This window comes from Xenopus tropicalis, chromosome 6 (assembly GCF_000004195.4).
Source record: "Xenopus tropicalis strain Nigerian chromosome 6, UCB_Xtro_10.0, whole genome shotgun sequence".
Lineage (NCBI taxonomy): Eukaryota > Metazoa > Chordata > Amphibia > Anura > Pipidae > Xenopus > Xenopus tropicalis.
Window position 1 is genome coordinate 24,865,859 of NC_030682.2, and position 143,386 is coordinate 25,009,244.

The 143,386-nt window shown below is 41.5% G+C and overlaps 5 protein-coding genes across 19 annotated transcripts; 4 read left to right on the top strand and 1 right to left on the bottom strand.

Moving 5' to 3' along the window:
• Positions 1–15,260: 15,260 nt before the first annotated feature.
• On the top strand, positions 15,261–18,691 carry LOC101730563. The gene is made up of 4 exons (XM_031904485.1): positions 15,261–16,506; positions 16,607–17,325; positions 17,482–17,565; positions 17,883–18,691. Exons 1-4 carry the CDS (start codon positions 16,333–16,335, stop codon positions 18,061–18,063), a joined length of 1,158 nt encoding a protein of 385 aa, XP_031760345.1. The 5' UTR covers positions 15,261–16,332; the 3' UTR covers positions 18,064–18,691.
• A 7,711-nt stretch (positions 18,692–26,402) lies between these two features.
• LOC101730511 lies at positions 26,403–28,623 on the top strand. The gene is made up of 3 exons (XM_031904538.1): positions 26,403–26,856; positions 26,957–27,675; positions 27,832–28,623. Exons 1-3 carry the CDS (start codon positions 26,683–26,685, stop codon positions 27,935–27,937), a joined length of 999 nt encoding a protein of 332 aa, XP_031760398.1. The 5' UTR covers positions 26,403–26,682; the 3' UTR covers positions 27,938–28,623.
• Positions 28,624–32,793: 4,170 nt separating this feature from the next.
• Positions 32,794–65,050, top strand: mastl (microtubule associated serine/threonine kinase like). 3 transcript variants are annotated; one of them, XM_012964312.3, is made up of 12 exons: positions 32,794–35,779; positions 54,217–54,354; positions 55,256–55,395; positions 55,708–55,796; positions 55,889–55,995; positions 56,820–56,952; positions 57,150–57,322; positions 57,962–59,167; positions 59,908–60,034; positions 63,330–63,443; positions 63,901–64,002; positions 64,590–65,050. In XM_012964312.3, exons 1-12 carry the CDS (start codon positions 35,735–35,737, stop codon positions 64,745–64,747), a joined length of 2,532 nt encoding a protein of 843 aa, XP_012819766.1. In that variant the 5' UTR covers positions 32,794–35,734; the 3' UTR covers positions 64,748–65,050.
• A 3,245-nt stretch (positions 65,051–68,295) lies between these two features.
• acbd5 (acyl-CoA binding domain containing 5) lies at positions 68,296–83,655 on the bottom strand. 5 transcript variants are annotated; one of them, XM_012964572.3, is made up of 14 exons: positions 83,518–83,655; positions 81,029–81,155; positions 79,645–79,765; positions 78,372–78,444; positions 76,155–76,269; positions 76,007–76,039; positions 74,739–74,894; positions 73,922–74,116; positions 73,313–73,413; positions 72,130–72,301; positions 71,417–71,616; positions 71,078–71,122; positions 69,477–69,586; positions 68,296–68,837 (listed from the first exon to the last, which is right to left on the bottom strand). In XM_012964572.3, the coding sequence occupies exons 2-14, from the start codon at positions 81,102–81,104 to the stop codon at positions 68,825–68,827; spliced, it is 1,410 nt and encodes a 469-aa protein (XP_012820026.1). In that variant the 5' UTR covers positions 81,105–81,155; positions 83,518–83,655; the 3' UTR covers positions 68,296–68,824. The 5 variants fall into 5 exon arrangements, with proteins under 5 accessions (XP_012820026.1, XP_012820025.1, XP_012820027.1 ...); XM_012964571.3 differs by having other exon boundaries at positions 83,414–83,655; XM_012964573.3 differs by lacking the exon at positions 83,518–83,655 and adding an exon at positions 83,288–83,407.
• Positions 83,656–91,874: 8,219 nt separating this feature from the next.
• On the top strand, positions 91,875–143,151 carry abi1 (abl interactor 1). Of its 9 annotated transcripts, XM_012964547.3 has the most exons (12): positions 91,875–92,161; positions 115,493–115,660; positions 119,800–119,976; positions 126,021–126,035; positions 127,036–127,136; positions 128,086–128,226; positions 128,358–128,458; positions 128,693–128,755; positions 130,843–131,019; positions 134,324–134,410; positions 137,643–137,828; positions 139,100–143,151. In XM_012964547.3, the coding sequence occupies exons 1-12, from the start codon at positions 92,045–92,047 to the stop codon at positions 139,273–139,275; spliced, it is 1,509 nt and encodes a 502-aa protein (XP_012820001.1). In that variant the 5' UTR covers positions 91,875–92,044; the 3' UTR covers positions 139,276–143,151.
• Positions 143,152–143,386: the final 235 nt, after the last annotated feature.

Sequence of the window (143,386 nt, forward strand, 5' to 3'; positions counted from 1 at the left end):
GGGAGCAGGGGGGCTGGGAACGATAGGTGAGGGAGCAGGGGGACTGGGAACGATAGGTGAGGGAGCAGGGGGGCTGGGAATGATAGGTGAGGAAGCAGGGGGGCTGGGAACGATAGGTGAGGGAGCAGGGGGGCTGGGAACGATAGGTGAGGGAGCAGGGGGACTGGGAACTATCTGTGAGGGAGCAGGGGGGACTGGGAACTATCTGTGAGGGAACAGGGGGACTGGGAACGATAGGTGAGGGAGCAGGGGGACTGGGAACTATCTGTGAGGGAGCAGGGGGGCTGGGAACTATCTGTGAGGGAACAGGGGGACTGGGAACGATAGGTGAGGGAGCAGGGGGACTGGGAACTATCTGTGAGGGAGCAGGGGGACTGGGAACTATCTGTGAGGGAGCAGGGGGGCTGGGAACGATAGGTGAGGGAGCAGGGGGGCTGGGAACGATAGGTGAGGGAGCAGGGGGGCTGGGAACGATAGGTGAGGGAGCAGGGGGACTGGGAACGATCCCTGAGGGAGCAGGGGGGCTGGGAATGATAGGTGAGGAAGCAGGGGGGCTGGGAACGATAGGTGAGGGAGCAGGGGGGCTGGGAACGATAGGTGAGGGAGCAGGGGGACTGGGAACTATCTGTGAGGGAGCAGGGGGGACTGGGAACTATCTGTGAGGGAACAGGGGGACTGGGAACGATAGGTGAGGGAGCAGGGGGACTGGGAACTATCTGTGAGGGAGCAGGGGGACTGGGAACTATCTGTGAGGGAGCAGGGGGGCTGGGAACTATCTGTGAGGGAACAGGGGGACTGGGAACGATAGGTGAGGGAGCAGGGGGACTGGGAACTATCTGTGAGGGAGCAGGGGGACTGGGAACTATCTGTGAGGGAGCAGGGGGGCTGGGAACGATAGGTGAGGGAGCAGGGGGGCTGGGAACGATAGGTGAGGGAGCAGGGGGGCTGGGAACGATAGGTGAGGGAGCAGGGGGGCTGCGAACAATAGGTGAGGGAGCAGGGGGACTGGGAACTATCTGTGAGGGAGCAGGGGGGCTGGGAACTATCTGTGAGGGAGCAGGGGGGCTGGGAACGATAGGTGAGGGAGCAGGGGGGCTAGGAACGATAGGTGAGGGAGCAGGGGGGCTGGGAACGATAGGTGAGAGAGCAGGGGGGCTGGGAACGATAGGTGAGGGAGCAGGGGGGCTGGGAATGATAGGTGAGGGAGCAGGGGGGCTGGGAACGATAGGTGAGGGAGCAGGGGGACTGGGAACGATAGGTGAGGGAGCAGGGGGACTGGGAACGATAGGTGAGGGAGCAGGGGGGCTGGGAACGATAGGTGAGGGAGCAGGGGGGCTGGGAACGATAGGTGAGGGAGCAGGGGGGCTGGGAACGATAGGTGAGGGAGCAGGGGGACTGGGAACGATAGGTGAGGGAGCAGGGGGGCTGGGAACGATAGGTGAGGGAGCAGGGGGGCTGGGAACGATAGGTGAGGGAGCAGGGGGACTGGGAACTATCTGTGAGGGAGCAGGGGGGACTGGGAACTATCTGTGAGGGAACAGGGGGACTGGGAATGATAGGTGAGGGAGCAGGGGGACTGGGAACGATAGGTGAGGGAGCAGGGGGGCTGGGAACGATAGGTGAGGGAGCAGGGGGGCTGGGAACGATAGGTGAGGGAGCAGGGGGGCTGGGAACGATAGGTGAGGGAGCAGGGGGGCTGCGAACAATAGGTGAGGGAGCAGGGGGACTGGGAACTATCTGTGAGGGAGCAGGGGGGCTGGGAACTATCTGTGAGGGAGCAGGGGGGCTGGGAACGATAGGTGAGGGAGCAGGGGGGCTGGGAACGATAGGTGAGGGAGCAGGGGGGCTGGGAACGATAGGTGAGAGAGCAGGGGGGCTGGGAACGATAGGTGAGGGAGCAGGGGGGCTGGGAATGATAGGTGAGGGAGCAGGGGGGCTGGGAACGATAGGTGAGGGAGCAGGGGGACTGGGAACGATAGGTGAGGGAGCAGGGGGACTGGGAACGATAGGTGAGGGAGCAGGGGGGCTGGGAACGATAGGTGAGGGAGCAGGGGGGCTGGGAACGATAGGTGAGGGAGCAGGGGGGCTGGGAACGATAGGTGAGGGAGCAGGGGGGCTGGGAACGATAGGTGAGGGAGCAGGGGGACTGGGAACGATAGGTGAGGGAGCAGGGGGGCTGGGAACTATCTGTGAGGGAGCAGGGAGGCTGGGAACTATCTGTGAGGGAGCAGGGGGGCTGGGAACGATAGGTGAGGAAGCAGGGGGGCTGGGAACGATAGGTGAGGAAGCAGGGGGACTGGGAACTATCTGTGAGGGAGCAGGGGGACTGGGAACTATCTGTGAGGGAGCAGGGGGGCTGGGAACGATAGGTGAGGGAGCAGGGGGGCTGGGAACGATAGGTGAGGGAGCAGGGGGACTGGGAACTATCTGTGAGGGAGCAGGGGGACTGGGAACTATCTGTGAGGGAGCAGGGGGGCTGGGAACGATAGGTGAGGGAGCAGGGGGGCTGGGAACGATAGGTGAGGGAGCAGGGGGGCTGGGAACGATAGGTGAGGGAGCAGGGGGACTGGTAACTATCTGTGAGGGAGCAGGGGGGCTGGGAACTATCTGTGAGGGAGCAGGGGGGCTGGGAACGATAGGTGAGGGAGCAGGGGGGCTGGGAACGATAGGTGAGGGAGCAGGGGGGCTGCGAACAATAGGTGAGGGAGCAGGGGGACTGGGAACTATCTGTGAGGGAGCAGGGGGGCTGGGAACTATCTGTGAGGGAGCAGGGGGGCTGGGAACGATAGGTGAGGGAGCAGGGGGACTGGGAACGATAGGTGAGGGAGCAGGGGGACTGGGAACGATAGGTGAGGGAGCAGGGGGACTGGGAACGATAGGTGAGGGAGCAGGGGGGCTGGGAACGATAGGTGAGGGAGCAGGGGGACTGGGAACGATAGGTGAGGGAGCAGGGGGGCTGGGAACAATAGGTGAGGGAGCAGGGGGGCTGGGAACTATCTGTGAGGGAGCAGGGAGGCTGGGAACTATCTGTGAGGGAGCAGGGAGGCTGGGAACTATCTGTGAGGGAGCAGGGAGGCTGGGAACTATCTGTGAGGGAGCAGGGAGGCTGGGAACTATCTGTGAGGGAGCAGGGAGGCTGGGAACTATCTGTGAGGGAGCAGGGGGACTGGGAACTATCTGTGAGGGAGCAGGGGGACTGGGAACGATCGGTGAGAGAGCAGGGGGGCTGGGAAGGGACAGAGAGAAAGGATCAGAATCAGACCTGTGAGCCTCCTGTCAGTGAGTTATAACATCTATTCTCTGAAACTCCCCAGGTTGGTGATCCCTGTAGTAAGGCCTAGAGCATTGTCCACCCTTCCAAAGTACTGTATGCATTACTAAAGTACAGATCTGTGTAGCTTTAATCTCTGGACAGTTTTAGAAAACTGGATACCTGCACTCCCACTGTCTAGATCAGGTACCTTTTCACTTGATGGCAGGCGCAGAGAGATTTTGCAGCATTTGATCCTTCATATTACATTGTTTTAGGTTAAAAGGCCATTCATCTGGGAAACTTTTATTCAGGACAGTAGCAACCAACAATGAAAAAGGGTGTGTTTATGTGGTGTACGTGGGTGTGGTCACAAAGTGGGCACGCCCACTGTTTTGTCCCTCCTAATTTTGAAATGTTGGGAGGTATGGGAGTATTGGGCTGGTGTGTGATTACTGGAACTCGTACATTCCCACGGCGACACGGCTTTGGGCCCGGAGATGCTCCCTGCCTACTCCCAGCCCTATTATACCTGCATAGCCCCTGCCTGCCCCCTGCCAACAACTGCACCCCCCCAGAGCAGCCCCTGCCTGCCCCCCCTGCCAACAACTGCACCCCCCCAGAGCAGCCCCTGCCTGCCCCCCTGCCAACAACTGCACCCCCCAGAGCAGCCCCTGCCTGCCCCCCGCCAATAACTGCAACCCCCCCAGAGCAGCCCCTGCCAACAACCCCATCCTCCCAGAGCAGCCCCTGCCTGCCCCCCCGCCAATAACTGCACTCTCCCAGAGCAGCCCCTGCCTGCCCCCCCGCCAATAACTGCACTCTCCCAGAGCAGCCCCTGCCTGCCCCCCTGCCAACAACTGCACCCCCCTAGAGCAGCCCCTGCCTGCCCCCACACCAATAACTGCACCCCCCCCCAGAGCAGCCCCTGCCAACAACCCCATCCTCCCAGAGCAGCCCCTGCCTGCCCCCCCCGCCAATAACTGCACTCTCCCAGAGCAGCCCCTGCCTGCCCCCCTGCCAACAACTGCACCCTCCCAGAGCACCCCCTGCCTGCCCCCCTGCCAACAACTGCACCCTCCCAGAGCAGCCCCTGCCTGCCCCCCTGCCAACAACCCCATTCACATCCTCCCAGAGCAGCCCCTGCCTGCCCCCCTGCCAATAACTGCACTCTCCCAGAGCAGCCCCTGCCTGCCCCCCCTGCCAATAACTGCACTCTCCCAGAGCAGCCCCTGCCTGCCCTCCTGCCAATAATTGCACTCTCCCAAAGCAGCCCCTACCTGCCCCCCTGCCAACAAATGCACCCTCCCAGAACAGCCCCTGCCTGCCCCCCTGCCAACAAATGCACCCTCCCAGAACAGCCCCTGCCTGCCCCCCTGCCTATAACTGCACTTTCCCAAAGCAGCCCCTGCCTGCCAACAACCCCATCCCCACCCTCCCAGAGCTGCCCCTGCTTGTCATGCTTCAACCCCATCCCCACCCTCCCAGAGGAGCCCCAGCTTGTCATGCTTCAACCCCATCACCACCCTCCCAGAGGAGCCCCAGCTTGTTATGCTTGAACCCCATGCCAATCCTCCTAGAGCAGCCCATGCCAGCTCCATGTTACCCAGTCTTCCTTGATTACTTTATAGACCCTTGTCACCTAGACATAAAAAGATGTATAATAAAAGTTCTTTTCAAATTAAACATGAAACCCAAATTCTTTCTTTTATTAACACACTTATACCTAATATAAAGGCATTTAAAAAATCCCAGCTGTCAACAATTTTGATTTCCTGCCTGGCAGTTACTTTTACTTTAGATTCAGCATTTTCTAGATGTCAATGCACTGCTCTCATTAACCCTCCCTCCTTTACCATCTAATTGTGTAGCCAGTGTATAGGCATGTGTATCAGGTACCCCATTCTGGCACATAAGATTGTGGGATGACGTAAAAATTGCCTTAACATTTTCTACAAAATGGCATCTGCCCTGTTGCTGTGATTGTGTAATTCCAAGCCTGAAGGAAAGTTAAGTTTATCTTGCTTGACAAACAATAGAAAAGCATTTGAAATAATTTATTAGGTTAAAAACAGGTTGAAAACGCTTAGGACATTTTGCAAAAATGTTTCGGATCAACATGTACCGTTAAAATAACTTTTTGGGAGAGACAAGCACTAGGAGATGTAAAAAATGACCACTCTATTGTCATCCGCGTAGAAAAGATAATGGTTTTCCAGATGATTTTGAACATACCACTGTATAAATAACTATACAGAATGATACAACTCCAGCCCCAGTGTTTTTTTTTATCATACAGTTCAGTCCACAATTTAACCAAATTAAAGATAAAGTTAAAAAAATCTAAGCATCTAAGGACTGATCCCTGTTTAAAGTGGGGTTCAAGTCTGTGGTGTGCCATACGTGTACCATAGGCAGGTGGTAGTAGTGGCTAAAATATGCCTTTGAGCTATTGTAGCCATCCAAGATTCTGGGTGGTGAGCAGTAATATCTGCTATGGCAAGAACGTCTTCATCTACCCTTTATTCATTCTAAACCCTACATCTACTTTGACAAATTTACCCCTCATGAGCTCTCTGGTGTGTAATGTCTTCTATGATAACAGAGGTCCAAAATCTAAAGCAATCTGTCTTGCTGTTGGGTTGGGGAGAGAAGAAGGGTTGATTGCTGGTTAAGGGTGATGGCCCACTGGGAGAAGGGCATGGGCCATTGCCCTAAGTGCTATGATATTTGTAGCTAGCTACTTAACGCTAAAAAATACCCTGCAAAAGACAACCTATTTTGTAGCCGTGACAAGTAGCTCTATGAGTCCTTGCCTAAAGGTAAGAGCAGGAAGTCCAGCTGGGAGTGCACCTAGGAGGTTGTGGGGCTTTGCAGGTACTGAGAGGAACTAAGGCAAGGGGAGAGTTAGGATAATTACCTGGATGATTAATTGAATATTACTGGTTTCTCTGCAACTTTATCTCCACTACCCCCTCTGGCTAGTTACATGCTTCAGTCCCCATGACTAGTAGTACAGCAATCATAAAGGATCTCTTGGGTACAAAATCTTACACAAAGGTAGACCAGGATTTAAAAGGCAAAGAACACCAAATGGTAAGGTCTTTGTGCTCTTTGCATGTTGGAAAAGTAAGACTTCAATGTAAACCCTGGCTTAACTATTAACTTGCTTTAAAGTTGCTGTGCTTTAAATTACAGGGGCCAGATCCCTTTTGTAAAGAGTAAAGCTCCTCACCCTCCATGCTTGATTGCACAGGTACTACTTTCTGCTTGTTGTTAAGCAGGTATGGCTTCCTCTTGACATTACACTTGAGTTGGCACTACTGGGGGGTGTCCAGTGGAGAGCTTTTTCAGACTGATCTCTCTTGTAGCCTTTATATATAAAAAATAACACTATTTAGCACTATTTATATCTTGTTGCTGTGAGAAAGGGCACCCAGTCTGACATGGGTTACAAGAGAAACCAATCTGAAATAGGCCCCAACCAGGCCAGGACTGGCAATCAGTGGATTCTGGAAAATGCCAGAGGGGCTGTTATAAAATACCATAGACAGTCACTAATTAGTGGGCCTGTGTAGGGCTGTTTGGGCCTCTGTGTTCTTGAAATGCCAGGGCCTATTTTGAATCCCAGTCCAGGCCTTGTCCCAGGTAATGTCTGCGAGGATGAATTATTAAAATAAAAGAGGGGACAGAAATCAGCCTCAAGCCAAGGTGAATACACCTTACACAGTGAAACAGGGAGAACAGCAGGGGTGCAGGCCCAGGTATCTCCCATACAATTGTTACACCTATTATATCCGCCTGTCTATATGTCAGTAACTTATCTTTATGTTGTTTGCTGTAGAATATGTTGGGGCTTTACTTGTGATCGTATTCGCTTCATATATCAGGGCAGTTCCCTGATAGGTTTCTGTCTCCACTGGTCCATACCTATTGTAATATTCAGAGACGTAACTATAGACAAGGGGCCCAAAAGGTATGGGGATCCAGTTTGTCACTGTGCTTAAAGCAATGTTGGGGGTCTGTGATTTTAGACTTAATTCTACTAGATAATGTATATCATGACCTGGATGAATGAGAATCTTCATAGACAGAAGAGAAACTAAATTAAAATTCTCACTAAATTTGTGAGATTTTTTTTTTACTTAAATGTCTAAGCTGATTGTTTATACAATAAATAAGATAAAATATAAAAACAACAGTTTTGAATTGAGATTTTAATTTGTTTTGTATTAGTGGTGGCTAATGGGGGGGTTGGGGGTATCAGTAATTAATTTGTATGAATGTACTTTAATCAGATGGGGTGAGAAGAAATTTGGGGTCATTGGGTAACTGTTGGGATGAAATGTGTGCAAGTGAGGGTGTAATAAGGGTTTCAGACCCTGTGACAGCTGAAAGAACTAGGAGTGTAGAGGGACCACCGGCAGAATTCTTTGGAGAGTACTCTTTATGGTCTTTCCAGTTTGTCAGTTTCAATCATTTTTGGATTTGGCTAAATACAGAATCTTACACCAAATATCAAAATCTATTGAAATGTAAACTCCCCAATATGTCATCATGAAAATAATACATGTAATGTTAATTGCCAAGCACTGAAAAGTCATATAAGTTCAAGGAGTCATATTTGACCAAATCTAAATTCTGCAAAAACATGATAAAGACAAATATGCACACTCCAAAATAACCACACAAAATCTTTATTTTAAGCAAAAGTGTAAGTGTATAAAGAATTAAAAACTTTTAAAAGCATAGAACCACATGTCTCCCTAGCACCCAACAGCTCCCAACAACCCCACCTCTCAATTCAATGGCCAATATAGGAGAAATAACCTGGGACCGGAACCTGCTGGTTCACAATCTCCCGGTAGCATATGAAATGCTGAAGTGTGGAGAGACCTGTCTGAGCAATAAAGATTGAAAATCCACTAAGCCCATCAGTTTAGAGGCCCAAAGCCACAAGTTCTAATCATCACAATATAACTACCAGTCTGAGTCTTTTCTGACACAGTATAGCTACCAATATCAGTCTAGGGTTGGGGAGATGCCACTTTCAACTCCATGGTGTCTCCCCAACCCTAGATCACCTCCTGAACTTCTGCTGCCAAATGCACTGATATTGGTAAATATACTGTGGCAGAAAAGACTGAGACTGGTAGTTATATTTAGTTATCTTATATTGTTATCTAATTAACCCTTTCCCTGCCAAAGACGTAGGTACTACGTCGGTTTAAAAAAAGCAGTTGTATGCCACCGACGTAGTACCTACGTTTTTGGTACTAGTGTAATTCTCTCTGCACCGGCGGCAAAAGCCGCCGGTGCAGAGAGTCAGCTGTGCCCCCAACCCCCTCGGCAAGGAGCCAAGGGGGCTGGCAAGTTGGTCCAGCGATACGATCGCATCGCACGACCTACTTACCCAGCAGCAGACCGATCGCAGCGTCTTCTGCTTGTCACGTCTGTTCCCCAGCTTCTTGTTCCTCCTAGCTCCGCCCACTCACTTCCTGTGCTGCGAGGACTGCAGAGAGGACTGCCTGCGATCCCTGCTGGTAAGTGCTCTTTATTTGCCTAATACACACACTTACACACATTTACAGGCATTTACACACATTTACACACACATCTACACACAATTTAGCATACTTTTTTTTTTTTTTTGTCCGATTTTGCACACTCTAGCACACTTTAGCACACTTATATACACACTTACACACTATCACACACATTTTAGATGTCTGCACACATGTATACACAATTTTTTTTTACCCCTTTGTCTTTAGTTTTTTTCCCTAAAAATTTTATTTTGACACCATGACTATTGGATCTATTATTCTGACCACTAATTACACTGTCATGTGACTTATTTTGTTGTGTCATCGATTTACACAATTTTTGTGGTTTCATTGCATTTTTATCCCTGTATAACTGTTCCTAATCTGTTTTTAGCATAGCTTTGCCATGCGGTACTTTGGTGTAGAAAAATAACTTTACCTATTTTGAATTCCTCAGAATGTGTACTTTCCAAAAATATATGGTTTTCTGGGGGTCCCTGTGTAGTTTGGGGGTGTTACACATAATACGCTGTCAGGGGTCTCTGTGTGCAAAAGCTGAGCTGGCAGGCGAGAAATCCTTATGCGCTATTTTCTTTTTGGGGTCAGTACATACCGCAGACTTTGGTATATCTATGCATATTGGGCATCAAACTGTTCAGTAGGCCTCTGGTGTTCCTATTTGGGGTGAGCTGCCTTTGTACGCAAGAAATTGTGTGAGATAAATGCGGCAAACTGCAACATTTTTATGCGATTTTCTCAAATGTCATAAAAACCAATAACTTTAGGAACACTCTGCAGATTGGTACTTTGGTGTAGAAAGGACTCTTTACCCTTGTTGGATTTGTCAGAATGTGTACTTTCCAAAAATATATGGTTTTCTGGGGGTCCCTGTGTAGTTTGGGGGTCTTACTGCATATAATACGCTGTCAGGGGGCTCTGTGTGCAAAAGCTGAGCTGGCAGGCGAGAAATCCTTATCCGCTATTTTCATTTTTGGGTCAGTACATACCGCAGACTTTGGTATATCTATGCATATTGGGCATCAAACTGTTCAGTAGGCCTCTGGTGTTCCTATTTGGGGTAACTTGCCTTTGTACGCAAGAAATCGTGTGAGATAAATGCGGCAAACTGCAACATTTTTATGCGATTTTCTCAAAAAAGTCATAAAAACCACTAACTTTAGGAAAGCTTTGCAGATGGGTACTTTGGTGTAGAAAGGACTCTTTACCCTTGTTGGATTTGTCAGAATGTGTACTTTCCAAAAATATATGGTTTTCTGGGGGTCCCTGTGTAGTTTGGGGGTCTTACTGCATATAATATGCTGTCAGGGGGCTCTGTGTGCAAAAGTTGAGCTGGCAGGCGAGAAAACCTTACGCGCTATTTTCATTTTTGGGTCAGTACATACCGCAGACTTTGGTATATCTATGCATATTGGGCATCAAACTGTTCAGTAGGCCTCTGGTGTTCCTATTTGGGGTAACTTGCCTTTGTACGCAAGAAATCGTGTGAGATAAATGCGGCAAACTGCAACATTTTTATGCGATTTTCTCAAAAAAGTCATAAAAACCACTAACTTTAGGAAAGCTTTGCAGATGGGTACTTTGGTGTAGAAAGGACTCTTTACCATTGTTGGATTTGTCAGAATGTGTACTTTCCAAAAATATATGGTTTTCTGGGGGTCCCTGTGTAGTTTGGGGGTCTTACTGCATATAATAGGCTGTCAGGGGGCTCTGTGTGCAAAAACTGAGCTGGCAGGCGAGAAATCCTTATGCGCTATTTTCATTTTGGGGTCAGTACATACCGCAGACTTTGGTATATCTATGCATATTGGGCATCAAACTGTTCAGTAGGCCTCTGGTGTTCCTATTTGGGGTGTGTTGCCTTTGTACGCAAGAAATTGTGTGAGATAAATGCGGCAAACTGCAACATTTTTATGCGATTTTCTCAAATGTCATAAAAACCACTAACTTTAGGAAAGTTTTGCAGATGGGTACTTTGGTGTAGAAAGGACTCTTTACCCTTGTTGGATTTGTCAGAATGTGTACTTTCCAAAAATATATGGTTTTCTGGGGGTCCCTGTGTAGTTTGGGGGTCTTACTGCATATAATAGGCTGTCAGGGGGCTCTGTGTGCAAAAACTGAGCTGGTAGGCGAGAAATCCTTATGCGCTATTTTCATTTTGGGGTCAGTACATACCGCAGACTTTGGTATATCTATGCATATTGGGCATCAAACTGTTCAGTAGGCCTCTGGTGTTCCTATTTGGGGTAACTTGCCTTTGTACGCAAGAAATCGTGTGAGATAAATGCGGCAAACTGCAACATTTTTATGCGATTTTCTCAAAAAAGTCATAAAAACCACTAACTTTAGGAAAGCTTTGCAGATGGGTACTTTGGTGTAGAAAGGACTCTTTACCCTTGTTGGATTTGTCAGAATGTGTACTTTCCAAAAATATATGGTTTTCTGGGGGTCCCTGTGTAGTTTGGGGGTCTTACTGCATATAATATGCTGTCAGGGGGCTCTGTGTGCAAAAGTTGAGCTGGCAGGCGAGAAAACCTTACGCGCTATTTTCATTTTTGGGTCAGTACATACCGCAGACTTTGGTATATCTATGCATATTGGGCATCAAACTGTTCAGTAGGCCTCTGGTGTTCCTATTTGGGGTAACTTGCCTTTGTACGCAAGAAATCGTGTGAGATAAATGCGGCAAACTGCAACATTTTTATGCGATTTTCTCAAAAAAGTCATAAAAACCACTAACTTTAGGAAAGCTTTGCAGATGGGTACTTTGGTGTAGAAAGGACTCTTTACCATTGTTGGATTTGTCAGAATGTGTACTTTCCAAAAATATATGGTTTTCTGGGGGTCCCTGTGTAGTTTGGGGGTCTTACTGCATATAATAGGCTGTCAGGGGGCTCTGTGTGCAAAAACTGAGCTGGCAGGCGAGAAATCCTTATGCGCTATTTTCATTTTGGGGTCAGTACATACCGCAGACTTTGGTATATCTATGCATATTGGGCATCAAACTGTTCAGTAGGCCTCTGGTGTTCCTATTTGGGGTGTGTTGCCTTTGTACGCAAGAAATTGTGTGAGATAAATGCGGCAAACTGCAACATTTTTATGCGATTTTCTCAAATGTCATAAAAACCACTAACTTTAGGAAAGTTTTGCAGATGGGTACTTTGGTGTAGAAAGGACTCTTTACCCTTGTTGGATTTGTCAGAATGTGTACTTTCCAAAAATATATGGTTTTCTGGGGGTCCCTGTGTAGTTTGGGGGTCTTACTGCATATAATAGGCTGTCAGGGGGCTCTGTGTGCAAAAACTGAGCTGGTAGGCGAGAAATCCTTATGCGCTATTTTCATTTTGGGGTCAGTACATACCGCAGACTTTGGTATATCTATGCATATTGGGCATCAAACTGTTCAGTAGGCCTCTGGTGTTCCTATTTGGGGTGTGTTGCCTTTGTACGCAAGAAATTGTGTGAGATAAATGCGGCAAACTGCAACATTTTTATGCGATTTTCTCAAATGTCATAAAAACCACTAACTTTAGGAAAGCTTTGCAGATTGGTACTTTGGTGTAGAAAGGACTCTTTTCCCTTGTTGGATTTGTCAGAATGTGTACTTTCCAAAAATATAGGGTTTTTAGGGGTCACCCTACATTTCTGCAGCTTCCACCCCTCATAAAACTGCCATGTGTTTATGAATTAGGTAAAGATAAGCCATGAAATTAGTGTGCACAAGGTATATTTGGGGGTCTCTAAGTGCCATGTGCTTTGATAAACCTATGTACAGTGGGCATCAAACTGTTCAGTAGATCTCTGGGGTTCATATTTAGGGTGTTTTATCTTGGTACCTAATGACCTGTAGAAAATAAGATGCTGTATAGTGGAAGTTTTGAGGTGATTTTTGGAAATGCCATAAAAATCATCAAACTTAGGAAAGCTTTATGGCTTGGTACTTTGGAGTAGAAAGACATGGGTACCCATTTTAGGTTCGGGGGGATGTGTACTTTCCAAAAATATATGACTTTCTGGGGTGAATGTACTTTTTACTAGCATTATCCCACATATAATGATGTAAATGTATTGATTTTGCAGAAGCTGAAATGACAGAAATGATAGATCATATGGAGGTATGTTCTCATTGGGGCCCCTACATGCCACATACTTAGGTAAACCTATACATATTGGGCCTTAAACTCTTCAGTGGGCCCCTGGCATTCATATTTAGGGTGTTTTATCTTGGTACCTAATTCTATGTGGGAGATAAGATGCTGGAAACTGGAAGCTTTGAGTGGATTTTTAGAAATGTTATCAAAATTGCCAACTTTAGGAAAGCTTTGCGGCTTGGTACTGTGGAGTAGAAAGACATGGGTACCCATTTTAGATTCGGGGGAATGTGTACTTTCCAAAAATATATGACTTTCTGGGGTGAATGTACTTTTTACTAGCTTTATCCCACATATAATGATGTAAATGTTGATTTTGCAGAAGCTGAAATGACAGAAATGACAGTACATATGGGTATATGTTCACATTGGGGCCCCTACATGCCACATACTTAGGTAAACTTATACATATTGGGCATCAAACTGTTCAGTAGACCTCTGGGGTTCATATTTAGGGTGTTTTGTCTTGGTACCTAATGACCTGTAGAAAATAAGATGCTGCATAGTTGAAGTTTTGAGGTGATTTTTTGAAATGCCATAAAAATCGTCAAACTTAGGAAAGCTTTATGGCTTAGTACTGTGGAATAGAAAGACATGGGTACCCATTTTAGATTCGGGGGAATGTGTACTTTCCAAAAATATATGACTTTCTGGGGTGAATGTAATTTTTACTAGCTATATCCCACATGTAATGATGTAAATGTTGATTTTGCAGAAGCTGAAATGACAGAAATGACAGAAATGACAGTACATATGGGTATATGTTCACATTGGGGCCCCTACATGCCACATTCTTAGGTAAACCTATACATATTGGGCATCAAACTGTTCAGTAGACCTCTGGGGTTCATATTTAGGGTGTTTTATATTGGTATCTAATGACCTGTAGAAAATAAGATGCTGTATATTGGAAGTTTTGAGGTGATTTTTGGAAATGCCATAAAAATCGTCAAACTTAGGAAAGCTTTATGGCTTGGTACTTTGGTGTAGAAAGACATGGGTACCCATTTTAGATTCGGGGGAATGTGTACTTTCCAAAAATATATGACTTTCTGGGGTGAATGTAATTTTTACTAGTTTTATCCCACATCTAATGATGTAAATGTTGATTTTGCAGAAGCTGAAATGACAGAAATGACAGTACATATGGGTATATGTTCACATTGGGGCCCCTACATGCCACATACTTAGGTAAACCTATACATATTGGGCATCAAACTGTTCAGTAGACCTCTGGGGTTCATATTTAGGGTGTTTTGTCTTGGTACCTAATAACCTGTGGAAAATAAGATGCTGCATAGTGGAAGTTTTGAGGTGATTTTTGGAAATGCCATAAAAATCGTCAAACTTAGGAAAGCTTTGCGGCTTGGTACTGTGGAGTAGAAAGACATGGGTACCCATTTTAGATTCGGGGGAATGTGTACTTTCCAAAAATATATGACTTTCTGGGGTGAATGTACTTTTTACTAGTTTTATCCCACATCTAATGATGTATATGTTGATTTTGCAGAAGCTGAAATGACAGAAATGACAGTACATATGGGGGTATGTTCACATTGAGGCCCCTACATGCCACATACTTAGCTAAACCTATACATATTGGGCATCAAACTGTTCAGTAGACCTCTGGGGTTCATATTTAGGGTGTTTTATTTGGTTACTTTATGACCTTTAGGAGTTAAGATACTATAGACTGGAAGCTTTGAAGCGATTTAAAAAAAATTTCACAAATTTTGATAAAAATCAATAACTTTAGGAAAGCATTGCGACTTGATAGTTTGGAGTAGACAGACAGTTGTGTCTATTCTGGATTCCCCAGAATCTCTTCTTTCTAAAAATGTAAAATTTTCTGGGATAAACTCTCTGTTAGTGGAATTTTTGGCCTTGAAATCTAAAGTATGCAGCTTTCTGGAGCAGTGCTTTGGAAATTTGGTAGTGTACTGCTGGGAGTTTTTGACCTATACAAGTGAGAAATCTCCATAAAACTATATATATTTGGTATTGGCACGTTCAGGAGACATGGGACTTTCCAAATCAGTTGTAATTTCATGCATAAACTAATTTTTGTTTCTGGTGCATGTGTTTATATTATGGAAAATATGATTTTTTTTAATTTTTTAGACATTTAGAAGCCTATATCTTGTTACAGAATTGGAATTACACAAAAATTCTACCATATTTTAAAAGCTTAGGTTGTCCTGAAAAAAACAATATATAGTTTTCCTGGGTAAACTAAAAGTCCCCCCAAGGAAAGGCCCCTAAAGTGAAACAGTGCAAAATTTTCAAAAACTGTCTGGCAGTAGAAGTTCCGCTTTGTCCAAAACGGCTGGCAGTGAAAGGGTTAATGGCCATTGAATTGAGAAATGGAGTTGTTGGGAGCTAGAGAGACATGTGGTTCTATGCTTTTACGCTTTTAAATGTTTTTAATTCACAAGTCCTATATAATAAATAATAAATGTTGTGTATTGTTATTTTGGAGTGTGCATGTTTCCAGGGTTTTTTGTAGCAACCACACTACAGTAGTCAGTTAGTAGTCAGTAACCAATCAGTGACTTGAGAGGGGCCATATGGGACATAACCATCAGTTAGTTGCCTTTGAATCTGACCTGCGTGCTCACAAACTAAACAGTTATGTCCCATGTCCCCCCCCCCCCAAATCACTGACAGAGGTTACAGAGGTGAAAGCAGGACATAGAGTTCTGACTATAAGGTTAGACATCTGCCCATTCCAGCCTTTATAGATTACATTTTTGCCTATTTTTAGCTATTAGAAATTTTTTTTTTTTTTGGTGCAGTCTATCCATTTTACCCAGTTTAATTTTTACACTGAACTGTTCCTTCAGGGAAAATGTTATTAGGGCTTTATGAGTTTTATAGCTGATTTTCCAAAGTAAGTGTGGAACATGTAAGTAAAAAAGTAAACATTTCTGGCATTCGAAGACAAATCTTCATATTTTCTTTTAATTGGTTTTGATTTATTTAATTTCTTGGTTCTTTTATAGTCAGCTGCTAGGCTATTGTGAGGGTAACTAGTATGGTCATTATAGTATCATCCACATAGCAGCTACAATGTGGTATCGTTTCCCAGTCCCCCTTAAGTTTTTTGTTCAGCATCTCTACAGTTTGTCATTTATAGTAACTGCATTTTGATATCATAAAAGATGTAAAATTGATTGCAGGCAGCTGCTGTTGTGCTTCACTTTGCCGGCTAGCTACTAGATTATCGCTATGGCAACTAGTATGGGCATTATGACATCACCAACAGAGCTACTGCTGTGGGAACTAGAATGAGCATTATGACATCACCAACAGAGACAATGCTGTGTGGGTACTAGATCCCAGCTCAGTTTGTCTTTGGACAATCAAGATGATTTATCTCATTTTGTTGTTCAACCTATATTTTCACATAAATCTTAATTTTTTATTCCAAAAATATTTTCAAAACTATGACCAATTAAAAGCAAACATTTTTAGATCGAAGAAAACTAAACCTAATAAAATTCATGGAGTAGGCCATACTTCTGGCCCTATGAAGAGAACTGTGAGTATAAAAAAGGGGTCTTTACTTCTATATTATTATTATAGTATTAGAGTTATATTAATGATTTACTGATTCACTTTCCTTTTTTATGTTTGTACAGCGGCAGAACCGTGAGGCCTGTGGGAAACCCTCCTGTGCGGCAGTGATGGGCCCCAGGTATTCCTATTTATTGATCATTTTGATGACCATTGGAATCCTCACGCACCATTGTGATTGTGCACCAGTTCTGAAGATAAAAAATTTTGATGTTTTACATCATCACCTGACTCTGAGGCCAAATACCCGGAGTCTTATTCCCTGCAAGTTTGCTGCAGTGCGTCCAATAGATGCAACCAAAATGGTACTTGAATGGGGTAAAATCTCTGAAGATGATGGAAAATACACCCCTCTTATCCAGCTGAATAGCGATGGAGTCAAAACTTTCTCAGAAGACAGCAAGAAATATGAGCTTTTTGTACCCCTTGTAAGGAAAGGGAACTGCACCTTGGTTATCAAACCCACCGGTGCTACAGACAATGGAGCTTATGAAGTTTGGATGACACTAGATGGAGAGCTGTATGAATCGTTTTCCCGAACGAGAATTACAGTTTCGGGTGGGTCACGGGCATTAGGGTCCCGTGCAGAAGCTCCAACTACCAAAATGACCCCAACAGCCATAAAGAATACGGCTGCAATGAACTCTAAAGAGCCAATAGGAGTCAAGAACAGCAGTAACTTCTTTGCTTTACTTCTTGAAAAACACGGGAAATCGGCAATTATTGTGGTGATAGCGGTTCTATCATTTCTTACACTGACCTCAGTGACATCCCTGGTTGTATGGTAAGTCCAACAAACAAGTGACTAGAGCTTTGTGATTATATGGAAATTGCTTTTCCAACACCTTTCTGCTTTACTTACAATTGTAAATGTTTATTTATGGCGTTCTTTTAAGGAAGCTTCCAGCAACGTTACAGTTTCTCTTTTATTTACTTACAGTTGTCTATATTGCTGCTCGGGAGATGAAGAGCCATCTGCGGATGAAGAGACCCCAAAAGAGAGCACCCCACAAACAACTCAAGAGTTAGTAACCTGTTCAGAATAATTTGTTCATTTTCTTAACCCTTTGTTTATATTTATTTCCATCTAACAGGGTTAGAAACAGGGAAATACGGGTGGGGATAGGCTTGGCAGATATTATATGTCTAACACAGGCCTAAACAGTATTAATTCATCAGAATATATCATTTGATGTCTGGTATTTTTAGCAATATATAGAAGTTTGCCCTCATTTAATTCATTATTTCAGTTAAGTAGGTTCAATATTGGGTTATGTGTCTGATAAAAGTCCTTCTTATTCCTAAAAGTATTCAAATGTATTGTCCTTTCTTTGTTTGCAGGGAGACTAGTCTCCACGTTGAGGATGAGACCCCATCTGAAACATCTGGTCAGAAAAGGGGTGAAATAGTATCATATGAGAGAGAAGAGCCTGCTAAATATTCTGCTTCGGAATCAGAAGAAGAACCAGACTCGTCATATAAAGGATCAGATACTGAGTCAGACTTAAGTGACTCGGGATAAGTGAGACTTGAAATGTGAAGTCAGCATCTGATGCTCAAACTAAGGAAGAGCCATAAGAAATACCTGTAATTGCTACAAATATGCCAGGAGAGTCCTGAATCACAGACCCCGAAATGGGCGGGTTTTGGGTGGATTGGGGGTGTGATCGGACTCAACTTTAACAAACTGCTGGCAGGTTTGCTGGTATCTGCCTGTCCCAGTAATATGAGGCGTTGCAAAGAAGGAGAAGATAAAAGACTTTAATGTTGTAAAGTACTAACAGATCACTAGTGCAAAGAGTGCAGTTGTGCTCTATGTATTAAAGAGCCAAAAGGACAAAGAAGCAGAAAACCAGAAAAGAGAAGAATATCTAGTGGAATTAAGTCTAAAACAACTGGACTTTTCTGAGTTTTTCTAAAATCACAGACCCCCTCACATTTCGGGGGTCTGTGATTTTAGACTTAATTCTGCTAGATACTGTATATCATGACCTGGATGAATAAGAATCTTCATAGACAGAAGAGAGAAGAGAAAATAAATTAAAATTCTCACAAAATTTGTGAGAATTTGGATATTTTTTTTACTTAAATGTTTAAGCTGATATGTTTATACAATAAATAAGATAAAATATACAAACAACAGTTTTGAATTGAGGTTTGAATTTGGTTTTTATTAGTGGTGGGGGGCTTGGGGTATCAGTAATTAATTTGTATGAATGTACTTTAATCAGATGGGGTGAGAAGAAATTTGGGGTCATTGGGTAACTGTTGGGATGAAATGTGTGCAACTGAGGGTGTAATAAGGGTTTCAGACCCTGTGACAGCTGAAAGAACTAGGAGTGTAGAGGGACCACCGGCAGAATTCTTTGGAGAGTACTCTTTATGGTCTTTCCAGTTTGTCAGAGTCAGACTTAAGTGACTTGAGATAAGTGAGACTTGAAATGTGAAGTCAGCATCAGTTTGTTAAAGCTGAGTCTGATCACACCCCAATCCACCTAAAACCCGCCCATTTCGGGGTCTGTGATTTTAGACCTTAGACTTAATTCTACTAGATACTGTATATCATGACCTGGATGAATGAGAATCTTCGTAGACAGAAGAGAGAAGAGAAACTAAATTAAAATTCTCAGTAAATTTGTGAGTTTTTTTTTTACTTAAATGTTTAAGCTGATATGTTTATACAATAAATAAGATTTTTTTTTTTTCTCCTCCTGTCTAGCGCCCGCTTATACATAGTAAATAGTTAGGGTAGCTCTTAGTGCATCTCTCTGTGGAGGTAATAATTTAAATCTAGTTTCAACTCAGTAGGCAAATAGTTCACCCCCTAATTTAATGGCCGCAAAATTCTTTACCCAGGATTGGGATTTTTACCCTACAAATTCTGGAGCGGCAAGTTGGTTTCTTTTTCTTTCCCTGTTTTCCTTCCCAGTTTTTCCTTTTACCCACCCCTTTCCCTTAAGAGCTACAACAAGTAATACACTTAAGTTTAAATGGTTTTTACAAAATGGAGTGTAAGATAATTAGTTATAATGTTAATGGTTTAAATGAACCTGTAAAGAGAGCTCAAATACTAAGAGAATGTAGCAGGTTAAAAGCCAAAATAGTAATGCTGCAAGAATCGCACTTTAAGGAAACAAAGGTGCCACATTTGAATCTTAAACATTTCCCCATTATAGCAATGAGTAATAACCCAAGTAAGAAAAGAACAGGGGTAATTACTTTGATTCATAAAGATCTTTCCTTTTCCCCTATGGATCAAATTAAAGATACAGAAGGTAGATATATCATTCTTAAAGGGAAAGCTGCTAATACCATATTGACGATTGCAAATGTATATGCACCAAATACAAACCAAGTACAATATATGTGTAAATTTTTGCGAATTTTGGAAGCGTTTGCGGAAGGTATAGTGTGTGTGGGGGGGGGACTTTAATCTCCCTCTTAATCCCCTGGTAGACACTTCGAATAAAAAGTGTAATATATCATATAAAGGTTTGAAAAAAGTGAAACACGCGTTGGCTGAACTGCAATTAGTTGATGTTTGGAGATGTTTAAACCCATATCTCAAAGATTATACACATTTGTCTAAAACCTATAACTGCTATTCTAGAATTGACTATATTTTTGTGTCGCAGAACTGTTTACACCACTTTCAAGAAGCTAATATAGCTCAAGGCACGCTTTTGGATCATTCTCCGGTAGCGGCTATCTTGAAACTACCAAATATCACTAGAAATGAATTTATGTGGAAATTAAACAGTACAGTTCTACTGAGAGATAAGACTAAGACTAATATAAATGCGAACTATCTACTGAATGGTAGTGTGTTGGGGGTATCCTTAATGGAAAAGGATCTAGGGGTTTTTGTTGATAACAAGTTGTCTAATTCCAGGCAGTGTCATTCTGTGGCTACTAAAGCAAATAAAGTGCTGTCTTGTATAAAAAAGGGCATTGACTCAAGGGATGAAACATAATTTTGCCCCTTTATAGGTCCATGGTAAGGCCTCACCTTGAGTATGCAGTGCAGTTTTGGGCTCCAGTCCTTAAGAAGGATATTAATGAGCTGGAGAGAGTGCAGAGACTGCAACTAAACTGGTTAAGGGGATGGAAGATTTAAACTATGAGGTGAGACTGTCGAGGTTGAGGTTGTTTTCTCTGGAAAAGAGGCGCTTGCGAGGGGACATGATTACTCTGTACAAGTACATTAGAGGGGATTATAGGCAGATGGGGGATGTTCTTTTTTCCCATAAAAACAATCAACGCACCAGAGGTCACCCCTTTAGATTAGAGGAACGGAGCTTCCATTTGAAGCAGCGTAGGTGGTTTTTCACGGTGAGGGCAGTGAGGTTGTGGAATGCCCTTCCTAGTGATGTGGTAATGGCAGATTCTGTTAATGCCTATAAGAGGGGCCTGGATGAGTTCTTGAACAATCAGAATATCCAAGGCTATTGTGATACTAATATCTACAGTTAGTATTAGTGGTTGTATTTATAGTTTATGTATGTGAGTGTATAGATTGGTAGGTGTGGGTTAGGTGTGCTGGGTTTACTTGGATGGGTTGAACTTGATGGACACTGGTCTTTTTTCAACCCTATGTAACTATGTAACTAACTATGTAAGGAACAAATAAGGGGGATGTTACGTAATTATTTTTTTAGATAATGCTAGGCCAGAAACTAGTCATTCGATACTTTGGGAGACTCATAAGTGTGTACTTAGAGGACAGCTGATTGCACTTTGCACTAAAATTAAGAAAGATAGGGAAAAAAATATACAAGTATTGTTGAGCGAAATAGCGCAACTAGAGCAATTACATAAGCAAACTTTAGCTATTAATACCCTACAGGAGTTGGAGGGGAAAAGATTACAATTGAAAGCTGTCCTTGACCAATATTCATATAGAGCGTATCTTAAATGTAAGCAGAAAACATATGATTTAGGTGACAAAAGTACACGGCACTTCGCTAATATTTTAAAAAAACTTCAACCAGTTACTCACATATCTGCGATCAAAGATAAAGATCAAAAGATATGCTATACCACCCCACAAATAGCAAACTGTTTTCAACATTTTTATCAGTCATTATATAAGATAAGGAATGTGGATTCTACCACGCCTTTGCGTGAGGAAATACAGAAATTTATAAAAGAAGCTAATTTACCTATGATATCTCAAGACCAACAAAGGCAATTAGATAAGCCTTTTACCACTAAAGAATTATTGGAGACTATTAATTCCATCCCGGTTAATAAAAGTCCTGGTCCAGATGGATTTAATTCACTATATTATAAAACCTTTTTTATTATTTTATTATTTTAATTCCATTGATGGCATTAATGGTTTTCCAGCTCAAGCAAAGGAAGCGCATATCACAGTAATTCCTAATCAAGGGAAAGACCCTCAAAACTGTGCAAGTTATAGGCCGATTTCTTTAATTAATGTAGACATAAAGATTTATGCTAAATTAATAGCGAATAGAATAAAAGTAATTCTTCCCATTCTAAATAAACCGGAACAAGCAGGGTTTGTATCGAGGCGAGAAGGTAAAGATAATGCTTACAAGATTTTTTCGTTAATTAATCATGCCCAGGAGAAAAAGATACCAGTGATGCTATTAACAACTGATGCTGAGAAAGCATTTGACAGGGTATCTTGGGATTATTTATATAATATGTTGGAGGGCTTTGGCTTCGGTATAAAAACGATAGACTTTTTGCTTTGTATCAAGACCCGATGGCTAGGATAAAAATCAATAATAGTCTGTCTTCCCATGTGTGTATTCAGAATGGGACGAGGCAGGGCTGCCCCCTGTCTCCCATTCTATTTGTTATGATAATGGAATCTTTTCTGTCTCACATACGTGCTAGTATAGATATTACGGGATTGGTGGTAGGAGGTAAAGAATATAAAATTGCTGCGTTTGCAGATGATTTACTGTTTTTTATTACGAAACCAATTATATCATTACCAAATTTAATGTCTTTAATGAAACACTATGGGAGATTGTCCAATTTTAAAGTTAACTTGGGGAAATCGGAGGCGTTAAATATTAATCTTCCCAATTCTACTAAAGTATATCTAGAGAAAGATTTCCCCTTCAAGGGGGTAGCTCATAGTATCAAATATTTAGGTATACAGATCCCGGCAGTATTAACAAGGTTGTATCAATTGAATTTTCCTTTGTTAGTAGGTAAATTGGAAAAACAGCTGAACATTTGGAAGGGTCTTGGGCTCTCCTGGTTTGGGAAGATTCAAGCAATAAAAATGGTTATTATGCCTCAGTTAATCTATCATTTACAAATGATACCCATTAAAATACCAAAAAAAATTTTTAGTCAAATAAAATCAATGTTTTCTAAATTTATATGGGCAAATAAAGCATTATTAAATTAAATATAATGTTCTTACACTTCCCAAGTTGAAAGGGGGTTTAGCACTACCAGATGCTCAACTCTATTATGTGGCAGTCCATTTGTGTAGAGCTTTTTTTTGGTATCAGAAAGGGGATAATAAAGAATGGGTTGAAATAGAGCAGGCAGCTACTTATATACCCTTAAGTAATTTCCTATGGAGTAAGAAGGAAAGGGTTAAGGGTGAGCTTAAAAATTACTTCCTCATCTCTGCAACGTTGGATGTTTGGTACAGACATAGGTTTGTATTCAAACTTATGTCGAGATTCCCTACTTTACAACCATTATTATTTAACCTGGATTTTGAGCCTAGCCTAGACCCTAAAGCATATCAGCATTGGAGCATTCTTGATAATAGAGATACAAAAGTAAAAGATTTCTATAAAAAGGGTAAGATTATACCGTTAGCCGCTATTCAGGAAAAATGGGGGAAGCATCCAAGGGATCAGTGGAGTTATTTTCAATTATACCATTATTTAAGTAAAGAAAAGATGAGTCCAGCAGACCATTTTAATACCGCTTTGGAAAATTTATTAGAGAAGCAGACAGTTTCGGTTAAATTGCTTTCGACAATATATGGAATAATTCGTAACAATTATGACAATGTATCATTAAGATACTTTGAGGAATGGGAACAAGAATTGAAAGTGGCCATTTCACCGTTAATAAGACAAAAGATTTTACAAAATGCTCATAAAGCATCAAGAGCTTCTAGAGTGAAAGAAATGCAATATAAACTTATTACAAGATGGTACTATGTACCAGAAAGGTTGCATTCAATGTTCCCAGCTTCTTCTTTATTATGCTGGAGATGTAATGAAGACACAGGTTCTTTTATACATCTCTGGTTTACTTGTAAAAGTATACAGCAATATTGGTCCGAAATATGTACTACTATAGGTAACATAACTAGGATAAATATTTCTAGTACTGATCCAACTTATTTACTATTCTATTATGATAAAAAAATAACTAAATGGTATCAGACAAGCTAACCCTACATTTGATGAATGCGGCTAAAGCTCTTATACCTAGAACCTGGAAAAACGTTAATCCCCCTACCTATATAGAATGGCTGAACTTGGTGGAAGAAATACGAAAACTAGAAGAAATAACATATTTATTACAAGGTAAGATGGGGCAATATCAAGCAGTGTGGTTGCCCTGGCTAGAATTAAATAAACTAAACGGCTAAGTAAAGTACTAGTTTGGGTTGAATGTAAGTAAAGAGATTTTGGGATCTGTATAATTGAACAGCATTAATAAGCATTGAGGAATAACGATGTAAGCTCTTGATTGATTATGCTATGTTTTCTTTTTATTGTATATTATGTGAATACTTACCTGTCCCCCCCCCCTTTATCCTTTCTTTTCCTTTCTGTATCCACCCCTTTTTTTCTTAAATTTTTGAAAATTAATAAAAAAAGATTGTTTAAAAAAAATAAAAAAATAAGATAAAATATAAAAAATAACCTAAGACTGGAACCTGCTTGTTCACAATCTCCTGGTAGCATCTGAAATGCTGAAGTGTGGAGAGACCTGTCTGAGCAATAAAGATTAAAAATCCACTAAGCCCATCAGTTTAGAGGCCCAAAGCCACAAGTTCTAATCATCACAATAAAACTACCAGTCTGAGTCTCTTCTGACACAGTATAGCTACCAATATCAGTCTAGGGTTGGGGAGATGCCACTTTCAACTCCGTGGGGTCACTCCAAGCCTAGATCACCTCCTGAACTTCTGCTGCCAAATGCACTGATATTGGTAAATATACTGTGGCAGAAAAGACTTGAGACTGGTATATTTAGTTATCTTATATTGTTATCTAATGAATGGCCATTGAATTGAGAAATGGGGTTGTTGGGAGCTAGAGAGACATGTGGTTCTATGCTTTTACGCTTTTAAATGTTTTTAATTCACAGGTCCTATATAATAAATGTTGTGTATTGTTATTTTGGAGTGTGCATGTTTCCAGGGTTTTTTGTAGCAACCACGCTACAGTAGTCAGTTAGTAGTCAGTAACCAATCAGTGACTTGAGAGGGGCCATATGGGACATAACCATCAGTTAGTTGCCTTTGAATCTGACCTGCGTGCTCACAAACTAAACAGTTCTGTCCCATGTGCCCCCCCAAATCACTGACAGAGGTTACAGAGGTGAAAGCAGGACGTAGAGTTCTGACTATAAGGTTAGACATCTGCCCATTCCAGCCTTTATAGATTACATTTTTGCCTATTTTTAGCTATTAGAAATATTTTTTTATTTTGTGCAGTCTATCCATTTTACCCAGTTTCATTTTTACACTGAACTGTTCCTTCAGGGAAAATGTTATTAGGGCTTTATGAGTTTTATAGCTGATTTTCCAAAGTAAGTGTGGAACATGTAAGTAAAAAAGTAAACATTTCTGGCATTCTAAGACAAATCTTCATATTTTCTTTTAATTGGTTTTGATTCATTCAGTCATCTGAGCTGCTAGGTTGTTGTGAGGGTAACTAGTATGGTCATTATAGTATGATCCACATAGCAGCTACAATGTGGTATCATTTCCCAGCTCATTTTGTGATTGTAAAAATAATAATTATGCAAACTTATTGGAGCTCCACACAGACACTTGCTGGTCTGACTGAGTCCCCCTTAAAGGGAAACGAAAGTCAAAGTCACTTGGGGGTGCCAAAATGTTAGGCACCCCCAAGTGACTTTAACCGCTTACCTCGTACCCCGGGCTGGTGCCCGTTAGGAGAAAACAGCACCAGCCCGGGGCACCTGGAGCGCAGCGCTTCCGTCTTCCTCGCTTCCTTTTCCTGAGTGCCAGCGGTGGGCGCATGCGCAGTAGAGTGAAAAGCCGACTTTAACATTTAAGTTCGGCTTTTCACTCTACTGCGCATGCGCGCGCAGTGAATCAGCAGCAAGGAAGCGCCGGCAGCTACTCCGGGCTGGTGCTGTTCCTTCCTCACAGGGGCACCAGCCCGGGGTAAAAGGTAGGCGGTCAAAGTCACTTGGGGGTGCCTAACATTTTGGCACCCCCAAGTGACTTTGACTTTATTTTTCCTTTAAAGGGGAAGGAAAGGCAAAGTCACTTGGGGGTGCCAAAATGTTAAGCACCCCCAAGTGACTTTAACCGCTTACCTTGTACCCCGGGCTGGTGCCCCTGTTCAAAGAAAATAGCACCAGCCCGGGGCACCTGGAGCGCAGCACTTCCTCCTTCCGCCTTCCACTTCCTAAACTGCCGGTGGCCGGGCATGCACAGTAGAGCGAAAAAGCCGACTTAAATGTTTAAGTTCAGCTTTTCACTCTACTGCGCATGCGCGCGCAGCGAAGCCGGAAGGAGGAAGCGCCGGCAGCTACCCCGGGCTGGTGCTATTTTCTCCTGACAGCGGCACCAGCCCGGGGTAAAAGGTAGGCGGTTAAAGTCACTTGGGGGTGCCTAACATTTTGGCACCCCCAAGTGACTTTACCTTTCTTTTTCCTTTAAGTTTTTCATTCAGCATCTCTACAGTTTGTCATTTACTGCATTTTGACATCATAAAAGAAGTAAAATTGATTGCAGGCAGCTGCTGTTGTGCTTCACTTTGCCGGCTAGCTACTAGATTATCGCTTTGGCAACTAGTATGGCCATTATCATCACCAACAGAGCTACTGCTGTGGGAACAAGAATGAGCATTATGACATCACCAACAGAGACAATGCTGTGTGGGTACTAGATCCCAGCTCAGTTTGTCTTTGGACACTCAAGATGATTTATCTCATTTTGTTGTTCTATCTATATTTTCACATAAATCTTAATTTTTTATTCCAAAAATATTTTCAAAACTATGACCAATTAAAAGCAAACATTTTTAGATCGAAGAAAACTAAACCTAATAAAATTCATGGAGTAGGCCATACTTCTGGCCCTATGAAGAGAACTGTGAGCATAAAAAAGGGGTCTTTACTTCTATATTATTATTATAGTATTAGATTTATATTAATGATTTACTGATTCACTTTCCTTTTTTATGTTTGTACAGCGGCAGAACCGTGAGGCCTGTGGGAAACCCTCCTGTGCGGCAGTGATGGGCCCCAGGTATTCCTATTTATTGATCATTTTGATGACCATTGGAATCCTCACGCACCATTGTGATTGTGCACCAGTTCTGAAGATAAAAAATTTTGATGTTTTACATCATCACCTGACTCTGAGGCCAAACACCCGGAGTCTTATTCCCTGCAAGTTTGCTGCAGTGCGTCCAATAGATGCAACCAAAATGGTAATAGAATGGGGTAAAATCTCTGGAGATGATGGAAAATACATCCCTCTTATCCAGCTGAATAGCGATGGAGTCAAAACTTTCTCAGAGGACGGCAAGAAATATGAGCTTTTTGTACCCCTTGTAAGGAAAGGGAACTGCACCTTGGTTATCAAACCCACCGGTGCTACAGACAATGGAGCTTATGAAGTTTGGATGACACTAGATGGAGAGCTGTATGAATCGTTTTCCCGAACCAGAATTACAGTTTCGGGTGGGTCACGGGCATTAGGGTCCCGTGCAGAATCTCCAACTACCAAAATGACCCCAACAGCCATAAAGAATGCAGCTGCAATGAACTCTAAAGAGCCAATAGGAGTCAAGAACAGCAGTAACTTCTTTGCTTTACTTCTTGAAAAACACGGGAAATCTGCAATTATTGTGGTGATAGCGGTTCTATCATTTCTTACACTGACCTCAGTGACATCCCTGGTTGTATGGTAAGTCCAACAAACAAGTGACTAGAGCTTTGTGATTATATGGAAATTGCTTTTCCAACACCTTTCTGCTTTACTTACAATTGCAAATGTTTAGTTATGGCGTTCTTTTAAGGAAGCTTCCAGCAACTTTATAGTTTCTCTTTTATTTACTTACAGTTGTCTATATTGCTGCTCGGGAGATGAAGAGCCATCTGCGGATGAAGAGACCCCAAAGGAGAGCCCCCCACAAACAACTCAAGAGTTAGTAACCTGTTCAGAATAATTTGTTCATTTTCTGAACCCTTTGCTTATATTTATTTCCATCTAACAGGGTTAGAAACAGGGAAATAGGGGTGGGGATAGGCTTGGCAGATATTATATGTCTAACACAGGCCTTAACAGTATTAATTCATCAGAATATATCATTTGATGTCTGGTATTTTTAGCAATATGTAGAAGTTTGCCCTCATTTAATTCATTATTTCAGTTAAGTAGGTGTAATGATGATTAAAAATATTCTACAGAATCTAAGAAAGTTCAATATTGGGTTATGTGTCTGATAAAAGTCCTTCTTATTCCTAAAAGTATTCAAATGTATTGTCCTTTCTTTGTTTGCAGGGAGACCAGTCTCCAAGTTGAGGATGAGACCCCATCTGAAACATCTGGTCAGAAAAGGGGTGAAATAGTATCATATGAGAGAGAAGAGCCTGCTAAATATTCTGCTTCTGAATCAGAATCAGAACCAGACTCGTCATATAAAGGAACAGATACTGAGTCAGACTTAAGTGACTTGGGATAAGTGAGACTTGAAATGTGAAGTCAGCATCAGCTTGTTAAAGCTGAGTCTGATCACACCCCAATCCACCCAAAACCTGCCAATTTGGGGGGTCTGTGATTTTAGACTTAATTCTACTAGATACTGTATATCATGACCTGGATGAATGAGAATCTTCATAGACAGAAGAGAGAAGAGAAACTAAATTAAAGGAAAAATAAAGTCAAAGTCACTTGGGGGTGCCAAAATGTTAGGCACCCCCAAGTGACTTTGACCGCCTACCTTTTACCCCGGGCTGGTGCCCCTGTGAGGAAGGAACAGCACCAGCCCGGGGTAGCTGCCGGCGCTTCCTTTTCCTGATTCGCTGCGCGCGCATGCGCAGTAGAGTGAAAAGCCGAACTTTAAATGTTAAAGTCGGCTTTTCACTCTACTGCGCATGCGCCCACCGCTGGCACTCAGGAAAAGGAAGCGAGGAAGACGGAAGTGCTGCGCTCCAGGTGCCCCGGGCTGGTGCTGTTTTCTCCTAACAGGGGCACCAGCCCGGGGTACGAGGTAAGCGGTTAAAGTCACTTGGGGGTGCCTAACATTTTGGCACCCCCAAGTGACTTTGACTTTCGTTTCCCTTTAAAATTCTCACTAAATTTGTGAGATTTATTTTTACTTAAATGTTTAAGTTTTATACAATAAATAAGATAAAATACAAACCGGATTCCAAAACAAATTGTAAATAAAAACTGAATGCAATGATGTGGAGGTGCCAACTTCTAATATTTTATTCAGAATAGAACATAAATCACGGAACAAAAGTTTAAACTGAGAAAATGTACCATTTTAAGGGAAAAATATGTTGATTCAGAATTTCATGGTGTCAACAAATCCCAAAAAAGTTGGGACAAGGCCATTTTCACCACTGTGTGGCATCTCCCCTTCTTCTTACAACACTCAACAGACGTCTGGGGACCGAGGAGACCAGTTTCTCAAGTTTAGGAATAGGAATGCTCTCCCATTCTTGTCTAATACAGGCCTCTAACTGTTCAATCGTCTTGGGCCTTCTTTGTCGCACCTTCCTCTTTATGATGCGCCAAATGTTCTCTATAGGTGAAAGATCTGGACTGCAGACTGGCCATTTCAGTACCCGGATCCTGCTCCTACGCAGCCATGATGTTGTGATTGATGCAGAATGTGGTCTGGCATTATCTTGTTGAAAAATGCAGGGTCTTCCCTGAAAGAGATGACGTCTGGATGGGAGCATATGTTGTTCTAGAACCTGAATATATTTTTCTGCATTGATGCTGCCTTTCCAGACATGCAAGCTGCCCATGCCACACGCACTCATGCAACTCCATACTATCAGAGATGCAGGCTTCTGAACTGAGCGTTGATAACAACTTGGGTTGTCCTTGTCCTCTTTGGTCCGGATGACATGGCGTCCCAGATTTCCAAAAAGAACTTCGAATCGTGACTCATCTGACCACAGAACAGTCTTCCATTTTGCCACACTCCATTTTAAATGATCCCTGGCCCAGTGAAAACGCCTGAGCTTGTGGATCTTGCTTAGAAATGGCTTCTTCTTTGCACTGTAGAGTTTCAGCTGGCAATGGCGGATGGCACGGTGGATTGTGTTCACTGACAATGGTTTCTGGAAGTATTCCTGAGCCCATTCTGTGATTTCCTTTACAGTAGCATTCCTGTTTGTGGTGCAGTGTTGTTTAAGGACCCGGAGATCACAGGCATCCAGTATGGTTTTACGGCCTTGACCCTTACGCACAGAGATTGTTCCAGATTCTCTGAATCTTCGGATGATGTTATGCACATTTGATGATGATAGATGCAAAATCTTTGCAATTTTTCGCTGGGTAACACCTTTCTGATATTGCTCCACTATCTTTCTGCGCAACATTGTGGGAATTGGTGATCCTCTCCCCATCTTGGCTTCTGAGAGACAATGCAACTCTGAGAAGCTCTTTTTTATAAACAAACATGTTGCCAATTGACCTAATTAGTGTTATTTGGTCTTCCAGATCTTCGTTATGCTCAAATTTACTTTTTCCAGCCTCTTATTGCTACTTATCCCAACTTTTTTGGGATTTGTTGACACCATGAAATTCTGAATCAACATATTCTTCCCTTAAAATGGTACATTTTCTCAGTTTAAACTTTTGTTCTGTGATTTGTGTTCTAATCTGAATAAAATATTAGAAGTTGGCACCTCCACATCATTGCGTTCAGTTTTTATTCACAATTTGTTTAGTGTCCCAACTTTTTTGGAATCCAGTTTGTATAAAAACAACAGTTTTGAATTGAGATTTTAATTTGTTTTGTATTAGTGGTGGCTTGGGGTATTAGTAATTAATTTGTATGAATGTACTTTAATCAGATGGGGTGAGAAGAAATTTGGGGTCATTGGGTAACTGTTGGGATGAAATGTGTGCAAGTGAGGGTGTAATAAGGGTTTCAGACCCTGTGACAGCTGAAAGAACTAGGAGTGTAGAGGGACCACCGGCAGAATTCTTTGGAGAGTACTCTTTATGGTCTTTCCAGTTTGTCAGTTTCAATAATTTTTGGATTTGGCTAAATACAGAATCCTACACCAAATATTCCTCCAAATCTATTGAAATGTAAACTCCCCAATATGTCATCATGAGAATAATACATGTAATGTTAATTGCCAAGCACTTAGAAGTCATATAAGTTCAACGAGTCATATTTGACCAAATCTGATTTCTGCAAAAACATGATAAAGACAAATATGCACACTCCAAAATAACCACACAAAATCTTGTGTAAGTGTATATAGGACTTGTGAATTAAAAACTTTTAAAAGCATAGAACCACATCTCCCTAGCACCCAACAGCTCCCAACAACCCCACCTCTCAATTCAATGGCCAATATAAGAAAAATAACCTGGGACCGGAACCTGCTGGTTCACAATCTTCCGGTATACTGTGGCAGAAAAGACTGAGACTGGTAGTTATATTTAGTTGTCTTATATTGTTATCTTGTTAATGGCCATTGAATTAAGAAATGGGGTTGTTGGGAGCTAGAGAAACATGTGGTTCTATGCTTTTACGCTTTTAAATGTTTTTAATTCACAAGTCCTATATAATAAATGTTGTGTATTGTTATTTTGGAGTGTGCATGTTTCCAGGGTCTTTTTTTTAGCAACCATGCTACCTTGTGGGGGTGCTGTGTTTTGCTCAGTGTTTGGTTTGTTACCTGATTGCATCTCGTATCTATAATTTGGTGTGGTGCAGAAACCATTATATACAGTATATGTATGTATGTATATCTTTATTTATAAAGCTCTACTTATGTATATAAGACAAATAAGCAATGATACAGATTCACTGAAACATGAACAGGCCTGAGACTGAGGCCCTGGCATTTCAAGTAAACAGAGGCCAAACAGTCCCCAAACCAGCCCAATAAATAGTGACTGCCTATGGCATTTTATAGCAGCCTCTTTGAATGATAATAGGCCCTAAGATCTCAGAGACCCAATCAACATAAAGCATTGTCGCTTTTCTCACAGAAGAAAATTGCCTTTCAAAATCACAATCTTACATACAGAAGCAGGCGGGTACGGTTGGAAATATACAGTTAAGAAACTGGAGTCAACAGGTGTCTTTATTTTCTTAATGGGTACTGTAAGAAATCGTGAATCTTGGGTGCCATTATTTGTGGCTCTATACATATTTATGTATCATACACTGTGTAGAGGGTAGCTCTAATGATTAATATAAACCAGTCTTTCAAGTTACACCCGAAGCCAAATCTCCATATCTAAGGGTTTTTCTGTGGATGGTGGGACAGTACGTCTGCGAGAAGCCATAAAACTCAGTTACTGAACAATGGGCAAGGTGTGGTTTTTATCAACCCCCATCTGATCAGTTGGTATGTGGGGGGCAGTGGCTGAAAGGTGCATAAATGTGGGCTGGACAGTGGTCAGGGGGGCAACCTGGTGGAGCAACCTGGGAAAAGAACCTGGGGGAAGAACCTGGGGAGAACTGGATCAGGAGTGACCGGGCAGGATGTGAGACAGACCACAGAGGAGGCCATAGCTAAATGGAAGAAACCAGACCATCATGTTCTTTGTATATTGGTAGCTATAATAATGTAGATTTTGTCATTAATCTGTAAATGTAAATAATGTATATATTGTTTTGTTAATTAATCTTTTAATTGTAACAATCCATTGATTTGCTACTCAATATATTCATTTTAATATACACTTATTGGTGTGGGTTATTTATCTGCTTCTCAAAAGAACCGTAACCCTAGTAAGAAGGGTGATTATTAATATTATATTATTATATATAGTTCAAATCTTACAGATGGCGAATCCAGGCAGGAGAGCAATGCATGGTGTATAGTATTGTGTAGCAAACCAATCGATTCTATTGTTTTGTGTTGGTTTAGTCTTTGTTTTAAGTTTTAAAAAAAATGGATGTCTTAGCTAAAAAGATTGCCACGGTCACATGCTCAGGGGAGATTGTAAAGTGTATGCAGGGATCTCCAGATCCATGGGCTAAGGCTCAGGTTTATGTGACCAGGGCAATTCAGGAAAAATGTATGTCGAAGTCAAAAGGGAAAAGTGCATTGGTTTTTGCTGCCTGCTGGATAGCAGAACAGTATAAAACTCTAGCGATGCAGAAAGAGAATCTGGAGGGAAAGATTCTTTATTTGAATGATACAATAGATTCTCTAAAATTTTCTGTTGAAAATGCTGCTGCTATTTCCATTAGCAACCAGCAAACAATGGCAGAAAACAAGAAGGAGATTGAGCAGCTCAAACTGAGAGATGCAGAGGGCACCATTAAAAGTTTGGTTGCAACCTCAACCAGTAATGTAGGGGCTGATAATTCAAAATGTATTTTGGAGATTCAAGGGTTAAAAACTTAAAAAGTTAGGAGCAAGAAGTCCTGTATCAGTGGTTAATGGGCAGAATAATACTAAAAAGGTTAGAGATCTGTCTGTTAATGAAAGCAGTAGGAAATGTGAAACTGGTGATGGAAAGTGAAGGTAATGTGACTAGTTTAGAATGTACTAGTCATGCCAGGCCTTCTAAATTGATTTCTAATTGTGCCGAGCACAGGACTGATAAACTGAAAGACAACAGTCCAGGAAAACAGGTTTCTAACCCCCTGCAATCTAGAAAACAGCATAACAAGGAAAGGGTGTCTGCGATACAGGCTTCTCACCCTGCAAAACAGAATTGTAACAATTCAGTTAAAAAACATACAGAAAAGAAAGTGTTTAGGTGCTATGTGTGTTCCAAAGTTGGGCACATAGCGAGGTACTGTACCATGAAACACTATTATTGGGATAATAATAATTGGTACAATGAAAGAGAGAATTGGAATTCCTCTAGGTGGGGATTTCAAAAGAAAAGTAGGAATGGGAATTCATGGATCCCATATCAGGTTCTTAAAACTCAGAAAGAAAGGCTGAGTGCAGAGAACTCCCATCTCCAAAAGGCATGGGGAGCATTTAAAAAAGAGTTGGAAAGTATCCAATTAGAACTTTCTCAAATTAAAGCAAGAAGGGCTAATGAGAATAGAGGAAAACAAAATGTGAATATGCCCTAACTTTTTCCCTTCACCAAGTTTATATTTTACAGAATAAACAAGGATTCAAGATTATGTAAAGGAGAAGTCCGTGCCTTACCCTGTCCTGTGGAAAAAAAAAATTATAGAGGACCTTATTTATTTGCTTTTTTTTTTCCTTTTTACACAGAAGGAGAAGCCTCTAAATTGGTTTGGTACAGTCAGGTTATACAAATTCAAAAACATTTTTGGGTTTTAATAGTTAGAATGACCTGTACTGTGAGGAGTAAAATGGTTGCTGCTTTAGTTTAGTAAGAGAGTAAAAATCACTGAGGCACAATTTGAATTTTATTTTTGATATCATTTGCCTGAGTTAGATTTTGTTTTTTTTTTTACTCTTTGTGTTAGCAGCAACGTGTTTGTGAATTTTTTACATAGATTGCATGCTGCTTGATAACCTCGATATGTGTTATGTGTTTCTGTATCAAAGCAGTATTCAGTCTACAGTTTTTTTTTCCTCCAAAGTTTGTCTTTTGTATAGTTACCAATCTGGTTTCTAGTACTTTGTTTATGTTTATGGTCTGTCTGTCCAAAACAACAAACCAGCTAGGCCTAACAATGATGCTCCTTACATCTATGTTGCTCTATTTCAGATGATCAGGCAGGAAACTGAGGGGGAAATACTGAGACAAAGATGACAAACATCTCACTAGTGATTGGGCTCAGATAGTGCTGCACACTTTAGTGTAGTATATCTGTTTAATTTCCTGAAGTCAGTATTGGTTATGGTCACACCTATCCATGAATTGAGGTGCTTTCAGCTTTGCTGATTAATAAAATGTGCCGCAGAGATTCTCACCCTACCCCACAATAATAAAGGATTTTCCCTGTGTGGTCTCATTCATATGGTAACCGTGGTAAGCAAAATGTGTTGGGTGTTGCAAACACCAAAGTTTAAAGGCCATGGGTTACTGCAGGGGCCCGAGATGGGATCCAGCCCAGACATGGGTGGAATAGTGTCACGTGGGTAAGTGGTGTGTACAGCGCACAGACAATACAGCAAAGTAAGCTGGAAACAAAGCCTCTAAAAGTGTGTGGGATTTTCTAACTGGCAGAAGGGTTCAAATTATGAGTATGAACTGTGAGTGTTTTTATAATTAGGTTAAATATTACCTCACAGTACCTTAAAACTTAAGCATGTGTGAGTGTTATATAATTTGGGTCTCAGTAATCCTTTCACTTTCAGCACAGATACATATTATACATTAATGGGTATCCCTGAATGTTATACCTTTTTGTATTTAGAGGGCTCTTTCCTTGTGAAGTCCTTCGCCCTCTAGGTGGGGATTTGTAAGAAATCGTGTATCTTGGGTGCCATTATTTATGATATATATATAGATATATATATGTGTGTGTTAGAGGGTAGCTCTAATGATTAATATAAACCAGTCTTTCAAGTTACACCCGAAGCCAAATCTCCATATCTAAGGGTTTTTCTGTGGATGGTGGGACAGTACGTCTGCGAGAAACCATAAAACTCAGTTACTGAACAATGGGCAAGGTGTGGTTTTTATCAACCCCCATCTGATCAGTTGGTATGTGGGGGGCAGTGGCTGAAAGGTGCATAAATGTGGGCTGGACAGTGGTCAGGGGGGCAACCTGGTGGAGCAACCTGGGAAAAGAACCTGAGGGAAGAACCTGGGGAGAACTGGATCAGGAGTGACCGGGCAGGATGTGAGACAGACCACAGAGGAGGCCATGGCTAAAGGGAAGAAACCAGACCATCATGTTCTTTGTATATTGGTAGCTATAATAATGTAGATTTTGTCATTAATCTGTAAATGTAAATAATGTATATATTGGTTTGTTAATTAATCTTTTAATTGTAACAATCCATTGATTTGCTACTCAATATATTCATTTTAATATACACTTATTGATGTGGGTTATTTATCTGCTTCTCAAAAGAACCGTAACCCTAGTAAGAAGGGTGATTATTAATATTATAATATTATATTATTATTATATATATATAGTTCAAATCTTACAGTACAAGAACCCTGTATATAAGTAGGCCGTACCTAATTTTTATTTAACATAAAATAGAAGAAGGAAGCATTTTCCTCTGGGGTGAACTGACCCTCTCTGTGTTTGTAGCCATATCAGTTCTAACTCAGTTACCCCTTGCACAGTCTCTGTCAATTGAGCAATTAGATTGTAACCTTCATCTTAAAGGACATGTAAACCCCACACAAAAAAAATAATCAGTAAACAGCCTCTCTGAAATCTTTAAATACCTGCCACTCTTTTTGTTTAAAGGTTAATAGTTAGGCTGCAGCATCCCCTTAATCACTTTGGCTTCCTTCTCTAACCCACTCTGTCCCCTCCTTTAGCAATTGGCACATTTTCTTGATACTACATGTCCACTTTCAGAAGCAATACCAGCCCTTAAGGTGGGTGGGGGAGATGTACCCAACTTATACACATGGTAGGAAAATGTAGGGTTTACAGGAGATGTTCACCTTTGAGTTAACTTTTAGTATAAGATAGAGCAGTGATCCCCAACCAGTGGCTCAGGGGCAACATGTTGCTCCCCAACCCCTTGGGTGTTGCTCTCAGTGCCCCCAAACCAGGGAGTTATTTTTGAATTCCTGGCAAGTTTTAATTGAATAAAAACAAGATTTACTACCAAATAAAGCCCCCGGTAAGGTGCCCACCTTCTCTTAGATGCCACCAGTGCAAAGTCACATGGAATAAGTCAGTGCATGCCGACTGATGTGTCACCAATTTAAAAGTCCTGTGTGTTCCTTAGTTTTAAACAAAAAGCATACCATAAATATTATATTTGTCAAGGTTTATAATTAAGTCTTAGGGCAATGGCACTTAGGACTGTTTGAGTGCCTTATTTTAGGTAGCTCAACAAAAACACAGTGTCAAAGTTCAAGTAACAGCCTCCTATAGACTTACAAGGAGATCACCTACTAGCTCATGTATTGGTGCAAGTTGCGTGGGAACTCGCTGTATGCTGGTACGTTTACAAGGATTGTCAAATCTGCAGCCTTTTCGTTGCTGATGAAATACAATTTATATCCGCAAACTAAATGCAAAAGGCTTTCACCAAGAGTTGAATATGATGATGATTAAACAATCCTGTTGTATACATAATGGGGTGCCATGATGGTGGTTTTGCCTCTGGCCCCAAAACCATGTGGGGCATCTCCTATAAACCTCTGCTGACCCACCATTGCCTGCACTGGTACGGAATTTTCTATTTTCATCTGTCCAACCACATTAAAATGTGGAAATGTACAAAATATGATTGCTAGGGGGGTTTATGTGTGCTTTATACTTAAATAAGAACAAATTGGTCATAAGCGGCACCATATTTCTATTTCAGATGTACTGTTTTTAGATGTATATTATAAAATATAGAAAAATAATGTTTTTTCGGGCCCATGCCTGATTAATGGAACACTATACCCCGAACAAAAATATTTAGTTAGGTAACATCAGCCAATCAATGGACAAATATTTTTAATAAAAAGATTATAAATCTATTGTTAAATAAATCTGTTATTTTAACCCTTTTAGTGCCATGGGACGTAGATTCTACGTCCTGGGTAGCAAAGGACCAAAGTGCCACAGGACGTAGAATCTACGTCCTACAGCACTATCAGGTTTACAAGCGCTGCGCTCGCTTTTAAAGCAGCGCAGCGCTTGTAAACCCTTCACAACCCCCTAGGCAACGAGCACAATCGGTCATACTCACCGATCCGGTCCCACGATCGCGTCGCCAGCCAATGACAGCAGTGGACACGCGATGATGACGTGTCCACTGCTGTCCCTTTAAATAGCGCCGCCTACTGTCGGCTCCTCACTCCTGCTGCGCACTTCGGACCTGATGGAGCTCCCCTGCTGCCTTCCTGCTGCCTTCCTGCCAGATTGGTCGCCCCTGATCGCCTGCCTGCCTTGGGTAAGCTGAACTACAACTCTCTACCACTGTTTATTTTGCTTATTTCGATCTCAACTGTCTAAAAATTTTTTTTTTTTTTTTCAATTTTTTCTTCTATCTTTGTCATTATTACACTTTTGTACACATACACACTTATTTACAACTTTCCCAAGCACACACAGACACTCACACACACACTTACACTTTTTTTTTTTTTTTTCTATCTTTCTTTTCTTTTCTTTCTTTCTTTGCTTTCTTTGGCAGTCTTTTTTTTTACTAAAACTTTATTTCTGATCTTGCTCTATAATTATCTGATTTATTTGGTTGCATTTTAGTGTTTTTTTGGCATTTTCATAATTGATTTCTGTTTTTTTATTATTGTATTGTATTGTAACTTTTTTTATTGCTATTGGGTGCTGAATTTGCAGTGACGTTGGTGGATCCAGGGCTCTGACCACCAATTTCATTGCAATTATTGTTCTTCTGTTGGTTTAGGTGGTTTTATTGGATTTTACTGATTTTATGGTGTTTTATCTTTGCATTGTTCTTTATTGTGTGTTTAGTGCCCCCAAAAAGGTTGCTTTTGCAGTGACATTGGTGGATCCAGGGCTCTGACCACCGATTTCATTGCAATTATTGTTCTTTGATTGCTTTTAGTGGTTTTATTCCATTTTAACTTCATTTGATTTCAGTTGTTCTAGAAAGGCTAAGATTGTTCTGGTAGTTTCTATTGCCAAGGGTTAGGCTGATGCCACACATGGCGTAGGGCTGATTTTTTTCAGCAAGTGGAAAAACGCTTGCCGAAAATTCAGCCCTACGCCTGCTACTTGTGCCTGCACCCGAATGAATGGAATACGCTCGGGTGCAGGCACATGTAGCCGATATATGCATGAAAACGCGAGACTTTGCATTCTCACACGTTTTCATGCGTATATCGGCTACATGTGCCTGCACCCGAGCGTATTCCATTCATTCGGGTGCAGGCAAAAAAAAAGGGGTGCATAGAGTGCAGCCCCAATATTATGCATTTTCAGGTTTGGCGGCCATGTACTTATGTGCAACCAGACATAGGTATCGTTTTATTCAGGGGAACTTGCAGATTGATGTTTAGTAAGTTTTTGGTAGTTGCCATGGAAATTTTGGAGAGAAATCTAGGTTTGTATCTGGTTTTTCCTTGATTTCTGACCAAAGCGCTGACTTCTGCAAGGGACTGCGGCCACAATTTTCCATGTAGAAAGAGAAGAGTGGTGTCTCTGAATAGCTGAAGGTGTGCACTTTTCGTAAATATATAGTTTGCGGGGGTTATTTCACAGGTATGGGGGTGTTTAGACTAAATAACTGCAGGTAGAGCACATAGAGCACATACCCCCCTTATGCATTGCCCCTGTTTGGGGGCATTTGGTGGCCACGTCTTTATGTGCACCCATACATATGGGGTATCGTTTTATTCAGGGGAACTTGCAAATTGAGGTTTAGTAAGTTTTTGGTAGTTGCCATGGAGATTTTGGGGAGAAATCTAGGTTTTTATCTGGTTCTTCCTTGATTTCTGACCAAAATCTAGGTTTGTATCTGGTTTTTCCTTGATTTCTGACCAAAGCGCTGACTTCTGCAAGGGACTGCAGCCACAATTTTCCATGTAGAAAGAGAAGAGTGGTGTCTCTGAATAGCTGAAGGTGTGCACTTTTCGTAAATATATTGATTGTGGGGGTTATCTCACAGGTAGGGGGGGTTAACACTGAAAAGCTGCAGGTAGTGCACATAGAGCGCAGCCCCCAAAATTTCAACTGAAATTGCCCTTATACATTGCCCCTGTTTTGGGGCATTTGGTGGCCACGTCTTTATGTGCACCCATACATATGGGGTATCGTTTTATTCAGGGGAACTTGCAGATTGATGGTTAGTAAGTTTTTGGTAGTTGCCATGGAGATTTTGGGGAGAAATCTAGGTTTGTATCTGGTTTTTCCTTGATTTCTGACCAAAGCGCTGACTTCTGCAAGGGACTGCGGCCACAATTTTCCATGTAGAAAGAGAAGAGTGGTGTCTCTGAATAGCTGAAGGTATGCACTTTTCGTAAATATATAGATTGTGGGGGTTATCTCACAGGTAGGGGGGGTTAACACTGAAAAACTGCAGGTAGTGCACATAGAGCGCAGCCCCCAAAATTTCAACTGAAATTGCCCTTATGCATTGCCCCTGTTTTGGGGCATTTGGTGGCCACGTCTTTATGTGCTCCCATACATATGGGGTATCGTTTTATTCAGGGGAACTTGCAGATTGATGGTTAGTAAGTTTTTGGTAGTTGCCATGGAGATTTTGGGGCGAAATCTAGGTTTTTTATCTGGTTTTTCCTTGATTTCTGACCAAAATCTAGGTTTGTATCTGGTTTTTCCTTGATTTCTGACCAAAGCGCTGACTTCTGCAAGGGACTGCAGCCACAATTTTCCATGTAGAAAGAGAAGAGTGGTGTCTCTGAATAGCTGAAGGTGTGCACTTTTCGTAAATATATAGATTGTGGGGGTTATTCCACAGGTAGGGGGGGTTAACACTGAAAAACTGCAGGTAGTGCACATAGAGCGCAGCCCCCAAAATTTCAACTGAAATTGCCCTTATGCATTGCCCCTGTTTTGGGGCATTTGGTGGCCACGTCTTTATGTGCACCCATACATATGGGGTATCGTTTTATTCAGGGGAACTTGCAGATTGATGGTTAGTAAGTTTTTGGTAGTTGCCATGGAGATTTTGGGGAGAAATATAGGTTTGTATCTGGTTTTTCCTTGATTTCTGACCAAAGCGCTGACTACTGCAAGGGACTGCGGCCACAATTTTTCATGTAGAAAGAGAAGAGTGGTGTCTCTGAATAGCTGAAGGTGTGCACTTTTTGTAAATATATAGTTTGCGGGGGTTATTTCACAGGTATGGGGGTGTTTAGACTATATAACTGCAGGTAGAGCACATAGAGCACAGCCCCCCCTTATGTATTGCCCCTGTTTGGGGGCATTTGGTGGCCACGTCTTTATGTGCACCCATACATATGGGGTATCGTTTTATTCAGGGGAACTTGCAGATTGATGGTTAGTAAGTTTTTGGTAGTTGCCATGGAGATTTTGGGGAGAAATCTAGGTTTTTTATCTGGTTTTTCCTTGATTTCTGACCAAAATCTAGGTTTGTATCTGGTTTTTCCTTGATTTCTGACCAAAGCGCTGACTTCTGCAAGGGACTGCGGCCACAATTTTTCATGTAGAAAGAGAAGAGTGGTGTCTCTGAATAGCTGAAGGTGTGCACTTTTTGTAAATATATAGCTTGCGGGGGTTATTTCACAGGTATGGGGGTGTTTAGACTATATAACTGCAGGTAGAGCACATAGAGCACAGCCCCCCCTTATGCATTGTCCCTGTTTGGTGGCCACGTCTTTATGTGCACCCATACATATGGGGTATCGTTTTATTCAGGGGAACTTGCAGATTGATGTTTAGTAAGTTTTTGGTAGTTGCCATGGAGATTTTGGGGAGAAATCTAGGTTTGTATCTGGTTTTTCCTTGATTTCTGACCAAAGCGCTGACTTCTGCAAGGGACTGGGGCCACAATTTTTCATGTAGAAAGAGAAGAGTGGTGTCTCTGAATAGCTGAAGGTGTGCACTTTTTGGAAATATATAGTTTGCGGGGGTTATTTCACAGGTATGGGGGTGTTTAGACTATATAACTGCAGGTAGAGCACATAGAGCACAGCCCCCCCTTATGCATTGCCCCTGTTTGGGGGCATTTGGTGGCCACGTCTTTATGTGCACCCATACATATGGGGTATCGTTTTATTCAGGGGAACTTGCAGATTGATGTTTAGTAAGTTTTTGGTAGTTGCCATGGAGATTTTGGGGAGAAATCTAGGTTTGTATCTGGTTTTTCCTTGATTTCTGACCAAAGCGCTGACTTCTGCAAGGGACTGCGGCCACAATTTTCCATGTAGAAAGAGAAGAGTGGTGTCTCTGAATAGCTGAAGGTGTGCACTTTTCGTAAATATATAGATTTTGGGGGTTATTTCACAGGTGGGGGGGTTAACACTGAAAAACTGCAGGTAGTGCACATAGAGCGTAGCCCCCAAAATTTCAACTGAAATTGCCCTTATGCATTGCCCGTTTTGGGGCATTTGGTGGCCACGTCTTTATGTGCTCCCATACATATGGGGTATCGTTTTATTCAGGGGAACTTGCAGATTGATTGTTAGTAAGATTTTGGTAGTTGCCATGGAGATTTTGGGGAGAAATCTAGGTTTTTTATCTGGTTTTTCCTTGATTTCTGACCAAAATCTAGGTTTGTATCTGGTTTTTCCTTGATTTCTGACCAAAGCGCTGACTTCTGCAAGGGACTGCAGCCACAATTTTCCATGTAGAAAGAGAAGAGTGGTGTCTCTGAATAGCTGAAGGTGTGCACTTTTCGTATATATATAGATTTTGGGGGTTATTTCACAGGTAGGGGGGGTTAACACTGAAAAACTGCAGGTAGTGCACATAGAGCGCAACCCCCAAAATTTCAACTGAAATTGCCCTTATGCATTGCCCCTGTTTTGGGGCATTTGGTGGCCACGTCTTTATGTGCACCCATACATATGGGGTATCGTTTTATTCAGGGGAACTTGCAGATTGATGGTTAGTAAGATTTCGGTAGTTGCCATGGGGATTTTGGGGAGAAATCTAGGTTTGTATCTGGTTTTTCCTTGATTTCTGACCAAAGCGCTGACTTCTGCAAGGGACTGCGGCCACAATTTTCCATGTAGAAAGAGAAGAGTGGTGTCTCTGAATAGCTGAAGGTGTGCACTTTTCGTAAATATATTGATTGTGGGGGTTATCTCACAGGTAGGGGGGGTTAACACTGAAAAGCTGCAGGTAGTGCACATAGAGCGCAGCCCCCAAAATTTCAACTGAAATTGCCCTTATACATTGCCCCTTTTTTTGGGCATTTGGTGGCCACGTCTTTATGTGCACCCATACATATGGGGTATCGTTTTATTCAGGGGAACTTGCAGATTGATGGTTAGTAAGATTTTGGAAGTTGCCATGGAGATTTTGGGGAGAAATCTAGGTTTGTATCTGGTTTTTCCTTGATTTCTGACCAAAGCGCTGACTTCTGCAAGGGACTGCGGCCACAATTTTCCATGTAGAAAGAGAAGAGTGGTGTCTCTGAATAGCTGAAGGTGTGCACTTTTCGTAAATATATAGATTGTGGGGGTTATCTCACAGGTAGGGGGGGTTAACACTGAAAAACTGCAGGTAGTGCACATAGAGCGCAGCCCCCAAAATTTCAACTGAAATTGCCCTTATGCATTGCCCCTGTTTGGGGGCATTTGGTGGCCACGTCTTTATGTGCACCCATACATATGGGGTATCGTTTTATTCAGGGGAACTTGCAGATTGATGTTTAGTAAGTTTTTGGTAGTTGCCATGGAGATTTTGGGGAGAAATCTAGGTTTGTATCTGTTTTTTTCCTTGATTTCTGACCAAAGCGCTTACTTCTGCAAGGGACTGCATCCACAATTTTCCATGTAGAAAGAAGAGTGGTGTCTCTGAATAGCTGAAGGTGTGCACTTTTCAGAAATATATAGTTTGTGGGGGTTATTTCACAGGTAGGGGGGGTTAACACTGAAAAACTGCAGGTAGTGCACATAGAGCGCAGCCCCCAAATTTTTAGCTGTAATTGCCTTTATGCATTGCCCCTGCTTTGGAGTGTTTGGTGCCCATGTCTTTATGTGCACCCATACATATGGGGCATCATTTTATTCAGGAGAAGTTTGTCTTTCAAATTTGACTTTGTTAGAAAATTTTTATGAGATTTTTTTTTGTCAAATCCACATTTGATCATGCGTCCAAGTTTACGTTTTAGAAAAAAAAAAAAAATGTCAAAAAAAGCTCCAAATTGCACAATGCACTGACAAAAAGTATTTGGCTTTTGAGAGAAAACTACATTGCACCTAGAAACCTGAAGGTCTGTAGTTTCTAAAGATACCGAACATGAGGGGATATTTTAGATTTACATATAAGTTATGCTGCATCAACTGTTACAAGCGCTTTTCCGCTTTGTTCTGGTGTGATATTGTACTAAGTATTGCTTTAGTTTGGGGGTTACTTCTGGACAGGAACTGTGGGGTACCACCACATATTTGGTATCGTTGGACTTGGGAGTATCAGGGCTTTTACAGACGACAAAAAAAAGTGTGTAAAATTAACTTTTCTATGGAAAAAAACCTCAAAATATACAGAAATTTTTCATAATTTTTTTTTTTTTTACATATTTCACCCAAAATACACATCATATCTCCAGAAAAGTTATAAAATTTGATATGTATGTCGAAGCCCAATTAGTGACGAAAAAAACGATATATAATTTCCCTAGTTTCATGGAGGTTTTCCTACCAAAAAACATTGTTAAAGTGAATGAGTACAAAATGCTTAAAAAACGTCTGGCACTGGGGGGAACCGAAATGACGAATTCGGCTGGCACTTAAAGGGTTAATATGTTTAGTGAATGTAATTGTGTTGCCCCACAATGCAAGGGACTAAATATACCTTTATTTTGGCAATTTCCTTTCTTAAGTTCCTTGAATTGTTTGGGAACTATTTTCTGATCCAGACGCTCAAACGTTCCCATTTTATTTTTCGTGCAGCTGCAGACATATTCTGTTATATTCCATGTCCAGCAAAATGCATTTCCATGTGTAACCCAGCTTGATTGTCTGAAATATCTTGTATTAATTATGTGACCCCCCATCATACATATACATTGATATCTGGCATGTACAGTACCAATCTCTCATTCCACACATACACTGCACCCTGTCAATGGGGAGAGTTTGGTGCCAGAGAGAGCTAAAGGAGTTAAAGAAGAAATAATATGTGTGTATATATATATATGTAATTCTGGATGTGGGCACTTGTCATTATGGCCATTAATAAAAGATCACACCCACAGAGCTTGTATACTTGGTGTTTGTGTAGCAGTATTCCCACCCGTCATTGCTCTCCCTGCCTTATACATGCCATGTATGGACAGATATTTGGATGCCAAATTGGCAACACTTGACTAGGTTGTTCTGTAAATAGGGCCAACATTATGGCCTCTTCAACCAATATCTGAGAGAAGGTTCTTGTAAGGTGACAGCTACTAAATCCAGCCCTTGACCAATAGATTTATTTATATGGGTGCACATGAGGACCCAGCCACTTTACTCCCCAAAGTAAATGCTAAGACTGATGGTGTGATGACTGCTCCCTGTGTGTGCAACATGCGATCCTATTGAAGGTACTTTGACCCCAAACTACATATATTTTACAACAGTATTCAGTGAAGTATCTCCAGTGCTTTTAGATCAATATGTGTCTATACCCTGGCAATGCTGCATTTCCCCCCTTTTCCTACATAATAACACCAAAATATGAAATTTCTGCAATAAAATGATTATTAGGGGCTATGAAAACCAACTAAATATTAAATGTTGTCAGTTTGTATATATCCAAAATCTATATTGTAATGTACTGTAGGTGGCATTCAGAATTATGTACTATGTGCTATTTGCGTCCATAATCTGACCCAGACTGGCAATCTGTTGGTTCTGGCAAATGCCAGAGGGGCTGCTGTAAGATGCCATAGACACTCACTATTTATTGGGCTGGTGGGGGGGGGCTGTTTGGATCTCTGTGTACTTGGAATGCCAGGGCCTATTTTGACTGCGAGTGACTATGACTTTCTACCTTGAAGGCTTCTGGGCTGTTGTTAGAAGCAAAAAAGTTGGGGGGGTTACACAGATATGTTAAAATATTGAGGCTTTTACTATAACATTTGGCAGAGGGGAGGGCGGGAAGGGGAATGAAATGACACATCTTACTAAAGCGATCAACTACCACCCAAATAACAGTATTACCATTAGAGGATGGCAGATCAACAATATAGTCCATGGAAATATGAGTCCACGGCCTCTCAGGAATAGGGAGTGGTTGTAATAAGCCCTGAGGTAGAGACCTAGATGGTTTGGAGCGTTGGCAAACTGCACAAGAGTTAATATACTTGCCAACATCTTGTCTCATAGTAGGCCACCAAAGGGAATGCGATAACAGCGAACAAGTCTTAGTTTGGCCAGGATGCCCTGCTACCCTAGAATCATGAGTCTCAGACAAAACAGCCTGGCGTAAATTTTCTGGAACAAAAAGCTTACCAGATGGTACATTTCTAGGTAAGTTCATTTGAACTTCAGAGAGAGAGGCCAAAAGGTCAGGACTCAGGGCAGCCACAATCACTTCCTTAGGGAGAATAGGTCAGGTTCAAGGTGTTCTTTAGGACAAGAAACAAAACTCCTGGAAAGGGCATTGGCTTTTAAATTCTTGGACCCAGGTCTATATGTTAGGATAAAATTGAAACGGGTAAAGAACAAAGCTCATCTTGCCTGCCTAGAGTTCAACCGTTTAGCAGATTCAATATACAGTAAATTCTTATGATCAGTGAAGACGGTAACAGGATGTTTAGCACCTTCTAACAAATGTCTCCATTCCTCAAAGGCCCATTTAACTGCCAACAGTTCCCTGTTACCAATATCATAGTTAGCCTCTGTAGGGGAGAATTTCCTTGAAAAGAAGGCACAAGGATGTACCTTACAGGTAACAGGGTGACGCTGTGACAATACTGCCCCGGCTCCCACCCCAGAGGCGTCAACTTCTTTTTGGTAAGGGCCGTGATTGGGGCCACCAGGGAAGAAAACCCCTTAATGAATTGTCTATAATAATTGGCAAAAACTAGAAATCTTTGAATGGCACGTAAGGAAAGGTGTTGAGCCCAATTCAAAATACCCTCTACCTTGGTTGGTTCCATTTCTAAACCATGTTGAGAAATGATGTACCCTAGAAAATGAACAGAGGGAACCTCAAAAATAAATTTTTCAAGCTTAGCATATAAATGATGCTGTCTAAGTCTCAGTAGTACTTCCTGAACATGACAACGATGATCTTCTAAATTAGAAGAATAGATCAGAATATCATCTAGGTATACTACAACATAGCGTCCAAGCAGGTCACGAAATATATCATTAACAAATTCTTGGAAGACTGCAGGAGCGTTACATAACCCAAAAGGCATTACCAAATATTCATAATGCCCATCACGAGTATTAAAGGCTGTTTTCCACTCATCCCCCTCCTTAATCCGAATTATATGCAACCCTCAGATCGAGTTTAGTGAAAATCGAAGCACCCTTAACCCTGTCAAAGAGCTCTGAGATCAAGGGAAGGGGGTAGCGATTTTTAACAGTAATCTTATTCAGACCTCTATAAACGATACAGGGCCTAAGCCCACCATCCTTCTTGCTTACAAAGAAGAAACCTGCCCCCGCAGGGGAAGAGGATGGTCTAATGAACCCCCGCTCCAAATTCTCCTTAATGTACTCTTCCACTGCTTGAGTCTCAGGAAGAGAAAGTGGATAGGTTCTACCTTTGGGAGGAACAGCCCTAGGAACTAATTCAATTGCACAGTCATAGGATCTATGTGCAGGTAGCAATTCAGCCACCTTCTTAGAGAAGACATCAGCGAAGGTTGTATATGGGGGAGGAAGACCCTTCAAAGAGGTTGTAGCAATGAGAACAGAACCTTTAAAACAAGACACTTCACAGTGTAATCCCCAACCTCATATCCTGCCGGTAACCCAGTCAATCTGCGGGTTGTGTTTTTCTAACCATGGGAGACCTAAAATCACAGGGGTGTCAGGACAGTTGATCAGATAGAAAAATAATTGTTCCTTATGAGAACCTTCAATGGACATGACTAGATTCTGAGATCTGGAAGACACGAACCCACACCCTAGCGGATTCTCATCAATAGCCAGTAACCTGACTGGAGGGACTATAGTGGTACAAGGAATACCCAGTTTACGGACGAAATTAACATCCAAAAAATTCCCAGCCGCTCCAGAATCCAAAAAGGCCGGAATCTTAGCATTACCGTACTCCCAGTCGAGGAGCATGGGAATGAAGATTTTAGAGGAGATAGATTGGGGAATAGAAACTGCATTACCCAAACAAGACTCCCCAGACTTGTTTAGGCTTTGCAGTTTCCCGGCCTCTTTGGACAATCATTGCGGAAATGACCACCCTCACCACAGAACATGCATAACCCATTAGTGCGTCTACGGAGTCTCTCCTCTGAGGATAGACGCGTAGAACCCAATTGCATAGGCTCCTCTACTGGCATAGGAGTAGCAATGTTACATATGTGTTCAGGCACCAGAGAAAGAGAGTGGGTTAAGGAAGAGGCCGTTCTTTCTTGATGCCTCTCCCTAAGTCTCCTATCTATTTGAACGGAGAGGGACATTAATGCATCAAGGGATAAAGGAGCAGGGCAATTAATTAGACTGTCTTTAATGGCATCCAGACAGACCAGTTCGGAACTGACTACGAAGGGCTGGATCATTCCACCCTGTCTCTACCGCCCATCTGCGAAACTCCATACAATACTCCTCAACAAGCCTCCTGCCTTGTTTGAGGGTACGGATGGCAGCAGAGGCTGCCCGATCAGGGTCATCATAGATAATAGCCATGGCTTTAAAAAAGGTCTCAAGAGAGTATTGGGCTGGGTCAGACGGGGATAAAGTGAAAACCTAAACCTGAGGATCACCTAGCAGTAAAGTGATCACAAAATTAACTTTCGCCACTTCAGTGGGGAAAGAGCGAGGCAAAAAACTAAGATAAAGTTTGCATACCTCCTTGAAAGCAAAAAATGTACTCCGATCCCCAGAGAACTTCTCGGGGAAAAGGTATCTTAGGCTCTGTAAGGGATTCCCACAGAGAGCGGAGCAGGAGCTGGATCATCAGCAGCTGGTTGCTGTTGGAGAGTATCTAACCTAACAGCCAACCCCTGGAGACATTGAACAATTTGATCTTGTTTAGTCTCTTGCTCCCTGAGACGCTGGAGAAGCATAACTTCAGGAGAGGCAGATGAAGCAGAGGCTCCTTCAGCATCCATTTTCTTTCTGACCTAACTTACTGTCACGCACGGTATCCCAAAACTCAGAACAAAAGCCAAGGTCCCGGTCTGAGCTCACTCTTCTGCCTATAACAGCCACCTTTCACTTCGGGAGGAGCCCTCCGCTACTCGGGTGCCGCCAGGACTTATTGTGAGAGGACCAGGGCAAATGTTCTGAGCAGGCTAGGGAACCTAGCGTTATGCAAGGTTTGGGTAGAAGAGACGTGATCAGGCCGAGGTCAAACCGAACAGGCAGCGAAGTACAAAGTCAGATTCCGGAAACCGTAGTCAGAAACAGGCAGAAGGTCAATACAGGTGGCAATCAGCAAGGTCAAGCACTGCCCTTGAGGGTAGTACAGTTACAGGCATCCAATCACAATGGTTCCATTGAACTTATTCAGTTAGGTGTTAGCTGAAACTGACAGGTGTAAGAAGGTATGATCCAATCACAATGGTACCAAGATTCTCATTGATGCAGGTGTTAATCCTTCAAAGTACATGACTGGAAGTGTGAACTGTTGTGAAACTGCCGGAGTAAGGATGTCAACGCGCCATTGTATGTTGGTGACAAGTGGTGTCTCAGGCCCCCTCCTCTGTTCAGGGATGGTTTTTCCAGGCTGGCATAAATGGCCTCTTTCACACCTCTTTCAAACCATCTATCCTCTCGGTGCAAAATATGCACGTTCCCCAACCCAACAGCATTACCAAAGTTTAGGGGGCCCTAAAATGATTTCCCAGTGAGTCCCAGTAACTGAGTTCTGCTAATGCTAATAACAATACGCCAATGCAACCATAAGGAGTGAGACTACATAACAGTCCAACTGTCAGGTACATTCTAGCTGTTTCAGATTTTTCACTAAAAATGGCCGCTGATATTAGGTATATAAACCGTCGCTTACTGATGACACGCAAAACAAATTTAGCAATTGGCTACGCAGTCCTAATTTTTTTTTCTATACGTCACGTGTCAGCGCTGCCACTTTGCGAGCATCTGATTGGCGGAAGGACGTGCGGGTAATAGGGAGAGGCGTGGCTCAGGTTTAAACTGAACAAGCGCCGAGCTCTGGCATTAGAAGTGGCAGCTGAGGGGAAACGGGCTGCTCCGGCGCAATGGGGGTGGTCGTGGCAGAGACTAGTCAGAATGGAGACATTTCCCTGTTGTCTGAGAAGAAGTTCACGGTACCGCAGCCTCCTTCCATCGAGGAGTTCAGCATTGTGAAACCTATCAGCCGCGGCGCCTTCGGGAAGGTGTATCTGGCTCGCAGGAAAAACAACAACAAGCTCTTCGCTGTCAAGGTGCTTCAGCCTGGGGTCGCCGGCCCTTTAGTGCTCTCTGAGAGGGAGTGATGGCTAACGCCAGGGTTGGCTTTAGAGAAGGGCAGAAAGCTGGGGTTGTGGGTGGCTTTAACTGGACATTAATCAGAGGAGAAATATATTTGTGACAATGACATGGTTCATATAGTTCAGGTTATCCAAACTTCAGCTTTACTGCAGCTTCCAATCCTCCAGCTGTCACAAGCTGTGCTAGAGTTGCAGTTCAACAACAGCTGTATGAGATATATATATATTGCACTGTTACATAATATGTTTATTGTGCTTATTCTGTGTCTGTAGGCTGAGAGCAAACACCCCCTGCCCTACAATATATATATATATATATATATATATATATATATATATATATATATATATATATATATATATATAATGGCACTGTTACATAATATGTTTATTGTGCTTATTCTGTGTCTGTAGGCTGAGAGCAAACACCCCCTGCCCTACAATATATATATATATATATATATATATATATAATGGCACTGTTACATAATATGTTTATTGTGCTTATTCTGTGTCTGTAGGCTGAGAGCAAACACCCCCTGCCCTACAATATATATATATATATATATATATATATATATATATATATATATATATATATATATATAATGGCACTGTTACATAATATGTTTATTGTGCTTATTCTGTGTCTGTACGCTGAGAGCAAACACCCCCTGCCCTACAATATATATATAATGGCACTGTTACATAATATGTTTATTGTGCTTATTCTGTGTCTGTAGGCTGAGAGCAAACACCCCCTGCCCTACAACTAAAGGCAATGCTTAAAGGAACAGTAACACCAAAAAATGAAAGTGTATAAAAGTAACTAAAATATAATATGCTGCTGCCCTGCACTGGTAAAAGTTGTGTGTTTACTTCAGAAAGTCTACTATAATTTATATAAATAAGCTGCTATATAGCCATGGAGGCAGCCATTCAAAGGAGAAAAGGCACAGGCACATAGCAGATAACAGATAAAACACCATTGTATTCTACAGAACTTATCTGTTATCTGCTATGTAACCTGTGCCCTTTCTCCTTTTTTCCAGCTTGAATGGCTGCCCCCGTGGCTAAACAGCAGCTTATTATATAAATTATAGTAGTGTTACTGTAGCAAACACCCCAGATTTACCAGTGCAGGGCAACAGTGCATTATATTTTTATTACTTTAAAGCTCTTTCATTTTTTGGTGTTACTGTTCCTTTAAGGCTTAACAAAAGATGTGTGATGGGTTATCCTGTAATGAGGCATAGGTGTAATTCAGTGGTTCTCAACCTTCCTAATGCCGCGACCCTTTAATACAGTTCCTCATGTTGTAGTGACCCCAAACCATAAAATTATCCCTAAGACCATCGGAAATGTGTTTTCCAATGGTCTTAGGCGACCCCTGTGAAAGGGTTGTTCGACCCCCAAAGGAGTCACAGGTTGAGAACCACTGGTGTAATTGTTATAATTTGCTTTATAGGTGTGAAACCAATACTGCAACTGGTGGCCGTCAGGGGGTTTAAAGGCTGGAATTCTAGGGGGGAAAAAATTTAAATTTCTGAATAGTGCACTTTGCCCTGTAGACTGTGTTGGTAAATCTTTATCTGTGATTTCTCTTGTCGGAAACTGACCCTTTGTAGCCATAAACTTACCCTACATAGAGCAGGGCTTTCCAACCAGGGAAATTTTGCAGGAATAAAATAATAAAAAAATTAACGTTAAATATAATGTACTGTTAAATTTGTACTATAATGTACTGTACTAACGTATTTCTGGTGGCAACTGCGTTTGCTTCAGAAAGTCATATCTAGTTAAAGGGTTGTTTACCTTTTAATTAACTTTTAGTATAATGTAGGGAGTGATATTCAGAGACAATTAGCAACCGGGCTTCATTTTGTATTGTGTGGTTTTTAAATAATTTAGCTTTAGTTCAGCAACTCTCTGATTTGAAATTTTAGTGGCTATCTGGTTGCTAGGGTCGAATGCTACAGAGCCGCAGAATGACAACCCTTCTTTGTATTTGTGATGGATACAAACTTTAAAGAAGAAATATATATATATTTTCCCATTAATTGTCCTTTAATGGCTCTGCGCCTGCCCATATGTGCCATAGATGACTTTGTATAACTGACGCACTACTTGAGTAACAAAGTATGACAGCACTGTGTTAGACTCACACCCCATTCTATTGGCATTGCTGACACTTGGGCTGCTGTAGGAGGTAAGGACTGGAGAATACCACTGGCCACTTTGCACCAACTTCTAACCTAGTTGCCAAGCTGCCTTGTGCCATACCCATCCAGGCGGCAGTGTCCCAAGGCATATGACACAAGCACGCTGCTGTGCCCTTTTTTCATTGTTGTACAATCTATTGTGTGCCTTTGGTGAGTTTTCTTGTTTAAAGGAACAGTAACACCAAAAAATTAAAGTGTATCAAAATAATTAATATACTATGTACTATTGCCCTGCACTGGTAAAAGTTGTGTGTTTGCTTCATAAACACTACTGCAGTTTATATAAATACCCTGTTGTGTAGCCATGGGGGCAGCCATTTAAATTGAAAAAAGGAGAAAAGGCACAGGTTACTAAGAAGATAACAGATAACTGTGTAGAATACAATGGGAATCTATGCTACTTATCTGTTATCTGCTTATGTAACCTGTGCCTTTTCTCCTTTTTTCAATTTAAATGGCTGCCCCCATGGCTACACAACAGCTATTTCTATTAACTACAGTAGTCTTTCTGAAGCAAACATACAACTTTTACCAGTGCAGGGCAACAGTACATTATATTTTAATTATTTTAAAACATTTTTATTTTTTAGTGTTACTGTTCCTTTAATTAGTGCTAGACAGTCACTCCCTGGGACCTTGAAACTGTTTTTTTTCAAATTCTACAGGGCGTTAAAGTAGAAACTTTATACTGTTTGAAGAACTATTGTCTTCCAGTAGATAAAGAGTGGTTATTGTGGCTTTGTTTGTGGACATATTGTCACTGTGTTGTTTTTATAGTTAAATTCTTGCTCATTGCCTCTACATAAAACAAAGCGGGAAAATTGGTTTATTAGATCATTGTTGTGATGGTTCTGAATAGCCAGGTTTAAAAATCCAGTTTTTGAATTGCATCGCCTCGTTGATGTAGTCCTTGCCCTGATAGCTTGTATTGCGTCAATGTGATCCAGACGTTTGACCAGAGGGCCTAATGATCGGATTAATCCAATATCGCCCACCTCAAGGTGTGCATATAGCAGAAACCTCTGCTTGTTTGGCAACCTTGCTTATGGCCAGCTTAATGGCTGACAAGAGGTGCTTGTCCAGTGACTACAATGCAAATCAATGGAGGGTAATTTCAGGTGCTTTTGTGCTGAGTTTTAATGGCATTTAAAAATGGTGCACAAGGTGTTAAAAATCGTGCTGTGTACCATTACCATTAATGCAAAACCCCTTGAGGGGGCAATATGTATTTCTTTATAAAAAAATAAAAAAAAACGGGGTGTTGGTCTTAGCGCACAGAATTATTTTAAAATAAAGGTCCAGCATACTCTCTCATTTATTATACAGGTATCGGACCCCTTATCCGGAAACCCGTTATCCAGAAAGCTCCGAATTACGGAATGCCCGTCTCCCATAGACTCCATTTTAATCAAATAAGTCAGAATTTTAAAACTGATTTCCTTTTTCTCTGTACTAATAAAACAGTACCTTGTAATTGATCCCAACTAAGATATAAATAATCCTTATTGGATGCAAAACAATCCCATATGGTTTAATTAATTTTTTATTGATTCTTTAGTAGACTTAAGGTATGGAGATCCAAATTACGGAAAGACCCCTTATCCGGAATACCCTTGGTCCCGAGCATTCTGGATAATGGGTCCTATACCTGTATATGTAAAAGCAAATTTTGAATTTTTATATTGGGAGACAGTTGCGATCAGCCGTTTAATTATTCGTCTTTCTCTGGTCCCCAGGTTGTCAAAAAGGCTGATATGATAAACAAGAACATGGTTCAACAGGTCCAGGCGGAGAGGGACGCACTTGCTCTGAGCAAAAGTCCTTTTATTGTCCATTTATACTATTCACTTCAGTCTGCCAACAACATATACCTGGTGAGTACACACAGTGAGGTAGGTGGGGGAGGTTATTCTCAGCACAGTGCATTGCATTGGAGGATGTGGCACGGGCCTACTTCCATGTTTAATGGTATAGAAAGCAATACTTAACCTAAATTAATTTATCACAGGGGGTGTAGCTGCTTTTTTTTTGCTGTAACATTCAGCTTGACATACATTCAAACTCTGATAGAAAATAGGGGTTGTCTTTGGAAATCACAAAAATACACTTTTATGTTTAAAAAATTGCATATAAACACAACATGTGTGGTCTTGTGTGTACAAGCAGCATCAGTGTAAACTACACCCGAGAGCTGCTGCCTGGAGACCAAAATAACTCCTAAGGGCAGTGGCACACAGGGAGATTAGTCGCCCATGATAAATCTTTACTATTGCAGGCGATTATTCTCCCTGACATGCCATCCCACCGGCAAGGATGGGATGGCATACGCATCGCTTCGGACCCACCAAAGTTTACTTGCGAGGCAACTTCGGGCGACCGAAGTTATGCATATACCATCCCACCGGCAATTTCCATTCTTGCCAGTGGGATGGCATGTTGGGGAGATTAGTCGCCTGCAATAGTAACCTCCCCGCGTGCCACTGCCAAAGGGTGAAGACACACAGAGCTACTAGTAGCAGCTACTTGTCACATCTACTAAAATAGACAATGCTGATCATTTTCTTATAATTGTGTCTGTGTCTTTAGGAGAGGCAGTTCTCCGTATTGTCTATGGCAGGGTATTTTCTGGGCTTTAGTAGCCATGTCACGTAGCTGCTTCTAAGTATCTCTGTGCCACCATCTCTGGAAATAACATAGTTGGTCAGATAGAGGGATATTCATAAAATGCACATATGGTTCCATGTTAATCTATGGTGTTTTTATTTTCTTAACTAGATTATGGAGTATCTCATTGGTGGGGATGTGAAGTCTCTTCTCCACATTTATGGATACTTTGATGAAGAGATGGCAGTTAAATATATTTCTGAAGTTGCACTGGCTCTTGATTACCTGCACAGACATGGAATAATTCACAGGTAAGTGTAGTTTAGCTCTATAATTAGTTACATTTAAAATATACTAAACAGTGCAGCATATATCACACAAGATGTACATGGTGGTGCAGATTCATAGAGATTAACTATCACTAAGGGGCAGATTTATGAAAATGTGAGATTAGAGGTAACCACAAAAAAACTCGCCTACTTTCTATTCGTTCCTACAGGATTTTAAAAAAGTGTATTTATCAGTGGGTGAGATTTAGGGGTATATTTATCATGCTATGTAAATACTGTTTCGTTTGGAGAAGCGCTGTTTCTGGGGTCTAACATCTTTGCTCATTCACACAGAGACCTTAAGCCAGATAACATGTTGATCTCCAATGAGGGGCACATTAAACTGACAGACTTTGGCCTTTCTAAAGTGACCCTTAAGCGAGGTAAGGAGAAAGACCTCTAACAGCTGCACACCTTATTTTGGGAATGCCTTCCAGGTACTCTTGTTTGAAACAATTGCCTCTTTTCTTCACAGAACTTAGTATGATGGATATCTTAACTACACCATCTATGGCCAAGCCTAAGCGCGACTATTCACGCACCCCAGGACAAGTGCTTTCTCTTATAAGCTCTTTGGGTTTTGTAAGTATCTTTAATTGCAATTGCATTTCAATTATCAAAGATTTAAAGGGGTTGTTCACCTTTTTAAAATAACTTTTAGCATACCATAGATATTGATATTCAGAGATTATTTGCAGTTTTTATGTTTTGTAGTTTTACAGCTGTTTAGGTTCTTGTTCAGTAGCTCTTCAGTTTGGAATTTTAGCAGCTATCTGGTTGCTAGGGTCTTATTTACCATAGCAACCAGCCAGTGGTTTAAATCAGAGATTGGAATAGGAGAGAGAATGAACAGAATGATAATGATTAAAATGCAACAATAATATTAAAACTGCAAGCTCACAGAGCATTACTTTTTTGGCTGCTGAGGTTAGTGACCCCAATTATTATTATTATTATTTATTATTATTATATATATAGTGCCATCAATTTATGCAGCGCTTTACAGAATAGAGGGGTACAAAAGACAAAACAGTTAACCTGTACATAGAAACAATTCACAAAAATAGTTTGCAGCTACATTGGATGAGGATTGGAGACACTAGGGGCCCTGCTCGCAAGAACTTACATTTTAAAAGGGAAGGCTGAGACATAAGGTCAGGGGAACTAGCATGGCGTTAGAGTTCATGTAGGTGTGTAAAGTGACAGTAAAGAAAGCTGGAAAGATGTAGAAGAGGAAAGCATATAATAATAATAATAAAAAAAAAACTATAAAAAAATAAATAATGAAGACCAATTGCAAAGTTGCTAGGATTTGGACATTCTATAACATCATGAAGTTAACTTAAAGATTAACCTAAGTAATGTTGCAGAGACTGATCTGACAGTGGCTTGAATTCTCTATATAGAACACACCAGTTGGTGGAAGAACACAAGGATCTATCGCTCAGCAGACTGAAGGAATGCGTGGAAATGCATCAACTCCCCTTCTGATGAAAAAGAAAGAAAATTCAGTGAAAGGCAATAAGCTGATGATATCCTGTAAGTATGGCAACATGAGATATGTGGGGCACCCATAAAGGCCAGCTTTTACATTTTGTTAGTGTTTATGGGAAAGCAGGCACATTGTTTGAGGCTAATATGGGCTAGTAAATATATAATAACTAATAAATATATTAGCACGCCAAGTGATGCAGGTGCAACATCTTCAAAATGTAATGCTTTTGATGTCTTTGTAGGCCCCGAAGCTGGTTTGTCCAGTCCTAGCATGCCGGTGAAATGTTTGACACCCAACCTTCTCAAGTGCAGAACCCCCTTCACTACATCCAGCACAAGCAGCCAGTCGCGTATCTGTCTGTCCAGCTTGGAGTCCGAGTGCGGAATGAGTCCTAGATGGGAAAACTGCAGCCAGGTTAGTAACGGTTTTATATGGTGGCACAAATTTTCTTATCACCTTTTAGTAAGAATTATTTTTGATGGGAGAAGCTTCTTTCCCAGTACAAAGTCTTTTTACTTCCTTTTTCTCACAGGAAATTGTAGGAGGATGAGAAGAAGTTTATCATATTGCTGATACATAGATAATTACCTTGCCTACTTGACTCCTCCTCCTTGTTAGCCAGTTAGCCAGAGACTGGCACCAGGGGAAAAGGAAGGGAGAGATATGAGCTCTGTATAAAACTACATGGCTGTTACAGGGGGAGCTGTGGTAAAAACAAAGCACTGATCCCTTAGTTCTTTATAATGAGCTGAAAGAAATATGATTTCAAATTAATTAAAGAATATAAAAAATACATTTTCACTATGTTGCTCATGTTGAAAGGAGCATTTTTATAGGTGCACTGTCCCTTTTTTACACTTAAACTACAGGGTTAGTATATGCAGTTAGCATTGGACCAGAATTCACTGGCAGGCAGGTAAGCAAAGGGAAAGATTTGCTTCAGATGGTTGCTCATGTATTAATCGTGAGCAGATATTTTTTTTTTTTTTTTTTTTTTTTAACAGACAAAATTAAAATACGTTTAATAAAACCTTTCTGTCTGCGCCCATTCAGGATGCAGAGGCACCTCCATACTTGAACTCCAGCCGGGTAAAGGACTGCTCGTCAGAACAGGCAAGGAGCAAGAAACCTATGGGCAGCTCAGCCTCCCAGAATCTGAAGCATTTGGAATTTGCCTTCTCCCCAATTGTTGACCGTAGAACTGGGAAGAAAGCAGGCTTTCAGGATGAGACTGGGGAACTGAGTGACACTCCGCTTGCCACTCTTGGTGTCAAAGGTGTCATTAGGAAATGCCTCTATGACAATAATGCACAGGAGAAACATAAAGATTTAGGCAAGGATGATCAGGGAGAACTGGAAAAACTGACCATCTCTCCTGATTCTCCCCCTTGGTTAGCTAATGGCTCTGTAGCACCCATACAATTTAATGATGATGAGATCATTGAAAAGATGGGGATTAAACGGAATTACGATTTGGTGGAAAAGAGCCCTGAACAGGAAGTTCTTCAGGATAAAAAGACTAATACAGACTATAAACGTGGCTGTACAATAACAGGTTATCCAGTTTCTCAGAGCACAGGCCTAACCATGGAAATTAATTCGCTCTTCCTTTCTGAACTCAGAAGCAGCACCAATAATTACGCTAGTGACAGAAAGTCTGAGGATGACTACATATCTGCACCTCGTACCCATGAAAAGTTAGGATCTGGGAACACAATAGCCAAGAATTTGCTTTGTGAGCTTGATGATAATTGTGAACGGGATGGTGAGGCTAATTCGAACTCTGGGTGCGAGGAGGGGGAGAATCAGAAAGAGAGTCTGAATCAGGATTCGGAATCTTCTTCCGCTGACATGTCCGTAACTGAAAACCAGATAGAAAGGGAGCTTTGCCAAGTGGATAAGAGCATAAAAGAACTTTCCTTTGAGGAGTCGCCAAGTGAAAGCAATGAGGAGACCACACCTGAGAACAAAGGCATGGCATTCATGGCTGAAAATGATGCGCTGAAACGCGAACCAAATAGAAGCGTTTTGCCTGAATCCTTACATAATGTATTGGCTTCTCCTGCTCCAACTAGTGCAATGGCGCACCCTAGGAGAAAGCCCATGGTAGCTTTCAGAAGTTACAACAGCCCCATCAATGGCTCCAACCTGTCAGAACCTTCCAGAATTAGTATGAACTCTGCAGACAAAATCCACTTTTCTTTGGGCTGCACTGGCTCCTTCCCCATGGCTGTTACTCCAGCTCAAAAGAAAGTCCAGGTATAATTTATTGGGAGGGGCAAGCTTTCTTGCTTCATATTGTACTGTGGTTTTTTTTTTTTTTTTTGTTTTTTTAAGGGGATGTTCACCTTTAAATTATATTTTAGTATTATGTGGAGAGTGCTATTCTGAGACAATTTGCAGTCGGTTTTCATTTTTTTAATTTACGTTTTTTTAATCACTTTTGGTTTATCAACTCTGCAGTTTGGAATTTCAGCAGCTTTCTGGTTGCTGGGGTCCAATTTAACCTAACAACCAGGAAGTGGTTTGAAAGAGAGGCCGGAATATATAGAGGGGGGTCAAAATAGAAAGGTAAGTAGTATGAAGTAACAATAAAATTGTAGCCTCACAGAGCCACGGTTTCTGACTGCTGGGGTCAGTGACTCTCATTTGAAAGCTGGAAAGAGTGAGAAGAGAAAAATTCAAAAACTATAACCAATAAAAAATAGAGACCAATTGAAAAGTTGCTACTAAGAAGCCATTCTATAACATACTTTTAAAAAGTTGACCCAAAGGTAAAATACCCCCTTAAGAAAAAGTAAATGACCCGTTTGGCATTTAAGACAATCCCTCTGTGTGAAACGTATGTATGTGGAGTTTTAAATTTGGTTAAGATCTGCTAAGGACAGGCATGTTAATACTACTGCACTGTTAGTGCACATACAATATGCCTTGGTCTGCAAAAGTGAATTACATTTTACATTTATATAGTTTTATAATATGTGTTGCCTTCTCACAAGGGTCTTACAGAGACCCCTTATAGGACCCCGAAGACTGTAAGGAGAGGGGGATTACAGGCTGAAAATGAGAGGATCCTTGGAACCCCAGATTACTTGGCACCTGAGCTGCTTCTTGGAAAGTCTCATGGTAAGTTATTGCCTATTCCTTTATTTTTATCTGCATTTTAAATTCTGTACCTTATTATTGTACCATGTTGTAAGGCTGTGACTCATGAACAACAATTAACTGCTGTTCTAATCATTCTGGCTGTTGGCCTGAAAAGCAGAGCAATAGAAAGGTGACCATACAGTGTACTGAGCCCCACAGAAAATTAATTTTAGGGTACCGCAATACATTGGTAAGTTAACCTTTGCTACCAAGATATCATAAAATTGGGGGACCTCTAAATTCCTTGGCCCCCTGCAACTGCAGGCTCTGCTTCCTCTATATTTACTCAACTGGTAATAACACAGGAGGCTAATAAAGTGAAGCCAAGTTACAAAAAGTCAATTGTATTATTTATCATGATGTTCTAAACCTGGAGTGTGGCCCAAAGAGCATAGATTTGTCAGGTCCAACTGCTGCACACTGCACTCCTGTCTAGTAATCCCTACAAGATCAGAGCTGTGCTGTTCTGCTACTTTGGTCCAACTGGGAAGGCCTCATCTAATTGTATTACTAGGTGCCGGTGCAGTGCTGTGGGTTGGGCCTGTCAGTCTGGTGCTGCAAATCACTCATACATATGGCACAGAGCTTTACTCTGAAGATTGTATCCATCAAAAGATTCATGTGCAGATAATGCTTGAATGTACATGTACTGTATATTTTCTGTAGTTGTATTTCTGAAGCCTCTGAGTGCAGAAAGTTTCTGTAACCTGTTTTGTCTTATATACAGGGATCCAGGTAAATGGTGAGTTCAAATTTTGCCCCAATACCTATTGGGAAGCAGCTCTTTATCCAGTCAAAGTCTAATGAAACCCCATATAAAGCAACTTATTTTTGTGCACTGAACACAGTAATAGGGGCAATGATATTGAAAGCCAACACCATGGATAAGCATACTCCCCCTCCAATAAGGGGGTTAAAGCTTTCTGGGGCAGCAGGTTTGAATCCATAAGCAGTACTTTGTTGAACTGTGATGCCCAGGGCTCGCTGGGGCTGCCACGCCGGGGGCTCCCAGTCACCCCCTGGGGCCTGGGCCAGCAGGACCCACAAGGGCAAAGGTCCACTGGGTTTTTTGTGTCTTGCCAGCTCAGTCCGACCCTGAGCACTGCTCATTAAGACTTTTCCCTGCTCTCCACGGTCAGAGGCCTACGTAATGTATCCTATAATGGAACTTCTGCCTCCTGTGTACACCTGTCTATAGGGGGACCCTAGGGGGGGAAGAGCAACAGGACTCTTACGATGCCAACATGCTCTCCCCACTCTTCACTACTATAGCCCTGGTAGTGCAGTCAGCACCGTATTAGTGACCAGAGCCACAGGCCTCTTCGCTTCGAAACAGAGCAGCAATCTCCTGATGTTTGGCAAGATGGCTTACAGTGCTGCTAGCAATGATTCAAGTTGCAGTTATAAATATAGGGCACCTGCTTTGCAGAATTAGGGGGTGCATATGGGAGACATACAGTATATGCAGGGTATGTTTCCATTTGCTTGCCATTATTATCTATGGAAAGCTCTACAGTACAAAACAACACTCTTTTCCCATATCACAAAATATAATCCAGAAATATAGATACCTCGTTACTCTGATAAAAATAATTTAAATATTAATGAAATCCAATAGTATTGTTATTCATTTAGTAAGGATTAGTTATCTTAGTTGGGATCAAGTACAAGCTACAGTTTTATTACAGAGAAAAAGGAAATCCCTTTTATAAATTTGAATTATTTGATTAAAATAGAGTCTGTGGGAGATGGCCTCCCTGTAATTTTGAGCTTTCTGGATAACAGGTTTCTAGATAACAGATCCTATACCTGTATCATATTTATTTCAGATCATTGCCGTTATACAGCCATGAAATGATTGTATTTTTTCTGATTGCATTACACTTTGACTGGTATCTCCTAAGGCTTTGCATTATTTCCCAAACTAATGGACCTTAGCTTTACAAGCAAAATCTGTATAAATAGGCTTTTTTTCTGCTAATTAATAGAGTATTAAGGGGTGAATCTATGTTTTATGGGGTGATGGGCATTACTTTGACTTTTCTTTCTTTCTCTGTTCTGAGATTTAGATGGAAACTCCACCCACACACAACTTGAGATTTTTAAAAAGTAAACCTAGTTTCAAGCAATTTTGCAATATACATCAACTAAAAATTATGCAGCCTTTCATTATTTTTTAATATATTAATATGGTTTGGAACAGTTCCCCAGGCCCCGCCCCCTGTTCCCCTACTGATCTGGCTGGCTACTTTGAGACTATAAAATGTAAAAATAGTTACCTGTCCTCAGCCTGCCTTCAGCCTGCATCCTCCCAATCCCACAATTCCTTGCACACGTGATGTCAGTAAGAAAAGTACAATGCATTGTGGGTTATGTAGTTCCTGCATGCTGTCTGTACTGTTTTTTATTATAAAAAAGAAAAAACATTTTTTAAAAATTAGAATTATTTGCTTATAATGGAGTCTGTGGGAGATAACCTTCCAGTAATTTTGAGGTTTTTGGCCATACCTGTACATGCCCAGCAGCAGCAGAGCCTGCCCGAGCACATTTCCTGTTCCAGAGGAATAGAGAACATCAGTTGGCAGGAATGGGAGTCTTAGGTGCTTCATTTCTTCCTGAGATCATAATGGAGTTGCTTGGTGCAAAGGGCTGAGATGTAGAGCTTGGCACTGATGCATGGAAGCCGGCTTTGCTTTGTCATGCCAGCCAGCATGGGCTGCACAGGTCTATCAGTGGAATTCCCAATGAAGAAGTGATCATGTCTGGAGGGGATGTTTCCCTTGAAATGAAAATACATTCCAGAACTACCCGATATGTGTGGAACCTTGTTTCTCCATGTATGTAGTGTAAATAGGGCCCTACACAGTAAGGTCCATTCATGGCAGCATAGTGGGCCAGGCTTCAGGCCAACAATTGGGTAACATGGGGGTCAGTAGAGATGCATTCGTCATGAAACTTATCCTGCCTGATTTACACTGACCCAGAGACTTTTCATATGATACACAGATGGGAAGTAATATATTTGGGTCCATGTATGTGCTGGAAAAGTAGATTATACTAATTTCCTATAGGTCTATCTAGCTATAATATATATATATATATATATATATATATATATAATATATATATATATATATATATATAATCAATACTTAGCACCCAGAGTCAGAACGCAATAAAGTCCCAGAACTGGGCAGTGCTTGTGCGAGATCCCAGGCTTGTGTATGGATATATTTGCCTTTCCTATTCTAACATGCCCTTATTTTTCTGTCAGGTCCTGCAGTCGACTGGTGGGCTCTCGGGGTTTGCCTTTTTGAGTTCCTAACTGGTATTCCCCCGTTTAACGATGAAACTCCATCCCAAGTCTTCCAGAATATATTAAACAGAGGTACTTTATCTACATATGTTTTTATTATACTGTATATTGAATAATCATGTTAGTATGTATTGCTAGAATCCTAGTATAAATCGTAGTTCTGTAATGGGCATTTCTCACATAGAGATGGCATATGGGCCATAAACTTAGTTATGCCAATTTTTCTAGCTATTCCCATAATCTGATTAGAGCCATCACAGCAGGGAGTGTACAGCAGCCCCACTGGGCTCTGGCCTCACATACACAGCCCTTTTTATCTGTAAACCCAAACCAGCTAGCTGCATTGACCCATCCGGCCCAGATGATCAAATGATGCTTTCTATTGGCTCCCATAGCAGTTTGGAGTGCAATGAACTATTCATCACTGCTTGCAACTGAAACACTATGAGTTAAGGGGAAGTTAATCAGATCAGTTTCTCTATACAATAAGATTGTAATGCAACAATGATAAGTTCTTTTATTTCTATAGACATTCCTTGGCCTGAAGAAGAAGAGACCCTTTCAGTCAATGCTCAGAGTGCAATAGAAATTCTCCTGGCCATCGACCAAACCAAGAGAGCTGGGCTGAAAGGTACATCAATTATGGAGCTTTATGGCAAGATGGTAGAAGTCGGACCGTAACACGGCCATGTTAATCTAGTTGCTCACCTTAAAATTAAACTTTTAGTATGATGAAGAGAGTGCTAGTCTGAGCCAATTTGCAGTTGGTCTTTATTTTTCATTTGTGATTTTTTTTTTTTTTTTAACTTACCTAGCTGTTTGTTAAGCAGGTTCTCCCGTTGGGAATTTCAGCAGCTGTCTGGTCGCTAGGGTCCAATTTAACCTAGCAACCAGGCAGTGGTTTTAAAGAGAGACCGAATATAAATAGAAGGGGTCTTAATGGAAAGATAAGAAATAAAAAATACCAATAACAATGAAATTGCAGCCACAGAGGCTTTCAGGTCAGTGGCCCCTATTTGAATGCTGGAAAGTCTGAAGAAGGCAAATAATTCAAAAACTATAAAAGGTATAAAATGAAGACCAAATGAAAAGTTGCTAAAAACAGGCTATTCTATAACATACTAAAAGTTAGCCTGAAGGTGAACCACCCCTTTAATAGCAGGAGTGCTGCATATGTTCCTATATACATAGTTAACAAATGTTTCTGATGTCCTTTAGATTTAAAGGCCCACCATCTCTTCCACGCCATTGAATGGGACGACTTGCAGAACCTGCCTATGCCCTTCATTCCACAGCCCGACGATGAGACAGACACAACCTACTTTGAAGCCAGAAACAACGCTCAGCACCTTAAGGTCTCTGGGTTCAGTCTATAGGACACATACAAGCATGTTCTCCCCTTTTATAAGCTAGCTGCCCAACCTGTGGGCTGAACCCCACCCCCTTTGTCTCGCCTGCTTCACATTTTATTGTAATTATTAGATAAATATTTTAATCATCAATATGCTCCATTGCTCTAAGTGAAGCTAACAATCTAGAGCAATGTTTTGTGTAAATAAGCTTGGTATTTACTATTTAAATTGGGCCTGGTGTCCTACCTTTAAGCACCTTACAGTTACAAAGCTGTTACATTTGTAAATCTCTCTGTAAAATAAAGTAATATGATGTCTGAGACCTTACTTTGTGCAAGGTGAGTAGTTGGAATAAGGTACTAGTGCATAAGCGCTGTGGGGAGGCTCCGCCCCACCCTATGACTTTTTTCCCCTCCTATTTGATATTATTTATATTGCATGATGCCAAATCCTACAGATTTTCATTACAGTTAAATCAACTCACTGGTGGGTTCCTGGAATCACATTCACAAGAGAACCAATCAGATCTGCAAGAAGTTATGTGCCCTACAGTTGCTCAAGGGGAAGTGGCACCAAGTAATGTCACAGAGGTATCTCCGTGGCTTCTTATTGCTGTCCGACACTTCTTGCATTACTGGTCACATTCTCCTGAGTACATTTTGATTATGAGCCAAATCCATGGTGCATTTAGCCGAATCCTACAATTGTGGATTTGGTTCATCCCTGAACAGTTTCAGTTTGGGAGAGAATAAAAAATCTGCATAATAATCATAGCAAAATGCCAATTTAATTAAATTGGACGTGACCAGATCCCACAGTCTTCAGGAGAAGGCAGCCTGGCAATTGGACAGTGCATTGTGTGCTAAAGGGGCGCCAGTCCTGAGGCTCAATGCTTGTATGGAATTGGCTTTGCATGAAGTACTGCTGTGTCCTAACTGTGCCCTTCCTGCTGGGCATGGAGGGGCTTTACCAGTCATGTAAGAGAAACCACATTGCTCCAAAAATGTCTTGTGATTGGAGTGCTTGGCTAGAGGTGCTAAACCTGTGTTCTCACATTGAGTTGTGCCTAAACCCAGTAGAAGCATTAGAAGGGAAGGTTGGCTGTTCCTACTAAATCTTGGTTATGTGTTTGCTGCCAATGTCCATTCTTTGGCACCAACCCGCAGTGGCTGCTGGGGGCCTGGCAATATATAAATAGGAGATGGCCCCATAGCTTGCCATAATAACAAACTACATTTATGGTTTTGGAAGTTTGCTTTACTGCGCCATGTAACCCAAAACAGGCCCTGGCAGGCCCCCAATATATAGTGACTGTCTATGGCATCTTACAGCAGCCCCTCTGGCATTTGCCTGAACCCACAGATTGCCAGTCTGGGCCTGATCCCCTTTATGATAAACAAATCTGTTTGCATAGAATTAATGAAAAGGCAGAATGGTCAAATTGGATTCATCTTTATTTTTCTGTCCAGAAACATACACATGGCATTCCGTGTTATCTCCCCTGTAACCAGCATATATTAAGCAGTGACATTGGATCTCTCTCTAAGGGCAATAACTTAATGAAACACAAATCGCGCCAGAACTTATTTAGCTTTATATTATTATTCATCTGCTTATTGAATGGATTTTGGGCTGCAAATGATATTGTGATGTTTCATTACTGAGACGATGGTGTGGGAGGAAAGGGGATTTCTAAAAGCAACACTGCGCCCAGAGACTAAGCATGGGGCAGAGTTTAGCGGATTTAGGTGGAACCTCAGAAGCGCTCTGCTCTACAGCAAGTATCCCACAATGCTCAGACTACACAAGCCCACACAGAGCTTTCTGGCTCTATCAGTAGCTGCCCATGCCCTCACCCAAGCACTGGCAGCAGATGGTATGGACATGTAGCTGAGAATGGGGCTGTACCCGCTGCTGCATTATTTTGTACCACCTCTTGTTACGCACAGGTGGGCAATTGCATGCTCTTTGGTACTTGAGTTTTTTTTTTTTGTAGCTCAGGGTGGTGCCAAATCACATATTAGACATTAAAACTGCCTTGCAAATGCCATAAAAAGCAACTGCAGGCATCACACCTCCTAAAATACCCCCTGGGCCATCCTCCCAATAAACTCAAAATCCTGACTTAAAGGGAACATATACCCTACCTATAATTTAATTTAGATATCAAGATATTAGCAGTTTTTTTTACACTACTCATCTCATAAATGTGTAACATGAGCACCCCCTGCTGTTGGGCCTGGGTAAGGGCCAGGCAGAGCAGCAAAAGCTTCAGTTGATGCTTTCTTGCTCAGTTCTCTCTCTAAATCTAATGGGAGCAGGAAAGCAGCGGCAGATATCTAAAATGAAATAATGCAAATTGAAGGAGTAATCAGAAGTTTTCATTTAGTTACAGGGTAAGTTAAATGTCCCCCTTAACAACATTTCTAGATTTCTGGATGTATGTGGTCTAAAGCCATTGCTACAGGACAGGTAGGAGTCCTCTCCACACCTCAGCAGAACATCACACAGAAACCAAAATGTGATTAAAGGAAGGAAGAGAACTGATATGTCATGTGAAACACCATTCAACTTTCTATTAATTAATAATAATAAAACTGATTTGGTTTTCAGAAACTCAAGGGCTCATTTACTAACAGGGGACAAATTCCCCCTAGTGCACGTACCTACAGGAGCCAATAACATTTGTGCTTTCATTATGCTTCCTGCAGCTGCCAGAAGATCCAGATTAGATCACTAATCTCTAAGGGCTCTGGTACACGGGGAGATTAGTCGCCCGCGGCAAAACTCCCTGCTCGCGGGCGACTAATCTCCCCGAGTTGCCTTCCCTCTGCCATCCCACCGGCGAACATGTAAGTCGCCGGCGGGATGGCAGACGCGGCGGCGCGATTTCGCGCAAATCGCCGAAAAAGACTCGCGAGGCTTTTTCGGCGATTTCCCGAAATCGCGCCGCCGCGTCTGCCATCCCGCCGGCGACTTACATGTTCGCCGGTGGGATGGCAGAGGGAAGGCAACTCGGGGAGATTAGTCGCCCGCGAGCAGGGAGTTTTGCCGCGGGCGACTAATCTCCCCGTGTACCAGAGCCCTAAGGCATGGCTGCAATGGGTTACGCCCAAGTGCAAACTTGCCCAAGTTAATTATGGAAATATCAACAAACCTCTATCATTAAAAATTTAAATCCTCTATTTACATTAGCTCTTTATCTGTTATCACCTTTACAAACACAATATTGAGGGCTGTACCAATCCAGGTTAGGAGACCTCCAATCAATAGTATTATTTGTACATAAGGTTTCAGACTGCAGGTGGTTAAGCTCAATATATTGTACTTTAGGGTGCCCTATGTTTCTATGGTCATAAACAGAATCAGTAGGAATCCATTACTAAGTACATATGTGTGCGAATGACTGACCCTACAGCAGCCCTCTGGGGGGTCCCCAGGAATGCACAGCATACACGGACTCAACCCCTAAAGCAATGAGACATTTGGATGCATCTTTCTGGATTTCATAAAGGCTGCTAAAGCCCCCACCAAATAACTTCTAGCTAAGGGTTACCGGGAGTTAACAAAACCCTAGCCTACATTTCTTTTTGGTTATTGGCTAAGCCAATTTATTTCTAAAATCTCCTAAAATTCAATTGAAGGTGGGCAGGGAAAGTGATTTGCTAAATTATGGAAGACATGGCTAAAATGCAAATCACCCCAAACTCTCCTCCATTAAGGTACAACTAGCACCTCCAAATAAAGTCTTTATTTGGTTAAAAATACAGCTCCTAAGCTTACAGTGTTTATTATACATGTCTGTATCGTGCCAAACTCATTCAACCCATTCTGTAACCGTTAGGCAATTAGATCTATTACATGCTATCCTTAGATAAAAATAATTTAGGTTTCATTCACTTCAGTGTGGCTTCCTATGTATTTCCAGTATTCGAGCTTTAGTACAATTAGTCCTTATTAGGTTATCATCATTCATGTAGTGCAAGGAATTTACTAGAGCAGATAGAAGAAGATGATCTTCGAGCCACAGCCGGCCAAGCTGAGACAATAGGAGGGCATCCCCGCTAGGCTTTAGGGTACCAGTAGGTTTCAGGAGCACAGTCAGGTTTGCTTTCTGGAGGATGACAGGCAAGAAGAATAGAGAATGTGACTGAATGAATCTTTACCCCTACAGCAATATTTGTTATAAGTAGATTTGCCATTAACATCAGGGGTCTAAGCAGCACTTCAAACAAGGGCGCACCCATTTGTACCCCAGTACCATGTATACCTTGCAGCTCCCTGGGTGGTACTGGACTTTCCTACTGCCCCCTTAGTAAATGTTTCCTTGCCCTTTAAAAGGGACACATTATGTGTGGGATGAGTATTAAAAGGTTTCAGTTGCCCTTTAAGCCTGTACCTATAATACATACTATTTAACCTTTCCCCCATGATTCTGCCCATTATAATTGGGTAGAGCCAATTTATGTAACTGCTCCAGAAAAATTTTAAAATTCTTCACTGTCCCAAACATGGATGGAACATGAGTTGCAGCTAGGCCCACACTGGGATTCAAAATAGACCCTGGCATTTCAAGTACACAGAGGCCCAAACAGCCCCCACCTGCCCAATAAATAGTGACTGCTTGTGGCATCTTACAGCAGCCCCTCTGGCATTTGCCAGAACCCACAGATTGCCAGTCCGGGCTTGGATGCAGTGTAGCTGAGAGAAAACAGCATGCAAGTAACTAGGGAGCAGCAAATGGAAAACCTACCTCCTCCTCTTCTGAAGGAATACATGCATTAGCCAATGAACTACAAATGGCCAGACAACTGCCAGTGCCAATGTGCCAGGTGAGATCCCAAAAGGCCACCTTGATGGTTTCTGAAAAAGACAATGTTGTGTCACTTTCAGTATCTGATAAACCAAGCACCACTTAACACAAATGCCAGCTAAGCTGACAATTCACATGTAGTACTGTACAGTTCAATGTAGCAATGACACACAGGCACAGTGACTTCCAGTTCATACTTCAGCTGGAGAAATCTTCTCGCTTTCCCTGTATGAAGGGACAGGGCAGTGATTGGCTACTGGGGAAAATCACTATAATTATTATCATTAGTAACAGACACCGACAGGAAAGCACCTATCAGGAGATCCAGTAAAGGGGACAATTGTTTTTAGCCCAAACAAGAAGCCATACATTTATATTCTTCATTATTTTACACTTGACTTACACATGGGAATAAGGCTCCATGTTCTTTGTTCTTGCAGCTGGATTCCTGAATACAGCTGCAAGAACAAAGAACATGGAGCCAGATCTACATAGAGCAGCTGGGATTCTCATTGGAGTTTTTATTGCAGTTGGAGAGTTAGGGAAACGTTGTTGTAAATGTTTTCATTGAGAAAAATTGGTTTAAAGGAAAGGTAAAAATCAGTGGGGGTGCCAAGTGTTAGGCACCCCCAGTATCCAGTGACTGTGATCACTTACCTTTTACCCCGGCACCAGCCCGGATGGCTGCAAGACAGCGATCCTATTCCTTCTTTTGTCTTCATGCCACATTGGCAGTAGAGTGAAGAGCCAAACTTTAACAAGAAAGTCACCATTTTCTCCCTACTGCGCATACGGCGACCCCGGGATTTGGAAGAATCAAGTCAGACCGAAGAGGATCGTTCCCTCACAGCTGGTGTGGTTTTCTCTGCCCGGGGCACCAGCCCAGGGTAAGAGGTGGGCAATTACAATCACTGGGGTAGATGGTGTCTAACAAATGGCACCCCCAGTGATTTTTACCTTTCCTTCTCCTTTACGAATACAACTGTGATGTTGCTGGACTACAGCTCCCAGCATGCCCTAACCTTCATAATATGTTAAATTTTTCTGGGGTTTGTAGCCCAGCACCAGGTGGGTAAAGTTTGGTTGAGCAGTGCAAATAGCACTCCATTAAAAGTATAAACTACTGCCACACAAAGTCACATGTCTGACGACTGAACAGGGCGAGTACTATTATCTGTCACTGTGTAGGATAACTCTTATTATTTAGGTGTCTGCATTTTCGAGCAATATTAATGCAGTTAGGCCATAGATATCGATGGCCAAATGACCTGGGGGACAACCTTGCAGATCAATGTGCCAGATCACTAAGCAGAAGTGCTGGCCAGTGCTATTTCAGACTGGTCAATGACCCCATACATGGTAATTTGATTGTCACTTGACTGATCATTTGCATGAAAAATAACTTTGAGGCCAAACCCTCACACACGATCACACAATTTATTTGATAACTTACCATAAATGTGTGTATGTGGCTAGCCTAGTGCTGTGTATGACAGCTTGCTCATGTCTCATAGTAATGTATAAAGAAGCACCCCACTTACCTTTTCCATGGGTTGATTATTAGATTCCCGAAGCAGAAACTGTGCCTAAAACACACAATACCCTCTGTTAGTATTGCAGTGCATTTTTGTCCCTGCTAGTAATGACAGGAGCAGTGCATGGCACAGGGCGACCAGAGCACTTAAAAATTCTGGTCTAAATAAAAATCCAGCCAGCAGGGCTGAACTGATTGTAGTTTATTTTAAATGCAATCAATGCTGCTCTGCAAAATATATTTATTAGATATGTCCCTAAATTTTCAAGTGATCTGGTCACCCTAGAATGGCAAGCCTACCATATACTGACATAAAATGTTTACAATCTGCACAGCACACAGGTACCTGAGATGCAGTCTGGACTTCTAGAGAGTGAAGCCTTTGCAGCACGTTCTGCATGTCCTCCTGTAGCCGCATTAGCACAACAGCAATCTGTTCATTCAGGCTCCCATTTGGTCCTCTGTCTGACCCCCAGCGGTCTCCATCTCCACCACTGCCTATCTGTCCACTTCTTGATCCATCACCCCCAGGCTGCATGCGACTAGCTGAATGGAAAGACATCAGAGCACTTAGGTACAACGTACTGTTTCATCATTTAATTCTCCTACAGTTCTGAAAATATAAGAAACCAACTGAATGTTCACTACAAACTCCAAATGGTCTTCGGGCTGGGTTTTCAGGAACATTTAGAGGGCAAACATGCATTTGCTCCAAATCTGCTTTGGGTGACCTAGGGGGTCAGTCCTACACTATTTAAAGGTATAGAGCAGTATTTAGGTTGCTAGAGGTGTGGCACCTTTGTGGCTCATAATATACAGTAACTTCACTATTGACTGTGCTTGGATCAGAAAATGTTGTTGATTAAATGGTTATAATATTTTTATTATATTATTTTTATTCATCAAAAGGAATGAAATTAGAGAACAACAGAGTAATTATCAGACCCTGTGTAGCTTATATACATCCTTGTACTTATATACAAGCCCAACCCAGTAGTAGCTGTTAAAACTACAATTCTCAGCATTAATCCCATATGCCAGACCCTAGTGTGAACATACGTCTTTCTCTTCTGGAACCGAAATGCTCAGACTTTTCACTCCATGTTTTTCTCTGTGCTCCATGACCAGACTGCTTTCCATCCTCTCCCCCATCTTTAAGCTCTCCTCCAGCTGACGTTTCTGTTATGTCCCCATTTAACATTGCATCTTGGAGAAGCAGACTGTGGTCAGCCTGTAAAGAGAAGGGAGAGCAGGAGGGCTCATCATATTAATTACTTAATCTGGATTTTTTTTTTTTCCCAAGATTCCTGCTGCGGGAAAACAATACTCCTGGGATGAGGAAGTGCGGCATGAATTCACACAGCACTTCCGCATCCCCGGCTTCATTGCGGTCCACCAGAAATCCACGGGGGATCGACTGGTGGACCGCGATCAACATATTGGCCACCCCTGTCATAGACAATGACATTATTGTTGGTGGGGGGGGGGGGCTGTTTGGGCCTATGTGCTATAAGTGTTAGGGCAATCATTGACTGTTGTTTTGTCAATAAAGCATGGGAGGCAAAGTTTTTAAAAATAGCCTGAAACTGAAATTACTGTGGGTAAAACAGTCAAATTACACAATGAAACAAAAATTCTTGCAGCTCTATTTGCTTTTGACTTTGCTTTTTTGATCTACAAGGGCAGATTTAAGCTGCTGATTCGAGTCCTCCAGACCAACGTGGCAGCTTCTCTTCCTGTGTGTGGGGACCCCAACAGGCCTCCCACACCGATATCAGGCATCAATTGGGCAGATTTGATTTTCCAGTCAGATCAAGGACCTATACCAGTTGTTGAAATTCGATCGTTAGGCCTTAGGTGGGCATATCAGGAGAAGATCTGCTCATTTGGCAACTGTGTTTTAATTGTCTGGAGCCTCTGTAATAATGCCATTTGCCTAGGATTTTAGTAGAATTTTGCTGTTATTTTTCAGTGTGCTTCATCTAGTAACAGGACACAGGATCTATAATATTGCTAGGTTGTGGGTCTGGTAGTAAAATATCAATATATTGTTGCATAAAAATGAATCCAAAAGGCATGTGGGTAATGAAATGTGTGGGTGACTGGCACAGGTCTGCACACATCTGAAAGCAACTTCTGAACTAAAAGCCAAACTGTATGCTCTTTCTTTGGCACGTAGCTGTAAGTGAATATTATGGCATCAAACTACACAATGCATGATGCAGAAACCCACTGTGCTTACCTCATCTTGCCCAAACTGTTCCATTGAGTCACAGAAAATCTCACTGTCTGAGTCACTTGTCAGATGCTGCATTGCAGCAATATCCTCTGTGCAGTCTTCTTCTGCAAATACATAATAAAACGTGAAGCATTTTTGTGCAATATGATAAATGTACACATAGTAAGATGACACCACCAGAGTGGCCCAGCCTTGTCGGTCGCTACTGAAACACACCATCCAGTCCAGGTAGATGAGCCGTGGGCATCTCTGGTGTCTTGTAAAGGCTTCTATGTGTCTGTGAATGACTTAGCCCAAATGATACACCTTCTATGCTACATCCCCCTGTAGGATTACACACTAATTTGTTATTGTTCATATACTTCCAGCTTTCCTTAAACTACCTTATTGTGCATACAACTTCCACAAGAACAGTGGTGTAGCAAAGCCCTAAAGCTCAACATACAATTAGCACATGGATCTATATTTGGTTTGGCTACCCAAGATGTGTGTTTGAAAGCCAGATTAAATGTTTTAGCCCTCATCGACTGCTTGGAGCACATTGGAAGCCTAATAATAAATTGCATGTGATTTGGTTGTGTTTCTTGTGTTGAGTTGGTTTTGTGTATGCACCTCTGTCTGCTTCAGGATCATTCACAGGACTGTGTGTGTCCGGAATGGCCACCTTATCTCCTGGCTCACTGAGACATTTGGAAGGGAGGGGAGTTGGCTCCTCTGTTACCAACTCTCTGTGGTTTCTGGTTAAACCATTAACAATACTCTCTGCAGGCTTCTCGTGTCCAGGCTGCTGTTCCACATCTTTGTCTTCTGTAAGGAAATGCAGGAAGACAACAAGACTGTATTGATTAGTAGAATATCATACAAAGGAATAAACCTTACATTAAGCCAAATGACTACAGAAAAAAAATAATTTAAAAAAATAAATACAGAGTGACCAATTAAAATAGAGTGAAATTGTGTGGGATGTGAACTTTGCCTTGTGTCCTTAAACATAGAAGTGCAGATATAAAAGCCCATTTATGACATCTTTGAATCTCACCATGGTACAATAATGTAAATTTGAGTGTGAGCCTCAAGGCTGCAGTTTACTCTCAGCGAGCACCTGTAACATAATGTGAGTTGAATATTTCTGGTATTATAGCACAGTAAGTACTACATAGCATTTAGATGAACCATTAAAGCCCCATTCTCATTACAGACTATGATCTAACTCAGCTTGACTAAGCTACTGGGTCTGAGTTGGATCACAACCGCACCCATGTCTATGAGAAAATCGGTCACCTGAATGCATTATGTAATTACATAAAAATCATCTGAGAGTGCAGCCCTTACAAATTGCTTAGTCTGCTTCAATAAGGATGGACTAGCTATGTATATGTGTTTCCAAATACCCAATAAAAAAGGAGGCTGAGGTTTCACAAACTATTACCTTGCTCGCTATGCTCACTTTCCTCTTCTTCATCTTCCTCCCTAACTTCCTTTGTTGCTGCCTGTTCTTCATCTGACTCTGCGCCGCTGTCACTGCTCTCTGCCTTGCCATTCACTGCCTTGCCATTTGGTGTAGATGTCAGGACACTGCCAAGTTCTAAAAAAAAAAAAAAAGATATTCAGTGTAGGTAACAGTAACACTGCTTGTCTAGCACAACAAGCTAACCCTGATCACAACACAGTGACTTTATTAAGCCCAATATGAAAATGATCCAATCTAAGAGGCTAAAGGTTTAAACTAATGTACCTAAACCTGATATATTTATATGTTATTCTTAAAGGGCCACTATACAAATCACTTTTTATTTTCCACATGTATATTTTTAATGGGGATTAATTATTTCCATCCCTTGGCTTTAAACCTCAGCTTCAATAATAATATTGTTGACCAGGCTTCCAGTATTAGCCTTGTCTAAACTGACACGGTCTCTTAGGCTGACTGGATCACACCTTCCTTACTTGCTTTACAATCCCCTACCAAGGAGCCAGAGAAGGGATGGGTGTGACCCGAAATCGCTGAGGGGATGGTCAGCCAAAGAGGGCCATAAATGGAGTTTACTATAGCAGATATTACTCTATAATCTTTGTCAGACTTTTCAGAAGGATACCATTAAATTGTCAGAAAAATTTGCCTCACCTCTGAGGGTAAAATGGCCCTTTAACAAAAAAAAAAGTGACAAAGAAACTAGTCCCATGATGTTAAATCAGCGAAATGTACAGAATATTAACAGTTTGAATTTTGAAAAATATACAAAATATTGTTGAAACATGCTTTACACACCGTGGAGAGTGTGATTTCCCATGTGCAACAAAATGCCCTGTAGGCTGCCATATAAATATTGCATTCATTGCCTTTAATGGTAAAGGCAGGAAGGGCAATTTTAAGTGTTTTTCATTCTGTAGAAGGACAAAATGCTCAAAATCATCGCCCGTTCAAAGTAAATGGGGTCACTGCCAAGCACTGTATTCAATCAAGTGACCAGTGTTTATCATTTAAAAACACATAGCACTGCATTTTCCAGTAAAATGCTCTGGGCTACAGTCCAGACCCATCGCTTGGCAAATATTTTAATTTAATTTGAAAAAAGTTTCTCCTACCCATGGGGTTACAAAACTCTCAAATAGTTTAAGTCTCCCTGTCGGCCATTACTCGTGTTCAAACACAAGCCACATATAAACTTAAAGGACAGGATTTTTTTCCCCTCCTACCTTCTAAAGATTTAGTCACTCTGTCCAGTCGTACTGGCATGTGAAAGGAGAGAGAAGAGAAAGATCTGATTGCTGGAGACAGACAGAGAGCAGAGAAAGAAACAATGACTATAGAGTACTATGAAACAAAACACGAGTTAAGCCCAACCTGATGTCACACCAGATCCTCGCCCATGTTTTTTGTCTTCCACTATTTCATAAAACGGACCTATGACTTGAAGCAATTCTTCCACTTTTTCCGTCACTGGCATAGTCTCAAGGATCTAGCGTCCAAAAGGCAATATGTCATAAAACAGTAAAGAGGCAAAGTCATGTTGCTTTGTCCACTCACTTTTTCTCTGTCTGTAGATTCATTAAAAAGGATACCAAGGATACAGGGTTTGTGTTTTGCTCTATTGCATGGTTATTTGAGCAGCAAGCAGCTCATGGATTCAACATTCGGACAAATAAGGAGAAGCAGGCAGCTACTACTGTATGTTTTGCTGCAAACAAAGCAATAGTGATTAGCTGACTTCAATTCTGTATGCTCCCTATTTTTAACTTTTTCTGATACAGACACTAACTTGGTCACCAAATTATTATGACTAAATGTGAAAATAATAAAAGGAATATATATAAAAATATATATATTCTTAGTTAAAAAAAGAACTAGGTTTGCTTTATCCTTTTTACATCTTAAGGCCAATGGCACACAGCAATTTCCTGTATTTTGCCCACCACCTTTTTGGTGGAGGGCAAAACACATGAAATTGGACCAGGAGGTTTGATACTAAGTAGCTCAGTGAAGGGGTTAGGGGTCTAGACTGAAGATCAATCATACCCTCCCATATAGATTGTAAGCTCTACGGGGCAGGGACCTCCATCCTCTTGTGTCTTTGACTCTTAACTTATTGCAACTGTATTTATCTTGTATCTATCTGTATTTATTGTTGTACTTTGTATTTATCTATTATTATCTTAATAATCCCGTTTGTATTAATGTATTCTACTGTACAGCGCTGCATACATAAGTAGCGCTTTATAAATAAAGATATACATACATACATTATGATGTTTAAAAGTAAAGAACACCCAGTTTAAAAGTGAAGAACTGCATGATATGCCTGAAACTATTGATGACTATCTCCTGCAGAAATGTTGTTGTATATCTGTAACCTTTTTATAAGTTATGCTTGGACCTTGAAGGGGGCTAGAAACCACTGCTTTAAACTAAACCCTATTGCTGGCAATTGAAATCACATTGAAATAGCAGCAACTTATTTATTCAACAAAACTTCAATGAGCAAAAGTATATTTTATATATATATTTTATATACATTTTCCAACTTTTAGTTCTTCAGAGCAATTGTGGGGGGACAAGAATTCTTCCTTACCTCTGAATCTGAGATAGGTGCTACAGCTGGCGGAAGGGATAAGATGCCGATAAGCTGCCCATGTATGGCCACCTTTACTATACATAAACTATGTATAGTTAAGGCCACACATGCATGAAATATCAAAAATATAAAAAGCAGTGTAGACTTGGCAGTCAAGACCTTGGCACATCATAGCTGATGTCTTTACTAGAGTGCAAAACAGTGTTTTATCTTTACTGCGACCGCAGTAAGGGTGAGCTACTTGGTAGCAGCTACTTGTCACGGCTACTAAACCCTAGAAAATACCCTGTGATAGACAATACTGAGAATTGCCTCTGCAGAGATGTTATCAGTAAATGATCAGCATTGTCTATTCTTGTAGCCGTGACAAGTAGCTGCTACTAGTAACTCTGTGTGTCTTCACATTTTATTATCCAGTGCAAGCCATTAAATCTTTTTTTTTGTTTGGAAGATCTTGTCCCTTTTAAAAATGATGCAACCACGCTCTGTGGACTTTGGCCTAGGAATGTGCAGACCTGGAAGACTGCAGATGTTCTCTACAGTACAGAGTCTGCTGAGCATATTGTGCAACCATTATCAAAGGTCCATACTAAATGTTACATTTTAAAAAGACTTTCTAATACGGGAACTTTTTTTTTTATAGCGTAAACAGAGATTAATACTCAATCACATCAGAAAACAACCTAAAAAGAAAATAAAAGAGATGCACCCATAGACTGTGGCAAAATTCTTAGTTGTTCCCTTACACACAGAGTGCGTGACAGTACTTGGCACCGATAGAATCCTGGTATTTACCTCCTGGCTGATCACCACATGCACAAAAAAAATGAAATCTAAAACCTATTTAAATATTCTTACTTGCTAAATATCATTAGCAATATCACAAGAATTAGGGTGCTTTTCTTTTTTTTTTTTTACAGCTTTGGAAAACAAATTTTGTTCTATTATTATTCTGTTAAAAAGCTACATAAATGCTACATCAGTCTTACCTTTTTCATTTCATCCACATAAGCAATCATAGCATCTTCTTTGGACATGTCCCCTAGGGAATTCCAGGCATCCCTTTAAAAAGTAAAAAAAAAAAAAATGAAAGGCACATTGAAATAGAGAAAGCAGACCCAGCAATTGCTGCAGATCCTGCTGAAAGACAAGCAGGACCCTGACTGATGTAGAATCTGAATATGCCTGAAAATGGGTCATATTCTAATATATACACTATAGGGCTGATTTACTAAGACACGATTTCGAATTCGAATTGGAAAAATTCCGATTGGAAACGAACATTTTGCGACTTTTTCGGTAATTTTGGGATTTTTTCGTATTTTTTGCGATTTTTTCGGCGTCTTTATGATTTTTGCGTAAAAACGAGAGTTTTTCGCAGCCATTACGAAAGTTGCGCAAAGTCGCGATTTTTTCGTAGCGTTAACTCTTGCACGCAAAGTCGCGCCTTTTTCGTAGCGTTAAAACTTAAAAGGCGCGACGTTTCGCGCAAGTTTAAACGCTACGAAAAAATCGCGACTTTGCGCAACTTTCGTAATGGCTACGAAAAACTTGCGTTTTTACGCAAAAATCGTAAAGACGCCGAAAAAATCGCAAAATTACCGATCATTACGAAAAAACCGCAATCGGACGCATTCGGCCCGTTCGTGGGTTAGTAAATGTGCCCCTATATGTTTCAGTACTATGTTTTGTGTTACAAAGAGGAGCTACAGCAAATCTGTGCTTGATATTTTAATTATATTTCTGCCTAGCCTAAAAAAAATTAAGTGAAATGTTGGGACCATGATGAACAGATTAACTTCATTTTTTTTTTCCCCTAACAAAAAGAAGATTGTTTGAAGATTTAAATAAAATATATAATGTGTAGAAATGTTAAAATGCTGGTATGCAAAAGAAGACATAACTAACACATAATTAAATGTAAGATTGCTCATAGCTTTGCTGAGCGCTATAAATAATTTAAGCTTTAGCCATTGTGCTGGCAAATGCCGGGACAAAACAGAAGAGGGCGCTCCTGTAAAAAATTCATAATATTATCAGTTTAAAAGTTGCTAATACCATGAAATGCAGAAAAAAAATGAACAAAGTACAAAAGCAAATAGATGGGTATAGTTTAATTTAATTGTGGGCAATCTGCGGTGAACTCAAGGAATCATTCATGACTAATCTGTCTCTGTGATGCGAAGCACTGAATATCATACAAGAATTCTGTAATTGTACAAACTGCAATTAGACATCAATATGTGACTCAATTTAACTCACCACTTGTATCGCCCAACAGGATCCCAAAATCCAGGTCTTGGAGTATTACATGGTCCTAAGGTTGCCTGCTTATAGAAGCTATAGAACTTCAGCATCATTTCATTAGAAGGCTGGAATGAACCTAAAGGAAGGTGTATTATATAGCAGTTACCTAGAAAGAAATCTTCATCTAATGTGGACACATATTTTACTGGAAAAGGGGAAAATGAAAAAGCCATTCACCATGTTCAATATAAAACAATGAATTAACCCCCATATGTAATAAAAGGCACAACCCAGAAGCAGTAACCCATAGCAACCAATAAGATGTTTGCTTTAAAACAGGTGACCAGTAAATGCTTCCTGCTGATGGGTTGCTATGGGTTACTGTTCCTGGGCAAACTTGGTGCCTTTTATTACATAACCCCCTAAACGTACATACTGTACATTACATACTGCCACATTCTATTGACAACATGAGTGTTTTAGAACAACAGTCCATTCTCTGTTATAAATGGACAATTAGTTCCATGCATGTTCACCATGGGTGAGCCTGATATAGGCTTGCACTAGACCATGGACTTTTTTTTTTTTTTGCCAGGACTATGACTTCTCACCTTGTATTTTTAAAGGAGAAGGAAAGGCAAAGTCACTTGGGGATGCCAAAATGTTAGGCACCCCAAGTGACTTTAATCGCTTACCTTGTACCCCGGGCTGGTGCCCCTGTTCGGAGAAAACAGTACCAGCCCGGGGTACCTGTAGCGGAGCGCTTCCTCCTTCCTTTTCCTAAAATGCCAGGGGTCGGTGCATGCGCAGTAGAGTGAAAAGTCGACTTTTATGTTAAAGTTTGAGAAAGAGGAAGCGCTGCAGGTACCCCGGGCTGGTGCTGTTCTCTCTGAACAGGGGCACCAGCCCGGTGTAAAAGGTAGGCGATTTAAGTCACTTGGGGGTGCCTAACATTTTGGCACCCCCAAGTGACTTTGCCTTTCTTTCTCCTTTAATTAAATGAGAACAAAAGGGTTAATCACTGGGTGGGTTCCCATTTATTAGGCACCCCCAGTGATTTTAATTGCTTACCCTAGGCCAGCATTCCTCTTTACTGGAAAAAGCTCAGCCCCAGGGTCCTTCTCTAGTGAGTATCTCCCAACCAGTTTCCTTCTGTCCTCAGGATCTTAGCTGCGGTTCTCAGCTATGCACATGTGCAGCAGAGCAAAATGTTGGCTTTTTATGCCCGATTTTACTATACTACACATGCACACAGCCCAGACCTACCACAAATGATTGCTGGGACAGACAAAAAGATGGCACATCCCTTTCATTCACCTTGAAACAGCCTTTAATTACAGATACCAACTGAGTTGGGGTTTTAAACATCACAATTACAAGAAAACAATATGGCACTTACCATTTTTGGGCAAACTCTGTATCACGCTGACTGCTGCTTCAAATCGTGTCTGGTGAAGAGGTTTGGTGTCCGCCATGTTGTCGTTTTTGAAAGGGTCAAAACAATGCTTCTACCAACAAAGCTTAAACTAAAGAGAACCAACTGTTAGGACAGAGATCCATACATGGCTACATTTCTGATGTGTATCTTGGTAAATGGTATGGATGTGTGGAATCCTTATTTTTGATATTGGGCCAAATCTTACATTTTTAACAGAGGATTCAGCTGAATCCTGAACCAAAGCCGGGCCCTAATTTGCATATGCAAATTAGCATCTGGTACAGAGGAAAAAACCTGTGCAATAGTTAGCAACTTTTTTAAAATGTGCGACTGCAATTCCCCTAATATTTAAGTTTTGGGTTTGGTTCAGCCAGGCTCTTGGGTTCAGCTGAATCCTGGTGAAAAAAGACTTGGATATGACCGAGCCCAGAATTGAATCCTGGATTTGGTGCATCACTAATAACTGGGTCACCTAGAAATACAGTAGAATATAATGTGGCAGTAAAGCAGCACAAGTTTCACGATCATGTATTTAAAAGATTCATGTATTTAAAAGATAACAGAAGCAAAATGCCAAAGGCTATCTAAATAAATGGGACATTTTTTTGATACCCTATGACAGCCACACACACAGTTATGGGATTCAATGTAAAGAGCTTAATTCAACAGTGTTGCTGGGCCCTTAAGACCAGGGTGATATGCATGATCAGTACAGTCACCCTGGTAGAACAGTAATAAAACTTACGTTTTTTATGGTTTTATGTGTAAATGTAATTGTGTTGAGACACTCACTTATGACGGGTAAGTTCTGTATAAAAGGACACATAAAATCCCCCAGTGTCCCCTATAAAGACAACCCAAAGCAGGTGAGATAGGAGATAAAGGTATATAAATATGCTATATATGTGGAGTATAAAATATAAGTCTAATATGCCATCTTATAAAATCACAAGGGCTTGACGTGATAGTGCTGACTAGCTAAGCCCCTACGTGCACTTTGCTATTTGCACAGCTATAACCACAGAGTACACAAAAAGTTGTAAAAGGGGTGTTACATACTTTTGAGATAAGGCATACTATGATTTATAAAAGGCTAAGGCTTGCAGGGTCTCACTTGAAGCTGTTTGTGACACATTTCAGTTATTGTTCAATGTTGCTGAAAGCTTCCACAAGACTCAGTTATGCTGAGAACCTTCTCAGGGTCTTGTTCTATAACAAGGTTCTGGTAAATTAAAATTATCAACAATTGGCATTGAAAAAAAGTATATCTGATTGTTTATATTCTCTGTACTCCAAGTTCTGATTCCCAAAACAACGTAGCAAAAGTCATTGTCTTCCAGACCTGGAGGAGGAGTGGATGTCTGCTTCACTGGTTAAGGGTGAAGACACTCGGAGCTACAAGTAGCAGCTACTTGTCACAGCTACATTATAATAATTGTCCCTATGTGTGTTTTAATAGAGGGAATTCTCAGTATTGTCTATGGCAGAGTATGTTCTGGTCTCAAGTGGCTGCTACTAAAGGTCCCCATACACGGGCCGACTATAGCTGCCGATATGGGTCCCTTGGACCGATTCGGCAGCTAATCGGCCCGTGTAGGGGTAGAACAGAGCGGCCTGACCGACCGATATCTGGCCTGAAATTGGCCAGATCTCGATCGGCCAGGTTAGAAAATCCAGTCGGATCGGGGACCGCATCGGCTCGTTGATGCGGTCCCCGAACCGACTGCCCCATAACCACAAACCCCAGGGCCAAACGATTGGATTATTATTTTTTTAAGTTAGTTGCTACCCGATATCGCCCACCCGTAGGTGGGGATATCGGGTGAAGATCTGCTCGCTTGGCAACATCGCCAAGCAAGCGGATCTTATAGTGTATGGGCACCTTAAGTAGCTCTGTGTGTCTTGGCCCGTAAAAGGCAGACATAAAGAACAAAAATGGATAAACAACTGATTCAGCAGGAATGATAATCCCTAAATGCACAATGAACAATGAAAGGGAAAATACATCAAGGGGTTACTTTGGTGCTCTAAGAATCAATTGGCAAAAAAAAAACCAAAACCCTAATTACAAAGGATACTACATATATGGCAATAAACACGTAGGTACCCTTCAGCCTTGGGCTGGCAATGCATGCTGGGTATTGTAGTTCAAGACTAACTACAGGTTTTCGCACATGACAGACTGCAGTAGTGGGACGCTAACTTGTTCCTGTACTATACCTCCCATTCCCCTTGATTATGCCAAAAGTTGCAGTTGATAAGGGCCGCCGCTTGCATCCCCCTACTGCCCTAGCTTAGAGCCATTGGGCGACTAATCTCTTCAGCAGCCTGACATTTGCTCTTTACCCTGCGCCGCCAGTCTGCCATGGTTAGGGGAGTCCCAGGCACTCAGAAGTCAGGGGTTATTCGTGCGGGTCACAGAGTAAGGAGTGCGGGAAGGGCTCGGTCACCTCTCATTCCACCTGCAGCAGCCCAGGAGCCATCACTCTTACATAGCCACTAATGACCAGCCTCCAAGTTCCTGTCACAACAACCTCGCCGCATCACGTGACTCCCCCACTACCAATAGCACCGCCCGCTGGGAATTGTAGCGCACAAGGTCCTGTGTTCTCACGTAAACGCGTCATGTTACGTACAGCCTCGGTTTCGCCCTCGTATCAGAAAGCGCAATCAGTGATTGGTTCTAGAATTAATCTGACTAAAACCGCCTCATTATCCGAGATTAGAGCGAGGGGTTGGCACGGAATCGTTCCTGCTTGAATTAGAATCCCAGGAATTCCGGCTGCCGCCATTATTTGGTTAATTTATGTAGCCCTGGAAAATATTTCCGTGTAAAGCCCTTGGATTTCCCCTTCCCCACAAGAAATAAAAAGATATTCCAATACTACCTTACTTCTTTTATATTTTTCACCATATCTGAAATGTTAGCTGGCAAGAGGGTGAACATAAAAACTTGGTGTAAACTTGCTTGACAGGCTGAATGTTTAAGATTAACTCAAATCCTGCAAAAGGTGGTGGGTGTCAGCAGTGCAGATGGCCACTGATGCTGTCAACCACCAGTGCTGCTGGGCAGGCCTGGCAGTCTGTGGCACAACCTGGTGATTTATGAGCCTTTGACAGACTAGATCAGTGATCCCCAACCAGTGGCTCGTGAGCAACCCCTTGGATGTTGCTCTCAGTGGCCTCAAACCAGGGAGTTATTTTTGAATTCCTGACTTTTGGGCAAGTTTTGGTTGCATAAAAAAACAGGTGTACCGCCAAACAGAGCCTCATGTAGGCTGTCAGTCCATATAGGGGCTACCAAATAGCCAATAACGGGTATTATTGGTACCCCCAGGAACATATTTTATGGTTGTGTTGCTCTCCAAATCTTTTTACATATGGATGTTGCTCACGGGTAAAAAAGGTTGGGGATCCCTGGACTAGATGGTCTAGATTAATTGGCCACAAAAGGGGCTTGGAGTAGATGGTGTCTAGGTGGATAAAAAGCATGTTTGGGCGTATGAAATAAAGGATATGGTTTATTATATGCATATTTATTTTACAATTTGGGTTTCAACAGAACTGTCAACTTCCCCCTATTATTTTGGTGCCTTCATGGGAATACTTATATCCCCCCCCCCCAGCCCCGGTCTGAAGAGAGCTGGGAATAACACTGAATTTGGGATTCTTGTGCTGTAACTAGATTGTCTCTGGTTGCAAACTTCTAAAGCACCTTCTTATGCTTAATATAAATCCCACCTTGCACACAGTGCCTAGTAAAGGATTAATGGGGGATGGGAGAATTAATCTCATGTTCTGTGATGTATGGATGGGCTAGCATGCTGCTGCAACATGGACAGAAGCATCAAATCTATGGTAATTTTAGGCTCTCTAAAGCTGGCCAAACAATTAAATTACAGTCATGAGAATAGGACCCATTAGAGAGACTACAAACCTGCCTGATCCGACAGGAAAGTCAAACCTCCCCAATCGACATCTGCCCAATTTTAGGCCAGCTATAACTTGGGTAGGCCCATCGGGGGTCCCCATACACGGCAGATAAGTTGCCCAGCTGGTGTGTAGGACCCGAATCTGCAGCTTACATCTGTCCATGTAGAACCTTTAAAGAGTAGCTGTCACCCCAAAAAATAATTCCAAATTCTTTTCTATCATGTTAGTTGAGCAAAAAAAACGGTACTTAAACTATATAAACTATTTAATTTTTCCATTCAGTCCTTCACAGTAAGCAGGCAGGCGTTAACGCTGCTATCAAGGCAAGTTTTGTATCACCCTGAAATCTTAGGGCTCTGGCACACGGGGAGATTAGTCGCCTGTGACAAATGTAAATCGCCTGTGGGATGGTATACGCGGCCATCCCACCGGCAATTAACATTTTCGTTGGTGGGATGGCATTTCGGGGAGATTAGTCGCCCGCGAACAGGGAGATTTGTCGCGGGCGACTAATCTCCCTGTGTGCCAGAGTCCTTATGCATTTGCCATCTAGGTAATATCTAGGAAGTGCTGAATGGAAAGTGAAATTAAGTCTGAGCTAACATTAATATATTGCCTGCCCTGCCTCGCTGCCTCAGATTTTTAAAACACTTATAACAGGTATGGCTGATTCAATAAAAAAAAACGACTTTATATTCTACTATGGCATGTGGGACTTATTTTAAAAGCCACACACATGAGCCAAACCCACGCTATCTGCCCCACATGATTTCTATTGTGCTACAAAATGTTAAATGAATCAAATGAATTGTAACAAATTAAAGAAATTCTTTTCTAATATTTTATTTTTATTTCCCTTGCCATGTTTTTATTTGTACCCGTTATTTCTAAGCTGAGGTGAGTCTTGTGGGAGAACTTCAGGTAGTAGAGGAAGCTCTGACTCCAACTCATTATTTTATAATATATTATTATATATTATTATATTAATTATATATTATTTTAGAATAACAAGCTTTCCAGAAAGATCTGTCACACTGAGAAGATGAGTTATAAAGCTAATCTACTAACAGACGTTCAAGGGTTCAAGGCTGAATCATCAGATATGGAGGTAAAAACAACAGAAATTCACCCTCCACCTGCCAATTCAGCCCTAAACATAGACATTCTTTCCCAGAATTCCAGTGTACTTGTCACAATTAGTTGCAACATGTTGTGCCATATCCCTGAAGCGACTAGAGGATGGATACCAATACTAGACTATGGATAGCAATCAACCCCACTGGGCTGTATTTACTTGCTCTGTTTACATACATTGTACTGTAACAAGGGTTGTATAGTCTGCCCCATCACTTCTCTGCATTCAGACACTGCATTTTCTCTGGCTATTAAAGTTGCATATGGTATAATGACAGTGCCCCCTGCTGTCTGTCCCCACCCAGCGCATACAGTCTGACTCTTTCACCCCCTCCTGCTGTTGATGTATGTTGTTTGTGTTGCTTATATTTGTTGCCTATGTTCTATATAATTTATTACATTTATATATGTATTATTAGTTTCAGAATTTTCAGTAAAGCGCTGTCCTAATTTCAAAAGGGTCCAGCTGTGTATTTAAAGTTCATACTTTATCAGTTATTAGGCTGAACATCCAACAATTCAAGGAACCCACTGATCCATAACATGTTTTACATTTTTTTAAATCAGAAAAAAAGACAAGGAAAACAAGGAGGTGGAAAAAGCAAGGACCCCAGAATCATAAATATAAAATTAAAGAAAAATAGATAAGAAAAAACATCCAGTAATTCTATGGCCATGCACATTTACCAATATATAGCTATTCCAGTTTTCTCTAAATGGTTAATAGGATCCAGTGAAGGGTGTGCCTAAGGAACAGGCAATATATACTGTATTTATAGACGGCTTTTTCATAATCCTGTAAAGTAGCTAGAAATATATTTGTGTAATTAACTAAACAGTGATTATCAAACCTTGTTGTCTTTTATTTGGATAGCCTTAGCTGGATCCAGAGAATAGAAAGAATTTCTAATGTACCCCCTACTGTAAAATATAATCATATTTTAATTCACCAAGGGTTCAATGATCATAAAAAGATACAAAGCTGAAGGCAGATGGAAGGAAGAAAAACCCATACTGGCACCTCTCTTTTTTGTTTGTATATTACTAATTTAACTACCCAGCACACCACTAATGCTCAACTGCAAATCATTGCATGTGTCGGTGGAGCACTCACACTTTGTCTGCAAAATGCACATAAGCAAGCCATATTTGGGATCAGTTGACATAATAATATGGCACTTACACTGCTTTCCACCCCAGATTGTTTTTTACATTTCTCTTGGATGGCCACTATGCCTTGTGTGCCACAAATTGAACATTTATGGAACCTTATTTACAGAATCAGTTTTCCATTTACAAGAGATATCAAAAGCATGTGGAAGCTGTTAAACAATATGAATAATTGCACAAGACAAAACACAATAGTACATGATTGTCTGAAGTTTTTTTTTGGCAGATCAAATGCTATCGTGAGGATTTTTTCAAAGGCTCTTTTGTAATGTACTGATCAGAGATGGAACTTGGGAACTGTTAAATAATAGAGCAAATTTGGTAAAAGTGCCTCAAATTGCAGTTCTAAATCTTGCAAAAGGATAAAGGGAACATGATCAATACAAAAGAATTATACTTCCAACACATGACTTTTAATGGGTAATAGATCATAAGGCATACACTTCTTGTTTTTACTTCCTTGTAGGTTCTGTGACAAAATTTTCTTGTTTTTACTTCCTTGTAGGTTCTGTGACAAAATTTTCAGGGAGGGATAAAAGCAAAAATAAGCTTACTCATCAGTGCAGAACCAATGTACGCCAAGGGAAGACTATTTAGGGTGAAGACACACGGAGCTACTTGTAGCAGCTACTTTTTCACAGCTACGAAATGCAAAAAATACCGTGCCACAGACAATATTGAGAATTGCCTCTGCTAAAACACGTTGAGACTGTTATCAGTAAATGATCAGCATTGTCTATTTTAGTAGCCACTTCAAGTTGCTGGCACTAGTAGTTCCATGTGTCTTCGCCCTAAGGGCAGTGACACACGGCGAAATTAGTTGTCGCGCGACAAATATTCGTTGTCGCGGGCAACTATTCTCCCCGCAATGCCATCCCACTGACTAGAATGTAAATTGCTGGTGGGATGGCATACGCGGCGCCACGATTTGCCGACGTCGCCCGAAGTTTCCTCTCAAGGCAACTTTGGCAAATCACAGCACCGTGTATGCCATCCCAACAGCAATTTACATTGTAGCCGGAAGGGATGGCATTGTGGGGAGATTAGTCGCCCGCGACAATGAAGATTTGTTGCTAAATCTGATTATTTAGGGCAGTGGTACACGGTAGATTAATTGCCCAACGCAACAAATTTTGTTGTCGCAAGCGACTAATCTCCCCGCAATTCCATCCCACCGTCTAGAATGTAAATCAGCAGTGGTATGGCATATGCGTTGCTTCGATGTCTCGCAGTCGCCCGAAGTTGTCTTGAGAGGAAGAGTTGTCATAAAAACAAATTTACTACCAAATAAAGCCCCCTGTAAGCTGACAGTGTGCATAGAGGCTGCCTAATAGCCAATCTTAGCCCTTATTTGGCACCTCCATGAACATTATGATGCTTGTGTTGCTCTCCAAGTCATTTTATATTTGACTGGATGTTCGGTTGGATGTGGCCATTGTGTGACTTGCACCCAACATCAAGGTCATTATCTGAAAGGTGCTGATTAAAAATTGTTGTGAGTATTAGTGTGACAGTTGCAGTCACCCTAAATGACAACCAAATATTTAAAGCCAGAGAGTAGCAGAAAGTGGTCTGTGAATAACAGCTATACGTACAGGAAGAAGTAAAAAAGGGAAAAGATTGCGGAAGGTATAGGGCAATTGTTTGAAGTAGCAATTAGAAAAGAGGAAAATGCCTAGTCTCCCCCGCAGCCAGTGGGATGTGAGAGAAAGAAAAGCCATCATGAGAGAGCACAGGTTTATTGGCATTTTTTATCATGAGAAGGACACACATTCTGTCAAATAACAAAACAAATCAATATAGCACAAGAGAGGGGAGATAGGAAGCAAGTTGGATTCTAAATAAGATTATTGGGCAGAGGTGTAAATGGCTTGAACAAAGGCAAAGTACTGAGAGGATGAAAGCAAATGTGGCAGGAACAAAGATTTGGGTGGATATCACCATTATTAAAATCAAGAGAGGAAGTGGGCACAAGATCTGAAATGGCTGTGCTTCTCTAAAGCAGCAGTAGATGGAGAAGTAAGATTTTGTAAAAAGCCAACATTTTGGAAAATTCATGGAAAAGATTGTTTGGTGGGCAGGCAGGGTAAGATTAACATAAATGGACATAAATTAACACAGATCTATCAGATGTGAACAGTAACACCAAAAAATAAAAGTAATTAAAATATAGTTTACTGTTGTGCTGCACTGTTAATAGTCCTGTGTGTACTGGTGGGGATGCAGGGCAATTAGGCAGATATTAGTCGCCCGCGACTAATCTCTCTGTGTGCCACTGCCCTTAGGGATTAACATTGCTGAAGCACACAGATGTCAACTACTCCCCATGTCACACAAGTAATAATCTAGTCTTGGTGTAAAACTGAATTCCTCTTCACTCTCAGCACCCAAAATGTCACACCCTTTAAAGAAATTATAGTGGAATAGCCTGATGAATGCTTGTCAGGTGATTTAGATGCATCTCTGGGGGTGTTGCATGAAGCTTTGTGGCAGTGCTCTATTCATATACAGGTACCCAAGTGCCTGTGCCCAAGGTGGCAATCTAGAGAGGTAGCCCACAGGTGCCTATATATATTTATATTACGGATGCACCATATCCACTATTTTTGGATTCGGGTGAACCCCGTAAAGGATTCGGCCAATACCGAACTGAATACGAATATGGAAAGGATATGGAAGGGTTAAAGAGCCTCATAATAAATGTTCAACTTCCCTGTTTATGTGACAAAAAGTCACGTGATTTTAAGGATTTGGTTCGGCCAGGAACATGAATTCACCCAAAAAGGATTCGGCCAAATACCAAACCGAATACAAATACTAATTTACATATGGAAATTAGGATATGGAAGGATTAATGAGCGCCATAGGAAATGTTCAACTTCCGTGCTTATGTGACAAAAATTCACGTGATTTTAAGGATTTGGTTTGGCTAGGAGAATGTATTTGGCCAAATCCTGATGAAAAAAGTAGAATCTTACCCAAATCCCGAACCGAATCCTGGATTCGGTGCATCCCCTATATATATACATACCCCCCAAGTGTCCCAGTTTTTACAGCGCAACCCGCTGTCCCAGATTGTTCAATGAATGTCCCGCATTACGAAAATGCAGAACATTCATTAAACTATCCAGGCCAGCGGGATGCGCTGACTGCAGCCAAGCGCTCGGGCTCCGTCTAGTCCTGTGGCTCCTGCTTCTTATTCTGCTCCTCGTATGGCGGTGACAGGCCCTTTTATAAGTTTGCGCCCGTGCGTATGTGTGACGTCACACGTACGCACGGGCGCAACCTTATAAAAGGGCCTGTCGCTGCCATAGAAGGAGCCGCATAAGGAGCAGGAGCCACAAGAAGCAGCGTCTATGTGGGGCACTGTGTATGGGGGGCATTTACTATTGGAGGTACTCTCTATGGGGGCAATTGGGGGCTACTGTGTATGGGGGGCATTTTCTATTGGAGGTACTCTCTATGGGGGGCATTGTGTATGGGGGGAATTTTCTATTGGAGGTACTCTCTATGGGGGAAATTGGGGGCTACTGTGTATGGGGGGCAATGTGTATGGGGGCTACTGTCTATTGGGCCATTGGGGGCACAATTTTAACTATTTTAAAAATAGGGTGTGGAAATTGGGGCGTGGCCACAAAGTGGGCGTGGCCAAACAAATTTGCCGTGCTGCGCGCACCAACTCTTTTTGTCCCTCTTTTCATTTTTCAAATGTTGGGAGGTATGTATATATAGATATATATTTGCAGCTTAATCCAGAGTTAAAGCCAAGGTGGAGGGGGGGTTCTTTTCTCTTCTGTGATAGTTGAGTACGCAGACTGTGAAGGTGGTCTGGGGGCCGGTGCCTAGGGCAGCACCGAGCCCGGATAGAGCTGCTTTGTGGTAGCCTTTCCCAGGCCCCGTCCTGTGGTTGGGGGTGATGACATGACTGGTCAGGCTACAGGCCAATCAGGGAGAGACACCTTATTGTGACTGTGCTTTCAAGATGATTCAGATGGGCCAGAGAGGTTTATAATATTAGCAGCAAGTGTATTGCCTGTAATAATAATGGCCCAGCCCCAGCTGGTGTGCTACTGGCCCAGAGGCAACCCTAACCTTACCGCTAACCTTGCCCCCAGTACAGCCACACTAGCCCTGTGCCATTACCCCAAATGGTAACGTGAAATCAGGTCAGAACAGGGTTACCACCTGGCAGCTGCAAATGCCAATGTTATAAACATGAAAATCAATACGATTAGAGCAGAGCTGGTATTTATTGTCAGAAAAGGTGGCAACTCCCAGCCTGTAATATGCTAGGGTTGGCTCATCCTCATAACATGCGCTTGGCATTAAAACCCACATAACATTTGCGTGGGTGCATGTAACGGCATAGTACTTCCTATAACAAACTGTATGGCCCTCATAGCCACAAGCTTACTTAGTCATACTATAAAGCACAGAACCCTGTATTGCTACTACACAGCAGCCCCACTGTGAGGAGTTTCTACATATCCCAAAGTGCTTTGAGTGGATTTCCTGGTCACGGCGCCCACCCCACAGCAACTCCCAGAGTGCTCTGCGCAGGTTTCCTGGTGACAGCGGCGAGCTGAAGGGGCGAAGCGCTTTTGAGGGGAGGAGCCTGGGGTGAAAGCGAGGCTGGGAATCCCAGAATACCAGGCTTGAGCAGGCAGGCAGCCTGGCGGGTGTGGACTTAGCTGTTCTTCCCTCAGTGTAAAAGGAGGAAGCGATGCGCAGGGCTGGAAGATGGCTGAGCTACAGATGTTACTAGAGGAGGAGATCCCCGCCGGGAAGAAAGCTCTGATCGAGAGCTTCCACAACCTGACCCGGGTGGCCGACTACTGCGAGTCCAACTATATCCAGGTAAGCGGCGGGCTGGTCAGCACCCTGTATTCGGGCGTGTTTATGTCAGTGAAAGGGGAGGGGGGGCAGGAAGTGGGGCATCCTGAAACTCAAACATATCCAACTGGCGGCCTTGCTAGGGCTGCATATAGACAACAAGCGGCTGCCAGGGGCTCATGGGAGTTGTAGTTCGCTTACAGTTGCGGGGCTACAGATCGGAGCCCCCTTGGAGGGAGTACTTTCGGTATGGAGCCTGTGTCAGTGCTAGCGGCTGTGGGTGTATCCCGGTTCAGCCCATAGGGTGTTGCCCTTTTTTTTTTTGTTTGATTGTGAGTCACCTCCCAGAGATCTCCCCTGGGTGCTGTAAGGCAGGAGGGTTATGGAGCGAAGCCCTAGGCACATGTCTCTGGGGCTGCCCTGCTGCCATTAATATGGGGCTTTGTGTCTCCTGCCTGTCTAGACACAGCCGGGAAGCATTGCCTCTCCCTGGGAAGGACTTCAGGGAGCCTTTGTCTAGCAGCTCAACTCTAGGGTTCCTCTACCCAGGGGCTGCCTTTATAACAAAGCCCTTACACCTCTAGCCTTCTGGCTTTCCATTTATCATTATTCTTATAATATTCAATGGTGCCAGTGCAGGGATGGGGTTAGGCAGGGCCCTGTGCCCTGTATTGGGCAGTGTTTAAATGGCTGATGTGCACCCTTCTATTGTACAGCGCAGCAGTATATGCCGGCACTTCATGTTACTATTAATGATATAGATACACACAAGTAAGAACACAAGGGTGTTAGTGTCAGTCTGTCGCTTCTATGTGGCAGGAAGGGCTCTGTAGTAGTATTGTATTACAGGAACTTTCATTCTGTTGGTCAGCATTTATGAAGGTGATTTCAGGTACAGAATGGTCAGATACTCACCCTGCCTTATATCAGGGGAAATAAAGTGCTGCTCTGTATGCTGGAACCCTGCTGTCCAGGTGCCTGTTTTCTGTTGCCTTGAAATTAACCTTTACTATGGCATGGAGAGTTTTTATTTTATTTTTTTATTGTAACTTTTTATTTTTAGTTATTTTTACATTGCAAAAGACACACTGTAGTTGGCTTTGTGAAATCGCATACTTCAAGTACTTCGAAGTATACTTCGAGTATAGCAGTGCAAAGTGTATTTATGTTGTCCAGACAGTGATAGAAAAGAAAACAACAACAATATGAAAAACTGTATAAATGTAATAATAATCAGTTGGATGCACAGTAAGAGGGACAGAGGGGTGTGAGTGTGACAGATCGGTTCAAAAGAAGAACTTTTCAGAGTTTTTTAAGGGATCATGTTGGGCTGGGTGTAGGTAAAGCAGTCAGGAGGCCAGACCTTGTAGCTCTCACAGTGCCCAGACAGCCATATACTGAGCTATTGTATTCTGGAGAGTTGCTATCCCATATTCAGTGATCCTATTGGTACTAACTGTTTCTTCAGGTAGGGTTTATTCGCTGCAGTGATCTGTCTGATATGTTTGTTTTTATTTTTCTCTTCAATAAAATTTCAGTTACAAAAGAAAAAAAAAAATCAGGTAGGGATGGTGAATCCCAGGGTTTTCCACTTGGATTCTATTGGTAGTTGTGCAGCTGTAAGAATAGGATTAGCCAAAATGTGGCCGCTTCTGCGGGCATGGATAGTTTTGTGCCAAGACGATTTGTCATTTTTTTTTATTTCACAGTTCTCAGGCTGGGAATTGAGGCCGCTTGCTAGTTGCTTGGGCTTAATTACCATGGCAACCAGGTGACAGCTTGGAATTCCGAATGGAAAGTGGATATAGGGGGCATTATCAGACAGATAAGCAATAAAAATGTAATAGCAATAGATTTGTGTCATAATCCACATGTTAATGGGTTTTGGTGTCCCAGACTCCAGCCTTCTTGATCTGCTGCTGAGGAGAATAATAAATCAAATTAGTCTGAAATTATAATCATGTTACTTAGATTAGGTCCATGCTAAATGTTTATTTAAAGGGGAAGTTTAATGAAACACATCTTTTACTTTCAACAAAGTAAGAAATCACCCCCATAACTTTGGGATTGAGCATGTATGTTATGGGGGTTGTTTCTTCCTGAATACAAAGTGCCATTTATATTGCTATAAGCTAGGATTATATTATTACAGGTATGGGCTGTATTAATATCACACATTTATAAAGTGCTGACATTCTGCAAGGATGCAATATTACAAAAGGCACAAGAACTGTTCAGAAGCAACAAAGCTACTGTGGTGCATGTTGCAATTATTTGACATGTGAATAAATCCATCAGTTCTCTTTTTGAGCCAATGGGCTGCTGTGCCATAGAGCTGAATGTGAGGCTTTGCGTCAGACAGCATTGTGGAATGACAGCTGTGGCATAGCCTCTGCTTGATGCGAAAGCCTTTGCAGCTTTCTTGTAAAATGTATTTTTGGCTCAGGGATACAGTTGTATGCCATTCAGTATAGCTTAATGTTTGTAAAGAGGTAAGCTAGATAAGGGATCTTTCCATAACCTGGAGCATTAAAGGGGTTGTTCACCTTTTAAATTAACTTTTCGTGATGTAGAGAGTCCTATTCTGAAACAATTTGCAATTGGTTTTCATGTTTTTATTATTTTTGTTTTTGAAATATTTAGCTTTTTATTCAGCAACTCTTCAGTTTGGAATTTTAGCAGCTATATGGTTGCTAGGGTCCAAATTACCCTAGCAACCAGGCAGTGGTCCAAATGAAAAACTGGAATAAGAAAAGCAGTGGGTCTGAATAGAAAGATAAGCTGTAAAAAGTTACAATAATTATGAAATTGTAGCCACAAAGAGCAATAGTTTTTTGGCTTCCGGGGTCAGTGACCCCCTTTTGAAAGCTGGAAAGAGTCAGAAGAGGAAAGCATATTATTCAAAAATGATTTTGAAAAGAATTGCTAGAAGTGAAGGTGTGAAGGTGAACCACCCCTTTAAGGCCTATGTCACACCATTTTCTTCTGCCCAAAAAGGCACACTTGTGTGTTTTTGGGCAGAAATCCTCCCTGTATGGGCAACTTCCTCTCTATGAACCGATAATAACTGATGACATCACTAAGGACTGTTTATAAGGATATCATTTATAGATATTTATGGCTGATGTGTATTGAAGACCGTAATAATGCATTGAATAAAATCTTGCAGCTTAATGTGGCAGTAGATGGTCATTGCTTAGTTTATAAATGATGGCACTTTGTTAATGGTATTGACTTTAGGATGGTCTCCAGTTGCACAGATACGTGGGTAATACTGTGCCATTCACTCAGGTCAGAAGTCACATTGTTTTGGTAAGAAATGACAAGAAGAAATGGCAAAACAGTCAGGCTGGAAAAAACTGCACCTTTGTGACTTGGTATTGATTATTATAGTTTCTTCAAGAAATAAGAGTAATAGAATGAATGAGGGTCAAGGTAACTGCCTTCTACAGGATCCTGCTGCATGTGGCCATAGCCTCAGTTCAGACACATTGACAGAAACGAGATCCTCTGCACTCACCCATTAGTAATATATATAGGACATACATAAGACATTCTGTGCATTAAGCTACCAAGCAATGCCCTCCCCAGTGATTGTTTGTCCATATATTGCAATATATTCAAGCTGGCCAACTACATCAAAGTCATCCCTGGTCTGGCCAGTCCTACACTCACTTTCATCTGATTCATTAAGGCTTTTCTATAGGGGCTAAGTTTTACGTGCAACTTGCTTTCTATGGTTTTCACCTGACAGAAGCTGGAATATCTCAAATATATGTATGAGAGAAATGGCTGCTTGGCAGTGACTAGTTAACAAGACTCCCCCTGATTGAAATAACATAAGAATCCCAGGCCAGAGAAATCTAACAATATTCTGGGCCCCCAGGTAGACACAGTCCCAGACTATCCCATGGCACAGTCTGCATTTGCATGTATGCGCTTAATCTTTCCCAGGACTGGGTCATTTATATCATACTACTGACTGTATACAAGTATTCGTACTCTGTACATTCTTATATGAACGCCAATGCATTTACAGCTTTCTCCACTCTGATGGCATGTTCATCTCTCATGACTCGACTACTCATTTCTTTTGTCACTCCTTTGTTGTACCTGATAAGATGTTTAAAATAAATAAAACCTATAAAAATAAACACAAGGTTTCATTTATCAAAGGTAGTTAGATCTCAACAAAGAACTGGTTTCTCCCGCAGATCAAGATTTTTTTTAAATACTTTGCAAATTTTCTCGTTCATGTGTTCTTACTCAAGAATGGAAAACACACTAACCGTTCTGTGGCATTTTTCACATGGAAAAAAAAGTACAAGCTTGCATAAAAATTACAATCGGATCATAAAAAGAGACCTTGTGGGTCAGATTTGTAAAGGCACAATCACACAAAATTTGAATTGTTGGCAAAGCAATAATGCCGGTGTAAAAATCACTTGGGGTAATAAAAATCTGGCCCAGTCATAGTCTGGTTTAAGGGTTAGGTCACCAAAATTTTTTTGGTATGATGTAGACAGTGATATTCTGAGACAGTTGGTCTTATTTTCTATTTTTTTGTGTCTGTTTGTGTTTTATTTAGATTTTTGTTCAGTAGCTCTCCAGCTTGGAATTACAGCAGTTACCTGGTTGCTAGGTTCCAGTTTGCCATAGCAACCACACAGTGGTGTGAATAAGATGAGTAGGAGAGGAAATAAGTAGAAAGTAACAATAACATTGCAGCTTTGCCAGGCTTTTGGCTTCCGGGCTAAGTGATTCTTGATAATAGAAAGGCAGCAATCATATATACTTATATATTTATTTTCAAAGAAGTGGACATTCTATAAGATGCTAAAAACCTAAAAGCAAACTACCCCTTTTGGCTTTTTTTTTGCAGTGAGAAATTTGACTCTTATCTTAAAGTGACATCTAACTAATTGTGGAGCAAAATCTGCTTTGTGAAAAAGGTATTGCTTGGTTAGCTTGTACAAGCATTCCACCATTTTGGCCAGAGTAGGACAGGTTTATTAGCATTTTTAGATGGGTTTAGGTTAGGGCAATCACGGCTGCACCTACTTGAGTTAATGCAAACTTACAAAAAAATAAGCTCTCTGTGCAGAATAGCATATGCCCATAGCATTGGTCACTTTAATTGTCCATGGCATTTTATAATAAGAGCTGCACTATGGGTTTCTCAATTAGTCAATTTTATGAGGAGGCAGTGTAGGAATATTCATTTTAGATAAAGGCTAATTGATTCCTCAGTGAGACACTTGCTATGGTCCTGTGGTGTATATGTGTTTTCCGCTGGATGGCAGCGGCTGACATGCCCCGTGTACTGTTAAGACGGTCGCACAAAAAATTGTTCCCACCCTCCACTGACGTTCAGGACTGAATCATCAGATAAGGAGGTAGAAACAATAGAAATTCTACCTCCTTCTGCCGATTCAGCCCTGAACGTAGATTTTGCTCGGGTGCCTTCAATGGCGCCTGATCGACGAGTTTTGGCATATCGTTCGCCTCGTCGAGCCGCCATACACACAGCGAATACCGTGAGTGTATGGCCGGCTTAACATATATGGATGAGAAACCCAATATCTAAATCCTTCTACTACCTTTTTGCTTTAACCCCTATGGAACATTTCACCTATTTTGCACAGATATGTTTGTTTACTGAGAGAGCCGTGCCAGGCTACGGGTGAAGACACATGGAATTACTAGCAGCAGCTACTTGTTGTGGCTACTAAAATAGACAATGCTGATCATTTACTGATAATTGTCTCTACATGTGTTTTTAGCAGAGGCAATTCTCAGTATTGTCTATGGCAGGGTATTTTCTGGCATTTAGTAGCCGTGAAAAAGTAGCTGCTACTAATAGCTTTGTGTGTCTTCACCCTAAATGTGAGCTGGTAGACTTGTAGTTTGATTCACAGTTCTACTTCATAGGGGCCCCACCCTGTCTGTCAGCCAGCGAGAATGATACGCCACACAATCACAGTATGTGCACTTTGGTGTGACTGGCACGTTGTGGTCAGTCTGTGTAACTCCAGGGCAGGGCAACTGCTAGAGCAACAGATTCCACTCAACATATCAGTTTGGCAGTTTATCTAAACGAAAAATAAAGCCCAAACATCATTTTGCCTGCATCCTCCTTATATTAATTAGGGCTACAGTAGTAACTGCTAATAAATAAATAACTGTCCTGTACATTGTATGAGTGGAAGCTGCTGTGCTGCTACAGTAAACACTGTCCCTAGGCTTATGTAAAGGAGCACAAATTTTAAATTTGTCTATAGATAATATATGCTTGGATATCGGTCATCTCGTCAATTGGGCACCGTTGAAGGCGCCCGAGCAGAGCCATGTGTTTAAGGCTGAATTGTCAGAGGGGTAGAATTCCTATTGTTTCTACCTCCATATCCGACGTTTCGGCCCTGAATGTTAGTGGAGGGTACGAACAATCTTTCCTGCTACCAATGGTCGCAGGAAAGATCTTTATAAATAAATGTTAATAAGAATAATTGTAACGTGTATAGCCACATTAAATAAGACACATGAATCTGAGCAGTGGAGGGCCTGAATAGAAAAAATAAGAAATAAAAAGTAACAATAACAGTAAAACTGTAGACTCACAGAGCAATGTTTTTTGACCCCCATTTGAAAACAGGAAAGAGTCAGAACAAGGGTATCAATTAGGGCAGGGGTACACGGGGAGATTAGTTGTGCCGCGACAAATCTCCGTTGTCACGGGTGACTAATCTCCCCGCAATGCCATCCCACCGGCTAGAATGTAAATCGCCGGTGGGATGGCATACGCGTCGCTGCTATGTCTTCAGAGGAAACTTCGGGTGGCTGCAGGACATCGTAGCGACGTGTATGCCATCCCACCGGCGATTTACATTCTAGCCGGTGGGATGGCATTGCGGGGAGATTTGTCGCGGCATGACTAACCCGTTTCCCCCTGCAAGCCGTGTAACATAGAAGTGACATCTCACTGAGGTTAACATGGTTTAAGATTACCATTCGGTTTTTATGCACTGTGCCCCTGTGCTGCTCCATAATATTCTGCATAATGCCAGATGTCTTGGCTCCAGCATCAGATATGGGTTTGATGCCTTTCCCAGATATATCTGCCAGATATATATAGAGCCCCCCCACCCCCAACTACCCTAACTGCTTTTTGATTGTTTTATTGTGTTTCTTACTGTAGATAAGAATCGAATGATTTGATTTGGATTGGTTGTCCCTGCAATCTCTGGGGCTGATAAAGTTACACATAGTGACATCTGGTTTCCCATTCAATTAATCCAAAATAATTAGTTGCTGCTTTGGCTTTTAAGTTGAGTGAGATGCCATTGCGAGGGAGGAATTTCCGGTGTGGCTACATCCTCTGGGAGTTGTCCAGGAATGGGGGGCTGCTATCATTAATGGAGTATCATTCCATTCTCTAGACTTGCTGAGTTTGTTGTCTCTCATTGATCTCAAAGGATAACTTTTGCACTTTTCCTTGGCTGTGTGTTTGCCCGTTCCCAGAGAGACCGACTGGAAGAGCCTGTTTATCCTCCCCCACCCTTAACCGTTCGAATGCCAGGGTGGTGTCGCACTCATACCCTAATCTTTCATTTTGATTCCAACATTTTTATTTATTTGCATTGCACCTTCCTTATGTTTTATCTGCCATTACTGAGGTGCAAGGGTTAGGGCTACTGGGAACCGCAGTTTTGTATCTTCTCTAGCTATGGGAATGGAAGCCTCTCGCTTTTACGTAACAGAAATGAAAAATATGTCCAGTTAAATATTAATGTAAATACTGTACTTGGCTACACAAAGCACACACAGTTAACTGTATCCTCTCCCTTATATTGCACTACTATACACAGCTAACTGATCTCTTTTCTGCCCTTTTGAACATACTATGGGGAAACAATAGCTTTTTATGGGTAGTATTATCCCATAAATAGAAAGTAAAGTAGTAGAATATGATATATTGCACGCACAGAATCATCCTAGTCTGCATACTCACAAACAGTCCTATTTCTAGAATTGATAGTGGCATTTTCTATAACCTTTAATGGGAGAATATGAGTGCTTATGTCAGTCCCCACTGTATGTAAGAATTGGCCATGAAGGTTAAGTGCCCCATTAACTTTATGTTGTGTAATACGGTTCTTGGGAAGTGTTTACGCCCGTGCCTACTTGGTAACGTAACATGCTATCAGTACAGTATTTCAAGTCCAGATATTGGTAACATTTATAAGCAAATGCAGGTACACAATACAATATTCTTAGCTCACAATGAGCATTGCCTTATCATCCTTACTTAGGTCTTACATTGACCTATATAAACGCAGCACAATGATGATGTGAATGTGTTCGACTGAAAGCCCATAGATATCCCTCCACTGTGTGATTTAGTGAAGCAGCTTGGCCCCGGGAAGGAATGTGTTAAGAAAACAGGAAAGAACCGTTCACATATATGTTGTGAGCAGATGCTAAACTGCTTCCTCTGCACAACAAATCCACCCAGGTCAATCCTTCCTATCAATGTGCAACTGGGTGCAGCCATATTGCTTGCCAAACCCTGAAGTGCCATTTAATTGTAACCCGGAGTATTCCTCCCTGTATAGGTATATAGGGGGACTATTTATTCCACCGTGGAACATGTGTAACTCAGCGAACCTTAATTTAATATTCCCAGTGGAACATAATGGAAGTCAAGCTGAAAACAGAAGGGGAAATTTAGGTTGATCACACAGACACAGATGGGGGCTGAATTGCAGTATGGTCAGTGCAAACAGCACTGTGCTGCATAACACATATTACAGCTGGAGGGTCTGTTAATTTGTTTATATCCTACCGTACAACCAGTTTTCATTATTATTGTAATGATGGTATCAGATGGCTTTCAGCTGGCTAAATAGTACCCAAAGTCTCCCCTATCCTGCCACCCTACATTGACTTTAATAGAAAGATCTAACGGCACCAATATTTTTAGTATGAAAGTGCCAGCACGCCAGGTGCTATATATGGGCACTTTTTTGCTGTCTGAGGTGCACAGCTACCTGATCTTTAGTTATCTACACCTTATATTTAGGGCTGTATTCAGGCCCAGTGCTTTCTAAGGCACTCTGTCCCATCCCCTACCCTTGCCTATTGGCAAACATGCAGGATAGTCTGTATATGTCCATAGTTCTGCCATCGGATTAAGCTGCAACTGTTTGTTAGGGGGCTGGGAGATTATTTTTTGTAAATGTTCCTTTTCCTATATAGGTACCTGAGGGAATGCTTCCTAAAGCTGCTACTCTATGCTTGGGCGCCTATATAGTAATATATGAGTGCTAACATCTAGAATAGTCTGTAGCAAGAGGAGATGAACTTTAGAACATCACATCAGCGATGATTGCACATTTGGGCTTCTGGCTGTTTTGGAAGGCACTTTCTTGGCCAGAGGGAGAAAGTCATTGGCAATGTTCCATCCCTCCTTTTTGTTCTTCTATTGCAATATTGACCAGATCAGTAGCATAGATAGGAAGGGTTAGCAACACATCCCCCCCACACGTCTAGGAAAAAGAATTTGTTTTGCAGGCAAAAAAGTGAAATTACTAGTTGAGACACTACGCAGTGTGTTGTATCTATTGTTATTCCCCTGGGTGACCCACCCAGACATGCAGTGCTTTTCTAAATCTATAACCATAATGGTTAAAGAACCCTTTGTGTATGCTTCCCCATAGAGATTAGTGTTGGGAAGAAGATTTATCAGCTTACCTATACAATCATCCATCCAGGGTTTTCAGTTTGAGAATCACGATTTTTGTTTTTTGAGTGACATTTTATTTATATATAATCTCTTATTAGTAAATAATGTATAGGGAAGTGTGAACAAATTTCTAAAAATGTTATATATGATGAATATCTTGCTTATTGCAGGATCTGAATAAAATCTGTTGTATATAATGGAATCTGAATGGACTGATGCAATGCATGCTTCTGTCTTGGACCTTAATCCTAGAACTCTACATGTATTTTATAGAGGTTTTTCAGGGATCATGGCTTTGGGTCATGACTTTGTCACAACCTAAAAGATAACTGAATTTAAGTGTCATGAAAAGCATCTGAAAAATGTAAGTCTGTCAGCCTGGGGAATGAATACTTTTCTTACTATGGTGCACAAATTGCCCCTTTTGAGCCATTCATCCTGTCATCCTGTTGCCTGTCAAATGAGTGTTTTTGAGTTTTAGCATAAGGTGGATTCCCTAAAAGTAACTGACAAGCTGAATTGCCACAGTAGGGCGCTTCTCTATAGAGAATTTGCCCCATGTGCCATAGGCCCAACAACAGTGACAACACATGAGGCAAAGATCTGAGCCAGCCAACCTAATGTGGCAGTTGAGCAAAATACTTAGCATCCACTCACCCTTTAGATTGTAAGTTCTCGTGAGCACAGTCCTATACTGTGACCTTAAATGCTTAGTCTTACAGTTTGATAGAATCGCTGGTGTGCTTTTTATATTTGTTCTAGTTCCCCCTAGTTAACTTTGTTGGTTTTCAAAATATAACATTTTATATTTTGAAAATAAACAATATGTAGGTCAGTGGTAAATCTTTAGACATAGAGGTTAGAAAGTTTGACTGGCTACCGTACCACCTGACTATATTGGCATGGGGGATCAAGCATTATCAATTTCTGTGGGTTGGTAAAAATGAATGGTAAAATAAAAATGCTTGTATGGTTACAGTTCTAGTGTATGGCCTCCATTTGGCCCAAGTACTGTATGGCTGTACCAGTGTATGGTCACCTTTAAAACGATGTTGGGGGCAAAGTATATAGCCTGGAGAACAAGTGAAAATAGTGACCATCGTGTTAGGACTTTGCTTTGCTACATAAGGCCTAAGCTCAGGGTCCTCCCTAAACCCATGCTGGGGGAAAGCTTTAGAATGGGAGATTATAGCTGTTTAAACAGACAGTACAGTATCAACCCTCTGTGTAGCTATCAATATAGAACATTATGGGGCAGATTTATCAAAATGTGAGTTAATACATAAAAACTTACCCATGTTCTGTTCATTGCTATGGGATTTTTAGAAGTGCATTTATCAAATGGTAAACTCTGCCCCTGTATATTATGAAATTGACAAGTATGAATGGGTACTATTTTAACTAACAGCTTTTTCCACCCCCATCAGGCATCCTATTTAATTGCATAATCTGCCATTGATGCAGCTGGAAGGAGGAGGAAAAGGAAGAGAACTGAAATGCTAAGCTGCTGTGCAATCAGCCTATTGGTACATAAGCCTTAAATGCCTTCCCTCTGCATTTAGTGCATTGTACTGCTGGGTGATAATACATTTACACTCGCTAAGGTGAATCTGAAAATGATCCAGAATTTTCCATTGATTAGAGAAACATAATGGATGGCATGCTTTCAGTAATGCTTTATTGATGGATCAGGAGCATTAACTGGCTCTGCTCTGATCATTGCCATTTCCTGGCTGGCCTGCATTCAGCATATATAGCTTATCTAATACGAGGCAAATGTGTCTGGCTACCAGTAAAGTCTAAATTTATATAATAACAGACTCTTAATGCTGCAATTACACCTACACAGAAGCAGTATTTCTTACTCTCTAACTTGAAGGTAGAAAGTTCCAGAGAGTCATACTTATCCACAGTCGTTGTGCAAAAAAATAAAATAAATGAGATTTGTTAGAAGGTACTTGTGTCAAAAGCTACTCATATAGTTGTGCTCTGCTTTACTTTTCCTTCCTGCCTCCTCTTCAGAAGTGAGTGCACCTATTGATGCAGAGAACTCTGGAGCTACCGCTAACCGCCAAAGGTGGTGGTGCCTGTGTCCATTGTTGCTGTGCTTAAATTAGCGGACGCACAAGTCCTTTTGAGAGTAATTGCCCAAAGTGATGGCAACCAGAGCAGTTTTGCTGGATTTAGGGGGGAAAATGCTGCAATCGGGGGGAAAATACACAGTGCTTGTGTTCAAAATTGTACTTTGCACATACTACTTTCAGGTCATATATGAACCCTCCTGTCTCCTAGTTGACTTTGGCACTTCGTAGTGTCTCTAACTAGGCAGTATGCAAAGTATCCTAAGTATCCTTAGTACATGTGTTTTGCTATCATCACCTTAAAGGGGAAGGAAAGGCTAAGTCACTTGGGGGTGCCAAAATGTTAGGCACCCCCAAGTGACTTATATCGCTTACCTTGTACCCTGGGCTGGTGCCCCTGTTAGGAGAAAAAAGCACCAGCCCAGGGTACAAGTAGGAAGCGCATCCTCCTTCCTTTCTCTTCTGCCGGCGAAATCCGTCGGCCGGCGCATGCGCAGTAGAGTGAAAAGCTGTCTTTAATGTTTAAGTTCGGCTTTTCACTCTACTGCGCAAGCGAAAAGAAAGGAGGAAGCAATGGCTGCTACCCCGGGCTGGTGCTGTTCTCTCCGTACAGGGGCACCAGCCCGGGGTAAAAGGTAAGCGATCTAAGTCACTTGGGGGTGCCTAACATTTTGGCACCCCCAAGTGACTTAGCCTTTCCTTCTCCTTTAAATAATCCAGTAGGAACCAAAGACTTGTGGCCCAGGAGACCTAATCTGCCAACATGAGGGCATTAACAATTCTTCATCAGAGCTTTACATTGGGCCCATTAAAAAACTTCCTTTTGAGAAGAAGGTCAATTTACAGATGGATCATCTTCCAGTTAACAGAATTTCATTTATTGGGATGACCTTTTTGTACATTATGATGTACAACTATGCTTACACATCATAATGGGTATTTGAGAACTTTACCCACTCTTTGTGTGGTTTTTCCAACATACAATTGTCCACATTGGCATCTCAAAACATATAATAATTCATGTATTCTATCTATCTATCTTCCTCTATCTCTATGTACACTCTCCCACATACGTACGTACATAGATACATAGTATGTGCTGTATAACATTGGAGCTAGCATGGCACAGAGTGAGCGCAGTGTTCTAAAGCAGTGCATTATAGCAAGGAACAGCTATTAGCCTCCCACACCACTGATTGTTTCTCTTTTTCTGAAACCTGCCTGGATGTGCCTATTTAGTTATGTTATAAAAAAGCAGCTAAGTGACTGCGCAGCAGAGACATGCAAATTAAAATCTTTACTTCTGAAAAAAGGGTATTTTACTGGCAATGCTTTCATTCTAAATGGATATTGTATTATTGATAAAAAATGGTAAACAATGTTTACTTTAATTTTTTTTACCATGTCATATAACATACGATTTTTTCATGCTTTTTTGTGGTTCTGTATCAGACAAACTATCTTCTCTCACACCTTGTGTGGTATATCTCTCAGAGACCACGCCAGCTTGCACTGATTAGTTTCCCTTTGATATGGGATAGAGCTAAGGTGGCCATACATGTTAAAATAACGATCTTTCCTGCGTCCATTGGTTGCAGGGAAGATAATTTAGAAGTTGGAAGATATGCAGGTACAAACGAGGTAGAATTCTATCTCTATCTGACAATTAAGCATTAACCTATCACCAGTGTTTGGGTGCCTTCAAAGGTGCCCAATCAAAACCAAAACCGATTTGAGTCCTTCACTCTGGTAAGCTGCCCTAATATGCCCTTGTATAGGGACTCCCGATCGGCCTCCCCAACTGATATCTGGCCTTCTGTGATATAGTGCCAGTATATGAATGGTATTCTTCTCCAGTAACCTTATGTTTAGAAGAACTTATAGGGATCATCTCCCGATATCGCCCACATTTGCTTATTAGAACGACGGGTATAGCGGTCAGTCGGTTCGGAGACCGCATCAATGAGCCAATGTGGTCCCCGATCCGACTGATTTTTAAACCTGCCCGTTCGATATCTGGCCAATTTCAGGCCAGATGTTGGTCTTTAGTGCCCATGCACGGGCCAATAAGCTGCCAAATCGGTCTAAGGGGCCGATATCAGCAGTTAGAATTGGCCCCTGTATGCCCACCTTAAGGGCTGTGACAGACAGGGAGATTAGTCGCCGTGCGACAAATCTCCCATAAAATGCCATCCCACCGGCGATTGTAGGACTCTCTAAACAAGGCAGATATATCTGGGAAAGGCATCAAACCCATATCTGATGCTGGAGCCAAGACATCTGGCATTATGCAGAATATTATGGAGCAGCACAGGGGCACAGTGCATAAAAACCGAATGGTAATCTTAAACCATGTCAACCTCAGTGAGATGTCACTTCTATGTTACATGGCTTGCAGGGGGAAACGGGTTAGCTTTCTTAAGGGCAGGGGTACACGGGGGGAGATTAGTCATGCCGCAACAAATCTCCCTGCAATGCCATCCCACCGGCGAATGTAAATCACCTGTGGGATGGCATACGCGACGTGGCGATTTGCCGAAGTTGCCTTGAGAGGAAACTTCGGCGATTTCGGCACACGTATGCCATCCCACTGGTGATTTACATCTCCCCGTCTGTCACAGCCCTAAAAGCGCTGTCTATTCTTCCTTCCATCTCACGGTCAATAAATTACTTTTATGTGTAAAAAGACTATTGTGAAGCATCGCATATCTGGTTGGTGTTCTGTAAATGATGTAAAATAATAAAAGGACCTTGAAACATGTGACTCATTGTGCAGGGCAGTGTGGGTCAGTGTAAATACTGATGGGGAGATAGCAGCGCAAGTGTTGGGTAAGCTAAATAACACACACAGAACTGCACTGCTCAAGGACTAAAGAGAGAGACAAAAGTCTGACAAGTAGAATGCCAATCAGAAGGCACATAATGTGTGGGGTATTCACTGTATGAGCTTGCTATGTACTGCCTGCAGGGAACACAGCTTGTATACCATATGGAAACTGGTTTGGGCTGCAGCTTATATCTATTAAAGGAAAAGTAACACTAAAACTTTTTAACTAAAAAAATCTATTCTACCCTGCCCCAATAATTGCCCTTTCCTACAAACCATTTATTATTTTGAATGCTTTAGTACAAAATACTAGAGCTGGGCGGTATGACCATAAATTTATATCACTGTATTTTTCAAAATTATATCGGTGTCACGGTATTTGACGGTATTTTTTTTTTCCATGTATGATTAGGTGTTAACCCCATTTCCTAATAAATTAGAGAATAATTACTGCAGTATTGAAAATCAGAGTCAGGCAAGTGAAGGATCGACAACAGAAAGTCATAAGGTAAATCAGGCAGGCTTAGTTTCCCAGGCAAGGCCGCAGACAACATAGCACAGGAGGAGGCGTTTGATAGCTTTAAATACCCCCTATGCATGCGCAGAACCGGCACCGTCAGCGCGTCACGGACGTGCACGCTTTGACATGTATGTGCGTGTGCAACGTCCCGCGGACAACAGGACGCGCACGCAAGGAGGCACGCGAGACCGGGCCGCACGGGTGAGTACCCTGACACCCCGGTATTGCGGTATCTGAAAAATGAATATAGTTTAAAAAAAAAAAAACACCGGTATTCGGTATTATACGGTATATCGCCCAGCCCTACAAAATACCTGTTAAAAGTTGGCTTCCGGTCATTTGAAGAAAGGCGATACGGCGATGCAAGGGAAGTATCATGGGAAGTGTCCACTATGCAGCAGTCGATTGATCAAGCCTAGCTTGACTCCTTCCTATACAGAAGGAAGGCTAGGCTCGATAGTGGACGCTTCCCCTGATACTTCCCCTGCATCGCTACTATTTATTACTTGTTACTTTATGTCCTTCTTTATTCATATTCCAGTCTCTCTTTCAAACCATTTCCTGGTTACTAGGTTAAATTGCAGTAACTAGGACCAATTGCAGATTGACTAAGAATAGCTCTCTCTTCATCATAACAGTTAATGTAAAGCTGAACAAACCCTTTAAAGGACAAGGGAAGGTATGTCAAAATGTTAAACACCCCCTCCTCGTCATCACTTACCTGATACTCTGGGCTGATGTTCCTGTTTGCTGAATACTAGGCCGACTTTGGGTACTTTTGTAAGGGCACCACATTGCCCTCTTCTCTTCGGAACTTGTCAGCATGAAAAGCCAAACCTAGCAGGCCAGTGGGTAAAGAGTAGAACAGAAGAACTGGAAGAAGATGGTGACTCGGTGCCCTTACAGAAGCACCCAGGATTGGTGCATTTTTTAGTGAACAGGAGCTGGAGGGGCGCCTTAAATTTGGTCCCCCCCCCCTTCACCTTTAAGTGGTTACAGTCTGTTCCCCATGATCCCTTCCCCCATATTAACTACAAATTCATAACATAAGTGCATTATTGCCTGGTAGCAAGGCTACATATTTTGGTTATGATGGAAGGATGGTTATTTGGTTATGATGGAGGAGAATAATGAAGGTGTTGGGAGGCTGAAGCTGGCCATACACGCACTGATATTATTGTACTAAAGAAGGTTTTGTGTGATATTCGTGCGTGAAAAAGCCTTGGAACAACGGTCGCCTGGTCGATCGGGCGCCATTGAAGGCATCCCAGCAAAGTCATGTGCAAAGGGCTGAATCATCAGATAGTGGTAGAATTCCTGTTGTTTCTATCTCCATATCTGATGATTTAGCCCTGAACGTTAGTAGAGGGTAAAACGATCTTTCAAAGATCACGATTGTAATGTGTATGGCCACCTTTAGCCTAGCATAGACACCCAAGTGCCATATATTAGCTCACCTATGGATAACTATCTTTTTGTAGCTTCCCAAAATAAGAATGTCCATTATAGTACACTGCACTTAATCACATAGCTAACTAGGGTATATATGTGGGGCTTGTTAGGGTGAAGACAGAGGCAATTCTCAGTATTATGGAAGGGTATTTTCTGGTTTTTAGTAGTCGTTACAAGTAGCTGCTACTTAGTAGTTCTGTGTGTCTTCACCCTTAATATAGTCAGCATTCCAGTACATTAGTGACGCAGCCAAGGAAGACTGTGGTGTTGGTGGGTCTCTAATTACTGGCTCCCAACTGAGTGTAGAAGTGTGAAGAGAATATATAAACTATGCCTTTTATGTTGTGTGTTGGTTCAGCTGTTCTTTGTAAGCAGAAAGTAAGGTGGGGTGGGGGCAGGAGTGGAAAGGAAGGGTGTACAGCTTTGTGCTGCATTTTGAACTCCTCCAACAAGAGGAAGGCTACTGTTTCCTTCCTGCCTGGAGCTGTGACTTGTAGCTACCCGATGGCACACTCACTGCTGCAATGTTTTGTGCTGCTGGGAATGAGAGCCATGTCATTATATCACTGGGACATGCATTGTAATCTACATAGGAACAGGGAATTTGCTCTCGGGGGTGGTTTGTGTGGGTAGCAACTTACAGCTATTCATCTTACAGTTGAAGGCCTCTTTCACACTGCAGGTTTAAAATAAAAGCTACACACACACAATTTTACTGCAGAATTGTGCTCAGGTTGGGTTTAACTGTGCCTGTATACTATTGGTACCCCTCTGCACAGATTTCTATTAGCCGTCACTGCAGCACTGGTTCTTAGTATCAGTTACTGCACCAGTGAAGCTTACAATCTATGACTAATTACTATTTACTAATTATCTAATTACTATTAGCCATCATTTTTATAGCTACAGCAGCACTGGGAAGGTTGTTTATCTTGGCATCAGTTCCTGCACCAGTGGAGCTTGCAATCTAAAGGTAGCCATACACTGTAAGATCGCTCGTTTGAGGTCGGCAAGCGAGCGGATCTTCTTCCAATATGCCCACCTATGGGTGGCCGATATCGGGCTAATTTGATTGTTTGCCACTAGGACCCAATTGTGATCTGTCCAATTTCAGGCCAGATGTCGTAGAGGCACCTCTGTGGTGCAGATACATAACCAGCTAAAATTGGCCTGCTTATGGCCACCTTTAGGGGCTAGCATACACACACAGAATAATGGCGCAAGTAGCCCTTTGAGAACCACATGACATAAGAAGGAAAGGTACAATTGCGGGGTGGTGCACTGGCTTGGGGTAAAAGGTAAGCGATACATTTTGGCACCCCCCAGTGAGTGTATTTTTCTTTTTCCTTTAAGCAGCTGGAAATGTGAAACCCAGTTATTAGGAGCCAGTTAACCTACAGGTTTGGAACATTCTTCCAGGGTTGTTTCTGCTGCAGCCTGTAGAATTCTGTTAACGGAGAATGAAAGGCTCACACAAATGTTAGAACTTGTTGCACAACCCTCCTTCCCCCCCACCCAGTCCACACCAGTTTGACCCCAATCCCTAAATCTGCCCAGTTTTCATTATTTGTTAAAGAAAAGCTCCCTTGTGGATTCTTGAAGGTGGTTTATGATACTACAGAGATGCCTTTAAAAGGAGAGCTGTGGCCAGATAGCAGTTGAACATTAGAGGCCCCCATAACTTAAGTTTTAGTTGCCTCGCGAGGCATTTTCGGCGATTTGCCGAAATCGCCTGCGCAGCATGTGCCATCCCACCGGCGACTTACATTTTTGCCTGTGGGATGGCAACCCGGGAGATTAGTCGCCCACGAACAGGGAGATTTCTCGCGGGTGACTAATCTCCCCGTGTGCCAGAGCCCTTAAAGGAAAACTTTGCTCCCCAGAATGAATACCTAACTAACGGACAAATAGCGTATATCATATTTAGTGGCCTATTAAAGAATCTTACCAAACTGGAATATATATATCCGTAAATATTGCCCTTTTACATCTTTCTCCTTGAGCCACCATTTTGTGATGGGTTGTGTGCTCCCTCAGAGATCACCTGACATTTAATTTAGATGAAGCAGGCTTTTACATATAAAAGTGGTATATTGTGGTATATTTTTATAGAGACCTACATTGTTAAGGGGTATCATTTTCCTTTTAAGCTTTATAGTGACTAAATAAATGGGGCGGAGTCTGTGGCCCTGAGAATTCCCAGCCAGACTTGGCCAATCATGTGATAGTAAGGATGCAGTTGGACAGGCTGCACAGAATCTTACATAGAAATGCCACTGACTGCCTCTGTGTGTAAAGACTTTACACGTAACCAGTGCAGTCATTATGTGTAATCTGTGATTTTACTGACTTCTAGAAAGTATTTTGATTTCTTCTTTTCTTGCTGAGGGACTTTTGGGAAGGGTAAATTTGCTTGGCTCCTGCTGTACATGAGCTTGCACTGACATGTTTTACTCGGCCCAAATGTTTAACACGTCACATTTCTGCTTTGGGGGAATTTTCGACAGTACATAATATTCCCTGGAATTTCTACTACTCTACCACACACTTACATAGAAGATGAGATTGGCAGAAAATACTGTCCATTTAACATCAGCCGCCTAACACCTAGTGACATCTAGGCACACAAAATAAATGCATCTTAAGCTGTCTCCCAATTTACCTCAAAGAGGGAAAATGCCTTCCTGACTTTAAAAGGGCAATCGGACCAGTCCTTAGATCAGCTTTGTAGTTAAAGGACAAGCAAGTGCTGCTACACTGGGTCAAAGTGTTCAGTATCCAACAGTGAATTTAGGTAGAGAACTTATATCTGTTACAGGTATGGGACCTGTTATCCAGAATGCTCTGGAATTGGTGTATTCTGGATAAGGTCTCTTTCTGTAATTTGGATCCCCATTCTTCTGTGTCTACTGCGACATAATTTAAACATTAAATAAACCCCATAGCATAGTTTTGCCTCCAATAAAGGAGTAATTATATCTTAGTTTGGATCACATACAAGGTACATTTTTTTTGTAAACATGAGAATTATTTGCTTATGATGAAGTCTGTGGGAGATAGGCTTCCTGTAATTCAGAGCTTTTTGGATAATGGATCCCATAGCTGTATTATGAAAATCCCTTAGCAAGGGATTCCTTTTGTGCTTTGGAAGGACCTACTGGTAAATAAAGCATTAGATAGATGATTATATGACCCCTGTATATTTATACATAGTTATCATATCACCCCCCCTTAAGCTCCTCTTTTCCAGCATAAACAGACCCAACCTGGCCAGTCTTTCTTCTTAGGGCTCTGGTACACGGGGAGTCTTTTTCGGCGATTTGCGCGAAATCGCGCCGCCGCGTCTGCCATCCCGCCGGCGACTTACATGTTCGCCAGTGGGATGGCAGGGGGAAGGCAACTCGGGGAGATTAGTCGCCCGCGAGCAGGGAGTTTTGCCGTGGGCGACTAATCTCCCCGTGTACCAGAGCCCTTAAGCTGAGAAAAGATAAAGAAGATCTTAGTTAAGTTGGCCATAGGCTTAAACATCTGCTCATGTGGCTCACAGAGATCTTTCAAGTGGCTACCAACCAATAAGCTTCTGACTCTGAATGGGCCAAGGCAGCCGTTGAATTTATTGTCCTGCGTACGGCCGGCTTTAGTTGCTCTTTTCTGGATTCCCCCCCTTTAATAATATTGCTTTTCAATAATAGAGAGCAAACATCATCGCATACCAACACCATCAATATGAGCACTATTCTATAAAGTAAGAAGCACAAGGCAAATTGTCTCTTGATAGTTGTTTTTCACACTTCTGTCCTTAGGCTCCAGAGTGATCTGTGAGAATGTAATGATCTACAAGCCAAGGTTATAAGGACAAGAAGATAAGGCTTACTCAGCATGTAGAAACATATATAGGCAAGAAGTCATGGGCATGTAAACATATTTTCAGATATTTTCACAATTTTTTTATTTTATCATAGTGTGTGAATACCCTTAGCTACTTTGCATTGCTGTCTGAGCTTCCCCTGATATTTTTTATTTTCAGTATCTGTGTATAACTAAATGTGACTATACATGGACAGACTTTAGCAGCTGATTCTGCTCCTTAAGTCCAAGTCAGCAGTTTATCTGCCCATGTATGAGGCACTCTGACGGGCCTACCTGACTGATATCTGTCCTAAATCCGGCAGATGTCAGTCAGACAGGTTTAAAACATCTTGTTGAAATGATGACAGTATCAGTTCCTTGATGTGTTCCTCACCCCCAACGACCTGTGTCCATAGGGCCAAATAATTGTATTTGTCCTATATACCCACCTCAAAGATCCGCTAATTTGGCAACCTCACCAAAGAGCAGATCTTTCAGTGTATGGCCAGCTTTAACATGGACAGGAAAAGTAACACTAAACATTTTTAAGTAAAAAAATCTATTCTACCCTGCCCCAATAATTGCCCTATCCTAAAAAATTTTAGTGTTACTTTTCCTTTAAAGTGGGTCGCTCTTGTTACTGGACTGGACAAACCCATGATTCGGCAGTGCATCACAACACAATCAACTTGAGCATAGATTCTCTTAAATTGTGATTGATTATCACCATCATAAAAACATGGTGAGCCTAGGCCTGTACAAGGGGTTACACACTTTGCTTTGGACCTACTGTCACTTGGGGCATCTATCTGGGAACTGTAACATCATTATCTCTTCTTGATGGAGCTCAGGGTGCACCTACTTCTTACCACCTGTCCTGTTTCTCCTAAATCTGTCTTTCTAATGACCTAGCCTGCTGTTTGGCTGAGTTATCATTACTGGTCTGGCTTCCTGCAGCAAGTTGCCTACTTCTTTAGGAGATCCCATCTATGTGTTTATTATATACCTCTAGATGAATTGGCTATGGCCCTAGGAGCTACTAGCAGCTATATTTCCTCCTTGAACTATATCTCCTGGTTACTTAATACCTTCTTTATATCTGTTGTGTATACCCAAATGTAGTGGTATTTACCATTCGCTTTGCACCTTATGTGTTAAGTTAGGTGTGTGTGCCTGTTTGTCAGGTGTGCCTACAAGAGTTATGTGCATGGCATTGAAGAGGGCACAGTTCTGCCATCTTTTTTCCATCTAGCATAGTGCCTGATTGTGGCTGAGCCCTACTATATCCAAGCTAAATATCTTGTGTACTAAGTGCCCGTGGTTTTCTGTGTGGGAAGTCTGCGATGTGCTAGATATAATAAATAAGTGCCTGCGTTTTTGGCTTCAAACTCTGAGGCCCTGTAGAATAGCTCAGTGTGTGGAATGCTGTGCTGTCTGCATACAAATGCGCCCAGTGCCTTTTGTAAAACGACAGCTGTATAATGTAAGTAGGAATTATCTCTTTTACACTCGCAGCTCAGGCTGCAGCTAAAATCACATGTATTTGCGTGCCCATTTTGTGCCCTGGATTATCTGCCAGCTTATACAGTAACGCATTTACTTCTTTGTGCAAGACTTCTGTTAATTAGGTCATGAAGAAGTGGTTAAATGGGGCTCAGTCTTTAAAGGCTAAATTAAATTATTATTGGATTATAAGGTCTTATTTTTGATTGGGACGTCAAGAAGGTGACCAGACTGTGCTTAAAAATATTTACTTATAAAGCCGGAGGAGTTGGCACAATGGCGGTATATTCCTTTCTGGTGATTTGAGGATGGTTAGGTTAGCGCAGGGCATTATGGAACAAGGTGCCATGTCTTAGTAGAACTTCCCAGCAGGTACAGCAAATTATTATGTATTTACTAATTATCTTTAAAGGAGTGGTTTGTCTTTAAGTTAATGTTTAGTTTGTTATAGAATGTCCTACTACAGTACTAGCAACTTTGGTATTGATCAATATTATTTAGTTTTTGAATTATCTTCCTTCCTTTCCTACATCTTTCCAGCTTTCAAATGGGGGCGTCACTGACCTCCAAAAAAAACTTTTGCTCTGTGAGGCTACAATTTTATTGTTATTGCTACTTTTTATTCCTTATCTTTATATTCACTCCTATTCATATTCCTTTCTCTTATTTAAACCACTGCCTGGTTGCTTAGCTAAACAAGACTCTAGCAACCAGATAGCTGCTAAACAAAATAACTGATAAACCATAAATATGAAAAGCATTTGAAAAATGTCTCAGAATATAAATGTCTGTCTCATACTTAGTTAAGTTAATTTACAGGTGAACGACCCCTTTGATATAGCAGCAGAATTCAGTGGGGTATTAAATGTTACACGTCGTTCACATCTGTCCCTGCCATAGTGCTTAAAATCCAAGGCCCCTCTAAGAGATTTTTATGGCCCCTAGACTGCTCATTATTAACTGGCCCACTATATGGAAACAGCAGGGCAACATGGCATGACGGTTGTTCTGTACAACAGCTATTGTGCCAGCATTGTGATTGTAGACTGCCTCTGTCACAGTTGTTTGAGGTCAGCAGTGGAACCTGGCCCTGATGCCCAGATCGTTCCCTGCCCCAGTGGAGCTTACAGTCTATGGTCCCTATCACAGTCACACAGGTGAAGGTCAATTTTATCGGGAGCCAATTGACCTGACTATGTTTGTGGGATATGGGAGAAAACCGGAGAATGCAGAGGTAGCTTATATAGAAATAATAGTTGTTGTGCATATAGTACATGGAATTTTACAGGTTTTATGTAAAATATGTCAATTATGTATTTTAATGCTGTGTTTCAAATTTACATGTGCAAAATAATATTGTGCTCTCTTCTTATTCATCTAGGCTCCTGATAAGAGGAAAGCATTAGAAGAAACAAAGGCATACACAACTCAGTCTCTGGCAAGTGTTGCCTATCAGATCAATGCACTGGCCAACAATGTGCTCCAGCTATTGGATATTCAAGCCTCCCAGCTGCGGAGAATGGAGTCCTCCATCAACCATATCTCCCAGGTAAAGGTCACCTTTTCCAAGCAGATAATGGCACTGACGTTTATGCATTTTGGATTTTTTAATAGTGTGCAGCCTTATAGGCAATACATCTTCTACAATGTGCATATTTTATACAATCCATCTGTTATGCAGAGGGAAATTCCGTGCGCACAATAACTAAACTCCATATGTAATAAAAGGCGCTAAGTTTGCCCAGCAGCAGTAACCCATAGCAACCAATCAGCAGGTAGAATTTACTGGTCACCTGTTTAAAATCAAACATTTTATTGGTTGCTATGGGTTACAGCTACTTTTATTTCATAACCGCATAAGTATTTATATTTCCCTGTGTTACAGCAGGCAACAAATCTCCTGAATGCTTTCCCACCAGCAACTCACCTTATTGCCGTTGGGAAAGCATTCAAAGGAGATTCGAATTGCAGCACTTCATTTTGCAAAGCAAAGTTACACAAAGTTTTCTTTTGTGTGTGTGTGTGTCTGTGAAGTTGCCGCATCTGCTTTATTTTCACAATATTTTTTTTTTTAGAAAACATGTACATTTGCATAGTTTCCAACTGTAGAGCAAAGAACTGACATTTCCTCCTTTCACACATTTTGCAGGTGTGAGATATGTAGCTGGGATCTGTCTATAAAAAGCAGAACAACTGTGCTTTATACAAGCCTGTGCTTAGCTTGTGTCACTCCCTTAGCGATAACAAAGATCAGATACATGTGGAAGTGCCTGCAATAAAATGTGTTTTATAGCGTGTCTATCGTATTAAAATAGCAATGAGTTGCACCACATACTAATAAATATAGGTAGTTAAAATGCTTTGTGTATCTGACTCTCCATGTTGGCTAGTGCTCCGAGCATTTTAACTACATTGCAATTGGGAGGCTTACCTGCTGTTCTGGTGAGGCCTAAATCTACCAAACACAGGGCTGAGTGCAAAGTGCCATGTTTTTTTTGCACTTTTGCACCTATCCTGTGGCTTACTCCATGTGTTTCCAGACCTGTGAAGTCCTATCAGTATGTATTTAAAAGGTTACCTTGGGCACCCCCTAGCTTGCACATTTTTCAGACGAGCCTGCCTGCTTATGGTAGGCATAATGCACAGGGCTGCCATGCACCCATAGTGCCTCACCAAATTAGTGCAAGCTCAGCCTTTACCAAAAATAGACAAGTACTCCATGCATTGGTCCTAAGGGTGCAGTTTCCTTAAGGACTCCAGTGCTTGGCTCTGTGGTGTTTGTAAATGAGACCTGTAGTGTCTAAAGCACCAGTCTTCTAAACCGCAATGAATGCAACCCAAGATTTTGTCCCACAATGGGCTTAAGATAAAAATTGCATTCCATTTATATTGATTGGAATTGTCTTCTGTGGGCAACTGTAACCCTATTACTAATGCCAAAAGCAATGTTTCAGGTAGCTGATGAATGAGTGTACACTAGGAACAGCTTGTTTGGTTGATAGAAAAAGGCTGATAAAGCCAGATCTAAGAATCTTTCTTTAGTTTAAAGAACCAGTAACACTAAATATGGGGCATATTTATTATAGTGTCTAAGCCAACATCACCGGTGATGCAACCATAGCAACCAATCGGCAATTAGAGTTGTTAAAAAGCAAACATCACATTGGTTGCTATGGGCAGCATCAATGGTAATGTTGCCCCTTAGGGCACATGGGATGTTTTGTTGCCCATGATAAATCTTTGCAGAACATCCCTTGTCTCCCACCGGCTAACATGCAAATCATACTCGTTGCAACTTTAGAAAGCCTAACCATATGTTTCCCCACGAGCGGTTTCCATTTTAGCTGGTTGAAAGGAAACAAGGGATGATCTGTTGCCTTCGGTAGCGAAGATTCATTGCGAGCAACAAACCATTACCCTAAAACTGAAATCTATTATTGTTACCCTGTTTATTCATTTAGCTAGATATTCTGTAAAGTAAATGAGCTAGAGATTATACTAGAAGCATTTTTGGATAAAATGTTCATGTTTTTGGTGCAGAATTGTTTTTAAAGTGCAAACAACGTGACTGTTAAGTATAAATGCATTTAGGGCAATTTTAAGCTGCATTTTACTGTAATCCCCTGCTGAACTAATGGAACTGATTGATGACTTCTCCTTTTTGCTTCACTTTTATTTCCATAATGACAGAACAACACTGTAAAGCTGTATTATTATTATTATATCGCTGGCATATACCACAGCCTCTGCCCCACTGGAACTTACAGTCTGTACTCCCTGACTAGAACCAAACCTAGGGCCAAGGTGCACAGCACCACCATGCTGGCCGTATGACAAGTAGTCTATGGTGCTACATCCATCTACTCCCAGCTAAAGTAGTGTGCAAATAGATTCATATCACGAAAGCCCAGCAGGCCTAAATTAGGCTAAAGCCTGTTACTTAAGGCAGGTATTATTGCTTACCATTAAGGGCAGGGTATTGTCAGGGAGTATAACAACCGGGCCTCCAATTGGGGTTCTGACTAATGAATCTATTGAGTGGGAGTCAGTTTGTGCCACAGCCAGTAGAGGTCTATGCACGTCTGTAACCCCGGAGACAATATACATTTATGACTATGACAAATTGCCCTCCTCTTCTCTTTATTTTTTTTTTTTCTCTCTGGCCGCGTCATCCTTCCTCTCTTGTTCTCTGTTCTGTTTTATCTTCCCTTTTAGATTCTTAAAACAGCTTCATGAGATCATTCCGGAAAATGGGCTTATATCTTGCAGCCTCAGCATGCATGTTCACTTTGTCATGTTATTCCTTTTTTGGGGACTTTTATTTCTTAATATTTGTTTTTGAGTAAGGGATTGTACTTCCTGGGGTGCTTAGCAACGTGTATTTTCTGTCAGAAAATGGCAGCCATGATGCTCATTATGCCTGAAATTCCATGTATCCTTCAGAAGGTTTATTACGCACAAGGTTATATATTTTTCTGGAACTTACACATCTAAAATATTTGGCAGCCAATAAGCCAATTGATTGAATCTGCATGTGGAACTGTGGGCATGGCCCCATGATAACACCTGTACAAATACTTGTCCCAATCACAGCCAGTTATGCCCCTGCCCAGGCATCTAGCTTTGCTCAGCACTGTTGCAGCTTATGGAGTTTGTATAAGAGAATAAAGGCAATTTATTGAGAGTTGACATCTGGCAATAGGGGAAGGGGTGGGAATTCCAGCCATAAAGCATGACAGAGCTGCTGTATATAAGGATCCCCTCGCCTCCTAGTTATAGCTGAGGTTATACAGGAGGAAGCAGGTTTTTCATTCCAATCTAAAACAAAATTGACTGCTGTGGTTTAGGATTTATAAGCGACTGCACATGGCTTAGTATGGTACTCAGCCGATTTATCAATGTAAATGCTTTCTGTCCACGACTTGCTCTGCTATTGTTATGAGCAATTCATTCTCCTATAACCCTATTTGTTACTCTGGTAACTGGAGCCTATAAGTCTGCCTGCTGCAGCTAATCCAATCGCCTGTAGTGTATTTCCACCCTTACCTAACAATCCTGGTTAGAGATAATCAAATATAAATCATACAAAGACAATTCTTATGTATAAAAAGAAATTATAGATAATGACTCTCAAGCAAGTAGAAAATGACCCAAAATGACCAATAGTAAAAAGACACTTGCCAAGTGGAAGTGGTGGTACAGGTGCATGCCCATGATTAAGTGCCCCTAGGGCATGAAACACTTATAGTGATTGTTGATTTTGCCATGGGTAATAGCCCAGGTGCAAATTTGCCCAGTCTTTTTAAATGACTCCCACTGCCTTCCTTCCTTCCTTCTTGTCATCTAAATTCTTGATTCGTTAGATTGAATTTTGTGCCAACCATAAGTGCGTGGTGGATATCTAACAAGGATCTGGAATCGTAGACTCTTTAATGCTGGTGCTCTGGTACTTGAATGGCAGCTCCATAGATTCTTTTACAATCCAAGGCATTTAAAGGCTCCATATTTATGGGAATCCAGAGCCATCTTAAGGTGTGTCACACTCCTTGTGAGTGGCAGCTCTGCTTGAAACGTGCACAGAATACACCCACCAAATTATTTTGCTAATTGCAACAAATTATTAGTACAGGATTTGATGTTTGTATCATGCCACATTAACATGGTGTTTTTTTTGTTTTGTTTTTGCAGACTGTGGATATTCATAAAGAAAAGGTGGCTCGCAGAGAGATCGGTATCTTAACAACCAATAAGAACACTGCAAGGAGTCACAAAATCATTGCTCCCGCTAACATGGAGCGCCCCGTCAGGTACATTCGAAAACCCATAGACTACACGGTGCTGGATGATGTAGGCCATGGAGTAAAGGTAAGGACACATGACGGCAGGCATCATTATTTATGCTCTACAAAATGTTTATTAAAATCTCTATGGTATCGGAAAGCTGATATACAAGGAAATCGTAGAGATCCTGCTTTTCTGTAGGGTATAGTCTATACAGCAAAGATTTTAGCTGTTTCGGATAAGGAACTTGTGAATGGCTGATAGAGCGAAGACACACTGAGCGATCAGTTGCAGCAACTTTTTTAAAAGTCAAAGTGACTATTCGGCATGCCACAAACGGTGCACAATTAGTCGCAGCGACTTATATAGTAATCTACTGCAGCTAAATCGACGCAATTACAGTTTTTTAAAAGTTGCAGCGACTAATTGCCCAATGTGTCTTCACCCCAATTCCAGAGAATACTATTGGTTTATTTCTTTCTTGGCAATGCAAGTTGCCTAAAGGTATAACTACAGTTCTTCCCTAATATTGAGCTATGATCATGCAATAATTTTCTGTATTTAAAGAGAAAGCATACATCATGTATCCTTTTTATAGACCCTGAATAGGGAGGGTTAGATTTGTGGTTAATGTAGAACTTTAACTCTGGATTTATTTGAATTTATATACAGTATTTGAATAAAGCTGCCCTTCTGGCAAGCCTGCTATCAGATCATTTGGGAATGCTGATGCGCTCATTTAATTGATTGGATTGTCCGGATGTCCCTATTTGTATCTTTTCTAGCCTGCTCCGGTATTGGTTAGAAAGATTGTGGTTTTTATCTCATATATGTGCCAATAGTCTGCTGATATATTTGTGAGTGGCCAAGTCAGAAGCCAAAATATGTCTGTATAGCCGCTTTAGGATTAGCCAGTTTGCTTTCCTAGTTTGAGCCAGATTTGTGTGAGCTGTTTATGAGATTGTATATAGCAGCTTTTATGTCTGAGAGATAGACAGTTAATTGGCCTATATATGGGTCTCTCCCAGTATCCTGCCCAATCGATATCTGGCTGAACACATATTTATCGAGCAGGTTAGAAGTTCCTGTCGGGTGAGGACCTCATCAGCATTTTGTTGAGAACCTCTCATGACTGATATGCTTGGGCCTTTATTATGATCTAATCTTTGGGCTGGAGACCAGACAGTCAGATCCTCCCAGTTTGGCCCAGCAAGTTGGTAGCCAAATAGAGTAAGGATCGGTTTGTTTAGCAAACTCACCAACCAAGGTTTTTTTTTTTTTTTTTTATAACATATGCCCACGTTGAAGGCACCGCTCCCCATTGAAAGCAATGGTTAATGCTTTGATTATGGCATTCTCTTGGAAATGTCATATTCCTTACAAGAGCTCTCCTAACCGTAGCAGCGGGTCTGCATATTTCATGACAAAGTCAATGTTCATCCATTTCTAGCCTTGATAGGATTAACTACGGTACCTCTGATAAATTGGTTTCATCAAAGATCTGTCACCGATTAATATATTTTACACGTTGCATACATGCAAGGGACTCAAATGGTGCTCAGACCTGGAATTTTTATTGATGGTATTTTTAAACTGACACCTTGTGAATTGAACTATTTCGTTCATTTATTCTCATTACAGTAAGGATGCAACTTTTAGTGCAAGAATTTCGCCAGATGAAATAACAAACTTGTGAAATGACTTCATCTGATAAACTGGGGTCAGGGAAATTAGCAAGAAATGTAACGTGGAAGCGCTCTGTTTTAACTGAATTTGGAGATAAATTATTGCACTAAATGAGGATTTATAGTTGTTTAACTGAAATTAACCTCTTTTTAACTCAAGTGCCGTGATGCTGCTATTCCTGTTCCCATGCACTTTGCTCCTTCTGGGAATACTAAAGCAGTGTTTCATTAATTCCCCTGGAAAATGCACCATTGTTTGTCAGCGAGGATGAGCCAGAATGCAAATGAATGTTCCACTGAGTGATACACAATATGTATCACAAACCGACTACTACTGTAGGTTTTTGGAGCATGGGAAGATATATTTATGCAGTATTATTATTTTACCCCATTGAGGTATTATGTTAAAATCCCTAGAATGCCAGTAAAGTCCCTACTCGTCTTTTATGTTTGTGTTTAAGCTTTAAGTTCCCAAAAAAGAGAAGATATCTGCTCTTCAGTCTTTTTTGGCTAAAGGTCCCCATACACGGGCCGATTCTAGCTAATCAGCCCATGTATGGGCACTACTGACAGCCTGCCCTACCGATATCTGGCCTGAAATCGGGCAGGTTAAAAAATCTAATCAGATCGGGGACTGCATCGGCTAGTTGATGTGGTCCCCGGACCAACTTTTCCTATACCCGCCATTATAATTCGATTGTTTGGCCCCAGGGGGGCGCTCGCCAAGCGAGCGGATCTGAAGGTGTATGGGCACCTTAAGTTGTAAGCTTATAGCGTGTATAGTGGGAGACAAGGCTACTGATATTGGTTGTCTTGTCGATCAGGCAAGACTGAAAATTTTGATTGGGCGCCTTTGAAGGTGCACAAACATTGTAACGGTAATGCTGAATCAACAGAGAGTAAAGAATTGTTTTGTTTTTACCTGACAGTTCAGCTCTTAACGTTAGTAGAGTGGACGCACAATCTTTCCTATGGCCAATGGAAAATATAATTGTGTAATTGTGGTGTGTATGGTCACCTTAACCAATCCATTAGCCATCAGTAGAGCTGGGTGGAAAGTACCATTGGCTGAAGACAGCATGGAGCTGTGGATGAGGCAGACTGTGCCATCCTTGCCCAGTGTGAATGGCAGGGCAGTGTAGGAGGTTAGGAATCTAAGCAGCGGAACAGGGGGTGACTTTGCTTAGTACATTGTACCTATCCTCCCTACACTGCTTTGTGACTCCCAGTTGACAACTGTACTATGCAGTTTCGGCCTAAGCTTGTTTGTTCTTAAGAACATGTGCAAGTGTATAGGACATGGCAGAATGTTGGAACATTGGTTTGGTGGTTACCATGTTATTTTGAAGCTCCTAAGTTTGATCCCACCCTGGGCACCATCTTTAGACATAGTGACACTTATTTATATATAAACACTGGACAAATGTTCTTTTGGGCAGTAACTCCCAACAGTATATTGAAACCAAACTTGTACTTAAAGTTAATTCTAAGGTGAACCCCCTCTTTAAGGGTAAGAAAACCTGAACTAAAAGCTTGCTTTGGCTTATTTTTATTTAACGTACCTAAAAAATTAGGTTTCCCTTTATAATGTCCTTTGGTTCCTTATACAGCGTAGCACTTTGACATAACTACAGACTACGTCACTACAGTCTAATCTGCAGGCTTGCCTCCCCCTAGTCTGTCTGCCTGTCCGCTGCCTTACTTTTTCTCTTCTACATAACCCTTATAGCAGAGATCCCCAACCTTTATTACCTGTGAGCCAAATTGAAATGTAAAAAGTGTTGGAGAGCAACACAAGCATGGGATTACAAATAGGGGCTTTGATTGGCGATATGGTAGCCCCTATGGGGACTGGCAGCCTACAGGAGACTCTGGCAGTACCCCTGGTTTTTATCCAACCAAAACTTGCCCAAAAGTCAGGAATTCAAAAATGAGCACCTGGTTTGGGGGCACTGAGAGCAACTGCCAAGGGGTTGGTGAGCAACATGTTGCCCCCAAGCCACTGGTTGGGGATCACTGCCTTATAGTCTACCAAGTATTGTAATATGTGTCATTCTGAGTAATTCTGAGATAATACATCAAGGTGTGTCTTGGCCTAATCTGTTTGTTGGCTATTCTGGCTGTCATGGGAAAACATTTTTTTCAGAATGCTTCTCCAGCAGAATCCTGCATTGAAATTCATTTTTCAAAAATGCAATTTTGAAATGCAGTGCAGTTTTGATATTTCTCACGGGGCTAGCCATATTCTTCATTTCCCAGGGTGCTCTGATAAACTTCAGTCACACTTTACTGCTGAGCTGCAAGTTGGAGTGATATCACACCCCTCCCAGCAGCTGATCAGCAGAACAATGGGAAGGGAGCAAGATAGCAACTTCCAGAATAGCACTCATTAGTAAGAAATCCAAGTCCGGCTTGGGACTCTTTCAGTTACATGGGAGTAAGAGAAACAATAGGTTACCTGAAAGCAGTTCTAATGTGTAGCACTGGCTCCTTCTGAAAGCTCAGACTCAGGCACAATGCACTGAGATGGCGCCTACACACCAATATTACAGCTAAAAAAAACACATTTAAAAAATTATAAATGGTTGAGTGAATTATTTGCTATGTAAACAGTGTAATTTAGAAATAATAAGTATACCATAAAAATACTTTAAGGATTCTGCTATGCTGACCTACTTACATGTAGGGGGTTATGTAATAAAAGGCACTACGTTTGCCCAGAAGCAGTAACCCATAACAACCAATCAGCAGGTAGAATTTACTGGTCACCTGTTTAAAAGCAAACATCTTATTGGTTGCTATGGGTTACTGCTTCTTTGCAAACTTACTGCCATTTATTACATATAGGGAATAGTGTACAGAGCTGTATATCCATCCCAACCTGTCCCTGAGTTGGGCAGGAGCTGACACTTAGCTTTTCCTTTTGAAGCCGTGGTCTCTAACCAGCACAGTGACAGCTGCCTGGGGTTGATAGTGAGGATGTGTGGTTAGGCCACTTGCCCAGTCCTGTAGGGTAAATCCCGTGGCTGTGGGGGGAGGGGCCGGGGCTATTTGAGAATCTGCATTGACCTCCAAGGCCCTTGGCTATTTGTAGAATCACCGGGAAAATGCTTGATATAATACATTTCAACATGGGGTGTGTTCTTGTACATTGAGCATGATCTCACTGAAGGGCCTATTATGGGTGGGGTTGCCTGTGACACAGGCCTCTTGTAAATATTTGAATGCTTAACATTCCCCAGTTTATACCATCATACTTGGCATGCTTATTCCTATAAATGGCATATTCATAGCATATGTTTTAAGATTATTATGCATTATTTGTGATTTAACGTACATGTGTAACCCATACGCTGTATTTTGCTGACTTTGGCAGAATTTCTCTAATTTTCAGGGTAGAAATCAGGAGGGTTGTTTAGGCAGCATTATTTGCACTGGAGCCAAGGTACACCCTGCTTATCTCATTGAGTCTGTGCCAAAGCACTTTATTCTGGAAGCAAGTTCTCCTTAACTCCCATTTCTGTTCCACATTAATCACTTTAGGGCGCTCAAGCCATTGCCTCTGTGAGATAGAAATCTGCCCAGCGTAGAACTTCATTTTAGGATTTAAGTCTATGGTTCTTCCGGTCGATTTCCGCATTGATTTTCATGGGCTCTTGGCCTTAAGAGGCTTGTTTACCTTTGAGTTGACTTTTGGTATGATGTAGAGAATAATATTCTGAGACAATTTACAATTGGTTTTTGTTTTTTATTTGTAGTTTTTTCATTATTTGAATTTCTGTTTAGCAGTTTTCCAGTTTGTGGTTTCTGCACTTATTTGGTTGCTAGGGTGCAACTTACCTTAGCAACCAGGGAGTTGTTTGAATGAGAGACTGATAAATAAATAGGAGAGGACTTGAATATTAAAATAAGTTATAGAAAGTAACAAAGACAATAAAATTGTAGCCTCAAAGAGCAATTGTTTTTTGTAGCTGCTGGGGCCAGTGACCCCCATTTGAAAGTTGCAAAGACTTAGAAAAAGAAGGCAACAAATTCAGAAACGATAAAAAATAGATAATGAAGACCAATTTAAATACTAAAAATAAACGTAAAGGCGAACCACCCCTTCAAGCTTGTCAGACAGGCCAATTTATCCCATAGTGCCCAACCATCTGGACATGTATAGCAAGTCGGGATGCAATTAAGATTTATTGATTTTGATGGAAAATTTCTGTTGGATCCGAAAAGGAAGTGCAAAGGAGGGTTTGTGGCCCTTTGTAAGGGATCTGTCTGTTCAGCCTGGGGGCTAATTGGTTAGAGTACTGTATGGGTCGGCCCATGAATGGTTTCCTTTTATAGAACAATAGCACCACATGTCTGTAAAATAACTTGTCGTCTCGTATGTATTGTGATGTTCATTTAATGTTTTGCCTTTTTTCTGTTTTCCCCTTTGCCATCATTAAGTGGCTAAAAGCCAAGGTAAGAGGAGCTACTTCTCATTTGAACCCAAATATTCCTATAACAGAGGCTGCCAAGCTATCAATCCATTACAACTCGCATCCTCTCTTTCTCTCTCCCTCTCCCCTCCTCTTCCTCTGGACATGTAGTCACATAAGTGTGTGTAGTACTTCAGTCCAGCGTGATGTGGCAATATATCTCTGTATGTATTGGCATCATGATCGTAACTAAGCCATTTTATTTGTCTAACCTACCTGTAGTGCTTTCCTTATTTATACATGCCTCGCTTCTTGACTAGCACTGTATGGAAGGCTTCCCAGACAAGGTTCGCTGCACTGGTACATAACACCAGGCCTGAGGGGCCCGAACTGACCATTGGTAAATCACTCCGCTAATCATGAAAAGCCTAAAAAACCCTGGCTTAAAGGCCCGATAAAATGCAAGTTTCTGTAGACGTAAGAGCTGCTGGTAACATTCACAAATAATTATGTATTTATTAAAACTAATTATGTAGAAGAAGCCTATGATTAACAGATCAGGCTTCCTGTCTGGTTTGTGTGCCATATTTCTTGTAGCCAAAATTTGGTTTTGTCAGGCATATCCAATGTAAACTTTCTTGGGTTCTATCAGGATATACCAATTTATATATTTGTGAATGGTACAAGATGCCTTTTCACTTTGGGCAAAATTGTATTTTAGATTTAGTGGTCATTTTTATCTGGGGCCTGGTTTTGTGCACCCCTGGTTTTTTCTAGCGGGCATGTTCAAGTGGTGTTAGGCAGAGACTGACATGAAGGCAAAGATCAGCCTATTCTGCACCCTTACAGCTTTCCTCCCTCTTCTTTTTAAAATAAATCCCAAATGGTTTAGACTGTATTTTCATTTTCAGAATTTTAGAAATTGAGGAAACTATGTCTGGGAACCCTCACATTTCATAGGTTATTAGCCCATACAGAGTGTAACATAGTTCTGATGAGAGAGCCTAGAATATGTGTTGACTTGTGTCTGCTTTCTTGTTCAGCATGGAGGAAATCAGGCCGCAAGAACGGGCACGTTGACTAGAACCAATCCTCCCACGCAGAAGCCTCCCAGCCCCCCAATGCCTGGTCGAGGTACTTTGGGGTAAGTCACTAGTACTACTTAAATGCATTTATTTCAACAACACATTTGTACAGCTCAGTCTCCTTATGTATGTGGGTGCTATTAGCCTGAAGCTACAGGGGAGTGGGGAGAAAAAGGAGAGATCTTCACCACCCTGATTTCTGGAAATGGTTTGTAAATCATTCAGAAACCTTGTTACCAGTTATCCAGTGCCTTCTAGTTTTGACATTATGGGTTTGGATTTGGTTGCAGTTGGACCAGCCAAAAGTGCTGAAATTTAACTGAATCAAAACCAAACCCAGTATTTGGTGTATTCCAATTACATATCTATATCTAATATTCAGTCCATTAGTGTGTTTAGTTCTAATGAAAAATCTCACAATCAGTTTAGAAATATAAGAGGTTTGCTAATTCTTGTATCCCATTTGCCTAATGGATGTTGAGCATATACTGTATGGATTAGGTTCAGGGCCACATATAAAGGCTTTTCTAAATGTTACTCTCCTAGAGAGCAATTGTTTTGCCCTCATATCAGTTCTTACATTGCTGTTTAAAGCTGAATATACAGTCTACTGAGTGAACCCTACAGATGTGGTCTCCAAGTTGGGTGGTTGCTACAGGCCCTATTATATGTACCCTCATGCTGATTAACTTAAGTAAATGGAAAATAAGTCATCTCATATTTTTAAGGAACATTCCACCCAGCTCCACACTGACAATCTGTGGGTTCTGGCTAAATGCCAGATGGGCTGCTGTAAGACGACAGTCACTATTTATTGGGCTGGTGGGGGTGCTGTTTGGACACATTCCATTGCATTCATTCAGAAACTGTCACTCTTTGAAAACCAATGGACATCTCTGTGCAATGTTAAACTTAGTTCCCTTTCAGAAGGAATGTAGAAGCTTAGCCAAGCTGATCTGGTACATTTTATGCCAAGCTGAAATAGTAAGAAGTATTGTGTCTTTAAAGGCGGAACACCCCATACAAAACCCTGGAGCCTGTAAAGCCTCCGACTGTTCCAAATGATTACATGACGAGCCCAGCTAGGCTTGGCAGCCAACACAGTCCTGGAAGAACAGCATCGCTCAACCAGAGACCGAGAACACACAGGTACCCAATATTTGACTGCTTTATGGATTTATTGCCTCTTTCCCATTTATTCTAAAGTTCTTTATAATTTGTTAATGTCATGACTTTAATGGCTTTAACTGCTGTTTCATTCCTTTCTTTCTACGTAACAGTGGCAGCAGCGGCGGAAGTGGCAGCAGAGAGAACAGCGGAAGCAGCAGTATTGGGATTCCCATTGCTGTACCTACACCGTCTCCTCCAACTATTGGACAAGGTAAAGTTCTGGAAAATTTGAGGTGCTTTTTTATTTTTATTTTAGAGTGATATAGATGACATAGATTTATTAGTCTTGTATAAGTGAAACATTTTTTTAATTTCCCCTTAATGTCAGTCTGTCATTTACTGTTTAAAAATCTTCTGAGACTTTGTTGATGCCAAAGCTTTACATAGAAAGCTTTTCTGGCTCTGCCTGACAGTACACTTGATTTTACTACCCAACACTCCCCAGGTATCTCTGGTGGGCCCCCACCACCACCAGCACCTCCTCCACCTCCTCCACCACCACCAGCAGGTGAGACCTCAACACTAAACCTAGAGATGTCGGTGCAGTTATCTGTGGTGTCTATAGGGTATAGGCCTCTTGTGGAGGCTGGATTAATATTGTTCTTACTCATCTAATAACTTGTAGGTTCTTTTTATTTGAAGGCCTCTGAAGTGACTGCTTATCTCTGAGCTGAAATTTTATAGGATTTTCCTTGTTCAAATACTTTGTAAGATATTAAAGTTTGCTGCCAAGGCACTGTGGAGAATGTATAGATGTCAACAGCATTGAAATCCATTCAGCAGAGTGCCTGTGGTAACCGCCCATTACACAGTGTTCAGCCGTGCTACCTCCACTAAATGAACCACCTTCACTCTGAACCAGCAGAGAATAAATCTGTGGTGTGTATATAAGGATACACGGAATCTAGTATTCAGCCAATTCCCGGCACCTTTTTTGCAAGCTGAATTTAAAACCTTACTATGATTGTTGTCAGACTTTTTCAGTTCAGGCCCAACTTGGTGGTCATGTTTAAATGCTTGGAGCACCCATTAACTCATAACAGGTTACGGTGCTTTAGCTGTAGCTCCAAGAATTTTCTAGATATCTAATGTGTTGTTAATCCAAATCCAACTTTACCTTTAAGATGGTGCATCAGGCAAACAAACACTTCTATCATTTCTCATGCTACCTGGCACTTAGGCTTTTGCTAATGTTTCAAGCTCCAGCCTTTTAGTTTGGGAACCCCTGCCCCTGTATCATGTGACTTTAAAACAATGGGCGCTGTAGTATTAACCAACTGCTAGAAGCACCCTTGTGCCAGCGCTCAGGCCTGACCCACATTCTGGAGTTAACCAACTGCTAAAAACAATAAAATGACATTATTTGTACACAGACAAAAGGATTGCCAGTGCGCAGTGCCGGTGCTAGTACCACGCTCATGTGCCACATCTCGGTATAGTAAATCTGCATTTAAATATACTGGAAGTTCATTTGCACATTGCCTTCCCCTATAATTTCTGCCAGAATATTTTTGGAATATTGTTTGGAACAGATCAAGTGTTTGATTTCCCCCCCCTTTCTCTGGTTGTGTTCCTGTATCAAAAGTGTGTATTGCTGGGAATTATTTTCCCCATTAGTGCAGCATGTCAACAGAGTGAAGAAAATCCATAGAACATCACATTTAATTTCCATTTACTTGTTTATTAACTGATTAGCAGCAAGCAAGCAGTCATGTCAGAGCAATCAATATCCATCAGCTTGTTTGGAGCATTCATTTAAGAGGCTTTCCGTAGGAGAAATCTTGCAGACCTTCCTTGCCATCAGATATACGTGGAGGTAAAACCTTCATAATGAATGTAGTGAGGAAGTTTTCCTTATATACATGTAAGTTGTATAAACTCCAGAACATTCAGTGTGTGATGGCACAAAGGAAAGTGTACAAGAATAGGTACTTAGCAAACAGCATGCATCTAAACTGCTAATATCTAACTCATTATTTGGTGATGGATTGTTGAAATAATTGATGTAATTTCTCCCCAGGAAACAGCATTTTTACTGGGGTTAGTAGTGGTTAAGCGTAGGTGGAATTGTGGAAATGAGTGGGGTCTAATCGGAATGGCCTACTCTTGGCCTTAGCCAGAAAAAAAACAAATATGTAATTTTCCATTCCTTGATTATTTAAGATCATGCCTCTTGTTGCGTCAGTGGGTTGTTTCTGAACAAATTGTCTTTGCATCTGTTCACTAATAGGTCCAAAGTAATGCAACTGCCCAATTTAATTTTATTGGGCAGGATGGAACATTCTGAGTTTTAGACTAGATTTCTGGGTTGTGAATCAACCCAGTCAGACCCTGCATGTAAGCCAAACAAGCAAATAGATCAGTCAGTGGCATGCAGGCTGAACCTTGGACAGTCACCAAGGTCTTTGACAGAATTTGGGAGGATTATAGCATCAATAGAAATTATCTAGTGGCACAGCAATTTTATTGTATGTGTTTTGGCATTAAAGCCTAAATGCGATTTGGGTGATGTCAGTGCTTAGCTTGGTTCTTCCTTACCGCTTTACTGATGCTTCCTTGCTTTCTATGCTATCGCTGCTGGCAAATTGTTTGCAGTGGGCACAGGCTCAGCACCGGGTTCCCAGTTTGGCTCAATGACCAGGCAGATCTCTCGGCACAACTCCACCACTTCCTCTGCTTCTTCTGGTGGCTACAGACGGACTCCTTCTGTGACTTCTCAGTTCTCTGGCCAACCTCATGTCAACGGCGGGCCTCTGTATTCTCAAAACTCAAGTAAGCTGCTTCTCTGCTTCCTATGCTGCCCTTGTATGCAACTCATGTATGTATACAACTCATGTATGGTGGCTTCATCCATGTTAATATGGAATAGAAATATGTTGGCAAAACACTCACATATTGGCTTAGTGAGGAATAACTGTACTTGGATAACATCCTGTAATCTACCTACTTCTAAAGCAAGGGGGTACTGGAAAGATTAAAGAAACACAGAATTCCAATATATACTCTATCTATAGGGGCTGTCCATGACCTGAAAAGAAGCCAAATTTATGTTTGATGAAATATTGTCTGCTAATATAATGAATTTTAAACAACACCACCACCTGCTGGTCATTTTGGCCAACTGGCTACAGTCAGCTGAAAATTAATTTGGTTAGAAAAGGAATGTCTTGTAACGTTGCTCTGGTTCGAAGCGACCAGAGAAGCGTCAGATGCCTCTTCTCTGCTCACTATCTTCATTTTCAAAGCAGATCCACATTACAAGACTTTCTTTTTGTCATAAAATTAATTTTCAGCTAATTGTAAAATTGCTCTGAGCTATTTTACATACATTTATTTCAAGGATTTATATTTAATTTAAGCCTTAATTGATTTACCAGCTGGTTTGCATGTTATGGCTGCAAGAGAAAATAAGCTGGGAAGAACAGGGCAGCTATCTTTTCTTTATTACTTATAGCAACATGAATTATCTTTTATGCAACAACTTTATATATTTTCTCATGCTGTTTTTTGTTTAGTTCTTATCTTGTCTTTTCCTGCAGTGTTTGTCTGTGCTGTGTGCTACGGCAAGATGTCACTGGTTAATGTTTTGATCAGTTACATGTAGAATGAAATATCAATATACTGTATATCAATACTTATAGCTCCAGGATAACCCCTCCCCCCCTTCCATTTCATCTAGAGCTCAATGAATTGGGCTTGTGCTGAACATATCTTTTGCCTATTATTTTAATTAAGGAATATCTATGGTTTTTGTTATTTTTTGCCTAGAACAAAAACTATAACCACTTTAACTTTCCAACTTCCTGTCTCAATTCATGTTTCTTCCTTGTTTTTCCTTGTCACTGTTTGAGAAGTAGTAGGTGGTAGAAATAATAATAAAAAAAAAAGAGAACAGTTCACAGATAAGCCCTCTGTATAATACACTGCTCCTTATCTCAAAAGCTTCAGCATAGGCAAGGGAGGGGTTTGTTTATATAAAGGTCCTTATATGCATTTGCACACCTGTTGGGGGGCGAGTGCTCCTATAAAATGCAACACAACTTTTAATTACTAGATTAATGAAAAGTATAGCCAGAATGCATTGTCAGCACAAGTCCTGTTTATTGTGGCCATGCTGAGTAAAGTTGTGTATAGGTATATACAGTCCCTTAACCCTTAACTGCTAAAGCCTTAATAACCCGGAACAACTGCAGTTCTCACTCACCATCAGCAGTCATGACATTATTTAAAGATCTAATTAAGCATAGTTTCATGAAGTTTTTTTTTCTCACATTACTTTTAGTATATAGAAGATGTAGGTAATCTAAGCAACTTTGCAGTTGACTTTTTTTTTTCTCAAAGATATATAAATGTGTGTAAAATGTATGTTTTCCCCCCTTCAGTCAGTGACACAAGTAATTGCATAGTGTTCACTGGAGAACTGTAAAACAAACTTATTGTATTCACATTAAAAAGACCAACTGCAAATTGTATTACAGTACACTGGCTGCATTATACTACTTACAGTAGCCTTGGCCTTCAATAAAGTAGTTATTTTGCACTGTTATGAAATGCTCACACAATTGTCTGTTTAAATGGGTGTGTAAATCACTGCATCTAAGTCTGTTGGTACTACACGTTGCATGTTATAAATAAAAGTTTACCCTTAAAGGTCCATTAATACAAATAAAATGGCTCCATATACATAAAATGGTTGTTGTGGGTCTGACAGACCATCAAGGGGTGTATATATAATTATCTTCTGGTGTTTGATTATTTTATATGGCGGCAACAAGTTCCACCCTGCTTACAGCCCCAAAGCCTAAATCTCCAGGCATTTGTATAAAGTAAATGGAACCATTTTTTTTGTTGGTCGCCCTTTAAAGGGATGGTCACAGCAGTTTCTGGCCTTACGCACCACAAGACCTGTCTGCCTCCTTTGTTTTTTGAATGCAGATTTTATGATGAAATGACAATATGGCTTGAATGGACATTTGCAGATCTACTGAGATAACTAGAATTGCCATGCATTAAAGGAGAACTAGAAGTTCTGAACCATATTAGATCATTTATATGCTATTAAGTGTCCAGCCATACAAATTTATTCAGCTGCTTTATAATTAGAAGTTGATATTACCCAGTTGCATCTTTTACTTTGAGCCACCTTGTGTGATCAGCTGACAGGAAATAACGCAGCTTCTAGATGTTACAGGAAGATGTGTGGGATTAAAAAAATAAAATACAACTCCAAACAATGTCCATACACTGGCTGCTGTACTAGCATGAATGTGTGCCCTTGGTTTGTGTGTAAGCAGTGCCTCACAAGAGCCAGAGGGATGGACTTTAGAACAGGTATGGGACCTGTTATCCAGAATGCTCAGGACCTGAGGTTTTCCGGATAAGAGATCTTTCCGTAATTTGGATCTCCATAACTTAAGTCTGAAAAAAATCAGTCAAATATTGAATAAACCCAATAAGAGTGTTCTTGGGATCAAGTACAAGGTACTGTTTTATTACAGAGAAAAGGAAATCATTTTTAAAAATTAGAATTATTTGCTTATAAAGGTGTCTATGGGAGATGACCCTTCTGTAATTTGGAACTTTCTGGATAACGGTTTTCCGGATAAGGGATCCCATACCTGTACTTCAAATGGCAGTTTTTCAAAGTAAAGCTTACCAATAATTATATTGAAATGATCCAAAATGGAGGCAGTCTGGTCCCAACCGGTTAAGTCTCGTACTGGTGTTTTGATTTTTTTTTTTTTTTTTCTTTTATTGACACACGTTAAAATAATAAATAGAAAAAAAAACAAATACAGAAGTATTGTAGAAATGACACCTATATTGGCTAACAATAAAGATACATTGCAAGCTTTCAGAGCTCCGAGGCCCCTTCGTCAGGCAAAATACAAATGAATTACTTTTGTATTTGTGTTTTTTATTGATTATTTTTGCTACTGGCTAACACGGTACTACAGTTTTTGTTTTGCGATTGACACACATGTTGTAACTGTTCTGCTTTTGGTCCCTGTAACTGACTGCCGCTTGTTGTCTTTCTTTTCCTGTTACCTCTGCAATGTGGTGTTGCTGCTTCCAGTTTCTATCGCTTCTCCCCCTCCCCCCATGCCTCAATTGACTCCACAGATCCCTCTCACAGGCTTCGTGGCCAGGGTGCAGGAAAACAGTAAGTCCTTTCACACTGCTGAGGATCACCAAGCCTCACTCTGTCTGCATGGCTAGCAAGATGGCTGCCAAGGGGCGCTTAGCCAGTGGGTTTGGGGGGGTGGTGGTGATTGGCGCTAGATCGTTCTCCTAAACAAAAGGTGGTACATTTACAGTACTCAGTGCATGTTCTATGTGTGTATGCCAGCTATTATAAAAAGCAGGGTACTCATAGCCGCAAGAAATACTATGCAACTGCATGTTCCTTGTGAGTTTTAGGGCATATCTCAGTTACTGGTCAGGTAAGTGCAAATGCTTCTTATATAGAGGACGACATTTTGGGATGCTCAGTATAGATTAGGATTTCTCGAAATCCCTTTTTTTTCCCTTTTCTGCACCCTGCAGTATTTTGACTTATGACTTTCCCCCCCCCCCTCAGGTTTTTGTGGTTTATTAACAACAAAACCTGAGGATAAATTTTTCGCCTCTCCTGCTAATATTCAGTAGGAAGCAATACAAATGTGGAGCCCTCTTTTTGCAGGAAATAGTGAGATATACTTCCTTTCTCTCCCCCATAGCTGACACTCCACAGGAAGCAGTAAGTGGGAATCCCTTACCCAGCAGCCTATCCCCAGTATATCTGTAGTGGCAATAATCTCTAAGTAATATGTTTCGAGCCGTACTGGGTGTTAAGTGATAGGTCAGTTACCCAATATGGAACATGTTCTTGGGCCTAATTATATTAAAACAGTCATGTCTTACAGATAAACGTGTAAAGCACTTTGGTACAATAGCAAAGCCTTTAAATGGGCATATCCAGAGGTTAGGAGTAAAAACTCTGGCATAGAGGCCTCACTTTTTGGCCCCTGTGCTCGTCAGGAAGGGAGAGACATGGAACTGTGTGTCTGTGTGTGTCCCACTGTATATTTAGTCCTGTACCTCTGTTTCTGGTTATCTGTCTGCTAATATTTGTCTGCCTTTTGAATGAGCAACAGTTCTCAAATTCTTTGTGGTGCCTCAGACCTAGGATATGCACAGCTTCCAGCGCTGGAGAAATCTGTTGAGTGTATCTACACCGTGCTACAGTATTCCCATGATTTACACCAGGGGTGGCCAAAAGGTCGATCGTTGTCCACCTGTCGATCCCCCATGGATTTCTGGTGGACCGCGTCGAAACCGGGAAATGTGGTAGCGCGGCGCATTTATTGGGAATGCGTGCGTGCGTACGTACATGGGGATGACTCAAAAGTCGATCGTCGGGGGGAAAAAGTCTGGGCACCCCTGATTTACACTTTTGCTGTATAATAGAGCCATAATGTAGAGCTATTACAATGCCATCTGCTGGACATACACTACAGTGACAGTACAGCTCCCTATCTTCTTTTCTGCCCTGTGCTACTGTCACTTACCTAAGCTTAGGGACTGACTCACAATATACAGCATATATTCAATATATAATTAACAGAAGGTTTAAAAAAAAAAAGAAAAAAAAAAAAAAAGGCTTCATTTACAACAATTCCTAAGTTTAGCTTCTTAAGAGCAGTCCAAAAGCACACTGAGCATGGGCAGTGTCACTGACATTCAAAAGTTGGCTAACCAGATCAATGATATGCAACTTCTGTGAAGGGCTGGATCATTACTGTTATAGGACTGCCAAACCTCTGGGCTGGTACAGTAAGTTCTGGGAATAAAGTACAGCATTGCTAGCCATATCATTTTTATAATTTAACCTTATTTGACCTTGTATCTAACAAAAAGTAAAATCATTTAAAAAAAAAACAAAAAAAAAACTACTAATTCAAAATGAAGACCAATGCAAATTGTCTCAGAACAGCACTCTGTACATTATACTAAAAGTTAACTCAAAGGTGAAGAACCCCTTTAACATAAATAGGGTATAGAAGAATGTACACTACTTCTTGTGTATGTAGTTGCCGGGGAGCTGTCAAATGGTTTAGCCGTAGGAGTGGGGCTTTGGCATTACCAAGATGCTGGCATTGCTGCAGGGTATATAGTGTGTATATATGTATATATGCCCAATGGATAACATTAAAATGCGTGCTAAAGCTTTGAGGCATGAGAAGATGCTTGTGTACTGTGGCTGATGCATGAATCCTCTAATGCATGTGTCTGTACCCTCTTTTTGTGGATGGGAATAGTTTTAACCCCTTCATCTTGAAGTCTGTATTACCCTAGGACAGTGCTGTCCAACTGGCGGCCCGCGACCCCCATCTGTGTGGCCCCCTACCTGTCTGAATGCTTTGATAGATTACCTTTGTGTAAAATTTAAATGGTATCAGTACTGTGATTACTTGGCCCCCTGCATTGTTCACACCTCAGATTCAGGCTGTAATCCCTCTGCATTGTTTAAATATGTAATCCCCTGTGTTGTTCACACCTTTAAATGCCTACGTTGTTCACCCTCTGCTTGTTCACACCTCAGGCTCAGACTGTAATCACTCACATTGTTCACCTATTCACACCTCAAACAGCTGTAGAAACCCACAAAAAACCCTGCACACTATAAAAAGAATATATACTAAGGTGGTACTGCAATTAATAAGTTTTTTAATATATAGTCATTGTGCAGACTGTAGGAGCAGTGCCAGCATTGTGTCACTGTATGCTGCCTGTGTGTGCCATACTCTGCCTGCCCTATGCTGCCTGTGTGTGCCATACTCTGCTTGCCCTATGCTGCCTGTGTGTGCCATACACACAAGCGGAGTATGGCACACACAGGCAGGGTAGGGCAGGCAGAGTATGGCACACACAGGCAGCATAGGTGTGGCAGAGTATGGCACACACAGGCAGGGTAGGGAAGGCAGAGTATGGCACACACAGGCATGGTAGGGCAGGCACAATATGGCGCACACAGGCAGCATAGGGTAGGCAGAGTATGGCACACACAGGCAGGCTGGGGCAGGCAGAGTATGGCAGGTTTTTGTTGTACTACCGCCATTAATATGGGTATGGTCATGCAATAAAATGGGTGTGATTTCAAGTGGGTGTGGTTTAAAAGGGGGAGTGGTCAAACCAGCTGGAAAAATTCTGGCCCTCGATACCACAGAAGTTGGACAGCACTGCCCTAGGAGATCAATGACTCAAGTCCTAAAGGGCTTTGCTGTGGCCTTTCAGAACTTGTTATAAGTCATGCAGATGACACTCATTTAGGAGTGAAAGGGTTAAAACAATTCAGCCAATGCCATAGCATGATCCTAATCCTGGCTGGCCGGTTTATTTTTTTTCCCTCCTAGTTGCGGACAGTCCAACACCACCACCACCTCCACCTCCTGATGAGATCCCCATGTTCGATGATTCTCCTCCTCCACCTCCGCCACCTCCAGTTGATTATGAAGAAGAAGAAGCTGCAGTGGTGCAGTACAATGATCCCTACGCCGACGGAGACCCTATTTGGGCACCCAAGTCCTATCTTGAGAAAGGTGATTTGCTAGTTTAATACTCACACACGCTAAATAAAACACACATATATAAGTAATATGTATCTATATATTTATCATCTGTGAGTATTTATTATATTTGGGTTTTTTTTTTTACATGAGTGCCTTTATGTTGAATTCACCCTGTGCGCACTATTTAGGGAACAGGGCAGATAAGATTTGTTTTCTGCTGAAAGGAGGTCAGTCAGTCAGAGCTGACTCAAGTTGTTGGCTTTATAGAGTTCTAGTAGTACTGCCATTATACTGTGGCTTAAAACAGTATAGGTGGGGAAAAAAGAAAATTCTAATGGTAACTTGTGTAAATAAAATGCCAGTTTTGTAGCAATATTTGGGGAAGGACAATAACAAATGAAAACAGAGACCATTTTATATTAGAAAATAGGTATCGGTCAGCCATAGTTGGCTTAGTCTAGGACATCAAATACATATGTTCCCCAAGTTTCACCCTAACTGACCTTGAAGCTGGGCTTTTATTTGTATTCAGCAGAGTAAATGGTCGCTCTTCCCAGTTTCCGTCCTAAGGGTGCTGTGCGTGGGCAGACTTAAGATGCCGATTTGGGCCCTTCAGAAGGCAGCTTAAAATCGGCTGATAGCATTTGGCAGGTTTGATTTTCCCATAGGATCAAGAACCGCATTTCCTCTCAGTCCTCTCCCCCACTGCCTGTATCCCCATCGATCCAGTTATTTGGCCCTAATTTGTCATGCAGTACGGGGAAGAGCTCTCACTTCTAGCCTAAGGCTATGTGCCAATGGGAGAAGCATGTGGTGCTGTTCTATTGATTTATATAGGAATGTGTTATAGGCATAATAGTGCAGGGGAAGTACGCTGTGCAAACCAGTGATCCCCAACCAGTGGCTCGGGGGCAACATGTTGTTCCCCAACCCCTTGGATGTTACTCGGTGACAGCAAGTTTTGGTTGAATAAAAACAAGATTTACTGCCAAATAAAGCCCCCGTAAGCTGACATTGTGCATAGAGGCTGCCTAATAGCCAATCTTAGCCCTTATTTGGCACCTCCATGAAGTTTTATGGTGCTTGTGTTGCTCTCCAAGTCTTTTTACATTTGACTGTGGCTCACAAGTAAGAAAGGTTTGGGACACCTGCCATTAACCATAACCATGTACTTTTCTGTATTGGTAATAGAACTGTTGTGATTATGCTTTACCCAAGCAATGACTGTGCACTTCAGCATCTAGTCATACCCCTCACTGCTGCTCACCACCAACCTAACCCCTGTTCCCTTTCTTTTCCAGTTGTTGCCATTTATGACTATTCAAAAGACAAAGAAGACGAGCTGTCATTTATGGAGGGAGCCATTATTTACGTTATAAAGAAGAATGACGACGGCTGGTATGAAGGGGTCTCCAACGGAGTAACCGGCCTCTTCCCTGGCAATTACGTAGAAACAGTCATGCACTATGCAGATTAAAACTCACATTTAAAAGGGTTTTTTTGGTTTCCTTGAGAGAACTGTCAGTTTCTTATCAAGTCTAAAACTGGTTTTAAATCCATTTTAAGAGGTAAACGTCTTTGTACGTTGATCTTGTATTTAACTCGTTTGGTGCCAGGGCTTCGCTCTACCACCAAAAGGGTTTTGACCTTGATACATGTGTGGTATGGTAGAATGTCTTACATCCATAAGCCTCAAGCGACCAATTTGGTTTCCGGACCTACCGACAGCTACTCAAGTTGCCCATGCTTTTGTATTTCTCCTTCCACATTGTTGATCAGATGACCAACCTAAATACACCACAGGGATTTTAGGGCGTCATGTTGAATCACTCACCAGTTCATCTTGTGCCATTCCCTTCCTTTCTTTCTGTGCAGCATGGCAACTAACACTACGTTAGGCAAACATTAACAAGCGGACTGTAAGTCGATGCTGCGGCTGGTCGTATTGCCTTCTTATTAGATAATGGCTCATTTTTAATATGAAACTTATTTGTTTAAAGCATGCATACAAAATTTTATGTACTGAAATAATTTTTTTTTTTTTTAAATCCACAATGCTTCCAGTTTATTGTACCGTATGCCATGAGTACTCACACATTCTATAAGGTTTTGTCCAGTCTCTTGAAGTGTCCATCGGTGGATCCATTGTCGTAATATGTATATTTTTTTGTATTCCTGATTTTGTTTTCTTTTTAATTACGCTGTCTCCAGAGCAGCCATATTGGATTTCCCCCATAACATAATCCTGATTTATGCCCCTGAAAAGCTACGGCTTTGACTAAGACCAGTGAGGGAAGAATCCAAATTTTTTCCAAGCCACGATCCTTTCAAAATAAGAAAGAGAACTGTCCCCATAAAGGGGACATGGTGTCAAGAACAAGTATTTGCAGTGGCATTATACACCTCTTGAACAGAAAGGCTGTGCCTTTGAATGTTACATTTCCATGTTGCTTTAATGAAATGTCCCCTAAAACCTTCTACTTCCTGCTGGCTGCTTTCCCAGGCTGTTTAAGGGAGCCAGCAACACACAGGGCTTAGAATGCCAGCCAATTCCCATCTTGCTGTTTTTGGTATAGGAGACCCCACGGCTCATTTCTAACATAGATATGGATCAGAGAGGAACTCAAATTAAAGTGTAATGTTTAAAGATAACAATTATCTTTAGCCCAAACGTAAAACAGGTGCCATATATTATTTATCCCTGGCTATGTGATGAGGGTGATTAAAAAAATATGCTTTGTCCCCTTTAAGATTGTAATAGAGTAGTAATACTCACCTTTTCCCCCCCCACATTTAACCACAGGGGAGCCTGGTAAATCTATCTGTGGCAGAACAAGTTATTTTTATTACTTTAATAAAGTATATTTTGCACCTTTTAACATTACAACATTTAGATATTTGCTCATTTATCTCATGCGAACTGCTGTTCTGTAGCTGGAGTGATGTAATGTATGTGGTTGGAAATAATGAGGTGCTACTTCAGCACCAAGGGACCCACAGAGACAGTGTTTGCTGGCTGCATCAGCCCTGGTCCTGGAGCCGTCCCTGACCCACAGACAGAGGGACACTGCGATACAAAGCCACACTCGGTTTCACTTTAGCACAAAGATTACAGTCTGTTAAAGGGCAACGTTGACGTTCAAGCCTACAAGCAGTGCAGGTTTTAAATAACTTAAGGGTTATGGCACACAGGGTTGTATTGCTCTTCATTCATTCCAATGGGAATCACTTGGGTTATGGCACACTCTTGGACAAATTGTTTGGAATGACCCCCAGGCAGTTCTCATAGGAAAGAATTGGGGCCATTCCAAGCATTTTGAAGTAATGGGGTGAGGGGAATTCCAAGCTTGGTGGGCAGGCAACAAAACACTTTGGCAACAAGCCGAGCACAACCACCCTGTGTGCCATTACCCTTATAGAAATATAAAATCTGGGGCATAATCACACATTTACAAAACTACTAGCCCTTTTTCTTATGGAAGGTGTAGATAGTGAATCTTTGATAATGGATCCAGGGGCCAATTCCTTTACACTTTCATTTACACAAGGAACAGACACACAGTGCTTTTTGAAACATTCCTATGTATTTGTGAAAAAGCCACAGGCCAGCATGCAATATCGCACACAACTGGGCACGTGCCAACATTACAGACTTTTATTTTAATCCAAACCCACAGGGCCAATATTATCTTAAGACCAAAATGTTTTTTTTTTTTACAAAGGGAGCTGTTCTGAAACTCATTTGGCACATGATATCAGCTAATCCCCTATCACACTCTGCCTCAAAACCTTTTTTACACGCTTGTTTTTGTATAAGCAGCAGCCTCTCCCCGCCGCCATTACTAAACAGATCCATGTTGCACTGAAGTGTTACGCTGCAAACCTGGGAAACTGTACCATGACCTATGGCAGATTCCGATGCCCCAATAAAGTATTACAGAAGTTATTAAATGGCGTTTCATTCTCTATAAATCATGGTTAGAATGATGTGCTAATGATAGACATATAGGGAATTCTGACCAATCACGGCAGTACCGCAATCAGGGTTGGACTGGTGTGTGGGGCTGCTACCCTATCCCAGGGGGCCCCTGCTGCCTTCTAATGGTACCAGCTATATCCCCAACTGTTGCTGTGTCCCCCAGTTGTTATGTGCTGCCTCCTAATGGTACCAGCAATACCCCCCCATTTTTGCTGCATCCCCCAATCTGATGATAAGAGAAAATATCTGTAGAAGTAGAAAAAAATTGTTGTTGATCTGCTTACAAAAAAAAATGTAATCACAATAATATAAACAATATTTTTACGCAACCTAGTTATTTAGTGAAGGGGAACTTCCATTAAACTACTGCTTAGTGCAGCTGGTCCAGGAGCTTAGCCCCAGGCCCCTTGTGTATGGGAGTCCCTCTCTTAACAGCCTGACAGCCTAAATATAGAATACTGCAGTGTGTGTCTATTTGTTGTAGAAAAATTAGCTACCTTTCTAAGCAGAGCAACATCAGCAGACTTCGGAAATTTTCTCCCATCAGGTTGGTCATAAGGACTTGCCAGCAGGTGGCGATGTTGATATCTATATTGAAAAAAGTCATTCTCTGGCAAACTGTCCTTTTTCCCTTTTACAAATGAGCCCCATGGTGGAGCTTAGAATGATACTATTAAATATGCATTAAGTTCTCCCATCTGCAGTTTCTTAGTTAGAGGATCCCTGCCAGGCCTGCAGTCACTCAAAACCCTTCCTGTATCAGGTACTATCTGTCCCAGTGCTGCTACGTCGCTGTCTTGGGATGGAGTACTGTCGCTGAGCCACTTGGTACTTGACAGCGTCAGGATGGCCCAATACTCCTAATAAGGTACAATGTGAAACCTTATGCATAAAGGATTCACTGAAGAAGCATCAGTATAATCACCATGCCCTGTCCTACCAGCTCTCCCATTTACACTTCCAACTGATATCTGCTGGTATGGGACAATGGTCACGTAACCAGGAAGCAGCTGAAAGAAATTTTTTTTTTTGCTTTTCTGGGGCAACATTGCTTTTTGGGATTAACAACACCTTTAACACAGAGGTCTTTGTATCATAAAAAGTAAGGTTTTTAAAAGAATAAATGACCCTGGCAGCCAGGGTCAAACAAGTTTTTTTGTCTAAGAAAGCCAGTCGGCAATCGAGAGAATTTGAAGAGACAGTAGTGAAAGTTCCCCTTTAATCAGTGTTACCCACTTCACTATGCTTTCTTTTTGTAATGACACAAAGTGACACCTCTCACATACCGGTTTCTATACTTGGCAATTCTTTTCATGTGTATATAACTTGTTCCAGTTCTATGTACAGTCTTTTATAATAAACCATTCTCCTAAAGAACGAGGTGGCAGTCTTTTTAGAATAAAACAAAGGATAAAGCACTTAATTAAAAAAAAAAAAAAAGTATATATATTTTAATGATTGTACCTTTGGCAACACATCCAGGCAAATACATTTCCACAGTATTGGACAGAGTGGGGGTTACTTGCAAGGCGGCCTCTGCAGTCTCTCCTCCATGTAAACACTGCCAGCCCTATTGCTATAGAGTTTATTCCCTAAATTGGCAGCAGGA

Coding starts and splice junctions, on each gene's coding strand:
- LOC101730563 (XM_031904485.1), top strand. CDS start 16,333: ATGATTTATCTCATTTTGTTGTTCAACCTATATTTTCACATAAATCTT. Junction 16,507..16,606: donor CTGGCCCTATGAAGAGAACT/GTGAGTATAAAA, acceptor ATGTTTGTACAG/CGGCAGAACCGTGAGGCCTG. Junction 17,326..17,481: donor GTGACATCCCTGGTTGTATG/GTAAGTCCAACA, acceptor ATTTACTTACAG/TTGTCTATATTGCTGCTCGG.
- LOC101730511 (XM_031904538.1), top strand. CDS start 26,683: ATGATTTATCTCATTTTGTTGTTCTATCTATATTTTCACATAAATCTT. Junction 26,857..26,956: donor CTGGCCCTATGAAGAGAACT/GTGAGCATAAAA, acceptor ATGTTTGTACAG/CGGCAGAACCGTGAGGCCTG. Junction 27,676..27,831: donor GTGACATCCCTGGTTGTATG/GTAAGTCCAACA, acceptor ATTTACTTACAG/TTGTCTATATTGCTGCTCGG.
- acbd5 (XM_012964572.3), bottom strand. CDS start 81,104: ATGGCGGACACCAAACCTCTTCACCAGACACGATTTGAAGCAGCAGTC. Junction 74,117..74,738: donor AAGTGAGCATAGCGAGCAAG/GTAATAGTTTGT, acceptor ATTTCCTTACAG/AAGACAAAGATGTGGAACAG. Junction 71,617..72,129: donor CGGTTCCAGAAGAGAAAGAC/GTATGTTCACAC, acceptor CTTTCCATTCAG/CTAGTCGCATGCAGCCTGGG.
- abi1 (XM_012964547.3), top strand. CDS start 92,045: ATGGCTGAGCTACAGATGTTACTAGAGGAGGAGATCCCCGCCGGGAAG. Junction 115,661..119,799: donor CCATCAACCATATCTCCCAG/GTAAAGGTCACC, acceptor TTGTTTTTGCAG/ACTGTGGATATTCATAAAGA. Junction 127,137..128,085: donor CCTGGTCGAGGTACTTTGGG/GTAAGTCACTAG, acceptor GTGTCTTTAAAG/GCGGAACACCCCATACAAAA.
- mastl (XM_012964312.3), top strand. CDS start 35,735: ATGGCTAAAGGGAAGAAACCAGACCATCATGTTCTTTGTATATTG. Junction 55,396..55,707: donor AGACATGGAATAATTCACAG/GTAAGTGTAGTT, acceptor TCATTCACACAG/AGACCTTAAGCCAGATAACA. Junction 63,444..63,900: donor CCAGAATATATTAAACAGAG/GTACTTTATCTA, acceptor TTATTTCTATAG/ACATTCCTTGGCCTGAAGAA.